Source organism: Scyliorhinus torazame, chromosome 1 (assembly GCF_047496885.1).
Source record: "Scyliorhinus torazame isolate Kashiwa2021f chromosome 1, sScyTor2.1, whole genome shotgun sequence".
Classification (NCBI taxonomy): domain Eukaryota; kingdom Metazoa; phylum Chordata; class Chondrichthyes; order Carcharhiniformes; family Scyliorhinidae; genus Scyliorhinus; species Scyliorhinus torazame.
Window position 1 is genome coordinate 265139537 of NC_092707.1, and position 144179 is coordinate 265283715.

Consider the following 144179-nt stretch of genomic DNA (forward strand, 5'->3'; position numbering starts at 1 on the left):
GTTTTCAGATGGACAGAAGAACAAATTGGAATATGAATATTGTTATAACCTGCCTACTGACGATTGGCTGGGGACTAATGATTATCCCACAATCCTATGGGAGTATGAACTTCCCCAATGAGGGGGGCGGAGAAACTCCTACTATAAATAAGCTGGCCAGTCCAGGAACCAGGAGGAAGGAGAAGGTAGCAAGGGAAGTTACTGCTACTGCTATGTATATATTGTTATAGTAAATAAACTTTATTATTTTGTATCCTTAAAACTCGTGCTGGATTCTTCGGGGCCCTTACAAAACTGGCGACGAAGGTAAAAGTGAATAGCTGTCTACACTGCTGAAGCCACCTCCCTGGATTTTTGTTGGATACAGGTTGGAAGTTGTTTTCTATTATACCACGCCTCTGTACGGACGTTTGGATGTTTTTGATGCTGCGCTGGAAAGCTGGAACCAGTACACGCAACGGATGCGTTACTATTTCCGGGCAAACAATATCACTGAAAACGAGCGCCAGGTGGTCATATTGCTCACCGCCTGCGGGCCGCATACGTTTGGGGTGATTAGGAGCCTTACGTACCCAGCTGCGCCGGACACCAAAACGTTTGACGAACTTGTGAATATAGTGGGGCAACACTTTAACCCAACCCCGTCCACGATAGTCCAGCGTTACCGGTTTAATACCGCTGAGAGGACCCCTGGAGAATCCCTTGCCGATTTTTTATCCAGGCTGCGCGGGATTGCGGAATACTGTGACTATGGTGAGACCTTGTCAGAAATGTTACGCGACCGTTTGGTTTGTGGTATTAACAATGCGGCCACCCAGAGAAAGTTGTTAGCGGAGCCAACATTGACTTTTCAACAGGCAATACAAATAGTCTTGTCCCAAGAGAGCGCAGGGCGAGGAGTACAGGAGCTACAGGGAATGGAAGTGCATGCCTTGGGGCGAAACCCTTTCCGCCCAAAAACGTCCCCCCGCACTCCTGCGGTACCTTGGGCGAGGCAACGACCAGACCGACGCCAGTGGCCATTGGACATTCCTCCCCGAAGGGAGCCTTCTCCAGAGCCAATGGATGAGGAGCCATGTCCGTGTCAGACTTGTAGGCGCCAACCCCGTCGCGGACGGCGGTCCTGGGGACGCCAGAGGCGCCGTCGTTCCGACCGAAACTGGGACCAGCCCAGGGGCCGTAACTGGGACCAGCCCAGAGGCCGTACCTTCCATGTGGATGAACCTGCGGCGACCACTCCTGAGGACGTGGAGACGGAGGATGACTGCCTGCAGCTGCATTGTGTGGCAGCTCCCCGTGTGGCCCCCATTAAGGTGACAGTACGGGTCAATGACCACCCGCTGGAGATGGAGTTGGATACTGGCGCAGCGGTCTCCGTGATCGCCCAGAGGACATTCGACCGCATCAAGCAGGGTATACAGACCCTTACACTAACTGACTCACAGGCCAGGTTGGCCACCTACACGGGGGAACCACTGGACATTGCAGGAACTACAATGACCCCTGTTGTCTATGGACGCCAGGAGGGGCGTTTCCCACTTATCGTAGTGCGTGGCCATGGGCCCAGCCTGTTGGGTCGGGACTGGTTGCGCCATTTGCGGTTGCAATGGCAGCACATCCTCCAAACAGTTTCTGGAGGGTTGACTGAGGTGCTAGGACGATACCCAGAGGTATTCCAGCCTGGCCTGGGGAAAATAAAAGGGGCCGTAGCCCGTATCCAAGTTGAACCAGGAGCCACACCGCGCTATTTCCGGGCGCGCCCAGTGCCTTACGCTTTGCTCGAGAAGGTAGAAGGGGAGCTCACTCGTTTGGAGAGTTTGGGTATTATCAGGCCCGTCCGTTTTGCTGACTGGGCAGCACCAATTGTGCCAGTAATGAAGCCAGATGCCACAGTTCGCTTGTGTGGCGACTATAAACTTACAGTGAATACAGTTTCCCGACTCGACCGATACCCAATGCCTCGCATAGAGGATCTCTACGCGAAACTTGCAGGCGGACTCTCATTCACAAAATTAGATATGAGTCACGCCTACCTGCAGTTGGAGCTGGACCCTGCCTCCCGACCATATGTAACAATTAACACACACCGGGGCCTGTATGAATATACACGGTTGCCCTTTGGAGTATCCTCTGCCTGCGCAATTTTTCAACGTGTTATGGAGGGCATTTTGAGAGGTTTACCACGTGTGGCTGTCTACCTAGATGACGTGTTGATTACAGGGACGTCGGAGCAAGAGCATTTGGAAAATCTGGAGGCTGTCCTTAAACGCCTTTCGGAGGCTGGAGTCCGTTTACGTCACACAAAGTGTGTATTTCAGGCAAAAGAAGTAGTCTACCTAGGTTATCGGGTGGACCGCGAGGGTCTGCACCCCGTCGCAGAGAAGGTGCGTGCAATTCAACATGCCCCCACCCCGACTGACACTTCGCATCTTCGTTCTTTTCTCGGTCTCGTAAACTATTACGGGAAGTTCCTCCCCAATCTGGCAACTACGCTGGCCCCCTTACACCTGCTGCTAAAGAAAAATCACACCTGGGTTTGGGGTCAGCCGCAAGAAACCGCTTTCCGGCGGGTAAAGCAACAATTGTCGTCGTCTGGGTTACTAACCCACTATGATCCGGGAAAGCCTTTGCTCGTCACATGTGATGCATCCCCGTATGGTATTGGGGCTGTCCTGTCCCACAAGATGGAGAACGGGGCCGAGCGACCGATAGCTTTCGCCTCCCGCAAATTGACTGCAGCGGAGAAGAAGTACGCGCAGATCGAGAAGGAGGGCCTGGCAGTGGTTTTCGCGGTGAAACGCTTCCACCAGTATGTGTACGGCCGCCATTTCACTATCGTGACTGATCATAAGCCCCTGCTGGGACTCTTCAGAGAGGATAAGCCGATACCGCCCATTGCTTCTGCACGGATCCAGCGCTGGGCTTTGTTGCTTGCTGCATATGAGTATTCTCTGGAGCACAAACCAGGTACGCAGATAGCAAATGCCGATGCACTGAGCCGATTGCCTTTATCGACCGGCCCCATGTCGATCCCCACGACCGGTGAGGTGGTCGCAACCCTAAATTTTATGGACACCTTGCCTGTCACGGCATCACAGATCCGTGAGTGGACCCAGACGGAGCCAGTCCTGTCAAAGGTTCGGCACATAGTCCTGTATGGTGGGCAGCATAGACAGCTCCCAGGCGAGTTACGGGCATTTTCCTCCAAGCTGTCAGAGTTCAGCGTGGAAGACGGCATCCTCTTGTGGGGGACGCGTGTGGTTGTCCCGGAAAAAGGCCAGGAGCTGATATTATCAGACTTGCACAATGGGCATCCGGGCGTGACCAAGATGAAAATGTTGGCCCGGAGTTATGTCTGGTGGCCAGGCCTCGACACCGACTTGAGAAGGTGGCCCAAAACTGCTCCATTTGCCAGGAGCATCAGAAGCTTCCGCCGGCCGCGCCCCTACATCACTGGGAATGGCCAGGGCGGCCTTGGGCACGCTTACATGCAGATTTCGCAGGCCCTTTTCAGGGATCCATGTTCCTTCTACTAATTGACGCCCAGTCCAAATGGCTGGAGGTGCATAAGATGCAGTGGACAACGTCCTGCGCAACAATTGAAAAAATGCGTTTATCATTTAGCACGCATGGCCTCCCCGAGGTGCTGGTCACGGATAATGGCACTCCATTCACGAGTGAGGAGTTTGCTAGGTTTACAAAGATGAACGGCATCCGCCATATCCGCACTGCCCCTTACCACCCGGCTTCAAATGGGTTGGCAGAGCGTGCAGTGCAAACATTCAAATGAGGCCGAAAGAAGCAGTCTTCCGGATCAATGGACACGAGACTGGCTCGGTTTTTGTTTACGTACAGAACCACCCCCCATACAGTGACTGGGGTAGCTCCCGCAGAACTCCTAATGGGCCGGAGACTTCGCACCCGCCTTAGTATGGTCTTCCCGGACATTGGCGCAAAAGTACGCCGCACACAAGAACGGCAGGGACCGGGATTGTCTCAGCATCGTCCGATTCGGCAGTTTGCGCCCGGTGACCCAGTATTCGTGCGGAATTTTGCTGGTGGTGCCCAATGGGTTCCTGGGGTAATCTTTCGCCAAACGGGCCCTATATCGTACCAAGTGCAAGCCCAGGGTCGTCTCCAGCGAAAACATGTAGACCACGTCCGGTCCAGAAGATCATCCCCGCAAAAGATTCCCCGCCCCCGGAGCTCAGTTCAACAGCGGCAAAGACCAGAAACAAGGGAAGGTAGTCCTCCCAATCTTCCACTGGTGCCTCACTCAAAGCCTGCGCAGGTCATGACGGGACCGAATGGGGACAGAGACGCTGACATGACGGAGGCAGCAGATTCTGACTCCGAGATGGAGACACAGGATGAATCAGAGGGGGAATCCTCGGGTCCACAGGCCGTGGATGTACAACCGCGCCGTTCATCACGGAAGCGCCGGTCTCCGTCTCGTTATACCCCGCCTGATCCAGCGCCGCGTGCAAATGGCGTCCGGCCTGCGGCCAAACGAGTTCGACGCCTTCCTTCGCCAGGGCCTACGGTGGATTCCTTGGACTTTGGGGGGGAGGGATGTTATAACCTGCCTACTGACGATTGGCTGGGGACTAATGATTATCCCACAATCCTATGGGAGTATGAACTTCCCCAATGAGGGGGGCGGAGAAACTCCTACTATAAATAAGCTGGCCAGTCCAGGAACCAGGAGGAAGGAGAAGGTAGCAAGGGAAGTTACTGCTACTGCTATGTATATATTGTTATAGTAAATAAACTTTATTATTTTGTATCCTTAAAACTCGTGCTGGATTCTTCGGGGCCCTTACAAAAAATATGAAAAACTGATGAGACAGGTAATGCCTGATGTTGCTAATGCCATTGTTCTGTCTAAACAGCGGCTGACGCTCCAGGAGAGAGAAGTAGTCCTGCTGAAGTCACTGTTGAAGTGCAGTCTGGCATGGCAACCAAGTGATGTCACCCTGAGGAACCACGCTGCACTCCTTCATATCAGATATAACCAATAGTTCAGGCCAGTCTATACCTGATACTGCATCAAGTGCAAACGGGCTTTAAAACAAGGCGTGGATACATTTCCATGAAATACGAAGCTAACTGACAAACATGATCTCATATTTATTCCACAAAAAGCATTCTGTGGGCTGTGCTGACGAAGCTTTTCAGAGTTGGCATACATTTGCAAAGAAAGTCAAGAATTGAAGAGATCTGTCCAGTTACTGGATGTAATAGATGTCTTCAGCCCTTGTTGCATGCTGATGTCTATTCTATGAGTACAGAGACGCATGGTTAGGCGATGTGAAGTGAGGTTGCATTGACAATAGCTACGCTTACCCGTCAATTCCAATACAGATGGTTCAAAAATAAATCAGATATATGAGGCTAGATTTCTTGCCCCATCCTAGGATGGAGTGGCTATTGAAAAGAATATGACAAAAGTTAACACACTTCGAAAAATATTTCTAAGCTGCCAAACTAACAGGGTTTGCAATCATTTAAGTCTATCACACAATATTAATTTTGAAAGACATTTCAGTGCCTGATAATTGCAATTAATAGAGTTTCCTTAAAAGTTAACAAAACAATTCACAGCGCCAGGGTCCCAGGTTCGATTCCCCGCTGGGTCACTGTCTGTGCGGAGTTTGCACGTTCTCCCCGTGTCCGCGTGGGTTTCCTCCGGGTGCTCCGGTTTCCTCCCACAGTCCAAAGACGTGCAGGTTAGGTGGATTGGCCATGCTAAATTACCCGTAGTGTCCATAAGGGTTGGGAGGGGTTATTGGGTTGCGGGGATAAGGTGGAAGTGAGGGATTAATGTGGGTCGGTGCAGACTCGATGGGCCGAATGGCCTCCTTCTGCACTGTATGTTCTATGTAATCTATGTAATCTATGTAATTCAATGTATTTAAAGGCAATTTTATATTCACATCTCAGTGCTAATTAATTTAATTGGGATAACTATAGTGTCTGCTGGCAAAGTAATTTCAGAAATTTGATACCAATTTAATAAAGCATTTATGTTATTACTCTCATGTAATAATATTTAGGACATTTAACTTGTAATCTAATTTACATGCGAAAGGGTCTTAACACCTGAATCAAGAATATGAATTCTCAACAGTAACATAGACATAGAATTTACAGTGCAGAAGGAGGCTGTGCGGCCCATCAAGTCTGCACCGACCCTTGGAATGAACACCCCACGCCTCCACCCTATCCCCGTAACCCAGTAACCCCACCTAACCATTTTGGACACTAAGGGCAATTTAGCATGGCCAATCCGCCTAACCTGCGCATCCTCTTTGGACTGTGGGAGGAAACCGTAGCACCCGTAGGAAACCCACGCAGACATGGGGAGAACATGCAGACTCCGCACAGACAGTGACCCAAGCCACGAATCGAACGTGGGACCCTGAAGCTGTGCTAACCACTGTGCTGCCCCCCCCTCATTTGAAAATGTTGCTGCTAGCACCAGTGGGTTTCCAATTCCAATTTTATTCCTGCACCTAGTGGTGAATTAAGGCAGTCTGTTTCCATAGCGAGCTATTCCTGGAACAGGTCGCTAGTCTGTTGCCAGTGGTTTATAGCTTGATGGGAGCCTCTCTGCTCCAGCGTGGTTGACCAGGAGTCTCTCCCGCTGTTACTGCCAGCTATTGGGTGTTTGTAAGGATTTGCAGGTTGATACACAACCTATTTGTCAGTGTTATACATAGAACGTCATTACATAGAATTTACAGCGCAGAAGGAGGCCATTCGGCCCATCGAGTCTGTACCGGCTCTTGGAAAGAGCACCCTACCCAAGTCCACACCTCCACCCAATCCCCATAACCCAGTAACCCCACCCAGCACTAAGGGCAATTTTGGACACTAAGGGCAATTTAGCATGGCCAATCCACCTAACCTACACATCTTTGGACTGTGGGAGGAAACCGGAGCACCCGGAGGAAACCCACGCAGACACGGGGAGAACGTGCAAACTCCGCACAGACAGTGACCCAGCGGGGAATCGAACCTGGGACCCTGGAGCTGTGAAGCAATTGTGCTAACCACCAGGCTACCGTGCTGCCCTCCGTGCGTTATGAACGCACCTTCCTCGGCCATCAAGTCTTGGGGTGGGATTCGAACACAAGCTGCTGGCTCAGAGGTAGGGACTCTACCCACTGTGCCACAAGGCCTCCTATTGGGGCTACTAGGATGTTGACATTGCCAACTCGATTTTGACACCATGACCACTGTTGATGCCAGCTCAAACAAGTTTAAAACTGACCCGTAAGACTTAGGAAGCACTTCCATTGAAATGTTGTTGGTTGGAATATTATTGCCTTTGTAACTCGAGCATACAGCTCGGATCAATCAAGGTCAACTGTTGTTGCTCACTGGGAGATTTTGCTGGGGGACTGAATTCCGAGAGGTACAAACCCACGGCCATCGCTGTGTTATTATTATTAGTAGTAGTTGCAATAATTAACAACAGCAATAATTGGTGCCCAATTAACAGTTTCACTTTGAGAAGCCGTAGGGAAATGAGTTATAGACAATTTGGGAATAAACCTCAGACAGTTAGGGTAATCGAGCAAGTTTATTGCTCAGATACTTTGCTAATGTAACAAAAGGGAATCTTAACTATGAAACTAATCTATATTAGAGTGGTCGGTGTTAACAGGCAGGCCAAAAGATGAAAAATATTTCACTTTCCTATCTTTCACATATCTTGTTTAAACATTTGCTGCTGAATTAACAAGCTGAAGTTGATTGCTTTGCTATATTTCACTGAACGTTTATAATTGGTTTCTTCAGATCCTACATAAGGGAATGAAATATGTCTTTATATTTGAGTGGCATCTCTTTCTAGCACACAATGGCACAGCTATAGGATATTGCTATCAAATGTCAGTGTTGCTGAAGCCCAAATGATAAATGGAAACTATGCAAACGCGGAATCTCTTGAATGCCGAAATCACAAAGTGATTAATGATGCCGTTCTGCGTGAGTGCTATCAATCTTAATGCGGATTAATGTTTCCCTTCTTCTGTCTTCACACACTGCCCTGCCCATGAGAAAGTTTTGATTCAGGAGGTTAAGCCTCCTTTACCTAACCTCATCCCAATATGTTAATGCTATTACCACTGGTTGCTGCATGGATAGTAATGCCATGCTGCAGAGATGGCAAAGTGCTTAAGCATAGCTGGTCAATGGCAGTCATTGGAGCATGAGAGATGTTGCTACTTGGGGTGTTATCACTTTGTTCATAGTTATCATGGTTTGAAGAAACAAAATGGGATTACATGGGTTACTCTCACTGTATTGCTGCTTTCTGCATCGATTGTGGAAAATGTATCTTACAACTTTCCGGTTCTCAATTGTGGTCAAAATGCAAACGTTTCCATGTTTTTCATCAGCCGATAAACGACATCCTGCAGTCTGGAAATGTTGGGGCGCCTGCAATATTGGTTACCACACCGTTCCCATCTGTGGCTTATGGCTCGCTTCAGGCACGCCATGAATTCTGGATGCCGAAAGCGGTAAGGATTTGGCCAAACTGAGAAAGGCCAGGGCAACAAAGCAAGAATCACTGAACATGGCCCTTTGCAAGCGCACAAAAATCTTGGCAGGCGGACAACTTTCCTTCACGTCGTGGTTCACTTCAAGTTCTTTGCAGAATTATGATAACAGAAGATGCTGCAGATACTCCTCTGTTGAGTGATTGAATAGTTGCTAAACCTTCTGCTAAAATGACGAGAATTAAGCACGGCTGAATTGGGTTACGAGTGTGATGAGACTTGCATTAGACTCGTAATATCATTCCCACTGAAATAGGTAGAATATGACCAAACATGATTCCTCTTTTCAATCTAGTAGCACACACTAAATTCCTGATATGTTCAGCCTGTGCATTATTATGCCGTCTTCTGCAATGCTGATCTTAGAAAATGCAAGCATAATGGGACAGATATATTTCAAACCGATTACAAGACTCTAATTTGGTCATAATAATGTAGGAATGTCATTAAACAGGAGTGACCAGTTTGAGGTTGGTACTGATCTCCAAGACTGATGCAAAGTTGGAAGGTTTCACGTTACACCTTGACGGCTCGACTCTATCTCTTGTCATCAGAAACGAAGCTCTGTCCACAAATCTTCACGCAGATGTCCTTACATCATACATCATTAATGGAGGCCAATATTTTTCTGTGGCAGCCAAAGATAAAAGTCTGTAGCAGTTTGTGCTTAGTGAAATGAGTGGCAAGGAGAAGAAGGCGTACAAACATTTTCCAGCTGGTCCAGTGAGCAGCCTGAGATCTTGCTGCCCGTATGCCCGGCACTCGTTACATTACGGTCAATGTGGAGTCAAAGTAAAGTCGGATTGAAAGTATAGAAAGGTTCCGGTGCAGAAATAGGCCCTTCAGCCCATTGTGTTTGTGCCCACCAAAAAAGACGAAAGAGAAAAAAAAAACTACTTTGATTGTGATCTCACACCACTTGCTCAACTTCAGTTCATGCGAGCCTGTGCCTGAAATCAGACCAAATACCCTGCATTCATTTCAAACTGAAACTATTCTCCATAATACCAGGTACATATAATGCACAGAATAAGCTACTTCACTTTCCAACTTTCTATATCTCCTGTGGCAAAATATCATTTGGTATCTCATTTACTTTAGGTGATACGAAGCCATCTAAATGACACCCTCCCCCCCCTCAGCCGATTGTGATGAACAATATCAACTTTGCTTGCTTGCATAGCTAACAATAATGGCATGAACATGTTGCCACCAGAATAAAATGAGAAAACTTGTGTGATACCAGCTGAGATTTAGCCCAGCTAGTTACCACTGAGTTAAAATAATGCTGATTGGAAAGGCACGACTTTTATTACACAACATTTGGAACTGAAGACATGATCACATTGCCTCTCCTTTATCGGTTGAACAATGCAAACATACCAGAGTTAGGTATTCACTGTTAAAATCTGATGGCAATGCGTCATTATCAAAATGTCATTCTTATCCCTAACTCAATATTGATGCACAGTTGATTACACTCGAGACAAGGGGAGTCATATCTAATCGGCTTTAATCAGCTAGAACTGTACCCAGCAGCTTCGATACAGAAAGTGAAGGCTGCTGGGATGGCATGGGTTCTTATACCCCGCCTCTCAGGGCGGGGCTATGTACATTAGCCAATGGTAGACTCCTAGGTCTAGCCAATGGTCAGTCATCTCTCAGGTACTGCAATACCTGGTATTACCACATTCACCCCCTGTTAAAAAAGAACCCAGCGGGGTGATGTCAGCTTTACTGTCGCCTTTTGCATGGTAGGACCAGGTATGGAGGTACCGTGATGTCGAGGGTAACAGAAACAGTGTTTATGGTGCAGCAATCCGACGATCGGGTGGCCTGGTCGTCCTTCTGGAGCGTCTGAGTTTCGGCGATGATCCTGGTGGGGGCCCCGGCGGTTGTGGCTCCGGGAACGTGGTGTCTTCCTCCCAGGCAGCTTCGTCACCCCAAGGCGGCGCTGTTGGGGTGAAAGGTGGGCAGGGGGGAGGGGCGCCTGTAGGGGGCTCGGTGCCTGTTCGGCGTTGGGTAGGGGCGGCGGCAGTACTGACCCTCCGGTCAAGTGCTGCGGGGAGGGTGGGGGTGGGGGCAATGGTGCTGGTGCGCGTGGGGCTCCGGCGGGTGCCAGGTCCCGAAGGGAGACCGTGTCTTGGCGGCCGTCGGGGAACGCTACGTAGGCGTACTGGGGGTTGGCATGCAGCAGGTGGACCCTCTCGACCAACGGGTCTGACTTGTGCGCCCTCACATGTTTCCGTAGCAGGACGGGTCCGGGTGTCGCTAGCCAGGTGGGGAGCGAGGTCCCGGAGGTGGACTTTCTGGGGAAAACAAGGAGACGTTCGTGAGGTGTCTGGTTTGTGGTAGTACAGAGCAGCGACCGGATGGAGTGAAGGGCCACTGGGAGGACTTCTTGCCATCGGGAGACTGGGAGATTCCTGGACCGAAGGGCCAGTAGGACGGCCTTCCAGACCGTTCCGTTCTCCCTTTCTACCTGCCCGTTTCCCCGGGGGTTGTAACTGGTCGTCCTGCTTGAGGCGATGCCTCTGCTGAGCAGGAATTGACGCAGTTTGTCGCTCATAAAGGAGGACCCCTTATCACTGTGAATGTATGAGGGGAAACCGAACAGTGTAAAAATACTTTGGCGGGCCTTGATCCTTGATGACGGTGGTTGTGGTCATGTCCGGGCAGGGGATGGCGCATGGGAACAGGGAGTATTCGTCAATCACATTCAGGAAGTACGTGTTGCGGTCGGTGGAGGGGAGGGGGCCTTTGAAGAGTGAAGGCTGCTGGGATGGCATGGGTTCTTATACCCTGCCTCTCAGGGCGGAGCTATGTACGTTAGCCAATGGTAGACTCCTAGGTCTAGCCAATGGTCATTCACCTCTCAGGTACTGCCATACCTGGTATTACCACACATACGTCCCCAGATTTAATGAAGTCTGGTGCACCTCCATCCTTCTAATAGCTTTCAAGTAAGTTGGACCTGGCCTTATTAAATGAGCTCCCTGAAAGAAAGAAATAACTGGCTGCCTTTCACAACCTGAGGATATCCACAAAGTGCTTTACAGTCAGCATAGTACGATAAAGCTGGTTTAGCTCACTGGGCTAAATCGCTGGCTTTTAAAGCAGACCAAGGCAGGCCAGCAGCATGGTTCAATTTCCGTACCAGCCTCCCCGAACAGGCGCCGGAATGTGGCGACTAGGGGCTTTTCACAGTAACTTCATTGAAGCCTACTCGTGACAATAAGCCATTTTCATTTCATTTCATTTCCTGTTGTATTACAGGAAACATGGCAACCAATTTACATGCAGCAAAGACCCTGAAATACCAATAGTATAATTGACCAAATAACCTGGTTTATTTTGGTACCAGATTTACAATATAGACACAAACCATTTTGTCTACCTTGACTCTACAAAAGCTTCTTCCCATCTCTCTACATCAAACTCCATCCATCCTTTTCCCCTCTTGTGAGTACTTCTCCTCAAGTGCATCACTTCAACCGCTGAGTCTGGTAGCATGTTTTACATTCCAATATTGTGCAAAATATTTCTTCAATTCCTTATTAGATTTATGAGTGACTATTCCACATTTAACATGGCCAATCCACCTAATCAGCATATCTTTGGACTGTGGGAGGAAACCAGAGTACCCGGAGGAAACATACGCAGGCATGGGGGCGGGGGGGGGGGGGGGGGGGGGGGGGGGCACGCAGGCATGGGGGGGCGGGGGGGGGGGGGGGGGGGGGGGCACGCAGGCATGGGGGGGGGGGGGGGTGAAGTGCAAACTCCACACAGTCACCCAAAGCAGGAATTCAACCAGGGTCCCTGACGCTGTGAGGCAGCAGTGCTAACTACTGTGCCACCATGCCACCCTATATCTATCTAGCCTTACAAACATTCAAGATTGATGTGCCATCTGAATTCGGCTTATCTCCAAACTTGAGTTTATGCAACTACATAGTGCAGCAAAGGTTTGCCAGACTGATTCCTGGGATGGCGGGACTGACGTACGAGGAGAGATTGAATCGGTTAGGATTGTATTTGCTGGAGTTCAGAAGAATGAGGGGCGGTCACATAGAAATCTGTAAAATTCCAACAGAACTAGACAGGGCAGGAAAGGTGTTCCCGGTGGTGGGTGTGTCAAGAACCAGGGGTCACAGTCTGAGGATAAGGGATAGACCATTTAGGACAGAGATGAGGAGAAATGTCTTCACCCAGAGAGTGGTGAGCCTGTGGAATTTGTTACCACAGGAAGTAGTTGAGGCCACAATATTGTATATTTTCAAGAAGCAGTTAGATATAGCACTTAAGGCAAAGGGGATCAAAGGACATGGGGGAGGGAAGTCAGAATTAGGCTATTGAGTCGGATGATCAGTCATGCTCATAATGAATGGCAGAGGAATTTCTTCTCTCAGAGTGTAGTGTATCTGTGGAAATCTTTACCGCAGAGAGCTGTAGAGGCTGGGTCTTTAATTATGTTCAAGGCTGATATAGTCAGCAAGGGAATCAAGGGTTATGGGGAAAAGGCGGGTAAGTGGAGTTGAGAATTATCAGATCATATCAGTCATGATCTCTTTGAACGGTGGAGACTTGATGAGCTGAATGGCCTACTTCTGCTCCTATGTCTTATGGTCTCTTGTGACACATCTTAAGCTGTCTTACTATATTATAATCGCAATACAGATGCATGTTGCTATGCTGAAGAAGTAGTGCCATTTTCCTCTCTTGTTTTCTTCCTTCCCTGACAGTGATGGTGGGAGTGGGGGGCGGGCAAGAAGGTAAGACATATTAGTGAGCTAGTGAGTTCACAGAAGGCAAAATGGACTTTGATTTCTACATCATCCTTCGCAGCCCGAGGATGTTCCAAAGCACCTCACAGCCAAGCGTGTTTTGTCAAGGAGAGAAACCTGGCCCTAATTAATGCCACACAATTTCTTTTTTCAAAAATTAATTTAGTGTACCCAATTCTTTTTTTCCAAATATGGGGCAATTTAGTGATACCAATCCACCTATCCTGCACATTTTTGACTTGTGGGTGTAAGACCCATGCAGACATGGGGAGAATGTGCAAACTCCACACGGACAGTGACCCGGGTCCGTGATCGAACCCGGGTTCTGGGCACTGTGAGGCAGCAGTGCTAACCACTGGGCCACCGTGCTGCCCTATGCCACACAATTTCTTCATACCCTTTTGTAGGAGGTGCTCTCCACCCCACGCCACCCAGAAACAGATTTAACTTGTTCGACAAAGAAACTCATTGACCTCATCACAGCCTGGAGATGGCATTGTCTGTGTGCACATGTATCCATTCTGGCCCCAATGGTGAAGAATTCTTCTGCTCGTCTTCAAGTAGCATCTGTAAGACCATAAGATTAAGGAGCAGAATTAGGCCATTCAGCCCACTGAGTCTGCTCCACCATTCGATCATGGCTCATATGTTTGTCATCCCCAGTCTGCTGCCTTCCTCCTGTAACCCCTATCTCCTTATTAATCTACAACCTATCTATCTGTTTCTTAAAGACACTCAGTGTTTTGGCCTCCAGAGCCTTCTGTGGCAATGAGTTCCACAGGTTCACCAGCCTCGGGCTGAAGAAATTCCTCCTCATCTCTGTTTTAAAGGTTTGTCCCTTCAGCCTGAAGCTTTGCCCTCGGGTTCTAGTTTTTCCTGCTGGTGGAAACATCTTCTCCATGACCACTCTATCCAGGCCTCTCTGTATTCTGTAAGTTTCAATAAGATCCCCCATCATCCTTCTAAACTCGTAGAGTACAGACCCAGAGTCCTCAACTGCTCTTCATATGACAAGTTCTTCATTCCAGGGATCATTCTGGTGAACCTCCTCTGGACCCTTTCCAAGGCCAGCACATCTCTCCTTAGATATGGGGCCAAACACTGCTCACAATACTCCAAATGGAGTCTGACTCGAGCCTTATACAGGGATTTTTTCTATCCAGGTTATTTGGGTCCTCATCTATTTAAGAAAGAACATTTTTACAGTGCAGCATGTTTTCTGTACTGCCCTGAACTGTCAGAGGAGATTGGATGCTCAGGTCAATGGAGTGGGATTTTAACTCAGAACGTGGCTAGCAACTGACCCTTGGTTGAGACCATGATGTGAGTGCCCAATCTTCCATCAGAGCAGTGATTTTTTTACACAAATCCAAAAATCTGAACTGACAAGTCTTCGCAGGTGCAGTGCAATTAGTCTCCGTCAAAGAAAGAGAAAAAACTCTCAAGAAAAACAGACCAAAGCTGCGTTAACAATATCTGACAATAGGTTGGTGGACATTTCCATTGTGGAGTACCGCTGATGGTGTGGGGTGGAATGTAATGCAAAACTCTGTTTTATTTTGTGATTCTCCCTCACCGGGATTCTCTGTCCAGCGATTCCGGAATGGTGAAACACGATTGGGTGAAAACCGTAGGCAGCGCCAAACACCCGTCGGAATGCCATGCATGCTCCCGTGCTCCGACACGCCGTCATTCTACTCCACACGTACAGTAAGCAGCGTTGGCATTTCATTGACTGGCCTGTCCCAGTATTCTCCGGGGCTCCCACGATGCTCCGGAGAATACTGGTGAGGTTCACTTGTGGTTTTAAAAATCAGGTAACAGGCAGCATGGCCACTGAGGGAGAAAGAGGAGGTAGGGCATGTGGACGCGTGACCAGAGGCTGCTGGATCTGCCGCTGATTGGGGGGGGGGGGGGCGGAGGTGGAGAGGGTGGGGGGGGGGGGGGTAGGCGGGGGAGGTCTGGAGCAGAAGGGTGTGACGGGGTAACCAGGGGATAGGCCATGGGGTTGTGGCGACCCCACCGGGACCAGGGTGTCCAGGAACGGACTGTCATTGCCGTGGCTTGCAAGGCAGCCATCTTGCTGCATACCCCACTGACCACCCGTGGCTGTGCAGAGTGACACCAGCCACCTGAGTGCCCCCACCCCACTACACCCAAACACCACGACCCTACTCTGCACCCCACCACTCCTGCTTTCCACTCCCCCCCCCCCCCCCACATCTTACACTCCACCATCTTGCACTCCACCCCTCCCCCACAAACTATCCCCCCTAACCAGGCGCCACCCAGGCACTGGCAGGGCTTAAAGTGGCCCACCCAAGTGCAACGCCCACAGGGCAGCACAGTAGCATAGTGATTAGCACAATTGCTTCACATCTCCAGGGTCCCAGGTTCGATTTCCGGCTTGGGTCACTGTCTGTGCGGAGTCTGCACGTTCTCCCTGTGCGTGCGTGGGTTTCCTCCGGGCGCTCCGGTTTCCTCCCACAGTCCAAAGATGTGCAGGTTAGGTGGACTGGCCATGCTAAATTGCCCTTAGTGTTGGATGGGGTAACTGGGTTCTGGGGATAGGGTGGAGGTGTGCGGTTGGGAAGGGTGCTCTTTCCAAGAGCCGGTGAAGACTCGATGAGCCAAATGGCTTCCTTCTGCACTGTAAATTCTATGAAGTAGCCCCACAGGAGGGCACTGGACGGGGCTGCGGAGCGCACCACTGGCATGTGTAGGGCCAGCCATTGGAACCCTTGCCAGAAGGCATGAGTGCCTCTCAGCAGGGTAGGGCGCCGGGGCCAGGGGTGTGGTGCGGAGGGCAAAGTGTCAGGGGGAATGGCCGATGGTAGGTATGGGGATGGGGGAGGAGGGTGGGGACACGCGGGGCAGGGAATGCAGTACAGACTGGGGCCATCATGCAGCCCATTGGACCTGGTTGGGCAAGGGGTTATGCTCCACAGTGATGATAATAATAATCTTTATTGTCACAAGTAGGCTTACATTAACATTGCAATGAAGTTATTGTGAAAATCCCCTAGTCGCCACACTCTGGCGCATGTTGGGGTCCACTGAGGGAGAATTCAGAATGTCCAATTCACCTAACAATCTTTCTGGACTGTGGGAGGAAACCGGAGCACCCGGAGGAAACCCACGCAGACGTGGGGAGAACGTGCAGACTCCGCACAGACAGTGACCAAGCAGGAATTGAACCTGGGACCCTGCCGCTGTGAAGCAACAGTGCTAACCACTGTGCTACTGTGCTGCCTGTCTGTGCTACCGTGCCGCCAACATGCTAACATGTCTGCCTTTCATCCCCCCGCAGGCAGTGCTATTGGAATCCAACTAGGCATGGTGGCCTTCATCCTGGCTGCCGCAGCCCTGGGGGATGCACTGTGGCTGTACGAGCTGGAGCTGCTCGAGGGGGGACCCCCGCAAGAGTGGAGACTGCCCCAGGGGAAGAGGAGCCAACCGGCGAGGATGAGAGCCGGCGCCCAACAGGCCAAGGAGCCTCATGAGGCCCCGTGTGTACTGGCAGTTCCCGCTGGACCAGGCCTGCTGTCAAAGACTCCGGCTGAGCAGGGGGACAGTGCAACATATCTGCAGGATCTTGGGACACCTGGAACTGTGCGGGAATCGGGGAGGGCACCAGCTCCTGGTGCCCATCAGGGTGACAGTCGCCTTGCGACAGAGTCCTACATCGTACGGCAGAGGGGCGATGTGCTGGAGGAGGAGGATGAATGCTAGACCTTGTCCAATGAAGAGGATGTGGAGGAGGGTGAGGATTGGCAGAACATGAGGCCTGGGCAGGCACAGGAGGCCGCACAACGTCTGCGCCTGGGCCGGCGCATTGGGATGCCCTAATCACCTCCAGATTAGGGGGCCTAGATGGACAAACACACGACCCACACCCCCCCCCACCCCCGGCCAACCACCCCCTCTTATGACCCCCTCGCTGAATCCACCTCCCCCCCCCCCCCCCCCCCCCCCACCCCTTGCAACCGCCTCTGCGATTCCTTCCTTCCTCACTTTGGGTTGCAGGCCCTGGGCAAGGCAGTAACAGCGTGTCTGGTCCCTGGATGGAGGATGATGATGGCCCCGCTCTGCGATGAGCTCTGGTGCTCCGCATCGTTTGACAACATCTGACTCCTGCCCACGGTAGCACTTTCCACCGTCCACCTGGGTGATCCCTGCATGCAAGCTGGCCATTCCATCCCACAGTTCCATCAAACCCTTGGGGTGGCGGGAAGTGGGGGCGGGGGGAGTTTGGGGTGGGGAGGGATAGGGGTGGTGAGCAGTGGTTGAACTGGGTCCTTGGCCCCCAACCACTGCCAACGTCTGCCCATCTCCCCCCCCAACCCCTCTGCAGCCAGACAGCCCAGCCCAACCCCCACACCCTTCTGACATGGCATCGAGGAGGGTTGTAATGTTGTGAACAGGTGTTTATTGTGAAATGGTGAACATTTGTGCACAGGTTTGTGTCCTAACCCTATAGTGTGAGCTGCATCCACGCAACTTAACTGTTGTCTACCTTTCTGGCCTTATGGGCCCTACTGCTACATCTAGGTGGATTCCCAGGCAGTACAGCAGGGTTGGAGGTGGCCTGCTGTGAGTCCTGACCTGTGACCAGGGTCCCCTTTGGTGGGCATCCTCTGGAGCGACCGGGCCTGGATGGGCCTGACAGTCGCTCAGGTGTCCCAGGTGGCATGGTGCTACCCTGTTCTGTCCGCTGCCAGATCAGATGCCCTCGGGACAGGGTGGGTGGGGGAGTCGAGGTGCTGTGATGTTCCGACACTCCCCCATGTGGATGTCACCAGCAAGGGCCCCCATTACCTCCACCTCCCTCGAGGTGCCTGATGACCCCCGGGCTGTCACTTGGGACGGGGTGCGAACGGAGCTAACCCCGGAGGCTCCCCCATCACTTGGCCCTGCCAGTCCTGGAATCTCGCTGCCATCTCGACCAGGGTCTCAATGCTCATGGCCATGGAGCACAGGGAGTGGGCCACCTCCCTCTGGGACTGTGCCACTTCACCCAATGACTGTGCTACCTCCCTCTGTGACTGCCTCAGGTTGACAGGCGCCTGTGCAATGCTGCCGCTGCCCTCGAGCCAAGACCCACTGTGACTGGCCACGCTCTGGAGCGCCTCTGCAATATCCAGGTAGGCCTCGTACTTGACTGACTGTGACAGGGCAAACCTGTCCTGTGCCATCGCATGCACAAAGTCTCCCAGCCCTTGGACAGCCTGACCAAGGTCGATACCTTCGCCACCTGGGATGGTGGAGGGTGTCGGAGACAGCTGTGATGGGAAATCAGTGTCGTCCCCGGACTGGTGCTCGAGGGTCTCTCGGGCTCTGGTTTGGTGGTTCTCATCGTTGTCTGTTGCCTCCGTTGTCTGCTTGGGGGATACGAGAAGGGCCTGCCTCACCACTAGGTGATCCTGCAGGTCACAAGACATGACGCATGATTGGATCGTGAGTTGGGGTGGTGGTGTGGGGGTGGTGTGGGGCCATGCGACATGTGCCAGGGGAACCGCAACTCAGTGGGGCTCACTTGCCCGCCAATACCCAACCCTCGGCGACTGCCCTTTCTCCGGCCCACCAACCAGGTCCAGTGTCCACCGCTCCACGGCGGCGAGGTGCCGCAGGTCCGCGGTCCCCCTCCGGTCTTTCCTCTCTCTTGGCTGTTATACGTTTCCTTCTCCTGTGGCGGGGATGAGACAGAAAGGGCAAGGTATTAGGCACTTGGACAAATGCAGCACAGGGGGTGAGCAGCTGGTGACCTTCGTGGCCAGCGTACCCGGCCATGGTGGCCGGTATGTGTGCTGTCATGTGGTGCAGGGTAGGGAGCGTACACACTGCCGGCGGGTGGGGTTGGTCGCCCTCTGGGTGGGGTGGATAGGGGGGCAGGGTTAGTGCCAGGGGCACGGTGCTGCCTACTCTTCCTGGCCGCATTGCGGAGGTCATGCAGCTTTTTGCGGCACTGCTGGCTGGTCCTGGAGGTGGGGCCCACGGTGCTCATGGCCTCTGCCACCTGGACCCATGCCCGGTGTACAGCAGCGGGTGACAGCCTCCTGCCCACCCTGGGGTACAGGGTAGCCCACCTCTCCTCCACGACGTCCACAGGGTCTCCAGCTTGGTGTCTGCCAACCGGGGTGCTGCTCTCCATTCTGCCATCTTGCTGGCTAGGATGAGTTCACCAAGATGCAGCTGCAACTTATCAGCCTCGAGTGTCAATCCTGACCCGAGTGACTCGGACACCGGTTTTCATTGGAATCATTCCACATGGCGTTGCTGCTACCCCATTAATGGTTCATGAATTGATCTGGGACTGGCGCCAATTTTGTTGTCATGGAACACCACCGATTCAGTCCTGGCGTCAACACTTAGGGCGGGATTCTCCGTTTCCCGACGTCGAAATCGGGAATGGCAATCGTGTGGAGAATAGCTCCCGACGCCAAAATCGCGGCAGACGTCTATTTGACACCGAAATGCGATGCTCCTCGCCCTCCAAAACGGCATGATGTCGATTCATGCCGCTCAGAGTTGCAACCATGTTCGCATCGCATTAGCGGGCCCACCACGATGCTCCACCTCCGATGGGCCGAGTTCCTGATGCAGCGGTCCACGTGTGCTCTCAGCGGTCGTGAACCATGGCATGGTGGCTGTGGAGAGAAAGGGCGTACAAACAGTGTCCAGCACCGCCGACATTCGTGTCGCCGGCCGAGGGGCTTCTGCCAAGTCTGGGGGGGCGTAGTGGGAGGTGGTCAGGAGGTGGGCTGTGGGGTCGGGTGGGCCGGGACAGGGTCCAGCGGAAACAGGGCCATCTTTTTGGATGCGATCGGTGTGTGTGGGGGGGGGGTGATGTATAGTCTACGTGCGGCTGCAGCTTGTTAGCACTGTGCGTGTCCATCAAGGCGATTCCCCCACCATTATTCACGTGTTCTGCGGGTGTTCCACATGGCGCCGGTGCTAGCCCCTCACCCGTAGCGGAATCGGTGCGGGCGTGGCACAGATATTTCCATTGTGGAACTCCACGGATCCTCCGTTGGAGTCACCACTGAGACGCAGGAACGGAGAATCCAGCCCTTACTCTCTGAAATGGAGAATCCCGCCCCTTGACTTTGGTGGTTGGAGTCGGTGTGGAAAGGATCCAATTTGTGTGGGCTCCCCGACTGCCTTGTATTTCCACAGTTGCAAGTGAAGTCCACACGTCTCCTCTTCTGTCTCATAAAATCCTTCAGATCTTCCAGCCACATGTTTATTGACACTCAGCCACATGTTTGGTCTTGCAGAGGGAGGCGACAGTCTACAACTCAGGTGAACTTCACAGCCTGTAATTACATCTTACTGAAGCCCCCAAACTGTGTTCTGATTCCAGAGTGTGCACAACATGCCAACTACCCCGGTGCATCACCCGATACTTCCATCAGCACTCTCACGCCAAACTACTTCAAATATTAGCCTGCACTTTTGTGTTCGGGAAAATAAATATAAATACGACACTATGAGGCAGGTTTGTCGTTGTATGAAGTGTATTTTAATTTAATTTAATGCGAGAATAATTGTTTTCCAGCCCACACATTTTAGATTGGAACACTGTCAATGCACGGAATTTCCAGTTTGGCAGAGATGCAAAACAAGCATTAAAGAGTTGCTCCAAATTTCCCTTTCCATCCACTACCACCCATTTCACACTCCCTCTGCACCGCTGCCAAAATTGAAAGTTCCACCCAATGGTCCTTAAGCAATAAAAACAAATTAGTAGACCGTCAAAATAGTCAAATTATTTCACACACGTGCTCACCTGTTATTACTGGTATCAGCCTCTATACATTGGGACATATCCCAAGGTTCAAAATTGCTGCTGTCTGCGAAATGTTCTTTTCCTACATGTAGACCCTCCCAAGGTCCCGATTTCCATCGCCAGGTCAGCACAGGAAAACCATCACCTCCAAAGCCATACATCATGCCGACGTGGGCAAGCAGTGGTGCTCCTTCAGGTCAAGGTCCTGGGACTCACTACCGAAAAGCACCGTGGGACCAACTTCACCACATGGGCTACCCCCGTTTGAGGAGGTGGCTCACCACCCTCCGAAGGGCGGTCAGAAGGGCAATAAATGCCAAAATGAAAGCAAAATACTGCAGCTGCTGGAGGTCTGAGGTGAAAACAACAAGTGCTGAAGAAACTCACCTGGCAATAGATGCCAGCCGTGTCAGACTGAATTTAAAAGGATGTACTAATTTCTCAACCAGTGTCCAATCTGCTTCTAATTTTATTCAACTAAAAATGATGACTGAACAATCCACTTACATTGGCCTGACTTTCATGTTCATATCTATTAGCAATTAGCTGTTGACAACTATGGGTCTGTACTCGTTGGAGTTTAGAAGGATGAGGTGGGTTGATTTCATTGAAACTTACAGTATACTAAGTGCATGAGATAGAATGGATGTGGAGAGGATGTTTCCATGAGTAGGAGAAACTGGAACCAAAGGGCACAGCCTCAGACTTAAGGGACGATCTTTTAAAACTGTTATGAGGAGAAATTCCTTCAGCCAGAGGGTGGTGAATCTGTGGAACTCATTGCCGCAGAAGGCTGTGGAGGCGAAATCACTGAGTACCTTTAAGACAAAGATAGATAGGTTCTTGATTAATAAAGGGATCAGGGTTGAGGGGCTGGTTTAGCACAGTGGGCTAAATCGCTGACTTGTAATGCAGAACACAGCCAGCAGCACGAGTTCAATTCCCATACCAGCTTCCCTGAACAGGCGCCAGAATATGGTGACTAGGGGCTTTTCACTGTAACTTCATTGAAGCCTACATGTGACAATAAGTTATTATTCTTATTGCAGGGGAATGGGGATAAGAAACATATCAGCCATGATCAAATGACGGAGCAGATTTAATGGGCCAAATGGCCCAATTCTGCTGTTGAGAACAGAATGGTACATTACACCACACAAAGTGGTCCGTCACGCTGTTTTTTCCAGATAAAGCTCCATTTGTGGTGAATGCAGGACATTTTTATATATATTGTATAAAAGCAAATTACTGCGGATGCTGGAATCTGAAACCAAAAAGAAAATGCTGGAAAATCTCAGCAGGTGTGGCAGCATCTATAGGGAGAGAAAAGAGCTAACATTTATTGCACTTATGATTGCACTTGTTCACCATTGTCTTCTGTGTTATGGCTAACCAGGAAGCTCTCCCATTCTTACAGCCTGACATCCAGCTTGTTGGAAGGATTTACAGGCTAATCAGCAACCTGTTTGACCACATAACGAATGCACCTCCCACAGCCGTGAGGTGGGACTTGAACTCAGAGCTTCTGGTCCTCATACAGGGACATTACCACAGCACCACAAGACCTCCCGGATGTAGACTCACAACACAGAAATCACCTGTAACATAGAGAAATTGACTATCTATTAGAGCAAGGTTTTCCAAACCATTCAGGCCATGGAAACCTTTTGACCTCCTAAAAGCACTGACAGAATGGAACCCCTGAGAAACATTCTTATTATGTTAAAGAGTTTAACCATAAAACATTGATTGTTTTTGCACATATAAAAACAAATTGATAAAAGTCTTTCCAATTATATGTATACATTTATTATCATTAAAAAGTTATCTCATTCAAAAAAGTACTCAAGTCTTATCTTCTTTTTATAATTTTCAATTGGAGAAATGTTGTTTATTTTGATCACAAGTTTGCTTATTAGGAATGATGCTGGATTCTCATATCAGACATATACACACTTCTCTCTCTCTCTCTCTCCCCCCCCCTCTCTCTCTTGCACACACACACACACCTCTTGCTTCTCTCTCTGGCACACTCATCTCTTGCCCCCTCTCTTCCCCTCACACACACACATGCACATCTCTTGCTCCTCTCTCCCTCTCTCACACACACACATCTCTTGCCCCTCTCCCTCTCTCACACACCTCTTGCTCCTCTCTCTCCCACTCATCGCTTGCCCCCCTCTCTTCCCCCCCTCTCCCTCTCTCTCACACATATACAGACACCTCTGCCCCTCTCCCGCTCTCTCACACACACACTCATCTCTTGCCCCTCTCCCTCTCTCACACACACACTTCTTGCTCCTCTCTCTCTTTCTCTGTCACACTCATCACTTGCCTGCCTCTCTCTCCCATTCTCACCCTCTCTCTCACACACAGACACCTCTTCCCCACCCCCTCCCTCTCTCTCTTTCACACACACACCACTTGCCCCTCTCTCTTTCACACACATACAAACCTCAGGTCCCTCTCCCTCTCTCTGACACACTCATCTCTGACCCTTCCCTCTCTCTCGTCTCCTTCACACCCACCTACACACACCTTTTGCCTCTCTCTCTCCCTGGCATTCATCTCTTGCCCCCCCCCCCCCACTCTCTCTCCCTCTCTCCCCCATACACACATCTCTTGCCACTGTCTCTCCAGCTCACACACATATACTTCTTGTCCCTCTCTCTCTCTCTCCCTCTCACACACATCTCTTGCCCCTCTCTCTCTCCCTCTCACACACACACACACATCTCTTGCCTCACTCTCTCTCTCTCTCCCTCTCACACACACACATCTCTTGCCCCTCTCTCTCTCTCCCTCTCACACACACATCTCTTGCCCCTCTCTCTCTCCCTCTCACACACACACACACATCTCTTGCCTCACTCTCTCTCTCTCTCCCTCTCACACACACACATCTCTTGCCCCTCTCTCTCTCTCCCTCACACACACACACCTCTTGCCCCACTCTCTCTCTCCATCTCACACACACACACCTCTTGCCCCTCTCTCTCACTCTCACACACACAGATCTCTTGCCCCGCTCTCTCTCTCCATCTCACACACATACCTCTTGCCCCTCTCTCTGTCTCTCTCTTTCGCACACACACATCTCTTGCCCCCCTCTCTCTCTTTCACATACACACATACCTCTTGCCCCTCTCTCTCACACACACTCATCTCTTGCCTCTCTATCCCTCTTTCTCTCAGACTCATCTCTTGCCCCTCTCTCTTTTTCTCCTTCACACATATGCACACTTTCACCTTGCTCTCCCTTGCCCCATGGCCGTTTCACATTCTGTCTGATGGCCATGTCCCCTCCTGCCCCATGGCACTGCCTACATTGCTCCACCATCCACCGCCTTCCCCGCTCTCGCCCCGGCATAGACCTACGAGGACCTATTTTCCCACTGTTTCCAGCATGTCCAATCAAAGGTTAGCTTCCCACTATATTAGCTTCTCATCGGCTCACTAGTTGACCATTTATGCACGATAGAATCAGGGTTTTATGAGGTGGTGTAAAACAGCTGATGCAAGTTGGCAGTCCTTTTTAAATCTCTTGATTTTTATTCTCATTGAAGTCACTCAGGAGAGATGTAAAATGGGCTGCAACTCACTCATCCATTTAATTGTACAAAATCAATAACTATTCCGATACGTAAGACGTGACAGGCTTTATTGCACCACGGCCACCTGGGAGAAGACTTCCTCTGGGTGTCAAGGGTAATAAAAATTAAAAAAGAACTTTTTATGAACAGTTTGACAACTTTGTTACTTGATGCACAGTATCTTCCCCCTTATGTGTGCAAGGAGCACTACAAACTTTATTTGTTACAATAACTAACAGTGGCACTGAACAGGGTTACAGGATCTAACATAAACTTGCGGTTGATCTGACATTTACAAACCAGCCTAGCTGTGCTCCCGTGGTTTATGGTACCACTGGAACTTGTCCAATTGAGTTCTAGCTTTGTACAATGTTCTCGTTCAACTTATTCCACAAGCAGAACATATGCAGTGCGTTGTTCCTCACACCAGGAGAGAGCATTATAAATAAACATACAATGGGAAAAGCCAATTCACCCCAACAAACTGTGCACTTTTAGCAGTACTTGTATCTACTTAACCTCGGGTGGGATCATGGAATCATAGAATTTACAGTGCAGAAGGAGGCCATTGGCCAACCGAGTCTGCACCGGCTCTTGGAAAGAGCACCCTACTTAAGCCCACACATCCACCCTATCCCCATAACCCAGTAACCCCAGCTAACATTTTTTGGACACTAAGGGGCAATTTGGCATGGCCAATCCACCTAACCTGCACATCTTTGGACTGTGGGAGGAAACCAGAGCACCCAGAGGAAACCCACGCAGACACAGGGAGAACGTGCAGACTCCGCACAGACAGTGACCCAAGCCGGGAATCGAAGCTGGGACTCTGGAACTGTGAAGCAACTGTGCTAACCACTGTGCTACCGTGCTGCCCATGATCATCCTCCAAAAGTAAACATAGAACCGTGCCTGCTTTAAATCTGAACAAACCACTGCTCAAAAAAAGAGCTAAATTCAATAAACTTCCAATTCTGTGTTATATAGTGTTACAAGGTCCTTCCATCATCAAGCCTTCTCTTCAAATAGTGCTGCTTGATCCATCTAAATTTCAAACACTATTAAATGTACATTGCACAAAGAAAGCTCACACAAAACATCTTTTGGCTCAACTCCCAGCCTCTCTGAACTTTGAACCCCTTGAATAGCCATTTTTTATGTTCACCTGGATGGGGAAAGACTTCACTCGCTCCAGGTATTCCAGATGCCACAAACGTCAAAAGGAAGGTTTTTAGTGGGGCCACACCCTTACTCAGGGATCTGAACCCTCATCGGCTTGATGTATGGGCACTCAATCACCTTGCCTTCCCTTCTCCATTGGACACAGAAAGGATCAATGATGTAATTCATTGCAGGCTTTGAATGATTGTTTTTGATGACCTCACTGAGCCCATCAATCTTGCTGCTTCTTAATTCAAAGTTACGAATGATTTTACATGCATTAATGCTGAGAAAGGGCTGGCACAGTGGTTCGCACTGCTGCCTATGGCACAGAGGACCCGGTGTTCGGCCTGGGTCACTGTCCCTGTGGAGTTTGCACATTCTCCCTGTGTCTGCGTGGGTTTCACACCCTGAATCCAAAGATGTGGAGGGTAGGTAGATTGGCCACGCTAAGATTGCCCCTTAATAGGAAAAAAATAATTGGGTACTCTAAATTTTTTTTAAAACGTGAATGCTGAAAAATGGGAAGAGATAATTAGACAGTCCATAATTTAGGATGAAAAGGGTTAAAGGATCTGGGGAAAGCAGATAAATGAAATGCATGGTTGGAATCTTGAGACGCATAGTGAAATCATAGAATCATAGATTTTACAGTGCAGAAGGAGGCTATTCAGCCCATCGAGTCTGCACCAGCCCTTGGAAAGATCACCTACCTAAGACCACAGCTCCACCCTATCTCCATAACCCAGTAACCCCACCTAACCTTTTTTTTTGGACACAAAGAACAATTTAGCATGGCCAATCCACCTAACCTGCACATTTTTGGACTGTGGGAGAAAACCCACGCAGACACGGGGAGAACGTGCAGACTCCGCACAGACAGTGACGCAAGTCGGGAACCGAACCTGGGACCCTGGAGCTGTGAAGCAACTGTGCTAACCACTGTGCTACCGTGCTGCCCAAAAACCTAAGACCAGGAGTAGGTTATTCAGCTGATCAATCTCCTTCTGCTCTTCAATTAGATCATGGCTGATCACAGAGAAGTAATAGTCAATTTCATGATGCCCACCTTTTATCACCATGCCCACACACCACTATAAGAATGATGTCCAGTCGCTAAGTAACATGGCTATGAGTTTTTCTTCAATGTCACAAGTGGATTTGTTGAATGTAGAAGCAATGCTTGTTAGTCCAGTTCATGACGCAATTGCTAGTGACACTCCCTTTGAGAAAGCCAAACCCTACTTTGTGTTTCGTCTAACTGTGTTTGAAAACAAGTTGCTGGATCAGTGAGTTGTTGCTTCTCACTAAACTATTCAATACACAGGACCCAAGAGAATGATGTTAAACGAGCCAGTTTCTGACGGGGAAGCCCCCAGCCAAGCCAGGAACAACTGTTTCAGAGAATCTGGGCAGTAGCCCTCATGTAGTCCACATGGTCCATTTCACAGGTTGTCATAGCACAAATACCTCATTGTGCAATTACCACCTACTGCATTATCCGATCAGGGCTGCCTTGGTCATAGAGTCATAGAGATTTACAGCACAGAAAGAGGCCCTTCAGCCCATCATGTCAGCGCCAGCCCTCAAGCATCTGTCTATTCTGATCCCAGCACTTGGTCCATAGCCTTGTACGCTATGGTGTTTCAAGTGTTCATTGAAACGCTTCTTAAATGTTGTGAGGGTTGCCGCCTCCAACACCCTTTTAGATAGTGAGTTTCAGATTCCCACCCCATCTGGGTGAAAACGTATTTCCTCAAATCTCCTGCTCCTTACCCCTGGTTACTGACCCCTCTAAAGGGAAAGATTTCTTCCGATCTACCCTTTCATGTCCCTCATAATTTTATACACCTTAATCGGTTCCCCCTTCAGCCTTCTCTGCTCTAAGGGAAACAACCACAGACTCTCTTCACAGCTAAAACACTCCAGTCCGGGCAACATCCTGGTGAATCTCTTCCGCACCCTCTCTAATGCAAACACATCCTTCCTATAATATGGCAACCAGAACTGCACACAGTATTCCAGCTGTGGCCTAACCAGCAATTTGTATAGCTCCATCATAACATCCCTGCTCCTATATTCTAAGCCTCGGCTAATAAAGGCATGTATCCTTGGACCTCTGCACACCTACCATTCATTGCATATTCTCTTGCCTTGTTAGTCCTCCCAAAATGCATCACCTCTCATGTTTCCAGGTTAAATTCCATTTGCCACAGTTCGAGCCATCTGACCAGCCCACCTATATCGTCCTGTAATTGAAGGCTTTCCTCCTCGCTATATACCACACCACCAATTTTCGTGTCCTTTGCAAAATTGCTGATCATACCTCCCACATTCACGTCTAGATCTGTGTCAGAGCAACCTACAAGCAGCAACAAAAGCAAAGCAACATTTCCTATGAATACTGACCCTACCAACATTGAACGTGGCTTGCAGGGTATAAATATTGGGCACAATTTAGCGACCATGTCGCGCTCGATTTGGTATCGGGACGAGGCGGTTGAATTTCACGAGAGGCCTGCTTTGAGATTCGCGATGCTCAAAAGATCTCGCAAGATTTATTGGAATCTTGTGGCTCATTGTGAGCTGAATCCCGCTCACACAGGGTGAGATCCAGGCGTGCCTGTTTAAATGAGCAATTAGTATTCACCCCGGACCCGGGTTCACCGGCCTTATCAGCAAGGCCTCAACCGGTGTCGGTACTGGTTCATCAAGTCATGAATCAGGCGTGATGGTATCCGGGGAGTCTCGCTGGAGAGTTGAGGCTCCCAGGTGGTGGGGTATAGAGCAGGGTGGTACCCTGGCACCTTGGCACTGCAAACTTGGCACACTGGCACAGCCAGGGTGCCAGGATGGCAGTGCCAAAGTTCCCAGGTGCCAGGTTGCCCATGCCAGTGTGCCCAGGTGCCAGGTTGCCCATGCCAGGGGTTGGGCTCAGGAGGGCCTTGCTCATAAGAAGTGGGTCCGATGACCCTGGAAGAGGTATGTTGGGTGAATTGGGGGATCCTGAGGCCATTGTGGGGAGGCTGGGGGGGGGGGGCTCGAACGAATAGGGTTGTCTTTTAAAATGGAGCCCCAATCTGCGAGTCGCCTTCCTGCACTGGCGAGCTGAGCTTATCTTTGTAGGAAATTACTTAAAGAGTAGCCTCAACAGTGAGTTCTTTGTTGATGCCAAAAAAATGGCAAAGTGCCATTGTATAACAGTGCTGCAATGCAGCCATCATAAAACACCACTCTAAACATGTCCTTCAACGGACTTCAACTTGAGTCCGCTGAATTGCACCCGCTGGGCGGGATTCTCCGTTTCTGAGACTAAGGTCGGGGTTCTCCATTTGCCGATGCCGAAATCGTATTCGGCGATCGGGCGGAGAATCCCTTTTGATGACGAAATTGGGGGCAGCACCTGTTTTCGGATGCTCTGCCCCCTCCAAAGTGGCATCATCCAAGTATGGCGCACACCATTGGGACGGCCTCAGGACGTCACCTGAAGGCCCTCCTCTGATGGACTGACTTCCCGACAGCGTGGGACACTTGAGTTTTCGTCAACCTCGCGTGGCGGTTGCGGACGGTGTCCAATGCCACCACAGTAGGCGGGGGAGCTTTCGGCTGGCCGGGGCGGGGGGCTTCAGGAGGGGCTGGGGGTACTGGTGGGGGGGGGGGGGTGGTCTTCCGGAGGTGGCGAGTGGGGGTACAAGGGGTCACTATCTGGCAGGCCAGGTCCGCGCGCAGCCGGCGCCATGTTGTACAGCGCGACCGCTGCAGGTCACCGCCATGTGCATGAGCGGCCACAGCCCCGCCAATTGTCTGCCCATTTCTGTCGAGAACGTTGGGGGGGCGGTTTACGTGGCACAGCTGCAACCCCCCCCCCCCCCCCCACCGGGCAGAGCATCGGTGCGGGGGTGCCACCGACTCTTCCATCGTAAAACTAGACACTTCCTCCGGACATAGCCTCAAAATTGGAGAATCTAGCCCTCAGTGTTTATGCTGGCGCAGAATTCGTGGAGTTCCACGACAGCAAAACCAGCACCCCATCTGGACCGATTCAGCTACTATTAAAATTAGCACTGGCGGTACATGGAACACAGTTGATTCTGATGAGAAACGAGGCGGGATTCACCAGTTTCGCGATTCACACTCAGGAGGCTGACAAGCTGCAGCCCCATATACACACTGCAATCCCCACACACACCATCCCAGCCAACAGAATGGTAGCAAGGTGCGCGCGGAGACAGAGATGGAGACCCTCCTAGACGCAGTGGAGGAGAGATGGATGACCCTGTACCCCAGCCTGGGAAGGAGGCTCCCAGCTGCTGCCATTCGCCATGCCTGGGGCATGTGGCAGAGGCGGTCGGCGCCATGGGCAGCACTGTCCGGACCGGCCAGCTTTGCCGGAAAAAACTGCATGGCTTCCTCAGGGCAGCCAGGGTGAGTAGGCAGCACTGTGCCCCTGGCATCAACCCCCTTCCCACACACCCGTAACCCGATATCCACCCCACCCAGACGGGCATCCGAACCCCACCCTGCACGATATGCCAGCACCCAGTACGACGGCAATGGCCAGGTATCACTGAGGCCACCATCTGGATGCACGCATTGGACACTCTCACACTGTTGTTTCCTGTCCCCCCCAGGAGAAGGCCGCCCACAACCACCAGGAATGGAAGAAGGCAGGAGGGGGGCGCGGGACCTGCGGGCCCTAATCATGGCAGAGCAGAGGGCCCTGGGCGTGGTTGGCGGCCCAGAGGATAGGGAGGTTGCCAGGGTGGAGTTCGGCCGCGAGCGAGGAAGTGAGACCCCCATTTAGTTGCGGTTCCCCGTGACACATGTGTGAAAACCTCCCCTCCCACCAACACCACGCCCACACCATCCTCACACCACCCTCACCTCCACAACACCCTGACCCCCACACCACCTTCACCCCCTGAACACCCTCACCCCCACATCACCCTCATCCGCACACCACCCCGCCCTCACCACCCCCACCCCACCCCCACATCACCCTCCCAACACCTGTAGTCTAATCATGCATCTTCTCTTGTGCCTTGCAGGAGTTGCAGGAGATGGGCGAGTCCATCTGGTGTCCCCCGACCCCAGTCAGTGCCACAGTCAGCGATCCCCTATGAGCCAAGCAGTGACGAGGAGAGCAGCTCAGACACCAGCCCTGCGCCCGAGACTCAGGACACCCCGGAGTTCGAGTGAGAGGATGACACAGGTTTCCTGTCACTGCTGTCTCGAACACCCTCCACCATCCCAGAGACATTCACCTCGGTTAGGCACTTTAGTGAAGAGGCTCCTGGGTAACTCTCTGGTGCTCCCACACAGCTGATCCGGTACATCAGGTGGAGGTTGGAACCCCCGAAGGGGCGGATGGTCGGAGGGCAGGCCAACCCCAGGAACAGAAGGCTGCCTTCACTCTTGCTGTACCATCTGGGGACCCAACGAGACAGTGTTAGTACCCTTAAGGCCATAAAGTTAGACACTAGTTAAGTTGGCATGGGTAGAGGGCACAGTTTATTTATAGGGGCTAGGGCACAAATCTGTATATATTTTGTCACATTAAACACCTATTACCACTATTACAACCTATCTCGCTGCTCTGTCAGATGGGGGTGAGGGGTTTGCTGGTCTGGGCTGGCCTGAGGGGCAGGGTGAATGGTCGAAAATGGTGGGTGCCCCCCCCCCCCGAGTGCCTGCCCCCCCCCGGGTGCCTGGATGCCCCCCCCCCCCACCCCCACCGTCACCCCAGGGATCCAATGGGACCGTGTGATGGAATGGCCAGCTCGCATGCAGGGATCACCCTGGTGGATGGAGGAAAGTGCTACTGGGGACAGGAGTCAGACGTTGCCATACGATGTAGGGCACCAGAGCTCATCGCAGAGCGGGTTGTCATCATTCTCCATCCCATGGACCACACCCGGAGTTGCAGTGAACTCAGGTCCGACACCCCGTGGTGCGGCACATGTGTATCATGGTGCAGGTGGGAGGGGATGTGGTGTCCTTGCCCCTGGCCAGTTCCCATCCCCCTCCTTTTGGTGAACCTGGATCAGAGTGTACCATACCCGTTGGCCCTGGCGCACACATCGGGCAGCCTCCTGTGTCTGCCTGGGCCCCATGTCCTGCCTATCCTCCCCCTCCCCCACTTCCTCCTCATCGGACAAATCCTGGTGTTCATTCTCCTCCTCCAGCACGTTGCCCCTCTGCTGCATGATGTTGTGGAGGATGCCACAGGCTGCCACAATGTGGGCGGCCCTGTCAGCATCATACTGGAGGGCACCTCCAGGGCAGTCCGGGCACCTGATCGCATCTTAGGATGCCAAAGCACCGTTTGATCACAGACCTGGTCACGGCATGGGTGTCGTTGAAGCGGGTCTCCGTGTCGGTCTGTGGCCTTCGGATAGGTGTCATCCAACATGACCGCAGTGGATAACCCCTGTCACCCAGGAGCCAGTCCTTAAGCTGGGGGGAGAGGCATGTCGAACATGTCAGGAATTGTTGAGTGTGCCAGGAAGAAGGCGTTGTGTACACTGCCCGGGTATCGGGCGCAGACGTGAATGATGCGCATCTAATGGTCACATAGCAACTGCACGTTCGTCGAGCAGAACCCCTTTTGGTTTGTGTAGAGCTGCCTGCCATCTGCAATTACTCGTAGGGGGGCATGCATCCCATCTATCACCCCCTGGACTCCGGGCATCCTGGTGGTATTGGTCCACATTGAAATCGATGTACTGAGCCACCTGGGCATATAGGGCCTCTGTGATGGCACGGGTGCACCTGTGTACCGAGATCTGTGAGATCCCGGACAGGTCCCCATTCGGCACCTGGAAGGACCCCATGGTGTGAAAGTTCATGGCGACCGTCAGCTTGATGCCCACCGGGAGCGGATGTACTCCCCCATACCCCCGCAAGCCAGGTGCTTGAGCGGTGCCAGCTCGTAACAGCACAGGGCACCCCCCAGGGCTGCAGCGACTAACAGGAAGGCCACCATTACTGTTTGAATTTCAACATCCATTGTCTGCAGGGGTTGAAAGGCCGACATGTTAGCATGGTGTGTATCCCCCTGCCCAACCAACTCCATCAGGCTACATGATGGCCCTGGGTGGCACTGCGGTCTCTGTCCCCGCCTGTCCCTCCCCCACTTCCACACACCCCTGGCCCTATCTGTGCCCGGTACAGTGGGAACCTCTGGCCCCTGCGCTCATCCCTGAAGCCAGGGGTACCATCAGCTGATGCCCTTTCGGTGTGACCTCCGCCTCTAGTGAGCAGGCTCCAGTGCTACTCTTGCCTCCTACTCTGGCTGCAGTGCACTTGTGCTAATGTCTCACTCTATGCAGATCCCACCTCCACATTTCCTTGAAATTACACCTGGTATCAATAGTCGGGATTATCCAGCCCCTCCTGCTGCGACAATCTTCCAATCCTGCCAAAAGTCAATGGATCCCACCATGACAGAGCCGGAAAATCCTGGCAAATATCTGAGCTGTGAGTGCAAAATCGTGTGTCGTCATCATTCCTGTCTCCTTGCTGTCCTTCCATGCTTGCCACCTCTCGGGTATCTGAAAGGAGAAAGGTGTTAATGTTGTGGTGCAGGTGGCATGGGAGAATGTAAGAGGTGCATACCTACATCGTCTGAAGCTTCTGTGATATGACAGGGAGATAGGACTTGAGAAGGAGGATTCCGTACCCTTGATAGTTTCAGCCCCATCTCTGTTGGCCACTGCCTCAGAAATGAACAGGTTAGAAAATGCAGGTGTGCCTGTCTCTCTCTGATTAGTTCCTGCTGCTTGCGGTTGTCCATTGCAACAGTGGAAAGGGAGTTAGAGATTGTGGTGCAATCTATGTGGGTGATGTCACTGGCTTGTCTGAATAGCTGGTAATGTTTGCAACCTGTGTAATGTGGATTTAGGGTTTGCTGAAATACAAAGTGTGAGGGTGGGGTATACCTTATGAATGTCAGTTATACGTTCTGATCAACGGGAATGCTGGTAGGTGAGCAATGTGGGTGTGGTGATTTGAGCAGTGCCTGAGGCTAATGGTGGAACTTTAAGGATATGGCTTGGAAAACATATTCATTAACCTTGGTGACTTGTGTGAGGTTATTGAACTTCTTGCGGCACTGTTTCCAGATCCTCGGGGTAACTCCTGTCATTGATCTCCAAATGGCTATCTACTCCCACTGCCTTTTGCCTCCCACTGGCCCTTGTGGATACAAGACCTTCCCTCTTTTACACCCCTTCCACCGAGGCCTGCAGTGCTGTGTCCTAAACTTTGGAGCCCGTGTTCCCTCTCTTGTGAGCTGATTTCAATGCTTCACTGGTTGGACTCACTTTCTACACCACTGCCAAAATCCCCTCCAGCCACAATACACTTTGCAGATCAGTTTGAAATGACGCAAGTTGTTCATGATGTTGACCTACTGCTCAGACATCCAGTCAATAAACAGTGCTGGATCTTCGGGTTTCAAACTCTCTCTTCACCTGAACCCTCCGCCCCAATGTTATTACAAAGCTCTATCCACGGGCCTAGTTATACTCCTTAAACCCATGTCCATTGAAGATATGGGGCCGGTTTCCCAGGGTCTGAATTGGCCTGGAATGGTGGTGGGAAACGGGGAAGATTGCCAGCGACGTCATTCGTCAGGATGTTCCTCCTGAAGTTTCGGTGCTGTAAATTCTCCCGAGGGCAGAGGGGGGGCAATATGGGCCTGAAAACTTGCCCACATTCCTAAACAGAGCAATTATCACCATGAAGGACTCATTTAAAAACCTGTCACTGGAAAGGTATTCGATTTCCCTGGGAGCAGCGTGTATTCAGCAGCTTTCTGAATCAGACTGGTTGAAGGCAGATAAGGCATGTCGAGGGCAAGTCATAGAGGCCAGAGGCGAAAGGGCTTACCCCTTTAAAATAGGCTTGCAGCAGCCCATCCGAGGAGGAACCAGCTTTGAAAACTTTGCCAATTCAAGGGGTCGTCACCCTCCTGGCATCACATGGGCATCAGAGCGGTAAGCATAGCTGTTTGGGCTGCACATGGTTGACAGGGAGGCTGCAGTTGGATATTGGTGATGCACGCTTGGAAATCGAGGCCACTGGAGATGATGAGCAGCAGCCTACAGAAGGGCAGTTTATCAGGCATGAGGTCAGCAGAGAGAGAGACAAGGGCATGAGGTGACGTGTAACATTCGTGCCACACAAGTGCTAGGCAATGGCCATCTCCAACAAGACATAATCTGACCATCGCCCCTTGACGTTCGATGGCATTGCCATCGCTGAATCCCCAAATATCTACATCCTGAAGGCTACCATTGACCAGATACTGAACTGGACCAGCCATATAAATGCTGTGGCTACAAAAGCAAGTCAGAGACAAGGAATCTTGCTGTGAGTAACTCACCTCCCGACTCCTCAAAGCTTGCCCACAATCTACAAGGCAGAAATCAGGAGTGTAATGGAATACTCTCCATTTACCTGGATGAGTGCAGCTCCAACAACACTCACGGAGCTAAACAAATCCAGGACAAAACAGCCCGGTTGATTGGCACCCCATCCACAAACATTCACTCCCTCCACCAGTGATGCACAGTTGTAGCAGTGTGTACCATCTACAAGATGCACTGCAGCAACTCACCAAGGCTCCTTAGGCAGCACCTTCCAAACTCACGACCACTACGATCTAGAAGGACAAGAGCAACGGGTAACTGGAAGTTCCACTCTACGTTACACACCATGCTGACTTGGAAATATATCGCCGTTCCTTCACTGTTGCTGGGTCAAAATTATGGAATCCTTTCCCTAACTGCACAGTGGGTGCACCTACACCTCCAGCAGCAGAGGTTCAAGAAGGCAGCTCACCACCACCTTCTCAAGGGCAATTAAGGATGGGCAATAAATGCTGGCCTTGCCAACGACGCCCACATTCCATGAAATAATTTAAAAAATGAACAAATTATCCTGAGCACAGGATCAACAGGCAGAGCTGAAGAAATGTGGACACTGTGGGTCACAGTGACATCTCAAAGGCAGCTGCTCACTGGTGCATCATCTAGGTAACAGATGCATTCTTTATTGGGACTAGACAGCGGATCAGATCCACAAATGATGGGACATTGCTTGTTCAGACGGGACGATGTCCCTCCCATGCATGGACTGGTTGGGTGATGATTTTCAATTATGGATTGCGATACTTTCCATAGCACGGCCCTCCAGCGATGTCTGAACGTCGAGGACGGTGAGGACTGCGAAGGTATCAGCTCGTCGGGCGAGCAGCAGGAGTTTGTGGGCAGGAGGAATTGGAGCCACATGATGAGCTGGCCTCCTCCTGCCATCCTTCGGGGAGAGGACTCCATCCTCTCTCTCATGGATGCCAGGCCCCTGGTTCCCCTGTGACCTCTCCTTTCCCTGGGGTGCAGTGGAAAGCTTTGCAACAGCCTCTCTCTCCCTCAGGAGTCAATGTCCAAATAGGTGCCCCATTTCATCTGAGTTACCTTCACTCCTGCCTCCAACAGCTTCAAATGATTAGGAAACTTGGGCGAAATTCTCCCCAAACGACGCGATGTCCGCCGGCTGGCGCCCAAAACGGCGCCAATCAGACGGGCATCGCGCCGCCCCAAAGGTGCAGAATGCTCCGCATCTTTGGGGGCCGAGCCCCAACTTTGAGGGGCTAGGCCGATGCCGGAGGGATTTCCGCCCCGCCAGCTGGCGGAAACGACCTTTGTTGCCCCGCCAACTGGCGCGGAAATGACATCTCCGGGCGGCGCATGCGCGGGAGCGTCAGCGGCCGCTGACAGTTTCCCGCGCATGCGCAGTGGAGGGAGTCTCTTCCGCCTCCGCCATGGTGGAGACCGTGGCGGAGGCGGAAGGGAAAGAGTGCCCCCACGGCACAGGCCCGCCTGCGGATCGGTGGGCCTCGATCGCGGGCCAGGCCACCGTGGGGGCACTCCCCGGGGCCAGATTGCCCCGCGCCCCCCCCCCCAGGACCCCGGAGCCCGCCCACGCCGCCTTGTCCCGCCGTTCAAAAGGTGGTTTAATCCACGCCGGCGGGACAGGCAATTTATCGGCGGGACTTCGGCCCATCCGGGCCGAAGAATCCAGCGGGGGGGCCCGCCAACCGGCACGGCGCGATTCCCGCCCCCGCCGAATATCCGGTACCGGAGACTTCGGCAACCGGCGGGGACGGGATTCATGGCTGCCCCTGGCGCTTCTCCAACCCGGCGGGGGGTTGGAGAATGACGCCCTATACCTCCAAATCGACCGGAGAATCGGCCCAATCGCATCCGCGCGGTCGCCGCAGCGCCGGTCAGGGGGCCGTTGAAAATGCCCCCCGTGGCAATTCTCCGCGCTCGGCAGGCCGAGTGCCTGCCGAGTCCCTCCGGCGTGATTTACATATGGTCCCACCCGACAGGACCCCGGCGTTCTGGCTGCGGGAGCCGTCCTGGTGGGGATGGGACGGGGGATCCGACTCCGGTGGCGGCCTCCACGGTGGCCAGGCCCCTAATCGGGGGCTACCAATCGGCGGGCGCGCTCACTCCGGGGGGGGGGGGGGGGGGGCTATGTTCCTCCGAGCCGTGCGCCTGTAGGGCTCCACCATGCTGCCCGGTGGCTGGCATGGAGACGGCAATCACGCGCATGGCGCTGGCGCGGGGATGGCCGTGGCGTGCATGCGGGGTACCGCACTGCTGTGTAGGGCTGGCTTTCAGTGCCAGAGCAGCGCACAGCACGGCGATGCCGTTCTAGCCCCCGAAGGAGAAGAAAATTACGAGGCCCGTTGACGCCGGTGTCGCTCGCGCCGGTTTTGATGCCGGCATCATCACTTGGCCGCGATATCGGTGAATCCCGGCCCTGGCTCCTGCTTCCTGTATCCACGGTGGAAATCCAATCCATAACGTGTTGTGGCTGGCAACGGCACATCGCAGATGGCTTAGGGATTGAGAGAGAGAGCAGACTCTCGGATGTGCCGCTGGAATTCTGGGATGATAATGTCCAGGGCAAGAGGGGTGACCTGTGCCTGCAAGGATCAAGGATGCTACTTTGGCCCCCTGGAAGTCATGCAGAATAAATGTTGCTCGAGAGTTAGTGGAGTCTTGTCAGTGTCGTGGGAAGTCTTGTCCTCTTCACAGCTCCAGCGTCAAATTAACATTAAAGGGTGAGCACCCTTTTAAGCGTGAATATCTCTTTAATTAACATCTAAAATCAATGTGGTGTTTGCTCCCAAGTGCCTGTCGCCAAAGTGCTGTGCAGGGTGCAGCCTCTCTAATGTGAAACCATCAGGCATCTTAAATGATAATCAATGGCTTAATAAGCTTCCAAGTAGCCATTCCCAGCACTGGCATCAGCACCTTTACCTAGGTGATGTCTTATGCTAAGTGCGGGCTAAACCAGCATTTCAGCTTAAGATCCATTTGACCACCTCTTTATAATACCTAAAGAACTGGCCAAAACCTAAGGTGGACTCTTCCTAAAATTTGTCAGAGTGTCAGTTTCAGACTGAAAATCAAAGAACAAAGAACAAAGAACAAAGAAATGTACAGCACAGGAACAGGCCCTTCGGCCCTCCAAGCCCGCGCCGACCATACTGCCCGACTAAACTACAATCTTCTACACTTCCTGGGTCCGTATCCTTCTATTCCCATCCTATTCATATATTTGTCAAGATGCCCCTTAAATGTCCCTATCGTCCCTGCTTCCACTACCTCCTCCGGTAGCGAGTTCCAGGCACCCACTACCCTCTGCGTAAAAAACTTGCCTCGTACATCTACTCTAAACCTTGCCCCTCTCACCTTAAACCTATGCCCCCTAGTAATTGACCCCTCTACCCTGGGGAAAAGCCTCTGACTATCCACTCTGTCTATGCCCCTCATAATTTTGTAGACCTCTATCAGGTCGCCCCTCAACCTCCTTCGTTCCAGAGAGAACAAACCGAGTTTATTCAATCGCTCCTCATAGCTTATGCCCTCCATACCAGGCAACATTCTGGTAAATCTCTTCTGCACCCTCTCTAAAGCCTCCACATCCTTCTGGTAGTGTGGCGACCAGAATTGAACACTATACTCCAAGTGTGGCCTAACTAAGGTTCTATACAGCTGCAACATGACTTGCCAATTCTTATACTCAATGCCCCGTCCAATGAAGGCAAGCATGCCGTATGCCTTCTTGACTACCTTCTCCACCTGTGTTGCCCCTTTCAATGACCTGTGGACCTGTACTCCTAGATCTCTTTGACTTTCAATACTCTTGAGGGTTCTACCATTCACTGTATATTCCCTACCTGCATTAGCCCTTCCAAAATGCATTACCTCTCCAGCTGCAGGGCTGTGTTTTCACTCTGGACTTTCTGGCATTCAGTGCACAAAGAATCTGGGGGCATGGGTAGCACAGTGGTTAGGACAGTTGCTTCACAGCTCCAGGGTCCCAGGTTCAATTCCCGGCTTGGGTCACTGCCTGTGCAGGGTCTGCACATTCTCCCCGTGTGTGCGTGGGTTTCCTCCGGGTGCTCCGGTTTCCTCCTACAGTCTAAAGAAGTGCAGGTTAGGTGGATTGGCCATGCTAAATTGCCCCTAGTGTCCAAAAAGGTTGGGTGAGGGTACTGAGTTATGGGGCTACCGGGATAGGGTGGAGGCATGGGCTTAAGTTGGGTGCTCTTTCGAAGGGCCGGTGCAGACTCGATGGGCCGAATGGCCTCCTTCTGCACTGCCCCCCCCCCGACAAACATTGGGGCAATATCGCCCCAAAGGCATCGGGGAACTCACCTCCCCAAAGGCATTGGTACACTCTCCCGCCTCACCACAGGAATCGGGGCATTTCCCACCTCACCACACACAAGGGGAACCCCACCCAATGGGGCTCCCCAGAGGGCTTGCCCCGACACTGTCACCCTGCCAGGATAGTACTGCCAGATTGCCAGGTTGGATGGTGCCAGAAGACAATGCCATGGCACTGCCCGGGCATATCCCTCATCACCAGGGAGCTATATTTATCTGTGCGCCCCTGGCAGGATCACCACGACTGCTTTTCATTTTTGAAAACCAGAGGTGATTTGTGCCGGTGTGATGTCACAGCATCTGGGTGGGAAGATATATCGAGGGTGGAACTAGCGGAATCAAGTCTGCTAATAATATTATAATGAACGCTAATATATGAAAATCAGGCTCGCGCCTGGGAGTGAATCTAGTTGTGTCATTCAGAGGGTCAGGGAAGATCGTTACTGTTTGGAAATCTCACTGGTCCAAATCCCGTTTCTGACCTCTTGTGAGATTTAATGGCCATTATGGGATTTACGCCCCTGGCTAGCATGGCCACTAAATCTCCCGGGTGGTGAGGGATATGCCCAGGCAGTGCTATGGCACTGTCATGGGGTTTACGCCCCTGGCGAGCGTGGCCACTAAATCACGACCCTAGACTTTATTTTTTTTTTTTAATTTTAGAGTACCTAATTCTTTTTTTTCCAATTAAGGGGCAATTTAGCATGGCCAATCCACCTACCCTGCACATCTTTGCGCTGTGGGCGTGGGACCCAAGCAGACACGGGAGAATGTGTAAACTCCACACGGACAGTGACCCGGGGCCGGTATCGAACCCAGGTCCTCGACGCCATGAGGCAGCAGTGCTAACCACTGCGGCACTGTGCTGCCCACTCGACCCTAGACGTTAGATTTAGATAGGCTATACTTCAGTAGATTTCAGGTGATAGCAGCCAGTTAGCACAGGATCTACCTATCAATAGCAATTAAGGAATACAGTCCCTTTCAGAATAAGTTTAAACATTTAATTTTAAAATTGTTTTCTCAATTAGCATGAATGCCTTTATTTTGCAAAATAAAGTTGATTTGTTTCAGGGCTCCATTGTGGAATTATTTGCTAAATTGAATAATAGTGGGTACATTTCTTTATCAATTTAGCAATATGTTTGGTGAATAATGACATGCATATTTAACCTTCTTATTGTGAATCCATTATGTAATTTGTACCAAATGAAAAATAAACAACACAATAGATATGAGAGAGAACAAAGGCATGTATATTATTTTAGTGTTCCTTTCTGCTGTTAATAAAACGGAAAGGGATATAAGACTTCAGTGGAGTTCAAGTTTGAGATGACTTCAAGTTACAAAGACCAAACCTGTAACTGCTACTATTTAGAATAACAAGGGCAATAGACACATGGGAACACCACCACCTACCTGCAAGTTCTCCTCCAAGCCATAAGCCATCCTGACTTGGAACTAAATCGCTCTTCTTTCACTGTCAGTGGGTTAAATCCTGGAACTCCATCTCTAACATGTGGGTGTACCTACATCAGTATATTTGAAACTTTTTTGCCCAGGACCCACTTTACCAACCGGCCGACCTTCAGGACCCACGCCAAATGACTTTCGCGGCCCACACCTGCCGACCTTCATGACACACCATTTTCACTTAACTTTAATGCAACAGGTGAGCCTGCTTGGTCCTCATGATCTCACTTGCTTTACCATTCAATGTCACATTTCTCCGAAGGACTTCACCTGATGATTTAAGTTCTTGCTGCACCCTTTGAAAAAAATCAAGAGGTTTTCTGTCCAACTCGCGATGCTTAGTCTTCAATTACTTTTGAAGTTTTGAGGGTTTAAAACTCTCCTTCACCAGTACTTCCCTGCATATAACACACTTGGGCTTTGCACCCTGATTTGCATTGACACAATTAACAAAGCCATACCTCAAGAAATCACCTTTATACTGTTGTGTTTCCGATTTGCCCATCACGCAGATCGTGGACGGGTGTCAGGAGGGTCACGGAGCGATCGCAAGAGAAGTGCCCAAGTTCGAGGGCAAACCTCTTGATTTTTTTCAAAGCATGCAGCGACCTGCAGTTTGAAAAGCCCCGACCTACACCACACAGACTGCAGCGGCTGTAGAAGGCAGCTGACCACCACCTTCTCAGGGTAATCAGGATGGACAATAAATGCTGACACAGCGAGTGATGCTTACATCCCATGGAAGAATAAAATAAAGACACTGAAGTGAAGGGCCAAGGCCTACCTTGCGATCACCTAGATTAAAATGAGTCCGAGTTGAGAAAAATTACAAGTAAAAACAAATGTGTTTGGAAATATGTGCTGAACATGGAGATTGTCAGACAATGATGATCTTTAACTCAAATCCATCTCTGTGCTATATTTTGGAACTTATCCAAATGCTAGACTTTTGTAAATGTTGGTACTCCGCCTATCTTTTGGAATTTCATAGAATCGTAGAATCCCTACAGTGCAGAAGGAGGGCATCCGGCCCACTGAGTTTGCATCGACCCTCTTGAAGAGCACCCTACCTTGGCCCACTCCCCCACCCTATCTCTATTACCCCACCTAACCTTTGGAGACCAAGGCGCAATTTAGCATAGTGAGTCCAGCTAACCTTCACATCTTTGGACTGTGGGAGGAAACCAGAGCACCCGGAGGAAACCCACGCAGACATCGGGAGAAAGTGCAAACTCCACACAGACTCAAAACTCAAGGTCAGAATTGAATCCATGTCTCGGATACTGTGAGGCAGTAGTGCTAAACATTGTGCCACCGTACTACTGTTGGTTTTGATGAGCATTTAAGAAGCTCTTTGAAACCACCTTCTTTGATTAAGTGTTTGGATGTCTGTTGTAATGACCCGTCCTTTGGTAATAGAAGCAATGTTCGGACAGATGGTCATTGACTGAAATGTCAACTCTGTTCCTCCCTCCACAGACACATGCTGACACGTTGACTATGTCCAGCATTTTTTATTTTTGTTTCAGGTTTCCATCATTTGTCATATTTTGCTTTATTGTCAGACCTCTTTTTGAGCATTTTCTGCTCATTTTAAGATTTTGAGCAGATTGAGGGCCGTCAATCTCTGCTTGTAGAGGAAAGAAGAGGGGAATTTATTTACATAGTGAGTTGTTGGGATATGGAATGCACTGCCTGATTGGGTAGTGGAAGTAGCTTTGATAGTAATGTTTAAATATAAAAATGATAAAATATTTGCCATGGAAAAACAAAATGCAGGGCTTATTGGGAAAAAGCTGGGTGGTAGGGTGAGGGGGGACAACTAACTGGTAAGTCCTTTCAAAGAATTAGGCAGGCACAAGAGGCTGAACGGCCTTGTAGCCACCTAAAATGGCTGATTCCCTATTGATTTGGCCAAAACCCGATTTAAAATGGCTAACCGAAAAGGCTGATGGGAAAAGCAGCTAACAGGACACAAACGGACAGCTGCAGACAGAATAGCGTATTCGGCTCTGGGGAAGTCGGCCCAGATCGATACTCAAGACTATTAGCAGCACATCAACCCAGACATATGCAGTTTAATCGGCTATCCCCGGGAACAATTGCAACATATTAGCAATTGAATGCCGGACCAGACCTGTCGGCGCCTGCAGTGGCCGAAACAAAGACAGGTGAACGACCACCCCCGATCGAGGAATCACCCCGTTATTGGACATATCTAACCCAGTGATTGGGAACAAGTCCAATCACTTGGGACTCAGGGTCAAGGGCCGCCCCGAGAGTCGGGAAGCCCCTGGGCCCTATAAAGTGAGGGGCCAAGTTCAGATCTCTCTCTCTCTCCCTTCTTCACCTGCTCGAGACCTTCGCAAGAACATCGACCAGAAACAGTAAGTCTGACTCCAGCGATCGCTACCCGATAAAGACTCCTAGCCATCGACCAGTATCAGCCTTTTTGAATCCCGTGGGCCAGATCCGATTCGATAAGCCATTCGTTTCCCTGACCTGGTGGGCCCTTCCTAAAGTTAAGTATTGGCCAGTAGTGATAGGTTTCTATATAGATAATAGGATTATTGTGTAAGCATTAATTGTTGTATATAATAAATGACCGTTGATTTCAATCTTACTAAGTGGTGTGCTGACTTATTAATCATACCACGAGCTTGAACCACGTGGCGGTATCAGAAAGATACCTGGCGACTCGTGAGCAAAGGTGACATAATCAGAGGTAATAAAACTAAGGCTAAAAAGAGCAACATAATTGGCGACTCCGCCGGGACCTGACATAGAAGTGGAAAACCACTCCGGGAGAACCCCAGAAATTTGAATAGAATCCAATCGGAAGCATAAACAAAAAAAGAAACCACAAGTGTTCAAGCGGTTCTGGTTAATAATTCACAATTCGGAAGTGTGTGTATGCATACGTAACTAACAGGGTTATAAGGTAAAACTAATAGATTTTTGTTGCGTCAAAACTGTCGGAAGTCGGTATTTTCGGAAATTAGCGCAAGCCGTACCCGCATCTACGACACCACCTTAGCCCCCGTTCCAAATTTGAACATAGTGAGCCGATAAGAGAGATGGCCATGCAGGCAATGCAACGCCTCATGAACCCCGAAGAATTTGCGGTCGCACCGATCAGCAGCATTAAAGTGGGACAGTGTCCCATTTGGGAAGTGGAAATTCACAAATTTCTGCAGGGCAAAGGATGGCCCGTGTGGAGCGGTTTCTGTAATAATGACGACTCAGGTCCCGGAAGTATAGGGACCTATACTTGGTGGGAGAACATGAGTGAAATCCATAAGAAAAGCTTAGCAAAAGCGCGCAAGCCGATGGCAATCGTGTCCTGCATGGCACAATTGCGAGGCACAGAGGAGATCGTCAGGACGCTCCGAAAAGAAATAGAAGGCATACATCGTATGAGTAAAATCGATGCATGCGAGATGGAAAAAGAGAACCTGGAATTGAAAAGGCAGTTAGAAGCCAAGGACAAAGAAGTGGCTGACGCCAAACGGGGTCACCGGTCTTGTCTGGCGCATTTAAGCAGTCTTCAATCCCAGTATGAGAAGGCTTATCAGGACACGCAGCGTGCCGTCCTGGTTAAGAAAGAGACAGAGAAGCAGGTGGAGACGCTACAGAAGCAATGTAGTGATCTCAAGGCAGCCTTGAGAGCGCTCCACGCTGCAACCACGGAACAAAGGCAGAGTACCTTAGACCATGCGAAGTGCCGAAAGCAAATTGCAGACCTGCAATCAATGCTTTCTGTCCAAAAGGGATTCCAAGACACCTTTGGGGAAAGTTTAGAACAGGAAGACGGCCCTGATTGGGAAGAACTGCAAGAGACAGCGCAGAGATATGTTCAGGGAACATGTGCGCAGGGTAAGCCCCAAAGGAGGAAAGCACCCCCACCTCCCACACAGCAGGTAATACAGGCTCCCATGAACTCTGTAACAACCCACCGCACCGCCACAGCAGAAGAGGCGGAAGTCTTATATTCCACCCCCCTCGCAGTGACCCAATTACGGGACGCGTGTGCTAAAATCACACCATTCCTCCCCGCTTCAGACCCACACCATTTCTTTGCCACCATCAAACACCAGGCGACCATGTACGGCCTGGGTTAGAAAGAGCAGGTAAAGCTCACGGTCCTCAGCTTAGACCCATCGGTCGCAGCAGCCCTACCCGACCCACAGAATGTAGGAGGAGGCACCCTTGCAGAAATGCATCCCGCGATCCTGGATGCGATCGGGTATAATCGGGGCGACCCCGTAGACGGCCTAAATAAGTGCAGACAGAAAAAGTCTGAACACCCCACAGCATTCGCAGGACGCTTGTGGGTTCACTTTGAAGCTGTTTTCGGAAACGTAGACCGTGCCCATTTGTCCGCAGACAATATGGCCAAGTGGACCCGCACCCTTATCTCCCATGCCACGGATGCAGGACAGAATGCCTGTAGTAATTATGACCCCTCGGAGGAGGCTCATAATGAGAATTGGGTGGTCAAAAGATTGTCCCGCGTTTGGGAACAAGCGGCTCACAGTAAACCCGCAGCTAGAACCCCCGAGGAAAAACAAGCCGCTGCAGACGTGCAGGCAGTAAGAACCACTCTCCACAACCCTGCCTGGGTAAACGAGGGAAAGAGCAGCCCCCCAGCAAAACCGCAAGAATGCTACAATTGCGGACAATTGGGACATTTTGCCAAAGAATGCAATGGCCCTAAGAAACCAGAGTGCCCAACAGACAGGCACTATCAATAAGAAAAAAACAGAACCCATACATAGCGTTAGCGCCCAGTCCGATCAGACAGACTTGACCGGAACGGACTGACGGTGTACAGGCTCCCCCAGCTGGGTCTGCGATACCCTGTGGGATAGGTCAGGACGACCCGTAGTCGCAGCAAAGGTTAGGGGACAGCCGATCGAGCTTCTCTGGGACACAGGAGGGTCCCGCACAACCTTAAATTCCTCCACCCTTGGTAAGGACACGTGGCCCACCACAGCCACTATCACCCTGAGCGGCTTCACAGGCCACTCACAACAGGGACATATCACAACCCCTGTACCCATCCAAATCGGCACCATTAATACAAAACACCCCGTAGTGTTAGTCGACCTGCCCCCAACAGCAGAGCACATTTTGGGGATCGACTTCATGAATTCTCACCACCTCTCTTTCGATCCAGTCAACCAGTGTGTCTGGAAGATGGCGAAATCCGCTAGAGCCCCCGCAACGCTCAATATAGGGGATTATATGAACAAAATTAGCGCAGTAGGCGAGTTTTGGTTCAACCCCACCACACTCAGCACGGACCGACAGGTTAGGGCAGTCCTACAAAAGAACAGGGCAGCATTCGCAACCCACAAACACGACTGTGGACGGATGACTGGCTCCGTACAAATAACAGGACCGGACCCTAGACCCCAAAAGCAGTACGGATTCCCTCCAGAAGCAGAGGGAGAAATCCTCAAGGTTATTGAAAGTTTATTAGAGCAGGGCGTCCTAAGATCCTAGCCTCAACTAATAATGCCCCGATTTGGCCAGTAAGGAAGCCCGACGGATCATGGCGCTTGACCATTGATTATCGGGAACTCAATAAAGTCACCCCCACAGCAGCCCCCACCGTTGCAACAAGTCCCGAGACCATGCTCAAACAGGGACTCCATGCCCGATATTTCACGGTTTTGGACGTCAGTAATGGGTTCTGGTCCATTCCATTGGCAAAGGCGTGCCAGTATAAATTTGCCTTCACTTTCAGAGCGCAGCAGTACACGTGGACATGCCTGCCACAAGGCTTCCACAACTCCCCCTCCATTTTCCACCGACAGCTCGCAAATGGACGAGCAAAATTTTCTCGCCCCGAATGTCTGGTACAGTATGTAGACGATCTACTACTGCAGACAGACACTAAGGAAGAGCACATTGAGCTTCTGTCCGAACTCCTGGAATTACTACATTCCATTGGCTGTAAAGTAAACCCCAAAAAGGTCCAGATATTGGAAGAGAAAGTGGTATATTTGGGTACTATTATCACATTAGCACAAAAGAATTGACTCGATCGCTAAATTGCCTCTTCCCCAACACGTTTCAGCCCTCCGGTCATTTTTAGGACTGGTTGGCTACTGCCGAAACCACATTGACGGTTTCGCCAGCAAGGCAGCGCCCCTCTCAGACATCCTAAAGAAAGGAGCCCCCTGGGAATGGCTTCGCAGCATACGGATGCTGTGGAATCATTAAAACAGGCGCTCATAGCTGCTCCCGCACTGCAAGTTCCCGACCCGTTTCCCCTTACGCAATAGAGGTAGCGACCACAGACCGCACCCTTTCAGCCGTGCTCCTGCAGGACGGCACGACCAGCTAAGACCCGTGGCTTAAGCCTCCCGGATTTTAGATGCTGTGGAGCAGGGATTCTCAGCCTGTGAGAGGCACCTGCTTGCAGTTTTCTAGGCAGTCCAGTACTTTTCATACATCACCGGACTGAACCCCATCACCATTTTGACCGAGCACACCCCCACCCAACTTTTACTAGACGGATGACTTAAAGACGGTACCGTCAGCCAAATCCGCGCTGCTAGGTGGACCCTTCTCTTACAAGGACGGGACGTCACAGTCAAATGGACCAAAACACACACATACTTAGCGGACAATCTACAGTACCCCGGAACCCCCCATGAGTGTGAAATCATCTCGCCCCACCATAGTACAGGCCCCTTTATAGCCAAAACACCCCCCAGAAAACTAGCCACTCCATCTCAGAACCCCCCTCACTCAGACACGTGTGACCCCATTAGGATCTATGTGGATGGATCTTCCACAGTCCTGGATGGGCAACGCATAACAGGTTGTGGGATTTATGTGGAGGACGCGCAGGGACGCGCCCTCGAGGAAATCGCATTAAAATTACCCGGACACTTAGGCGCGCAGGCAGCAGAGCTTGCGGCCATCGCTTACATTGTAGAGCACCCAGATTCCTTCCCCAGCCCAGCAGACATATATTCAGACAATCTATACGTGTGCAACAGCCTCACTGAATTTCTGCCCCTCTGGGAAACGAGAGGATTTGTTTCCGCGGATGGGAAACCCCTCCCCTCAGCCCCATTACTCCCCCATATTTTGGAAAAAGCCAAGAACCGGACCTTTGGCATTATAAAAGTCCGCAGCCACCATCGTTCCTCCCCCCCTGGAAATGTAAAAGCCGACGCACTGGCTAAGGCAGGATCCAGGCATGGGTACTTTTGGAAGCCCCCCGAGAGCGCCCCAGTGAGTGCGCCAGTGAGTGCAGTTCAGGTCGCGCAGACTAGGATCGAAGATCTAGTAGAGGCCCAGAAGCAGGATAGCGCTCTCACTGAAATCGTGAAAGGGAAGTTTCCAGCCTCATACGAGAGGTACAGAAATACAATAACCACACATGACGGTGTGGTGCTAAAGGACACCCTTTATGTAGTTCCTGAGCAGGATAGGAACCAAATAATCTGTTTATTCCATGATGGTCATGGACACCAGGGAATCAAACCCACCGCAGCCCACCTCAAACAGCTTTGTTGGTGGCCTAATCTCAAAGAGGATGTATCCCATTACATTGAGAATTGCCTCATCTGCGCTCAGAACAACCCAGATAGATATGCCAAAAAGGCACATCTCAGCCACACCCGACCCGTTAACGGCCCCTGGACTAACCTCCAGATCGATTTTATAGGTCCATTGCCCCCTTGCAGGAATGGCTATAAATATGTTCTGGTGGTCATAGACACTTTTACAAAGTGGGTGGAAGCATTTCCAGCCCGCACCAACACCGCGAAAACCACAGGCTTTTTTTCGGGGCAGCACGGTAGCATTGTGGACAGCACAATTGCTTCATAGCTCCAGGGTCCCAAGTTCGATTCCCGGCTTGGGTCACTGTCTGTGCGGAGTCTGCACATCCTCCCCGTGTGTGCGTGGGTTTCCTCCGGGTGCTCCGGTTTCCTCCCACAGTCCAAAGATGTGCAGGTTAGGTGGATTGGCCATGATAAATTGCCCTTAGTGTCCAAAATTGCCCTTAGTGTTGGGTGGGGTTACTGGGTTATGGGGATCGGGTGGAGGTGTTAACCTTGGGTAGGGTGCTCTTTCCAAGAATCGGTGCAATCTCGATGGGCCGAATGGCCTCCTTCTGCACTGTAAATTCTATGTCTATGTCTAAAATCCTAAGCCACCACATTTTTACAAGATGGGGACTCCCCCGCAGTATTGAATCGGACCAAGGTTCTCACTTTACGGGACGGGTCATGCAGAACGTCCTCACGATATTTGGCATAACCCAAAAATTTCACATTGCGCACCACTCTCAATCGAGTGGTATAGTGGAGCGCATGAATCGGACCCTAAAAACCACCCTTAGAAAAATGGTCCAGCAGAACAACACCACTTGGGATTCTGTCCTCCCCTTTGCGCTGATGTTTTTGCATAACACTCTTTCCACCTCCACAGGCTACACCCCACACACCCTCATGACCGGACGCCCCATGAAAGGGACAGAGTACTTGTTGGGTTAGACCTGACCAGCCCTGAAGTTACGGCACTCACCCACGAGAAAGCCGTTGAACAATTACTTGTAAATGTAAAAACGGCTCAGTTAGCAGCCGCTGTTAAACTGGGTACTAAACGAAAACAGAGCAAGGCCTGTTTTGATAAGGCAGTACATGCTACGGAGTATAATATAGGACAAGTGATGTTGACTGTGTATAACCCCAGCACATTTCTGTCTCCGAAATACTCGGGTCCGTACTCCATTACGGATAAAGTAAGCCCATCGATATATAAAATCAAATACCAAAATGGTAAGACTGCGTGGTTTCACATAAACCAGCTAAAGGCTTATGGAGCACAGTCAAACCACGCCCACCACGTCATGCTTGACGCAGCAGACCAAACCCCGCCCACAGCCAACATGACCACACCAACCCCCTCCACGTCCAGCCCAGACACGGACTCGCCCCCGACTCCACCCACAAACTTTACACTCCGCCCCGGAACGCCCACAGACTGCAGCAGCAGAGACAGCGACTGTGACTCTGACGACAGCCACAGCACGCCTCCCTACTATCCTGGTCCCACACCCAGCAACTCCGGGTTCGACTCCAGTGACCCCTTCCTCATCACCTTCTTAAACAAACCACACCACCGACCACCGGACCACACGGACGACCCCGACTTTATCCCCACTCAACTTGACGAACGCCATTGGCACCGCGACAACTCCTGTACGGTACTGGTAGCCGTCTTACCCGGAGACTCCATCCAAATCTTACCCGTCGCGGCCCATACGCACCTCATTCGACCTTTTCCTTTCAAAAACTGTTTTATTTATTTAGGCAACCTTTGGGTTGCTGCCAAATGCTATTTACATCCTAGAACATTTGGATGATAAATCAGCACTGGTCCACCATTGGGACGTGTGCCGTATCCTAACATTTGTTTTGAAAAAAAAAATGAGGGAGTCACATATAGTGACCAATTATAAGGGAATAATTGGCCCCGCAGGACAGACACACTAACATACCGGATATTATACCAAGGTAGTTCTGGAGTTTTACAGAACTCCAGAAGCTCCAGGACCGGAGAAAACAGAGAACACAAAGAAAGAAAAAGAAAGAGGACAGCCATGAGGAATTCTTTCATCATGATCAAGATTTTTATACTGCACATTTGGTTGCGTGGGAACGCGGACCCCATTACTTCAAACCCCCCCTGCCGTTAATGTTTCACTGCCCCGCAGTACCGAGGGCCCAGTCACCAGCCACGCTGCATTATCCTGGTGTGCCAAGTTCATAACTTGGTACTCCCTGTCGTACGTTATCGAAGCACTATTAGCGTTGGCCATACTCTGCTGTGCAGTACAGACTATGCGCCTCCGCATGTGGACCATAAGACCATAAGACATAGGAGCGGAAGTAAGGCCATTTGGCCCATCGAGTCCACTCCACCATTCAATCATGGCTGATTTCAACTCCATTTACCCGCTCTCTCTCCATCGCCCTTAATTCCTCGAGAAATCAAGAATTTATCAACTTCTGTCTTAAAGACACTCAACGTCCCGGCCTCCACCGCCCTCTGTGGCAATGAATTCCACAGACCCACCACTCTCTGGCTGAAGAAATTTCTCCTCATCTCTGTTCTAAAGTGACTCCCTTTTATTCTAAGGCTGTGCCCCCGGGTCCTCGTCTCCCCTGCTAATGGAAACAACTTCCCTACATCCACCCTATCTAAGCCATTCATTATCTTGTAAGTTTCTATTAGATCTCCCCTCAACCTCCTAAACTCCAATGAATATAATCCCAGGATCCTCAGACGTTCATCGTATGTTAGGCCTACCATTCCTGGGATCATCCGTGTGAATCTCCGCTGGACCCGCTCCAGTGCCAGTATGTCCTTCCTGAGGTGTGGGGCCCAAAATTGCTCACAGTATTCTAAATGGGGCCTAACTAATGCTTTATAAAGCTTCAGAAGTACATCCCTGCTTTTATATTCCAAGCCTCTTGAGGTGAATGACAACATTGCATTTGCTTTCTTAATTACGGACTCAACCTGCAAGTTTACCTTTAGAGAATCCTGGACTAGGACTCCCAAGTCCCTTTGTACTTCAGCATTATGAATTTTGTCACCGTTTAGAAAATAGTCCATGCCTCTATTCTTTTTTCCAAAGTGCAAGACCCCGCACTTGCCCACGTTGAATTTCATCAGCCATTTCTTGGACCACTCTCCTAAACTGTCTAAATCTTTCTGCAGCCTCCCTACCTCCTCCATACTACCTGCCCCTCCACCTATCTTTGTATCATCGGCAAACTTAGCCAGAATGCCCCCAGTCCCGTCATCTAGATCGTTAATATATAAGGAGAACAGCTGTGGCCCCAACACTGAACCCTGCGGGACACTACTCGTCACCGGTTGCCATTCCGAAAAAGAACCTTTTATCCCAACTCTCTGCCTTCTGCCTGACAGCCAATCGTCAATCCATGTTAGTACCTTGCCTCGAATACCATGGGCCCTTGTTTTACTCAGCAGTCTCCTGTGAGGCACCTTATCAAAGGCCTTTTGGAAGTCAAGATAGATAACATCCATTGGCTCTCCTTGGTCTAACCTATTTGTTATCTCTTCAAAGAACTCTAACAGGTTTGTCAGGCACGACCTCCCCTTACTAAATCCATGCTGACTTGTCCTAATCTGACCCTGCACTTCCAAGAATTTAGAAATCTCATCCTTAACAATGGATTCTAGAATCTTGGAGAAGGAGAGCATACCGCGCTCGAACCCCGGTATATCGGATCCAATCCCTTATGTTCAGGTATGACCAGACCCCAGACCCCCGTGACCTATAATACAAAAATAAATAACAAGCACTTGCGTTTCCCTGTAAATAAAAAGATGTACAAAACTTTCATGAAAAAAAAATGTATGATCCTGAGCTTGACTGCCAAGCCAGGAAAGAATATATGGAATGTTATGATTGTTGTTGTATGTTTTAGAGAGATAGGATGATGCAATGCTTGATGAGTGTATTTAGGTAAAATTAGAGGTTCCAAGTTTTTATTTTGTAGATACATGCCCCTGCCTGACATAGCGCCCTCAAGAATTGTTTAGGTAAATTTTTGTGCATAGCTAGGGTCAGAGTAGCGGCCATGTAGGAGGTGCCCCCCCCCTCCGGTCAGGGAACGGAAAGGACAAAATTTATGTGATCCTTCACGCTTTGCGTTAGGATCACAAGGAGGAACTGTAGCCACCTAAAATGGCTGATTCCCTATTAATTTGGCCAAAACCCGATTTAAAATGACTAACCGAAAAGGCTGATGGGAAAAGCAGCCAACAGGACACAAATGGACAGCTGCAGACAGAATAGCGTATTCGGCTCTGGGGAAGTCGGCCCAGATCGATACTCAAGACCATTAGCAGCACATCGACCCAGACATCTGCAGTTTAATCGGCTATCCCCGGGAACAATTGCAACATATTAGCAATTGAATGCCGGACCAGACCTGTCGGCGCCTGCAGTGGCCGAAACAAAGACAGGTGAACGACCACCCCCCAATCTAGGAATCGCCCCGTTATTGGACATATCGAACCCAGTGATTGGGAACAAGTCCAATCACTTGGGACTCAGGGCCAAGGGCCGCCCCGAGAAGTGGGAAGCCCCTGGGCCCTATAAAGTGAGGGGCCAAGTTCAGATCTCTCTCTCTCTCCCTTCTTCACCTGCTCGAGACCTTCGCAAGAACATCGACCAGAAACAGTAAGTCTGACTCCAGCGATCGCTACCCGATAAAGACTCCTAGCCATCGACCCGTATCAGCCTTTTTGAATCCCGCGGGCCAGATCCGATTCGATAAGCCATTTGTTTCCCTGACCTGGTGGGCCCTTCCTAAAGTTAAGTATTGGCCAGTCGTGATAGGTTTCTATATAGATAGTAGGATTATTGTGTAAGCATTAATTGTTGTATATAATAAATGACCGTTGATTTCAATCTTACTAAGCGGTGTGCTGACTTATTAATCATAACTCGAGCTTGAACCACGTGGCGGTATCAGAAAGATACCTGGCGACTCGTGAGCAAAGGTGACATAATCAGAGGTAATAAAACTAAGGCTAAAAACAGCAACTGCCTCCAGATTCTATGATATAGTTTCAATATGATGAATATTCTGGTTTTCATCAAAGAAAATTCCAACTTGCCTGGTGTTCTATTTTAATTATAATTCAACCAGAATCACAGTTTACATCTACTAAAGTGAGTCCTATAATTACAGAACAGGAAAGAGGCTTATTAAATATAATAAATCCATGGCCAACAAAGTAAAATTGCAGAGGGCTGCTGAAAAAAAGGGACATTTTCTTGATTGTAATTTAAAAAACTGATGTTTCATAGATTATCATAGAATTTACAGTGTGGAAGGAGGCCATTCGACCCATCTAGTCTACACCAGCTCTTGGAAAGAGCACCCTACCCGAGGTCAAGACCTTCACCCTAATCCCAAAACTCAGTAACCCCACCCAACACTAAGGGCAATTTTGGACACTGAGGGCAATTTATCATGGCCAATCCACCTAACCTGCACATCTTTGGACTGAGGGAGGAAACCGGAGCACCCTGAGGAAACCCACGCACACACGGGGAGGATATGCAGACTCCGCGCAGACAGTGACCCAAGCTGGAATCGAACCTGGGACCCTGGAGCTGTGAAGCAATTGTACTATCCACAATGCTACCGTGCTGCCCCCAAATGACATTATGTTGCAAATACATAATTTATTTTAAATATAATGAGGGGAAAGGCAACTGCAAAATAGCTTAACAAGCTTCAGACTGAACTGGCAGTTGGTATAATCAATTGGCTAAAATAAAGCCTTTAAAGAAGAACGATAAGGATGTCAAATGTTTCACTCATCATTCATTAGTGCTGACATCAGCAATTGATCCCAGCACCCGGGGTTACTCCCCTTTTGCTTGCAAGATCATTGTATTCATTCAGAGGTTTATTGTAGATATGGACCATTGCTCTGTCAGATTAAAGATGGTTGTTTGGGCAGCGCGGTGGCACAGTGGTTAGCACAGTTGCTTCACAGCTCCAGGGTCCCAGGGCCGATTCCCGGCTTGGGTCACTGTCTGTGTGGAATCTGCACGTTTTCCCCATGGTTGCGTGGGTTTCCTCCGTGTGCTCCGGTTTCCTCCCACTGTCCAAAGATGTGCAGGTTAGATGGATTGGCCATGCTAAATTGCCCTTAGTGTCCAAAAAAAGGGTTAGGTGGGGCTACTGGGATACTGTGGGAATGCGGGCCTCTGTAGGGTGCTCTTTCAGAGGGTCGGTGCAGACTCGATAGGCCGAATGGCCTTCTTCTGCACTGTAAATTCTATGATAAATGCTTTGATGACATTAGCTAGAGAAAAGTACCAAAATCAGCTTCATTGCAATGGATTTTCTTCCAGTCTTGTGTGTCCTGATTCTACTTGAATTTACCAAGCCTTATTACTATATTCAGAAATAAACTGATCATGTGTGAATGGATGTCAGACAAATCTTACAAAATTACAGGAACCTCATTTTTGTGTTTGATACTGTTTTAACGCTGGAAAGTGTTCATTTTGTGAAGTTTGTCATGACTGAAAAAAAATAATCATTGAAGAATTTATTAGTGTACATGCTCCAGGAATGTATGTGAAATAGATACAAAACAGATCGGTATTTGCACGCCATCCTACCAGCTTTTCAAATATTTCTGATGGTGATTACAAATAGATCTCTCTACTCAGGAATCAGAAAGACTGCACTGGGAAAGAAATAAAAGCCATAATGGTGATTCACAAGTGCACCAAAAAGGAAATTCTTGCTCTGTCATAGAGAATCTACTTTTAGCAGACTTAGATTGCTTCTGGCATAGGCTTTAGTGCCTCATATTTTCTGAGAATACATTAGTTGATTTTAAATAAAAAAGTGCTCTAAATTTTATTAAGTTCTTTTTCTAATTTTATAATAAATTTGCTTAATTACAGATCATTTTCATGGTCATTCTGTTATTTTCTTTCTGTTATAATAATGGCAAGGGTTGGAGTGGCTTTACTACTATTTGAGCTTTGCACCAGGGAGAGTTTTACTCAAATTCAGGGTGAAGGTAGACATAAGTACTTAAGCTGTGCTTTCACTCTCCTGGGACTCTTTAACGTAATGAGAAAGACGTTTAGCTGCCCGCCTCTCCCTTTTATTAAAAGAACAGCCACTGGCAGCGCAGAGCTTGGCTCATGAATATGATGTTAATACAGACGGAAAGAGGCTGGATCTGTGATAATTAAAAATAAGAAAAACTGAACACAATAACTCTTAGCACATTGCAAAAATAAAATGGATGCTCATATCTTTCTACCGGGCTATTAAACCTCTCGTCAAAACAATGTTATAATTATTTTCCTACTGGCAATTGTTTTACAAAATATTTCAATTATGTAGTTTTAGATAGGTTTTCATATCGTGACATTTTTCTTGAATTGAGAATTTTTTCAAGCAAATATATAGCTCTTCTGGTCAAAATAAAATAGACTACCCATAATCAGATAATATTACGTTTGGCAGACAAATGCAATACCTAAATTATGAATGTCTGTAACTACCTTCACCAGGATTACGCATCATTAACTACATCCTCAGCATCTCTTCAGCCCTGGGATTTGATTCAGCTGCTTGTTTGACCTGAAGAGCTATATATATCAACAGGTTTAATTGTGGATAAACCAAATAGGATCCAAGACAGATCACTGTTCATTGTGTGTTAATTGTGTTTAGTTGTATGTGAGCACTAACTTGGCATTCAGTTGAGCCCCCTATTAATAGACTCAGACTAATCCTGTGGTTGTTGGGTTAGGGGGTGTATGCTTGTAATGTGTATCTCTACAAATAAATGTAAGTGCGTGCGAAGATTGGCTCCAGTTCTATCCTTTACCAATTGGTTTTCTGGAATAGAACAATCACCACATTAATATACTTCAGTGTAAATCAGTATCATATAATGTCCATTTCTGATGTAGCAATAGAACCACTAGAATTTGATCTACTTCAATAATCATCATCTAGAGTACGAACTATAATTATTGACCATGTAATTTGCTGAACAAGCTAAAACCGTAAATTTTAGCAAACTTAAATGTGCTTTTTGAATGACAAATCCTGTTCTGGGTGTAACAATATTTAAAATATTGTTGCCACTGTCATATAATCATAGAATCATACAGCATAGTAGGAAGCAATTCAGCCTACCATGCCTATACTTGCTCTTTGAAAGAATTAACTAATTAATTCTACTGCCCCAATTTTTGCTCATGGCCCTAGAAATGCTTGCTTTTGAGATATAGTGAGTGAAAATTTATATTTTATTGATTTCCAAATGCGTGCAATTCCCGTCATCTGATTCCAATCCGAGATGGAGTTTCAGTCATACCCAGAGAATCACCAACTATGACTTCTCTTCATAGAATCACTACAGTGCAGAAGGAGGCCATTCCGCCCATTGAGTCTACACCGACCCTCTGAAAGAGCTCCCACGCTATCCCCATAACCCAGTAACCTAACCTTTTGGACACTAGGGGAAATTTAGTACGGCTAATCCTCCTAACCTGCACATCTTTGGACTGCGGGAGGAAACTGGAGCACCCGGAGGAAACCCACACAGACAATGTACAAACTCCACACAGTGACCCAAGGCTGGAATTGAACCCGGGTCCCTGGCGCTGTGAGGCGACAGTGCTAACCACTGTGCCGCCCTAACTTCCCACTTCTGTAACGTTACTCTCATGCAACCCCCCCCCCCGCCCCCCCCCGCCCCCCCGAGGGTCTAAGCTTTATCCTCCCCTGTTTCTCATCTTTATACAGCCTCCCAGCAACATTATCTGAAAACATAATGCCAGGTCCACATCCAGCTGAGGACATCCAGCTGTATTGCACCATTACCTCTCTTGATCCCAACGTTGTTTCTGTCTTGCCATAGTGATTGCCTGCCATCCAGAATTGGATGAGCAGAAATATCCTCCAATAAAAAGTTGGGAAGATGGAATCTTGAGCTTCACAAACAGAGGGATTGAGTGCCTAAAATCAGGAAAGTTATATTGAACCTGCATAAAGTTCTGATTCATTCACAACTAAAATATGGCATCCAGTTCTGGTCACCACACTTTGTGAACGGTATGAGCGTCCCTGAAATTTACCTGATAATTTACCAGAATTGTTCCAGAGATTTGAGCAACAAAGTTAGGTTGGGAATGTCAGGAATGTTTCTCCTTGGAGCAGGAGATTGAGGAGAGAGGTCTATAAATTTAGACAGGTTTAGATAATGTGGAGATATAAAAGCTGCTCTGGTTAGTTAATGATCCAAGGACCAGGGGGACACAGAGTTACGGTGTTGATGAAAAGCTGCAGGCGGGACCTGAGGGAAAGCTTTTTTATACAGCACGTGATTATGACTAGGATCTTGCTGCCCACACGGGTGTTGGAAATGGATGATCACTGACTTCAAAAGGAAATTTGACAGGCACTTAAGAAAAATGAACATGCAAGCATAGTGGGATAGAATGGGGGAAATCGGACTGATTGGGTTGCTCCACAGACTAACTGCAGGAACTTGATGGGCCAAATGACCTCCCTGTACAATAAATTCAATGGTCAAATTTTCCTGCTCCCTTGCGGCAGTTTCCAGTGGTGGACAGGGGTCACCATTGGCCTTCCTCTCTGTAGTAGTACCTTTCTAATTCTGGCCACCTTCCCTCCCCATATGAACGGGGGTCTGGATCTTCCGAACCTGATTATTACTGAGCAGCGAATGTGGAGAAGGTACGGAGCTGGGTCAGAGGGGTTGACTCCCAGTGGGTAAGAATGGAGGAGAGTTTGTGTAGGGGGTCGGGATTGAAGGCGCCCCTCCCGGCGGCCCTGGGGAAGTACTCAGGGAGTCCGGTAGTAATAGCTTTGTTGAGAATTTGGAGGCAGTTTCGCCAACACTTCCGGTTGGGGGCAGGGTCAAAGGAAATGCTGATTCGGAGGAACCATAGATCTGAGCCAGGGAAGTGGGATGGAAATTTTCAGAGATGGAAGGAGAAAGGAATTAGGACACGAAAAGATTTGTTTCTTGGGGGTCGGTCTTCAGGATTGAAGGAGCTGTGAGCAAAGTATGGGCTGGAGCAGGGGGAAATATTTAGATACATGAAGGTTCGAGACTTTGCCAGAAAGGAGATACAAAGCTTACCAGTTAAGCCGGTTTCCACATTGCTGGAGGAGGTGCTGACGACAGGGGGGCTGGACAAGGGGGTATTGTCGGCGGTTTACGGGGCTATTTTGTAAGAGGAAAAGGCACCGCTGGAAGGGATCAAGGCAAAGTGGGAGAAAGAGTTGGGAGAGGGTATGGAGGAGGGGTTCTGGTGTGAGATGCTCCAGAGAGTGAATGCCTCCACCTCGTGCGCGAAGTTGGGGCTCATAGAGCTGAAGGTGACATATCGAGCACACCACACAAGGGCGAGGATGAGCCGGATCCTTGAGGGGGTAGAAGATGTGTGTGAACGTTGCGGGGGGATGCCCTGTAAACCACGTTCATATGTTTTGGTCCTGTCCAAAACTGGAGGATTGCTGGAAGGAGGTTTTTAGGGTAATCTCTAAAGTGGTGCACGTGAAACTGGACCCGGGCCCGCGGGAGGCCATATTCGAGGTGTCGGACCAGCCGGAGTTGGAAACGGGTGCTGTGGCAGATGTTGTAGCCTTCACCTCGTTGATCGCCCAAACGCGGATCCCGTTGGGATGGAGATCAACCTCTCCACCCTGTGCCCTGGCATGGTGGGGGGGGGGGGGGCTTGGTGGGAGGATGGGATCGTTGTTATTGATATGGGGATTGACATTGCATTTGTTACTGATTGTTGTTTATTGCTGGGTGTAAATTTGGGAGAAAATGTGTAAAAGGAGAATAAAAATATTTTTAAAAAAAATTAAATCTGCCATCACCACCAGTTTCATGCATTCCAAATTATAACACTTTGCATCATACAACTTGCTGCATATGGGGGAGATGTGTGGCGTTGTGGCAATGTCGCTGGATTACTAACCCAATGGGCCAGTCTTATTCTCTGGGGTCGGGAGTTCAAATTTACCACACCAGCTGGTGGACTTTGAATTCAATCAATAACTCTGGAATGGAAAAACTAGTCTCCACAATGGCAACCTTGACTATCACCGATTGTTGTAAAAACCCACCTGGCTCACTAGGGAAGAAAATCTGCCATTTTTTCCTGGTCTGGTGTACTTATACATAGAGTATATAGAACATACAGTGCAGAAGGAGGCCATTCGGCCCATCATGTCTGCACTGACCCACTTAAACCCTCACTTCCACCCTATCCCCGTAACCCAATAACCCCTCCTAACCTTTTTGGTCACTAGAGGCAAATTATCATGGTCAATCTACCTAACCTGCACGTCTTTGGACTGTGGGAGGAAACCGGAGGACCCGGAGGAAACCCACGCAGACACGGGGAGAACATGCAGACTCCACACAGACAGTGACCCAGTGGGGAATTGAACCTGGGACCCTGGTGCTGTGAAGCCACAGTGCTATCCACTTGTGCTACCGAGCTGCCCGCATGACGCCAACCATTTAGATTCTCCAACTATTTTAATTGTACTTATGACTCCAGACTCACAACAATGTGGATGACTCTTAACTGCCCTCTGCAATGGCCTAGCAAGCCACGCAGTGCAAAGACAATTGGGGATGGGGCAAAAAATGCTGGCCCTGGCCAGCGAAGCCTCCATTCCATGAAAGAATAAAGAAAAATAAATGAAAATCCTCATGATCTCCCCTCTGGTTCCTGTACTCAATTTTCTACACATTGGCAGGGTCATCCCAATATTGATTCCTTCTGCTGGTATAAGATTGTCTGTTGGCCAAGATGGTAAAAAGGTATTTGACGGCTAGGAAACCCATTCAGATATAATTCGACACAAGCATTGTTCCTCTGGAAGGTGGCGGGAGGCAATCTATCTTGCTAACTTTTCCGACTTCAGGAAATGAAGTGAGGTCCAGTTTTCAGATCAGCAAAGACCTTTAACTGTGATCTTCTAAGATGGAAGCAACTAGATCACAGAGTGATACCTTTATGCTTTGAAAACCAACACTTGGAAAGAATTCTTGTTGATTTTTTTAAAACCAAGAAACATGTTTAGATTCTGCTGTGTTGTTTGTTTGAGTCTGTAAATAAAAATGATTGCGGCCTTTTCACTACAATGCAACACTGTCTACTAAGATTGAATTTATTTTTACTCCTTTGAATTTATGACAGGACTGGGACATGAAAAAAATGAAATGTTTGTTTGTTTAATAATGCAAAACTATTAAAATATTTCAACTACAAAAATACTGTATCAGTACAGAAAAGGCAACTGCTGCTGAGACATTCCCAATACTCATTAGATATAAAGCTGGCTTCACATGCATTTAGATATATGGACAAACAAAAACACATTTGTCTAGAAGCAAACCATCTACACAAAAATCAAAAGGCTTTCGTAATTTTAGCCTCCTTTTTAAAGTTAAAACAAAGTCAATTATTATTTAAATGGCTCCACATTGTTTGACAGTGAAAAATCTGTATAATTCTGAGTTGGAAAGGTCAGAAGCTCATAGAATCCCTACAGTGCAGGAGGCCATTTGGCCCCTCGGGTCTGCACTGACCCTGTGAAAGAGCACCCTACCTCGTCCTACTCACCTCTCGCCCTATCTCTGTAAGTCCACCTAACCTGCACAGCTTTGGACCCTAAGAGGCAATTTAACTGAGCCAATCCACCTAACCTGCACATCTTTGGACTGTGGGAGCAAACCGGAAACTCACGCAGACACAGGGCGAGCATGCAAACATCCAATGCTAGAATTGAACCCGGGTCCCTGGTGCTGTGGGGCAACAGTGCTAACCATTGTGCCACCGTGACTTTGAGAAGACTGGGGAAGGTAGATGCAAATTGATCATTTAACTTGCATTGGGAGCAGAGACCAGGAGGGAGGTTAAGTAGAAAATTGACAAGCTTCAAGCTTCTGATGTAATGACAGTAAGATTTTACCTTTCTCTGACTACTGGTGATGTGGAATGGCCTAGCAGATAAGGCACATAACGATGCATCAATTAACATAATTTAATAAGCGACAGCTAAAAATCTGGTTCTGAATGGATTGATAACTACAAGTACTGACAGACATATCTAATACTACAGGGAACATGATGGTACCAAATGTGCAATGGGAATATATATCAGCAGGGAATAGACTTATTCTGACACCTTGCTTGGTTTAACATCTGGGAACATGTAGAAGCTTGCTGAACTTTTCCACTAGATTAAATGGGTTATGCGGAGCCTGAAAGGCAAACTTTACACAATCTGTGAAGGAACAGCTTGATATGTCAAATGGCCTTTTTCCTTGTTCTGTCATTTGTGAAATATTCTGCTTGAGGATAAACCCCAATGGCTTAGGAATGAACAAAAAAATCCAATGGAGGGCCTAATCATATTAAACTAAGAAAGTATGGCTGTTCAGGAATGAGCTGCATATTCTAAAAACAGTATTCCTAAGAAAGTAAACAACACGCACAAGGATTGTTTCATGTAGTCATATGTTAAGATGGACACACGGTCGGCATTCAGGAGTTCAGTTTGCATTTTTAAGTTCCTGGTATGCATTTGAAATTTGCATGGTCTTGGTTGCAAAGGCATCTGCAATGTCAATTTTCATTTTATTTTTCTAGGAATGTTTGTAACTGTAGTTTCTTGTTATCCTAATCCCTCTAACTAGGTGACATGATCGGGCGTGATCGACCGGCCAAGCTGCACCCGACAAGCAGCGTGCCGCAGTGAAACATAGCCACTAGAAGCTGGGAGTCTCCACTCCTGGGATCTACCTGGCTCGCCATGCCTTGCAAGATCTAACCCAATTCGTGAGACATTGCGTTGTGAATCCCACCCATTGTGGGCAGGATCACTTTTTGACAAATATGCATGTTAGAGCGAGACAGTTAGCTTCATTTATGCAGTTTCCCAAGGCACACAAGCATTGGGATCTATCTCCACAAATGGAGAGCAAACAGAAAGGCATCGGAGGCCCCCAGGTGCTTGCCTTCTGGGCACCAACCTGGCATTGCTAGGGTACCAGGTTGGCACTGCCAAGCTAGCATTTTTCACATGGTGGCGATCAGTGCCCTGCATGATTGTTGGGGTGCCCCAGGGGTCCCCTCATGGTGAGGCGGAGTTGGCTGGTGGTCGCACAGGGGGCTCCAAAGATGGAGGCACCGTTTAAAAATGGTGTCCCAATCTCTCCACTACAATGATGGGTTCTGGTGAGCGGAGCTCTTCTGTGCAGAAAACGTGGCTATGTGCGGCCGCGTGTTCCCATCTGAGGCCCCCTATCTAACACTGCGAGCACTGGGAAACATGCAGCTAAATGCTCTCGCTCAGGGACTTTGTTCGCATTCAGTTAAATCATGTGCGAAAACATTTCAAGGACGATAAGGGATGGGCAACAAATGCATGTCCTTCCAGAGACTCCCACATACCATTAAAAAATATATTTGTAAAAATGACAATTAATCCTCTCAATTGAAAAGCAAGGAAGTAATATGGTGGTTGTCTCAAAAAGATTAATTTTTTTAACACATTGAATTAGCTAAATCAAGAGGCTTTATCTTCATGTACTGAATTTCAGGTTATTGCACAATTATTCCAGGGATTCTGCAGGCAGTGAGTAGACTCCGGGGGAAATGAAGACAATCGGAGCACCAATGTGACGTTTGCTCTCATGAGAAATGGAACATACTGTGATGTCACTTTCAGAGAATATGCAAATGATGCCCATGTGTCATCGAGAAAGCAGGATGCAAAGCAGCGTGATGTGACTGGCAGTCAGGGGAGGGCGAGCTGGAGTTGCAGCTGTTGCTCTAAGAAAGTAATGGTGGTTGCTCAATCCCAACAATAGATCTGTCTATTGAGCCTTCTTGTAGTGTGTTTATATACCATTTGTAGAGTCTTCACATAGATCAAACCGACTTCTAGTTTACCAACCCTGTGTGCACGAGATAGATGAATTTTCATAAAGAAGCCACAACTGAACATGTGATTGTTATTGAAGTGCAATGCTTTGTCTGCTATTATAACTTTTATTTACTTCAGAACTAAAAGCTTTGAGCTTGCCCAAATTGAAAGTGTACATTTTTTCACAATCTCATTTTCAATTCTCTCTTTGACCCCTTCAACTTGCGACTTCTCCTCCCTTCAATGTTGTGTTAAGAGAACATGAATTCATGTCCCATTCGGGGAGCTGTGCGCATATCTAGGATAATGGGCGTATCGAGGGACGATTATGTTTTGAGAAACGCTGTCTTTCAAACAAGGTGTTAAACCCAGTCGCTCTTTTGTCTCTCAGTTGAGAAAAGATGCAAAGCCTCATGGCACAATTTGAAGAACAGACAATTCTTACGGGTATCCAGGCCTAAGCTAATGCCTCAAAAAACGGATTGTCCAGTGACTAATCTCACTGCTGTTTATAATAACAATATAATCTTTATTGTCACAAGTAGGCTTACATTAACACTGCAATGAATTTGCCCTGAAAAGCCCCTAGTCGCCACATTCCAGCCCCTGTTCGAGTACACAGAGGGATAATTCAGAATGTCCAAATTACCTAACAGCGGGACTTGCTGTGTTTAAATTGGCTGTAAGGAACAATAGACACTGACTGCACAGAAGGAGACCATTCAAATTCACTTGTCAATTTAGTCAAGCATCCCGCCTGCATCCCCATAACCCTGAAAATTAGTCCCCTCAAGTACATCTCCAACTTTAGAAAGGTCCCATGGCATCTTTCTTCCAGGCAGCATGTTCCAGATCTTAACAACACCCTGGGTGAAAAAATTCTCCTTATTTTCCCTCCAGTCGTTTCCACAATTATTTTAAATCCAGTTACTGACCACCTTGCCAAAGAAACAATGAGAGTGAGAAGGTGTTGTCTATTTGGGAAGCTATTAATAGCCATTAAAATTATTAAGGTGCTTCAGGCAATTTATTTAAAAACTCCCGTGTCACAGCATATAACTAGTTGGCCCAAGGTGATAGGAACTTCATTGGCAAATCTTAAAATGCATTGCCGTGACTCAAAGTCTTTCACATATTAAACATTAATTTCCTATGCAACCCATGATAACCTGTATTTAACCATTATCTTAATATGCAAATGATGGCACAATTTGCATCATATAGGAAAATGTTACATTAATTTTGCTAACCTATTGTTAGCTTGTATGTTAATTCACTATCTGTGCGGAGTCAGCACGTTCTCTCTGTGTTGGTGAGAGTTTTCTCCAGGTGCCCCGGTTTCCTCCCACAAGTCCTGAAAGATGTGCTGTTAGGTGAATTGGACATTCTGGATTCTCCCTCTGTGTACCTGAACAGGTGCTGGAGTGTGGTGACAAGGGGATTTTCACAGTAACTTCATTGCAGTGTTAATGTAAGCCTTTTTGTCACACGAATAAATATTATTATTATTTATTTGCCCTGTTCAACTTCTAATTTTTCAAATATTAATTCCTTGCGAAAAAAACTGTTATGGATGGTGCCCTCATGACTTCTGGTGAAACATTCCAAGTTATAGCAACTCTGCAAAAACAAAACAATTTGCCTCACCTTTGTCTTTGTTCTTTTGGTGGTGATCTCAAATGTATGTCCCATGATTACTGAAACACCAACTAACCAAAACATTAATTTCCCTATTTACCGTCTCAAATCCCAACAACATTTTAATGGCCTCTGTTAGATAGGTTCTTATATTCTTCAGCTTCAGTTCCTCAAGTATCTCAACTTTGTGATTTTCTGCTGCAATTTCTCCTCGGTGTTGACATGCTTCCTTACGTAGAATGTCCACTCCTTGACAAAATATTTGAACTGCAGCATAACCAACGATTTGCATAGGTTTCGCATTACCTCTTAGTTTTTGTACTCTGCACTTCAGCTTCTAAAACCTAAGAAGTTAGGTGACAGTGGTTGCACGCTCACTTCCGAGGCAAGGCACACTTGAATGAAATTAAATGAAAATCGCGTGTCACAAGTAGGCTTCAAATGAAGTTACTGTGAAAAGCCCCGAGTCGCCACATTCCGGCGCCTGTTTGGGGAGGCTGGTATGGGAATTGAACTGTGCTGCTGCCTGCCTTGGTCTGCTTTAAAGACCAGCTATTTAGCCCTGTGCTAAACCAGCCAGCTCTGCATCATCTGGTGAGCTGTTTTTCAAATAGGATGTTAAGCTGGGGTCTCACCTATCTTCTCAGCTGGATGTGAAGGACCTTGTGACGCTATGGAAGCGTAGAAGTGGGTGGTGGCTTAGAGGTATTGTCACTGGGCTAGTAATCCAGCCACCCCGGGGGAATGATGTGGGGGCCTGAGGTTGAATCCCACTGTGGCAGATGGTGAAATTTGAATTCAACAAAACTCTGGTCTAATGATGACTGAAAATCACTTTGGATTGTTGCAAAAACCCCTCTGATCACTGATGCCATTTTTGGAAGGAAATTTGTCCTACTTGTGACTCCAGATCCATAGCATTGTGGTTAATTTGTGAATGGCCCATCAAGCCACTCTGGTCAAGGGCCATTAAGCCTTAGATCCTGGCCCACCCAGCGACACCACCATCCAATAAACGAAAAGCAAAGTTCCCCTGTGCCATGGCTACCATTATTACTGGTCAATTCTTTTTTGAGATTTGCTGGAATTTTTCTTCATAGATTTAATTGCTCATCCTCCTACCGTGCACAGCACGGTAGCAGTGGGTGGCATGTTAGCACAGTGGTTAGCACAGTTGCTTCACAGCTCCAGGGTCCCAGGTTTGATTCCTGACTTGGGTCACTGTCTGTGTGGAGTTTGCACTTTCTCCCCGTGTCTGCGTGGGTTTCCTCCGGGTGCTCCAGTTTCCTCCCACAGTCCAAAGATGTGCAGGTTAGGTGGATTGGCCATGCTAAGTTGCCCTTAGTGTCCAAAACGATTTGATGGGGTTTCTGGGTTACGGGGATAGGGTGGAGGTCTGGGCTTAGATAGGTTGGGCCCATTGCTCTGCTCAATATTTGAAAAACAGCTTGGTCATGGGGCCAATGGCTGCAAATGTAAAGGTGTATTTAAGTGGAACAGATATTGTAGCTTTAGGGGTCTTTCCGGGCCGGTGCAGACTTGATGGGTCAAATGGCCTTCTTCTACACTGTAAATTCTATGATTCCCCCATGTTTTAATGGTGTGTGCCTTAAGTCTCTCTGCTTCTTAATTTGTTTAGACATGTACTATTTAATGCGTATGTCATGAATTGTTCTCCTAAAATAAATCAACCAAAACGTTTCCACTATCTAATTAATCTGACATCTATCTGCTCAACCTATTAACCTGCCTGTATCCCCCCTAAAGCTACAATATCTGTTCCACTTAAATACACCTTTACATTTGCAGCCATTGGCCCCATGCCCAAGCTGTGATTATTTTCAAATATTGAGCAGAGCAATGGGCCCAACCTGTGGAAGTTATTACTGCTTTATTATTGCCCCAGTTCACAAATCCATTGCCCACTATTTTTCAGTCTGTTAATTAACTTTTTAGCTATGCTGCCACATTATCTATAATACTGTTTGCTTTCATTTTAGAAACTAACGTTCTAAGCAGGACCTTATCAAACTCCTTCTGAAAACTCAAAGACATAACCCCAACTCCACTCCATTCTTTCCTGAAAGAATTGCATTTAATTTGGCAGACATGACATGATTTTCACACATGTCTGTCCTTAGTTAACACATATCTTTGTAGTTGAGCATTAGTTTTATTCTGCACTAGTCTCCAGAGCTTGTAAACCACTAATTAGGCTGCCTAGTCGATACATTCTATTTTTTATCCTTGCTCCATTCCGAAGAGAAGACCTCCACCAGCAATTCTCCGTTCCACAGTACAAGCTCCAAATCCAAAACATTCTGAAAGATTGTGATCATCCCCCAGGGACCTTTCCATTCTGGCAAACGAACGAAGGAACCAACTTGTAATCATCACCTTTTACACACTCCGAAAATCCCAACGTGTTCTAAAGCTAATTAAGTTTTTTTAAATAGAAATGTAGGACACACGGAAGCCAATGTGGGCAGCATGGTAGCACAAGTGGGAAGCACTGTGTCTTCACAGTGCCAGGGTCCCAGGTTCAATTCCCTGCTGGGTCACTGGCTGTGCGGAGTCTGCAGGTTCTTCCTACGTCTGCATGGGTTTCCTCCGGGTGCTCTGGTTTCCTCCCACAGTCCAAAGACGCGCAGGTTGGGTGGATTGGCCATAATAAATTGCCCTTAATGACCAAAAAGGTTAGGAGGGGCTATTGGGTTACGGGGACAGGGTGGAAGTGAGGGCTTAAGTGGGTCAGTGCAGACTCAATGGGCTGAATGGCCTCCTTCTGCTCTATATGTTCTATAGCAAGATTCCAAAAACTGCAGTATGATTATGCCCAGATTATCAATTGTTTTCCAGTGCTGCTGGTTGAGGTACAAATATTGGGCTGGTCAGGGAGATTTGTTATAAAGTCTTTGGAGCCCAGTGTTTTTCCATTTAAATTCCACAAATTGTTGTTCCATGTGAATCCTATAGTTCAATAGCAGTCCTTATTCCTCCACCTGCTCCTCTCGCACCTTTGGATTTCACCAAGAACTCTTCTGTGATATCCTGGGGAAAATATTAATTTAGAACGTTTGTTGTCCCTTCCTCCTCCTTGAGGTTTCCCTTTACATCTCCATTTAACCCTGCCCTTAGACTTTGGATACTAGATTAGTTTTGTGTGTTTATAAAATCCTTCACGATTTACGTTTTTTTATCTGCCTGTCTTTCCTCACACCCTTTCCTTGGCTTTCTGATCTGACTTTGCCTCCGCGCTCTATAATTAAAAGCATCAAAAATAACCCCCAGAATGGGCTGATGGATGTGGGCTCATAGCTTTCATTTTTTTTTGGTATTGTCTAGAAACGTCTTCTGTTTAATTCGTTGCACAGTTAACAATAAATGTATTCTTGACACAATGCAAATTATTTCCCATTTCCATCGCAACTGTAAAATCTCAAAGCAAGGTTTAAAATATGCATCTTGCACTTAAAGTAGACGTTAGAACACGCCAGTAATCACATCCGTTATCTTAAGAGAAACGGAGAACTTATTTAGTTAACGTTAGATTCATCACTGTATGCAGGTTTACTGAGCTTCTGATTGAAATAGTCGAGGTCACGTTGCTTTGCAATGGCAAACATGTGGCATCATAGCTATTTCAAACAACATCCATCCAAAAATTGAAGCAACATTTTGTCATTCATGGAACTTTCTCGGAGAATCAAGAGTAAAGCAGCTGATTGGGGAATGAGATCACAGCTTGGATGCTTCCGATATCAATATCAAGGACCCTTCCCCCGTCCCCCATTCTTGTAAAGGCACGTTATTGCTGTCCTATCATTCGTTCAAAGGGCACAGACATGTACAACGCCCGGCAACAACTGACATTAACCAGCCTCCTCCCCTTCCACAAATAGTGCTGGTATGTCATGACTTGGTGGATTCAAGCACTCAGCATGCGTGACGGAGAGATGCTATTGTTTAATATATATTAATATGAAGAGGCCGCTTATTAATATGTGGAATAGAACCATGATGATAACAGTGCCATACTCTATGGGCGTGTTTACTTGTTGAAAAGATTTTTGACAGGAGCAGGCGAGAGGCAGTGGCATAGTGGTATGGTCACGGGACCAGAGGCCCAGGGCGTTCTCTGGGAACCTGGGTTCGAATGGCACCATTACAGATGGCGAAATTTGCATTTAATAAGAATCTGGAATTAAAAGTCTACTGCTGACCGTGACCGTGTAAAAAAAAGAACATCTGGTTCAGTAATCTCCTTTAGGGGAGGAAATCTGCCATCCTTGTCTGGCCTGGCCTACATACGGCTGCACATCAATGGTGATGTGGTTGGCTCTTTACTGCCCTCGCACTCAGGTCACGGGCAGTTAGGGATGGGCAGTAAATGCTGGCCCAGCCAGCCCAAAAGACCCACACCACCTCAACAAATAAACAAGAATGTGTTTAAAGTTGTATATGTCATTTCCTGCTAAAGAAAAATTTGAACCGAAGCTGAAAATCTTAAAGATGAAGAAAGCACGATTGGTTTATATTTGTAAATGACATCCAGCTCTCCTCAGCCTAGGGTTCATGTATCAGACAGCAGAGCTTTGGACTGTCCCATGAAGATATCCATTATCATATAAGATATCCTGAACTGTATCAGGGGCCATTCAATCAAAAAGCTGGAATCACTACATGGGATTATCCACTTGTATTATTGAATACAGATTGATGTACAGCATAGCTTTCATTTATACATTTGACTCATAATGTCATGTTTCTATCATTGTGTGGAGACATATTGGGGGGAAATACAGTCGCTGACGTACCCGCCATGTTTCAGGCGTCATACCTGTCAGCGTGCTATTTTCGGCATCAGATTTGCATTTGATTGGCTTGACGTTTTATATTCATAACATAAATGCAAAGCAAAACTGAACACGGGGGTCGTTTACCACTCAGCAAATATCAAATTGGTTTATGCTTTCAGGAGATACAAATCAGAATAGGCTTTTAGCATGATAGGCCGCTCAAGTTGTTCAAAATGCCTGCTTACTGTTGGAGGTTACAACCTGAAGGGAACCACTCCATATCAAGTGCAGCTGACCCAGGGACCCAATCTTAACCGCCTGCCTGCTAATGGCTAGTGGAAGGTTTTACATGTTGATAATCAAATGATTATGAACACACCTTCCTTGGCCATTAAGTCCCGGAGTGCGACTTGAACCCAGGATTTCTGGCTCAGATGTTGCTTACTACCCACTGCACCAAAAGCACCCCCGCCCCCCCCAAAAAAAAATACAGGAAAGGTATTAGATGCGGTTATACAATTGCATTGTCGGTGCTGTGAATTCTTCTGAGTGTTCTGCCTGCAGCCCTTTTGCCTGTGTTCAGAAGCCAGCCCTTCGTGTTCTGATAGGTTCCTACAGATCGGCCCACTGAAGAGGTTAACCAGAGGCACAGGCAACAACTTATCCAGATATTTCTGAAGGATGTTTACAGGGCCAGTCGGTTTCTGCACGGGAAATTAGAAGCAATGAAAATTCATCGGGATGTGTTGCATGATGAACTCTTGTGTGCAGGAAATATCACTGTGATTTTTAAATTCTTTCACGGGATGTGGGCATCGCTGGTGGGCCAACATTTAGTGCCCATTCTTGAGGGGGTATTTAAGAGTGAATCACATTGCTGTGGCCGAGAGTCACATGTTCCTTCCCTAAAGGGCATGCGTGAACCAGTTGAGTTTCATGGTCATCATTAGACTTTTAATTCCAGATGTGTTACTGAATTTAAATTCCACCATCTGCCATGGGATTCGAACCTCTATCCCCAGCATATTACCCCGGGTCTCTGGAATACTAGTCCAGCGATAACACCACTGCCTCCGCAAAACGTGCCCTGGCCAGTTTATCGAAACTCGTACACAGTAAATGCCTCATATATGGACCATTTTGTTGTGTGACTGTTAATATTTGTCACCAAATCCTGTGACTTCTACATAGAATTGTAATAATGTTTTTATAACGAAACCTTATGAATAATGATCAAACTTATACTATTATCATACATATACCTCCACTCCGATCAGATAAACAAAATGTTTGATGGACAGTTAATTAAATGCACCTTTCTTGAAATGTATCTGACAGAATATAAGATGACAGAGTTATGTAACCCACAACACAATCTGTTGCATTTATCTTCCGTGGTTTGTTTAAATCTAAATTGGATGGTTGGGCAGAAGTTTCCATTGCTAGATTCTCAACCCCTCTTGCAATAGGTTACCAACCTGTTGCTGGAGGCTATAGGTTGAGGGGTCCTGAGATGGATAGTTTTCTACATAGTAAAAACATCAAGGGATATGGGGTTCGTTCAGAAAATGGCGATGCCGCAGAAGATCAGCCCATGATCTCCCTGAATGGCGGAGCGGGCTGGAAGGGCCGAATGGCCTGCTCCTATTTCTGACCTTGAGAGCCTTGCTTCGACTGACGGGCAGGAACAGTGAGCGACAGAATGAGTTAGGCGGGGATAGCTGCTGATGGGTCTCTGAGCTGTATTTGTTGCATAAGTTGGCGGCGTGCAAGCTTCTTCTGGAGAAGTTGCCAAAGCCCTTGCCCTCACAAACAGGTAAAATATGAAAAGTAAATTGAGTGAGCAGCAAAAGCTTAAATCCGCCGCTTTAAGGGGGCCAACCGGCACGGCTTTGAGGAAATTGAAGGGAACATGTCCCTGCTCACTGTGTGCTATGTGATGTAACTTGCCTCTGCCTATCGATGGCATTACACTGGAAAAAACAGCAGTCAGACTATGGCCATAGAAATGACCCCCCCCCCCCCCGGCCGCTTGGGAAGATCGCGGCAACGCTGGTGATGCACAAATCACCATTCAGTGGCCTACTGTAATTGTATTTGCCAAACACAAAACGCAAAAATCATTGTATGCAGAACCGGCGTTTAAAGATCTGAACACATCTCCTGACTTGTTGATAATCTCTCACTCCAATATATGGCACCCAAATTATCGCTCATTAAAACAGGTTAAAGTTTACAATTAACAGGTGGGCATTTATATACTGAATTCATTCGGGACTGCATTCTAAATCGCTTTTATCCCGTATTAAGAGAAAGGGAACGAAACAGTCAACCTTAAAAGTAATAGCCATACAACAACGGCAACGAGTAATTGTTTCATTAAATTCTACCGCAAGTTAATTTAGTTCAAAATTCAATTATCAAAATTTGGGAAGGGCATATATTTCTGTCAGTGTATCGCTTCTACTTTCTTATGCAGTCCGCTTTATTTTTGATTACCCCATATTGTTCCTGGTCCGCCTATTGCACGCAATCTGGACCTACTCTAATATTTTCCATACTGAGCAATGAGATCACAAACGCACATACGCTAAAATCAAAGGCGGCGGCGTAGCCTTAAGTAAAAACTCAGTAAAAAAAAAAAAATCGCCGTTTATACAGAGAGGGAGGATGGGAAATGAAAACCATATCTAACAGAAAATATTACTGTGTGCACATGAGAGTAAAACTCGACAGCAACCCAGAAAAGGGGTTGTGCCGCCATTGAATAGCAATCTTACAACACTCTCCAACTTCCCAATGAAAGGTCTCAGATATCTCAACCCATCCTGACGGAAGAGATTAGATATGGAGGCTGCTCACTACTCCTAAACTGACTTTTAACATTCCGGATCCCCACACGACAAGACGTGTATATATAAGCAACCTCTACAATGATGCATGTACAATATCAATTTGTAATGTAGGCATACAGACTTTTCCCTGTGAATTCTGTTTCGGGGCGAACCGATTATTGTTCTGTACCAGTCAAAGTGGAAGAGAATATAACAGTTACCGGCAAGGGTAATTTAAACCTAGTTAACATTAATCTGGGCGAGACAAGGGATCCCGTGTATTTCTTTAAATTTTTTTTAACATTTGATACATTCATTCGCAGAGAGCATATTGGAATGCCATTGTACAATATTTGTATAACATAAATTGGAAGCTCCCAACGTGTATCGAAAGCACAATTCACATCAAAACGGACGGTCATCATTTAATAACGCGCCTGTTTCAGGGATCGCCTTAGTCTCGTGGAAAAGGCAGAATGCGTGGTGCTTATAAGAAGAAAACTCCTGCACCCCATTATTTAATATTACTTTTAAAGCATCGACCAATGCCACATCCAATTAACTGTGCGTGGAAAATATTTTAAGAGATTTAATTTAAAATCGTTTTCCAAAGATGCCCACTGTGTCCATTCGGCATCAGGGCTGAAATTGTTGGTGAGGAAAATGTTCATGTGAAAATTCCCGGTTAAACAGGAACAGCCCCGACTTTTCCTGGGAAATTGAGAAAGTGCGGGGAATCAGGGCTAAAGGTGCTGGCTTGTTTAGTTACATATGTTTACTAACAACCTCGGTTTTTTTTTTTTTGGGGGGGGGCAGAACTGCTGGGCTGTGGGGTGCGAGTGGATTAAATTTGCCATGCATGTTTAAAGGGTGAAAGTGAAACTGCTCAAATTGGCCTGTTCCAATCCAAATCATTTACCGTAGCTTGATCTGTGCATGCAACGCTAACGTGAGAGGCCCGCCTTGCTCCGAGAACCGATCCCACACTAAGCAAATCCACTTCCAACAGCGAGCCTTCACGGGTGATTAATGCTACCCGGCTCCAGTTTATGTACTTAGCTTGGGTCCCGTGTTGAAAGCAATCCGGGGGTGCATTAATCACCAGTTAAGCACACGCTCCATTGCCCTCGCTTCATTAGCTGGATGTCAGTATCTGATGCCGACACAGTGAATGACAGAATGAACATTTTTCGCCACTATCCCTGCAGGGAAGGAAAGACCTCACAATCGATATTCCCGGCTCAACCTGCACGGGTTTAAATAGATTGCAAGGACAATGAGTATTACTGTGCATTCGCCAATCGGTTCTCACTTACAACTGGTTGAAATAAGTCGGAAGAAGTTGTAATATCTTTACGAACCAGGGCATCGTGACAGAAACAAAACAAGTCAATTTGTTCAGAGGCATTTTATGATTAACCAGCCTTTCTTGCCATTTCGTATATATTTATTCCACTGCGGACGGTTCTGTTTTTAAAATGAAATTAACAGTAGTTATTTTAAACTATGGACTCCAAAATACGTCGACCCGGGTATTTTGGAGACGAACACAGAAGTTCGACAATCTTGTCACTTTGGGCCGGGGATTACTGTAATCCACCCTGTAAAAAATTGCACCTTTTCTCATTTTCATTTCATCCGAATTAGAGGCGAGTGAGAAATAACAAAGGACTCGAGGTTAATCCGTGATGACATGGATCTGAACCCGGGGAAGACATTCAGAGAGAAGCGGGCTTCCGAAATCGACATCAATTAGACATCCCTGAGCTCAACAGGGGTCTCTTTAAATGCGTGCATTGTGGGACCCATAAACACTCAGCCGCTGAAAGAAATGGGGAGCCAATTTGCGATCGCGTTTCGACAAATTACACAGAACTAATCAAGTTAGAACTCCCAATCCCCTGTTAATTGTAACGGGAAGAGACAAGCACATCTTAATGACATTTGCCTCAGATGCGTTTTGGCAGCGACTGCACTCACTGCGATCGGCTGCGTGTTGGCTTCATCTTTGAAGCGGGAGGGTGGACCGCGAATGGGCGCGGCAGCGGGGTTCATGAGGGGAAATGAATGAAGAGGGTCTGATGGCAATTTAGGATTGCATTCTACACTGTAAATAAATCCTACACCGGGTTAAACTGACTGGAGAGAGATGGGCAACGTGGACCAGCCATTACACAGTGGAGTTCCAGCACAGACACAATTGAGGGGAACCTGTCGGAAATGGTAAACAATGACTAGTGCTCAGGATCAGTGCGGCCCACAAACGCTTGTAACCGGGTTATTTTTCGGAATGCACCTCTGTGCATGGGAGATGATGCCCCTTCCCCCACCCCGAGCAGCTGAACAACAATCGTGGCCGAGAGTTCTCCTGCAATCCAAACCTAGAAGGAGCGGTTTGAAGTTTTGACCTCCCACAGCTGGCTTTATAACAGCGCGCCATCGCGAAGCAACAAACATATTTTGGAAAAAAGAGGAAAATCACTGCGCTGATTTATTTGACAACTGATCGAGGCACATGCAAAATATGCTGTTGTTTTAAATGCTACTAAAATAAACTCGCTTACTTGACGCACCTCGTTTTCAACTCCAGGAGTGAAAAAAAATACATTTCGCGATAACTAAAGTTAAACTTTGCTTAGAATGTGTTGAAACTTGCCCCCAGAACAGTTTGCTGTGCCCAGACGCGGCAAGTTTTCTCTCTTCCCCCCGCCCCTTGATCTGCTCCTTGCAAACACGCAAACGCTAACCTTACCTGACATTTTACAAACCCAGATTCTTCCATTCAAACAATCCCGCGGATTGATGACATTTTGCAAACGGGGCTTTTGCAGTTCAGAAAAAAAACAGCGCTCGCCTCAGGAATGGATTTACCAGGGCAGAGCCTGGGTTACTGGAGGCTTCACCGCTCAATTCACAACCCTCGTGCGATCTGCTCTCTCCCCCCCACCCCCCCGCCACAACCACGGCTAAATACTCGCTATTTCCACCAGGGGGAGACACCCTTCTGCTAAACTCAACATCTCCTCGACACGGTGCGGGTTTCCGCGAGGGTCATACAGACCAGCATCTGGGCTCCACTTTATCTGACCAGGCAGAACACAATGGCTGACCCCAGGCGGCAGAGGTGGATTTGGGACGATTTTGCTTTCTGCTACCCCTCCTACTTGGGTAGGGTGCTCTTTCCAAGAGCCGGTGCAGACTTGATGGGCCGAATGGCCTCCTTCTGCACTGTAAATTCTATGATTCTATTATTGGTTCATGTGTATCTTCACTTTGTGGGAGAGCATCCCCACATTAATGATGTTACCTGAAACTAATCCCATTGACCGAGTTCTTGCCCCAATGTCTCTTTATGTTTCACTGTCGCCCAGGAGACACAAAATTCCTGGCTCAAGACCCGCTCCAGGACTTGAACACAGAAATGAAAATGGACAACCCCTGTGCAGTACTGAGGAGTGCAACACTGTCAGAGGGTCAGTGCTGAGGGAGTGCAACACTGCAAGGGTCAGTACTGAGGAAGTGCTACACTGTCAGAGAGTCAGTGCTGAGGGAATGCAGCACTGTAAGGGTCAGTGCTGAGGGAGTGCTGCACTGTCAGAGGGTCAGTGCTGAGGGAGTGCTCCAGTGTCAGAGGGTCAGTGCTGAGGGATTGCTGCATGCCAGAGGGTCAGTACTGAGAGTATGCTGCACTGTTAGAGGGTCAGAGCTCAGGGAATGCTGCACTATCAGAGGATCAGTACTGAGGGAGGACTGCACTATGGGCCAGCACTGAGCGAGTGCTACACTGTCAGGGTCAGTACTGAGGAAGTGCTGCACTGTCAGAGGGTCAGCGCTGAGGGAGCACTGCACTATCAGAGGTTCAGTAATGAGGAACTGCCACGCTGTTAGAGTATCAGTATTGAGGGAGTGCTGCACTGTAAGAGGGTAGGTTTCTCGGGAAGGTAGCACTGTCAGAGGGTCAGGACTGAGGTAGTGCTGCACTGTTAGAGAGTCAGTAATGAGGGTGTGCTGCACTGTCAGTGGGTCAGTACTGAGGGACTGCTGCACGATCAGAGGATCAGTACTGAGTCAGGTCTTAGTGTCATAAGGTATATACTGCGGCACAACCACCCTGTCAGAGGGTCAGTACTGAGAGAGTGCTGCACTGTCAGAAGATCAGCACTGAGGGGATGCTGCACTGTCAGAAGGTCAGTAATGAGGGAGTGCTGCATTATTAGAGGGTCTGTCCTGAGGGAATGCTGCACTGTCAGCGGGTCAGTATTGAGGGAGTGCTGCACTGTTGGAGGGTCAGGTCTGAGGGAATGATGCACTGTCAGAGAGTCAGTACAAAGGGAGTGCTGCACTGTCAGAAGGTCAGTAATGAGGGAGTGCTGCACTGTCAGAAGATCAGCACTGAGGGAATTCTGCACTGTCAGACGGTCAGGACTGAGGGAATGCTGCACTGTCAGAAGGTCAGTAATGAGGGAGTGGTGCACTGTCACAGGGTCAGGACTGAGAGTATGCTGCACTGTCAGAAGGTCAGTAATGGGGGAGTGCTGCACTGTCAGAGGGTCAGCACTGAGGGAGTGGTGCACTGTCAGAGGGTCAGGACTGAGGGAGTGCCGCACTGCCAGAAGGTCAGTAATGAGGGTGTGCCACACTGTCAGAGGATCAGTACTGAGGAGAGCTGCATTGTCAGAGGGTCAGTACTGAAGGAGTGCTGCACTGTCAGAGGGTCAGTACAGAGTGAGTTCTGTAGTGCCAGAGGGTCAGTACTGAGGGAGCACCACCCTGCCAGAGGGTCAGTACTGACAGAGTGCTGCACTGTCAGAGGGTCAGTACTGAGGGAGTGCTGCACTGTCAGCGGGTCAGTACTGAGGGAGCGTTGAACTATCAGAGTGTCAGTACTCTTGGAGTGGTGCACTGCCAGTAGATTGGTACTGAGGTGCATTGCACTGTCAGAGGGCCTGTATTGGTGGAGCGTTGCACTGTCCGAGGGTCAGTACAGATGTAATGCTGCATTGTCTGAGGGTCAGTACTGAGGGAATGCTGCACTGTCAAAGAGTCAGTACTGAAGAGCTCTGCACTGTCAGAGGGCCAGTACTGAGGGAGAGTGGCACTGTCAGAGGGTCAGTACTAAGGGAGTGCTTCAATGTCTGATGGTCACTACTGAGGGAACGCTGCACTGTTAGACGATCAGTACTGAGGGGTGTGGCACTGTCATAGGGTTGTACTAAGGAATGCTGAACTGTCTGAGGGTCAGTACTGAGGGAACGCTGCACTGTTGGGGGGTCAGTACTGAGGAGAGTTGCACTGTCTGAGAGTCAGTACTAATGGAACGCTGCATTGTCAGATGGACAGTACTGAGGAGTACTGCACTGTCCTAGAGTCAGTACAGAGGGAACTCTGGACTCTTGGAGGGTCAGTACTGAGGAGTGCTGTTATATTAGAGGGTCAGTACTGAGACAGTGCTGAGGAGAGTTGCACTGTCTGAGAGTCAGTACTAATGGAACGCTGCATTGTCAGATGGACAGTACTGAGGAGTACTGCACTGTCCTAGAGTCAGTACAGAGGGAACTCTGGACTCTTGCAGGGTCAGTACTGAGGAGTGCTGTTATATTAGAGGGTCAGTACTGAGACAGTGCTGCACCGTCAGAGGGTCTCCACTGAGGGAACGCTGCACTGTCGGATTGTCAGTACTGGTGGAGCGCTGCTCTGTCAGAGGTGACGTTTTGTTTTCCCAGAGCACAGTGGCACAGTGGTTAGCACTGCTGCCTCACAGTGCCAGGGACGTAGTTTCGATTCTGGCCTGGGTGATTATCTGTGTGGAGTTTACACATTTTCCCTGTATCTGCGGGGTTCTCCGGATGCTCCGGTTTCCTCCCACAGTCCAAGGATGCGCCGGTTAGGTGGATTGACCATGCTAAAGTTTCCAAAGGTTAGATGAAATTAGGGGTTAGGGCAGGGCTTGGGCCTCGATATGGGAGCTGGTGTAGACTCAATGGCCTCCTTCTGCACTGTAGGGATTCTATGAGACTTCAAATGAAGATCCCTACTGACCATGCAGGTGGCACATACATGAGGAAATCAGATTATACGTGCATTTTCTCATTGTTGTTTTGGGGATCTTGCGAATATTTGCTGCCTTTCCAATATGACAGCACTCCAAACACACTTCATTGGTTGTAATTGGTGGTCCTGAAAAATGCTATATATAATATACATAGAAGCATTTTTTGGTGTAATTTTTCTGTCTGATTACACTCAGGTGGAGATATCTTTCTATGTTTCACTCTTTTGTTTTCTGGTTGAATATTTTTCATGAAAAATTCCAACAATCCTGGGAATTTGCTCACCACCAACTCGTACTACGACATCATGTGCTGGATTCTCCATTTCTGCGACTAAGTGTTGACACCAACGGAGAATCCATGGACTTTTATGACAGGAAAATCGGCGCCGCACCTGCTCCGATTCTGCTCCCGGTGAGGGACTAGCACCAGTGCCGTGTGGAACATTATTGGTTCCCACGGAATACGGGGCACGATTATCCACTCCCACGCCGGTTGGGAGAATCGCCTGGGCCGCCAACATTTCTGGGGACGCCGGTCCGACGCCCTCCCGCGATTCACCCAAGCGGCGGGAACGGCCCGGTCGAGTTTCGCAGGCCGCAGGCCAGAGAATCGCCGGAGACACCCAAAATGGTGATTCTCCGGCACCCCCGCTATTCTGAGGCCCGGATGGGCCGAGCGGCCAGGCCAAAACGGCGGGTTCCCCCCGGCGCCGTCCACACCTGGTCGCTGCAGTCGTGGGCGGTGCGTGAACGCTGGGGGGGCGGCCTGTGGGGGGGCAAGGGGGGATCCTGCACCGGGCTTCACCTGGAATGTGGGGTAGCCCGCGATTGGTGCCCACTGATCGTCGGGCCATCCTCTCTGAAGGAGGACCTCCTTCCTTCCGCCGCCCCGCAAGATCCGTCCCCCATCTTCTCGTGCGGCGGACTTAGAGAGGACGGCAACCACGCATGCGTGGGTTGGCGCCGGCCAACCCGCGCATGCGCGGATGACATCCGTTATGCAGCGCCGGATGCGTCATCTATGCGGCGCCGCTTTTACGCGGGCGACAAGGCCTGGCGCGTGTAGATGACGCGGCCCCGATACTGGCCCATTGTCAGGGCCTGAATCGGTCGGGACCGGGGCCGTTCCGCACCGTCGTGAACCTCGATGGCGTTCACGACGGTGCAGCCACTTCGGCGTGGGGGTGGAGAATCCCGCACCGTGGGCGGGATGCTGCAGCCATGCATAAGCACACACTCTCCACACCCACACTTATCAAAGCCAAAATGATGGGACAGGTTGTGCTGGAGCACCCATACAGTTGATGGGTCGCTGGGACCAGACTGGGGGGTCACCTCTAAGACCCAGGGCACCAGTGGCATGGCTGTCGACGAAGTATGGCCCTGCTGGGCACTCTCCGTACTCTCTCTCAGCAGCCACCAGCCAGGCGGAGAATCGCGGGTGGCCCACTAATGATATGCAAACGGTGTTTAAAGTATGCGCAGCGTGCATCGCATTGACGCCGGGTTTGAGGTGACGGAGCATAGCGATTTGGCATCAAACCGCCCGATTTCAGCATCGGCTAAGGGAGAATCCCGCCCCATGTTTTTAAAAGCTCAGTTTTAAACCCTCTCCTTTTTCAGAATGTGGAATGTGGAACTTTTTCTGTTGCAAAAATCTGTTGAGGCTGGACCAGATGAAGTTCTCGGCACTAAGGATTGTTCTTCGTTCAGGGTGAATATTGGATATGGAACTGCGCTGGGCACATAGAGTTAAGATGCAGATCCACCACAACCCAACTGAATGATGAAAGAGGCTGGAGGAGGCGAACAGGTTACTCGGGTCCCAATTTCCCCTTTTTCTTAGTTCCGTCCCCTTCTGCAATTGAAGATTGGCCAAGAAGATTGGAATGGACACTGTCTGCAGGAGGAAACAATCTCATTTTGCCTCACCAGGCGTCCATGTTTTTCTGCTTTATTGGATAGGTTTCCGTATTTCCCTTGGGAAAGTGTTCAGTGGTTCAATGAAGCCCTTTCGCACTGTGCAGCCATCGAAAGGAGGCGAGGCGACATCAATGGATCACTTATTTATTCTCTCCAAACGAGTCTCGCAATTCCTGTTAATAAAATAAGTCGCAGCAATAAACATAAACGGGCGGATATTATATATATACATATATATTATGCACCATTTTATTAGACTACGCAGAGGTAAATAAATAATGCCCAAAATATACTTCTATTAGGAAGGATACGAGATTCTTGGATCGTCTGGTACCACTCTTCAAAAGTGAATTCGCATCGAATAAGGCTTATTTCCAAAGTTTCGGACAGGCGCCGCCTCCACGTTCTTAGTTTGATTCAAGATTTCGAGGGCCCATATATGATATTTACCATATGTGTTACCGCTAAACCTTAGTTAACGAGCAGAAATTGTGGTATTTCAGTGTTCGGATAGACAGACGCCTCCGGCATATACATACGCCTCGTCTGATTTTCTAGCACAAATAATGTCCGAGTATCCAACTACCTTTGACCAAATTTGCGACCCTCTCTATTGAATAATCGCTTTTCATTGCGATTCTTTAATAACACTGCGCTACTTTGGCCAATTGATCTGGTTGTTGAGGGAGAGGATGTTTTGCTGTAAAGGGTTTAAGATGTGGGATTCTGACAAAGCATTGAGAGGTTATCTGAAGGCGGTCGCGCTATTGAAATGACATACTTGTCGATTACTCCATTGCTTGCTGATTTCTGGACCGTTTACTTACAGATGCAAACCTGCACTATGAACGGGGGCTGATGTTAGCGCGCAAGATTTACTGATATATTAATTTTAATGCGGGGCACATTGTTTAAAACCTCTGGAATCCCAAATGCCAGTTGATCACCTGAATGGCCGATAGCATTAGTGCTGTTCTTCAAACCTCCACCTTCTTATTTATCTAGTCACTCCCCCCCCCCCCCTCCCTCCGAGTTGCTGGGAGAGGGAGTGGGGCGGGCTACTGGGGGACGAGGTTGCGATTTTGACCTCTGCTGATCTCTTACATGTGTGTTCTCTACAGGCGAAAGGAGGGGAGACACGTCCCTAAACCATAAAGTGCAGCCTCCAGGGGAACTGACAGCTTTTGTTTTGTGACCTGTGGGAAGGCGGATTTTTTTATTTATTATTTCAACTGTGCGAAAGATGAGCACATTAACGATATGTGTCCCCACCCACCCAGTGCCGACATACGGCGCGCAGATTGCACCATCCTGGCGATATGGTATTATCATTTAAACGACTGGAGCCCGCCTCAAAAGGTGCATTCAGCCCCCGTAGGAGAGAAATCTTTTACAGTCGGAATATTTTGAAAGCTGGCGAGGATGTTTTGTAAGTGTCGGAAAAGTGAAACATTCGATGCTAACTTATTGTATCTTAGCTGTTTTTCCTGACGCTGGGCAGGGAAAGACAGGATTCGTCATTGATGGAGAAAAATGGGAAATTCCTTGATTTGTTAGTTACACTAACCGTTCCCCTTGTGTAAATGTACCATGGGGTATTTTTTGCCTGTGACTGGCAGTTAAATTAGTTATCAGAAACAGTGTTTGAATGCCGACCGTGTTGTGAAGAATAATGCATTATTTACACTGATATTATAAGTGCAGCTATATTCAGTTCAATCTCCTCATCCTGTAGCCTCCCAAAAATGATGATTAAAATACCCCTTTTCTTTGATGCAAGATAGTGACAGTGACTAACATGGGGGTTCTATTATCTCTATTTGCTAATTGATCCTCTCTTTAAATCGTTGTCGTTAATTTTGGATCATTACAGATCCCCAGTTAGTCATTTTCATACGATACCAATTGTAAACGCCGCTTGCCATGCATTGGCTGCCAAATAAGTCAGAAATTGGGCGAAAGGGAATGTTCTGGGGTCACAGGTGACATTTCCAACAACTTAGTGTAAATGTTCTGCCCTGTACCTGAATAAAACGCATTTATTCACACTAGTGTTCATCAGCAGCATTATTATTTTTTTTGGGGGGGGGGGCGCAATGTTTAGTGTACATTTCTCAATATAATAATAATAGACGCCACGGTGGCTTGGAAACGAGATAAAGTTTTTTTTAATGTAGCTAATGGGCATCCTGAGTTTTTGAACCCCTAAAATGGACTTCTCTTTAAAACCCAGCATTATTCTGCTAGCTTCCCTCACTCTCCAACCACCGCCATTAGCTCAACTAAAATGGAAGAGCACATTGATAGATCTTTAAAGAAACTTAATGAGAGAGGTCAAACAGCCGTATAGCTTCCAGAGGGTTAACGAACGATTTAATTGACGGGGAAATATATCGATCATGCAGCAACATCTTTGGTGCCCAATAAGCCGCACTGATTGCGCCTGATATGGAATTTCATTTTGTGTAATTAAGCAGCTTTTATTCTTCATTTAAGAGCAGCAGATTGAAACGTGGAGTCTCTCGGCTTCTTTTAAACTTGATTTAAGGATTAACAATCGGTGACTTTTCAACTTACTGACGAAAGGTGGGATGGAGTGGCGTGGACCCCAGAGGAAGTAGTGCTGTGATGTGGAAGGGTGAGGGAGTTGGGGATGATAGGTGGCGGAGTGGGTGGAGGGGGGAGGCGGGGGGGGGGGGGGGGGGGGAGGCGGAGAGCTTTTTGACCATTTCCCGTGTACTTTATAATTGCTGACATTAGCTGGCAACATCAATCTGAATTAACGCCTGGAAAGGGGGGGGGGGCAATTTCTAGTAAGCAAAGTGTTCAGAACTCTCTGACTTTGAGGGGCTGCCCAAAGAGGCGGAAAGTCTGCGGGAGCGGGATTAATAAATCCTGAGTCGGGGCCAGCCAATGGGAAGAGGAGGGAGCCACCGACAGACTAATGAGAATTTAGCATCGTGACCATCAGGGTTGACGTGGAGAGACGCGTAAAATTCATCTGGACGAGCTGCAGCCTCTAGGATATACAAATCTGCCCTAATGGGATGAAGATCACCTTGTGCTTTCCTCGCAGTCCCGTCTGAATATTATTCCTGTCTCCCCCCCCATCCCCTCCCCCCACCCACCCACCCAAACCCAAACTTCTCCCGTTTTCCGTGTGTGGATCGCAGAAGGGATTCTCCGCACCCTGTGTGTGCGTGTGTGTGTGTGCGGAGCCGGGCTCTGCTCCTTCCCGTCCCGGTCACAGCTTGTGTCGAGAAAGAACATTTCCAGCCATTGCAAAAGGGGGAGGTTTGATCGAAAGAGAGAGATTGCTGAAAAGTTTAGGCTCCGCTGGGCAATGGGTAAGTATCGACCCCCCCCCCCCCCCCTCCGCTTTATTTTGTTGAATGCTTCAGTAAGTTGAGTTTGATAGCAGAGATCTCTCACACCGCCCGCAATAACACGAGGGATCAGAGCAGAATGCAGACCTCCCCACTCGGCGACCTAAAGATGAGAGACTGTACAGGGGAAACTTGCAAAATCAAAGTGAAGTTGGGGTGGGAGGGGAGGGGGGGGGGGGGTTGTTTTGCTTTTAAAGGGCGCCAGGGCGCGATTCTGCTTTCTTTTTTATTTAAAGATGAGATTTCTGAGGGGAAGCAGCCTGGATTACAGACCGATTAAAAACGTGTCGTTCATTTAGGAAGATTGCAAAGGCAAAAGATTGCGTTTATATTTTACAATGAGTCCGTCCCAATTGGAATGGATTAAGCCGGCGAGAAGGCGACGGGAGGGACATTGATAATAGTGACATTACCCCTTTCCAAAATGCAGCAGTTGATATTTGTGAAGTCCGCGCGTGTATTTGTGTTGGACAACCCGCGATTATTTCCACTAACTTCCCAAGCTTGCGAGAAATGTGTTTTGACAGCTGTTTGATCATCTCACTCTTTAATTCGCATCTTATTTGGGTTTTGATGTTTGATTCTCACTGTTGCCTCTTTCCACCTCCCCCCCTCCCCACACACACTTGTAGATCAGACTTACGGAGAGGTTAACCAACTCGGAGGCGTATTCGTTAACGGGAGGCCCCTTCCCAACGCCATCAGGTTGAGGATAGTGGAGTTGGCACAACTGGGGATTCGACCCTGCGACATCAGCCGGCAGCTCCGGGTGTCCCACGGCTGCGTGAGTAAAATCCTGGCCCGTTACAACGAGACGGGCTCCATCTTACCGGGGGCGATCGGAGGCAGCAAGCCCAGGGTCACCACCCCCACCGTGGTGAAGTACATCAGAGAGTACAAGCAGGGCGACCCCGGCATCTTCGCCTGGGAGATCCGGGACAGGCTCCTGGGGGACGCCGTCTGTGACAAGTACAACGTGCCTTCGGTGAGCTCCATCAGCCGGATTCTGCGGAACAAGATCGGCAACCTGTCGCACTCGGGTCACTACGAGACCAGCAAGCAGCTCCCCTCGCAGCACACGCTGCCCTACAACCCCATCTACCAGTACTCCTACCCCAACCACATGTCCTCGGCCGCCGCCAAGATGGGCAGCGCCACCGGCGTCCCGGTGCCAGGCGTTACGGGGCACATGGGCATCCACCGGACCTGGCCCTCCGCTCACTCAGTCAGCAATATCCTGGGCCTCAGGAGCATCGTGGAACAGGCAGGTCAGTGGGCAAGCAAAAAAACGACAGCTCCCTTTTTCAAACCCATCTTGTCCTTTTGAAAACACGCCACGTTAAGTATCACCAATTTAGCGTATAAAAGAAACAAAGCATGATCGAGATCACAATTCCTTTTGTCCTTTAAATTAAAACGTGCCGATCGTCACAAAACCTCTATCCTTAATCCATCAATACATTCCTAATCGTTCAGTTCATGATGTGTCTTCTGTTCCACACCCAAATATACAGATGTGTAACAAATTGAGTATTGCTTTGCAATATAAAAGTTACTTGCCATCTGGTCTATGTAATAATATCCATTAACCATGCCGTTCGTGGAGGACGGGACAGAGGAGCAGCATCTGCTAGCCTCAATATCTAAAGCTGTTACTGCGGCCAGCACTCAGTACAGGTACCTCCCTCGGCCTCTTTATTCACCTTCTCAAGAAGTGTGTTCAAAGTACAAATCGGCTCCCTTTCCCCTGGATAATACTTGTCCCACGAACAATAAAGTCCAAACGTTTTCCCTCTGCCTTTTAGTGCACAGTACACGAGGCGGCCTCACGGCCTAGCCTTCTACACACTGTACCCGAGCCCGTGTCGCTGCCTGCTTCAATTCACTTCCTTGTCTGCAAGTCGCTGGCAAAAAAAACTTTTACTAACTTCAAACTTGTCCAAATCTCCTGACTTTTTATTTATATTTTATTTTGGAGGGGGGGGGGGCTGCTAAGAGACTGGCAACGAAGACTTTGCATTGAAACACACAATCTAGAGAGCAATGGTGTTGCTAGATTGCGGATCTCGGGGGCGTCAATGTTGCAGAATGTTGACAGTGCTGGAGGTGATTCTGTGCCAGCACTCACGGAGCCTGAGCTCACCCTGTATTCGATATTTGTTCGGACCCACCAGAGGGTGATTTATAAAGTCAGAGTTATTTCTATCAGGCCTTTGGATTTGGAGCGCTTGAACCAAGCGAAGCTATCTGAAACAAAAATCATAGAGACAGGATTCGGCTTAAATAATTCTTTCCCCGCATATAATAAAAAAAATGGCCTGTTAGTCAAGAACCTAATAAGAGATGAAAATCGTTCACATTAAGTTAGAGAGAAATCCAATATAGAGAGTTGTAGCAAGGATAGCAGTTTCTCATTTCTATTTACACACTTAAAAGAGGCAGGCGGCATGAACGTGCAACTGAAAGGCTTGTGTGACATGTTTACACTGAATATCCTCATGGTGCTCACACGGCAATGGTTTTGTTTTAAACACGCATTTTAGCTGCTTATGGTGGCTCCGAGGTTTCAGCTTATCAAACCAAAATGGAAGATTGGAGCAATGTCAATCGGGCAGCCTTCTCCTCAGCTCAAAGTGTCAACGGGATTGAGAAACAGGCGATCGACCCGGATCTGAAATACCCCCAGGTACTGACCAAATCCCACCCCGGCCCCCTCCTCTGGCACATGTTTTCATCTAATGAATGATGCCTTCCTCCTCTCCTGGTGTCTCTCGCTCTAATAGTAGCAGCTAAAAGTAAAGCAAAAAACAAAAAATGCTGTTGTTGTCTTTCAGCCTCCTTCCGCGCTGTCTGCTGCGAGCAGCTTTGTTCCCGCCTGTGCTGTTGGCCCTTATCCCTCCTCGAACCAGGTACCGGGTTATGGAGTGTACAGCGGGCCCGGAGCCGGCTACGTGACTGGCCACCCCTGGCAGTCCCAGGGCAGCAGCCTCTCCCATTCCGGGCCAGGAATTGGCATGCACGGCGGAGACATCCACGCACCAATGCCCTTCAAACACCTCGCAGCTAGAGAAGGTAAATCGCTTTGCTCGTTATTAGTGGTGGCCACGGCCCATTTATTTCCCCACAACACTGGGTCAGAGCAGTGGAAAGGAAAAAAACAAAGGCTGTGTTTTCCTGACTTTTGGAATGAAACAGAAGTAGCTGATTGTTTAAAAAAACACACACATTCAAATTGTTATTGCGGCAGATCATTCTGCAGGTAAGAATTGTTTCATTGAGTTTCGTATCAAAAGTGATATGGGATTATTTCTGGTCATCAGTGCGAAATATTCGCCGCGAGGTTAAGGGCAACAGAATAAAGATGCTCATTGTCAAAACGGTGGTAATTGACAATAAATAGAATTTGTCCATCTTCAATGCCTGAATGGATTTCGAATTACTCCCCCCCCCCCCGCCCCCCCCCATATACGAACTCCCTTTGTGAAGTTACTGGTGTTCCCTTTTTTTATTCAAGGCGGCCGTGTTCTCGGTGGCGGCGGCTTTGCCGCTTGCGTTTTGCCCCCATTCACAGCTAGGGAGGAGAAATGTCGTTCTTGCTCTTCGAACAGTTACAATTTAAAGGCAATTCTATATTTTCCCCCCCAAAAAAGCTGCTGTTTGTTTCATTCCAGAGGCACAACAATCTTTGCATACGGTGCGCAGAAGCAGCCTATAAGGAGCTGTGTCACTGTGGGTTGATGTTGGATGGTCACCTAGTAAGTCAGCTGAAAATGACAAGGTGTGCATTACTGTTCTCATATTGATTTGTATCAGTTTGTAAATCAGACGTTTCTCTGTTTATGAAAGGCCAGACGGTGGGGAGACATATGACTGAACGGAATTGTTAATTCAAACTGCAATATTAACCTTTCTGATACATCCCTTCAAATTGAATAACAGTGCCTGGATTTTCTTTAGATGAGGACGAAAGGCAAATGTTAAGAGTAAAGTCAAGTCGCTAATTATGGTCCTAAGCAATCCCAGGCGCCAAGAATCAGGATTGAGGGGCTCGGCAGTATTTCAGCCAGGACACCGCCGGGTGTGACAGAATCATTGGCTCTCGTCTTGATTTAAAAAATAGTTGCTTTGGGAAAAAAGGTCTAAATTGTAGCTTCTGTGAACAAGAATACAGGAATAGAAAATGGCCATCCGGCGCAGCTCTAGTAATTAAACTATTCTCCCCTGTGCTATCCCACTGTGTCTGGAAAGCCTATTCCCCCAATGTACGGCCGTCCCTGGGTACAATTTATTCCAAATATTTACACCCTTTCCCGTCCAAGTTACCCCAGGTTTTCTAAATGTATTTTCACCGGGTTGTACTGTGACTCCTACCATGCTGCCATATTCAAAATGATATATTCAGGCTTAATCTTATTTACCTAATTTAATACTTCACGCACTTAAATCTATTTCCCAACTATCGAAGAGAATGGAAACGTTCGCTCTGTTTCTCTCTCCACAGATGCTGACATACTTGCTGAGATTTTCCACCATTTCCTCTTTATTCTGTCAGATTCCAGCACCCGCAGCAATCTGCCCTCCCCCCACTTGCCATAATCGATTGTATTTTTTATTTGCATCAACCGGGCGCAAGGCACCATCGCCACAGGCCTAAAATCCAACGAATAAACACTGTTAAGCAATCGAACAGTTTCTGCTCACGTTCTGGATGTTTCACATTTACAGTGATAGTGAGCACGCGAGGCAAGCCGCAACGCACCTATTCACCACTGACGTGAACACCCGCTTGAATTATTTGAAATCAATTTGCTTCATTAATTCAGCAACATTTAAAAAAACAAACTGCTATTTAGACTCCCTGGCTTTACTTCAGGCTGTGATATGAAGAAGATCCTGCGTAGTATTTATCTATCGCACAATCTGATGATTGCCTGCATTGGAGAGTTTGCAATTTTTGGGTTGCCATGCTAATTGCTAATAGTTGTGATGGAGGCTGATGTGAATTCACGCGGGCCAAATCAATGGGAAAGTTAACACTCAAAGAAGACAATAGATAGTTCATGGTATCCAGGCCATTATTTTTGTTTTCTCAACCAATATTAGCTGTGAGGGCAACTGCAGGTGATTTAAGTGCACTCACTCTATCGGTTTCCTCCGACACCACAATCCAGTTAACTCCAACTAACAGCAAAGATCATTTCGGCGTTTGCTCTCAGTTGCTGCTGCCTTTTATTTCCACGAGGAAGCGAGTTCAGCAGTCAGTACAATACAATAATATTATATATAATAAAACACAGAAAGTGGTGGATAAACTCAGCAGGTCTGTGGAGAGAGAAACAGAGTTCACGTTTCAAGTCCACGTGACCTTTCTACAGGACTGATATTTGCAGTGATTCTTTTTATTTATTTACGGGATGTGGGCATCGCTGATTAGGCCAACAATTGTTGCCCATCCCTAATTGCCCTTCAGAAGGTGGTGGTGAGCTGCCTTCTTGAACCGATGCAGTCCCTGAGGAGTAGGTACACCCACTGTGCTGTTAGAGAGTGATTTGGACCAGCGACTATGAAGGAACAGCGATATATTTCCAAGTCAGTGTGGTGGGTGGTAAGGAGGGAAACTTCCAGATGGTGGAACTTCCAGCTGCAAAACAAGAGTGATTTTAACGGTAGAGTAAAGTAAAAGTTTAGTGGAAATGCATCACGAAATGTCGATTTGAAGTGATAATGTTTGAATGACGTTGCTATTGTTTGCATTTACAGGCAAGGCGGTGTAGCTTTAAGCTGCTGGTACAATGCATAAGATTAAACAATATATGCTACAAATGTTTATGTACACTGCTGGGTACAGATTTCCCTTGATTTCACATGACAGCCACTCATAGGCACAAAGCCCTCACCAAAGGTGTGTACATACGAGTATATGTAAACTGGCATAAAACCGGTGTGCAATAATGTCAAACCTAGCGTTGCATCCAAGGCTGACAATGTTTTCTCCTTAAACTGCGCGTGAGGTCTGAGGGAGATCAATCATTGATATTTTTCGCAGCGGCATTTCTACATTTGCACCCGACATGGGAACAGTGTTGTTAACAAAAGGGCCCCTCCATTCAGTTGCCAGTCTCATTGAAATACTGGACACCCTTTGCCCGGGACTCGGAAGAATGCAGTCAGTCCTTGAGGGCGGGAGTCGTTTTCAATGCGAATAGTTCCGCCCCGATCTTTAGGAGGGTTCCGGGTTTTGTAACGAGACCCCAGTGCAGAAACACGAACTGAGTGTGATATGCCACAAGATCCTGGGACACGCAGAGGCACTCACTGCGGGGGCAACGCCTAACCCCCCCTCCCCAGGGCTTGGTCGCTTTCAGCGCTCTAATCCCGCGATTTCTCTGTGCAAGAAAGCAAATGCAGTCCACGCAGTGAATGAGGAAGTGTCTGGCCTCTTTTGTCAGCAGGCAACCTAACCCAGGCGGGAGAAGGGCAGGAATTCCTCATTGCATATTTCACACGCCACCACCTTGTTATATAAATTTGTGCAATTGACACAAAAAAACACCCCGGGATTATTTTGGCATGAAAGGTGCGGAGTGAACCTATCGCCCCCTCTTCGCCTGCTTGATGAATGAAAAATGAAATGAAAATCGCTTATTGTCACAAGTAGGCTTCAAATGAAGTTACTGTGAAAAGCCCCTAGTCGCCATATTCCGGCGCCTGTTCGGGGAGGCTGTAACGGGAATTGAACCGTGTTGCTGGCCTGCCTTAGTCTGCTTTCAAAGCCAGCGATTTAGCCCTGTGCTAAACAGATTAGGTTTAATGGCAGTGTACTTCCGTCTGGCATCTCTCCTCATGCATATGACCTAATTGTTCTAGCGCACAGAAGGAGGCCAGTCGGCCCATCGTCTCTCCCAACGAGCATTTCACCGAGTGCCTTTCCCCTGCCTTCCCCCCCCCAGCAACCAGGTACATGTTTTTTTTCAAATAATTATCCAGCTCCCTCCTGAAGGTGTGAAGTGAACCTCACTCCACCACACTGGCGGGCAGTGCCTTGCAGGCCCTAACCTGTGAAACATGGTTTTGTCTCTCATATCGGATCTGGTCCTTTTGCCAAATTACCTGGAATCATTAATAATGACACCGTGTTAATTAGAAGTCTGAACGGAATCACCGCCTCCCGCTAGGAGATGTCAACCTTCCCAGATCCAGCTCCCACTGCAGTACTGGAGTCCATAACAGTGTTCGAGCCCCAGTGTAAATCTATGACATTAAATTCGCTATCACCCTTTTCATATCTCCATATTCCGGTGAGCAACTTTGCAAGTCAATTACATTCTGTCTCTTCAATGAGCTTGACGAGGCGAAGAGATTTTCGATAAGGCCTCCCTTTCGCGAGGGTAACGCGCGATTTTGCCTTTTTGTCTCTGCTCTGCGCTGTGTGTTTCGGTCAGTTGAGAGGAAAGAGAAAAGGGGAACTGTGAAAACACACAGAACAGATTGGTTAGTACCCAGAGGGACAGGGTTAACATTTGGGTAGACACTGAGCATCCTGATTAAAGATTTCACACTGAACGTGAAGAGGTGCAGTTCTTTTCACTCGATGCCAACTCGGCGATTGTGCATGGCAGGCAGGGGCTGTGATTTTAGTATCAGGGATGCCCAGCATTTTGCAGCTGTCACACGTGGAGTTGGGACTATAAAAATATATTCCTAACGGAATGGCGATTTATCGATACATGGGTCCGATATTAGTGCAAACCTCTTGATTGGATTTGGTCTGCTGCAGCTACTGTCTAATTCTCAATTCAGACCCATTGATGTTCTAACCAATCGAATAGAGAATCCAGCTTTTGGACTGCGTTCATTTGAACATCTTTTGGAATATATGTATCTTTGCAGCATATTCGTTTGATTGCAGATAGTGATTGAAACAAGAAATATGTCAGGGGTGAATCTTGGAAAGAATTGTTCAAGCGGAATCCTCATGAGCTCTCTTGTCATCATCTCCTTGCTTGCTGCTCCACACCGGCTGTGCAATATGGAGATATCCGCCCATCCTAACTAAATGCTGCAATAAAGCGCGATTTGAGTGCACAATTCGCCCGTCTGTTTTCTCAAGACCTTTCTTTCTAAATTCTCTCTCGCCCTGCTTTTGTGTTTCAGTGGCCGATAGGAAACCCGGCAACCCGGCGAACAAACCCTCCGAATCTCACAGCAACCCGCACGGCCTCTCAATCCCGGCCTCCAGTACGTAAAACAAATTAAAACAGAAAAAAAAGACACCCCCACCGATAACGGGACATTGCCGCCAAAAACCAAAGGCTCCAGCGAACCTTCATCGAATGAATGAGCGAGAGAGACTTGCAGGAACTGGAACAACAACAACAAACAAAAACATGGGCCGCTGTTTTGGCGTTTGGGTTGAAAAGACAACAGCGAAACAATAGCCTTTCTTTCAAAAAATGACTTGTTGGGGTGAGGGGGGGATGATATTTGGAACAGAAATGAATGTAGACAAAGTGGTTTACATCTCCTGCACCCAAGGTCTGGTATTTCTTCAATTCAATGTTGGTGACGGGGGCGGGGGGGGGGGGGGGGGAGCCAATATGCTTCGTTTCGTGTACTTGTGAAATGTTGGAAACTCATATTTGTATGTAGCTGACAGGAATATAAGCCATAATATAAAACAGAGCCCACTCCCTGTCCCCATCTTCTGTTCATTAACGCAGGCTTGGCCCACAGGCCCATGATACTCTGCAGATAAGGCCTCTTTAGTCCTGTGTAATGTATTTGTATATAGCTTCATGAACCCAGATACCTGGCTACCGCATTCAATAAAAAAGGGTTCCCGCCGCAGACGATGTGAACAAATCGTGTGAACATTTTGATGTATATCCGAGACTGTAAATGTAAGAATATTTTGCCCTCGCGGTCTATTTTATATTTTTATATTTTGAATTTAAAATATGCATTAATGTTGCAATAAAACAACGATAAACCAGACGCCCTAGAAGTGCCTCCTCGAGTGAATCACACTCCCCGCATGGCTTCCACTGCTGTAGGGCTAAACCTTTGCAACATCAGACCTTGATGGGCGATCTCAGCCTGATTATTGAATCGCCAACCCAAGCACCTTCACTAATTCGTGCTTTATGCGAGGCAAGTTCCCCCTCATTCAGTAACTTCCCGCTCTAACATCTCGATTCTCCCTTATATCATTCGAGTTAAAATGATTTCCCATTACCGGCGGCAGCAGCAACAATGCTGAAACACAATCAATTAATTTCCATTCATAAATTCAACATGATTTAAATTATTTACTTCCACCCTGAAATATATCACATGTAAAGTTCACCTCTCGAGACAGATCATTTCTGACCACCGAATCCATATATATTTTGACTATAAGTTGGAATATCACAAATGGAAAGGGCTCGGGCGGCAAGGTGGCGCGGTATCACATATAATATACATTTCGTTACATATACTAAATATGTTACATGTCGGTGTTGTTTTAGATTTCTGGTGGTCTGGGGATGCGGGCAATGTTTTCCTGCCAGTGACAGCAATTTTCAGAGGCTCTGCTCGGAATGATTACAACTCAGTTTGAGCCCGCAACTCAAATCTTAAAGTGGGAATTAATATGGGGTCTTGCCAGGGCTACTTTGCACACCAGACTCCTACACATAAAGCACTCGGGAAAAGTGATGCCACCAGGTAGAATTTGTGTACGGCAGTGTCGCGTGTTTGTAGTCTTTAACTATTTTACATACTTCAAATTCTCAGCCAAAACAAACATGCAATGGCGAGACGGTTGATTTGAAAGAGCGAATCCAGCTTTTTAGAACTGTTATCGGGACATCTTTATTTTTCCAATGTCTACATCTCAAATATCTTCCCCCAAAAGTATGACCCGACGATCGTTGGTATTTGCCCTCGAACATGTTGCGATATTGCTCCGGATACAACATTGTGATTGATTTCAAATATCTGAACGGTCAATTAATGTACCAGTAATCGGCAGCTTATTGGAATCTGTGATTACATAAACAAGTAGCGGGGTGGGGGACTCCCTTAACGAAATATCATATATATTATTTGAAAATATTGTCAGAATCCATAAATGTCCACCAATATTTAGCGTCTGTCCGCAGGGATTTACTCGGCAGTGATTCCACACAGTAACATTGTAACTCCTTGTGCATGTCGAGTCGGGGTCGCTTTAATGCTCTCGCCCAGTCTGTGTCTCATTTTGTTCAGTATGAAACATTTGCCAATAATCCTTTATTAATAATTAATCCAAACTACAATTACATTGTTTTTGTGGACACTGCCGTTTTCCCATTTCAAATGCAGATTTCGATAACCATGTAATTGTTGATACAAGCACCCGTTCATCGCCAAGGACAAACTGTTTCATATGAGTGACAGACCCAGATCATTCCTGCGCCGCTGCTGAACATATCGCCGCCTCAGGGTAACGCCGCATTGGTCAGGACTTGTAAAAGATTTCAGTGCAGACTTCCCACTCAAATGGCCATGCACTAATCACCCAAACTTCTCATTCGTATTGACGATACTGATGGGAGAGACGGGGATGGTCTACAGATCGCAAATGAACATTGCCGAATGGGGAAGTGGAGCAACCCCGTGGATCGTTCCTTGGACAATGGGGTTCCAGATTTCGGCTTCTTGGGATGAAGTGCCAGCAAAACACATAGTTTTTTTTGCATTCAATAGGAGGCTGCACTGTGGCACAGCACCAGAGATCCAGGCTCAATTCCGACCTTGGGTGACTGTGTGGAGCTTGCACAGTTTCCCCATGTCTGCGTGGGTTTCCTCCGAGTGCTCCGGTTTCCTTCCAGTCTAAAGATGTGCTGGTTAGGTGGATTGGTCATGATTAATTGTCCCCTATTGTCCAAAATGTGCAGGTTAGCTGGGGTTATGGAGAAGGGTAAGGGACGTGGCCCTGGGTGGGTCCCTCTTTCAGAGGGTAGGTGCAGGCTTGATGGGTCCAGTGGCCTCCTTCTGCACTGTAGGGATTCTATGGATTTCGATATCAGTCAGGACAAGGCGCCTCTAATGTGAAAATATACATACTCGCTGAAGCCGTTTAACTGGGGGACACTTTCAAATATGTCCCACTTGGCAAAATACCAATTATGATAATAATCGCTTCTTGTCACAAGTAGGCTTCAATGAAGTTACTGTGAAAAGCCCCTAGTCACCATATTCCGGGGCCTATTTGGGGAGGCTGGTACAGGAATTCAACCTGCGCTGCTGGCATTGTTCTGCATTACAAGCCAGCTGTTTAGCCCACTGTGTTAAACCAGCCCCTGGGGCTGCCTTGTGTTGAAAAATTAATCAAATGCAATGACAACCTTGCTTTTCATGGAATTATTAACCTTCATTTAAAAGAGGTCTGTGAGATGGAAGGAGACGATGCAGGAAGGCAGGGCACACTTCACCATTTCTGGGCTAACTTACAACTTCATGTATGGTTCAGGGTCCTGGATGAAATAAACTTGAGTGTCAGCCTTTTATTTTTATTAGTGTAGGCGAGCTGAAAGCTTAAAGCAGGTTGCAATTGGTATTCTCACTTACAGAAAAAAACATTTGGAAAAGTAAGAAGATATTCAGCTACAAAAAGAGATTTAGCTATACCATGGAATAATATTTGGGGAGTTCTGTCTAAATTTAGTTACAGAGTGTTTTATTCATGTGAATAATTCTTAATTTTTGATTCTCATCCTTGTTTTCAAATCCCTCCCTATTTCTGTAATCTCCTCCTTACTCAATTCTCTGGGATCTCGGCACTCCCCTAATTCTGGTTTCTTGAGCATCCTTGATTTTAATTGGTCTACTAGTTGCATGCAATGCTTTTAGTTGCCTCAGCCTTAACCTCAAGAATGCTATCCCTAATCCTCTCGACTGCATTTTTCTCCTTTCAAATACCCCTAAAAACCTACATTTTTGATCATGCTTTTGGCCATTTTCCAACCAAGATCACCTGCTCCTGTGAAGCATCTCGGGACATTTTATTATCTAAAATGTGCCATATAAATATAAGTTGTTGTTTTTTTTGTGAAAGATTTATATAGTCTCACTGGAGTGTGCTCAAATGCCCACAACAAGTTTGTTAACTTGGTAAACGTTACTGTTTTTACCTATCTAGCATTAAACATTTCCTGAAATTGCAAATTCCACTATAGTTAGAAACAGAATTGTAAGGATAATGCCATGTATATGGAGGCAAAAACAATCTGGCTACACTAATGAGAGCATTATAAGTAATTTTAAGTATGTGCCAAACATCAAATATTAACTTCATTATTTTCTGCTGAAACTTCTTGACTATTTTCCAATTACTGGCATGTTGAAACATTTGTGCATCATATACTAGGGCAGTAAAGCAGGAATGAAATCAGTTCACATTGGAGGATATTATGAGACTTTCCTTAATGCTTGGTTGAAATGTCTGGTTAATCTTAATTCATTTCCAATAGACATGAGCCCACAACACACCATTTCTCTCATATAGGGTTTGGGACACATTTATTTTTATTTGCATCTAACCTGTCCGACGTCTGACCTGGAAGCTCTTGGCTGTGATAAAGGATGTACGGAGTATCCATTCCCGAGGAGAAAAAGCCCTTACCTGGAGTACAAAATTCCTCAAAACTATAATTGAAAAAAATGTAACAATAATGAAAAAAATTAATGTGGATGCCACTAAATATTGAAATGAACACATGTGACGATTAGAAGATATTAGGAAAGTTGGATTAGAAATGTAGTGGGCAATTTAAGGGTTAAATGCCTGGGGTTAGAATGTATTTCTTTAAAAATAATTCTGTTTGCAGAACCTGGATGGTTTTGGCAGCCAGCAAGTGAAATTGACAGAGGAATGTGTGTATCAGTCTGGAGTAATGTACAGGGATTGACCGGGGAGATCGCTGGGAGTGACTGTGCTTTTGCAGCCTGCAGAAATAATGGGCGGGATTCTCCGTCCCGTTAGCCCGTTTTTCCGATGTGGTTCCCCCTCGCTATCAGCAGGATTATCCATTCCTGTAGTGTGCCAATGGGGTTTCCCATTGTGGCCTTCCCATGCCGTCAGGACACCCACGGCTCTGGGTGCACTTCCGACAAAGCGGAGGATCCCGCCGACAGAGAATCCCCCTGAATGTGTTTTCCAACTTGGGGAGGTTTAAAAAAAATTCATGCATGGGATGTGGGCATCGCTGGTTAGGCCAGCATTTATTGCCCATCCCTAGGTGCCCTTCAGAAGGTGGTGGTGAGCTGCCTTCTTGAACCGCTGCAGTCCTTGAGGTGTAGGTACACCCAGTGTGCTGTTAGGGAGGGAGATCCAGGATTTCGCCCCAGCGACAGTGAAGGAACGGCGATATATTTCCAAGTCAGGGTGGTGGGTGACTTGGAGGGAAACCTCCAAGTGGTGGGGTCCCCAGATATCTGCTGCTCTTGTCCTTCTAGATGGTAATGGTCATGAGTTTGGAAGGTGTTCTCGAAGGTGAGATTTTGCAGTGCATCTTGTAGGAGTGCCGATAGGGAAGCTGTGGTTCGGTTTTCAGAAACCATATTTGATCAGATGGTTAGTAAAGAACAAGAGCAGGTGAGGGATGAAGCGGTATCTTTATTTGAAAAAAGTTGGTTGAATTACAACAGAAAGATTCAGAGATAAGTTCAGTTACATCAAAAAGCAGATACAGAAATAGAATCTGAGCGTATACCAGAGTGTTGCTACATTAGAAATAATATATTAATGAGAAAATGGAGGCCTTTACATATTCAAGCAGATGAGAAATGGGCAGAAGTTTATCAAGTGGTATTACTGGTGGGCTATAGAAAAAAAGTTATGCGGGTAGTGTACAAGGTTTCAACAGGATGTCGCTTAGGAGTAAGGAAAACTCAAGCAAAAATACAAAAATATTTTTATTGGCCTGGACTGCAAAAGCATGGAAATTTTGCCATACATGTCACACATATCAGGTAATAAGAAAACCTCAGGCATAATCAAGGCAGCACCTTTAATAACCATTTAAGCATTTGAGGAATATTTTACTGTGGTCCTAATTGATTGCATGGGACCCCTGCCTAAAACCAGTATCTGTTGACCATAATGGATGTGTCCACTAGATTTCCGGGGGCAATTCCATTAAGAGACATTACATCTAAGAGGGTTGCTGAGGAGTTAACCAAATTTATTACCAGACATGGACTGCAAAAATAAATTCAATCAGATCAGAGATCCTATTTTATGTCAAAAATATTCAACAAAGTTATAGAACATAGAACATAGAACATAGAAAATACAGCACAGAACAGGCCCTTCGGCCCACGATGTTGTGCCGAACCTTTGTCCTAGATTAATCATAGATTATCATTGAATTTACAGTGCAGAAGGAGGCCATTCGGCCCTTTGAGTCTGCACCGGCTCTTGGAAAGAGCACCCTACCCAAACTCAACACCTCCACCCAACACCAAGGGCAATTTGGACATTAAGGGCAATTTATCATTGGCCAATTCACCTAACCCGCACATCTTTGGACTGTTATGGATAGCTTTGCAATAATGCAAGTTAAGGAATAAAGCAATTTAGGAATAAAGCAATTTAATTCAATGGTGTACCATCTGGAATCACAAGGGGCATTAGAAAGATGGCATCAAAAGGGAAGGATGTATTAGTGTTGCAGGTGAACCATGAAAAGCAAGATTAAGTGGGCCTTATCAAATTGAAAGGAAATTGAGTGAGGTGGATTATTTGATAAGAATGCCAGACAAAAGGAAAACTCACAAAGTGTGTCATGTTAATATGCTCAGAAGGTATTTTGATAGAGAAGGAAAGAAGGAGGATGTGTTAGTCGTTGTTGTTCAGGGAGAAGATATAAATCTAGGCAATTTTGAACTTGACGTACCTCAAATTAAATTGAATAATGAGGCAGTATAAAATAATTAGGATAAATTATTGACTTACCTTCTGGAGAAAAGTCAAATGACCTAAAAGCATTATAATAGTCTTATAGAGCTGTATGTGGGAATAAATTGGGAAGTACGAAAGTAACTGTGCATGGTTAGCACGGCTGCCTCATGGCACTGAGGACCCGGGTTCGATCCCGGCGCCGGGTCACTGTCCCTGTGGAGTTTGCACATTCTCCCCATTTCTGTGTGGGTCTCACCTCCACAACCCAAAAATGTTCAGGGTAGGTAGATTGGCCACCCTAAATTGCCCCTTAATTGAAATAAAAAAGAGAATTGGGTACTCTAAAGTTATAAAAAAAAACTAAAGTAACTATACATGATGTAGAAAGAGGAAATGCTATTCCCATTAAACAACATCCATATAGGCTCAATCCATTAAAGTTAGCACAGGTACAAACAGAGATGGCTAATTTATGTACATGTAAAATGAAACTCCTGGACAGAGATAATGAAGAGTTGAAGGCTAGGGAGCAACTTGCATTGGAGCCTCAACAAGCATAAGGTATGAGTGATGGTTACATAGAAGAGAAAGTTAGCTCGGAAAGGCAGATTCGGGTGAAAACTGAAATCCCGCATCAAACTGCACAGTCATCTGAATGAGCTAGAAGAGGAGTGATAACAATTTCAACAAGAGAGGGAATTAATCACAAGACAACAGATTGCAATGAATGAAAATGCAAGATCTATGGAGTTCCAAGAGCAGTCAAATTACTCTCATGGTAGTGACACAGGAGATTAAGATACTATGACCTGGTCGGGGGGGGGGGGGGGGGGGCAGATGAATGACTGGAGATGCCTCACCAATTCACAGAGAGCATCTTTAATAGTGGAATACCAGATCCGATGGCTAAAGAGCTGGTACAAATGTAGCAGCATAGGCAGCAAACTTTCAGCATGCAATGACTACTGTCTTGCATTGTTGAAATGCACCAGCTGTTACCAATTATTTTTGGTTATCCTCAACAGACCCCAAAGGCAGTAGAATACTAAACCATTGATAAATGTGAAGAACTGATGATGAGTGCTGCAGCATCGCTCAACATTCAGTCTTACTGTCAAGTATATCTGTAATATTAGAAATGCTTGATGTTAAAAAGGTTTTAGGAAAATAAAGCCATCTGTTTACATTGCTGGTTCATTGTTTTTAAGAGGGGAGGTGTGGCAGTTGGACGATATGAGGAAAGTTGGATTATAAATGCAGTGGGCAATTCAAGAGTTCAAAGCTCAGGGTTAGAATTTATGGGCTCGATTCTCCGCTCCCGCGCCGGTTGGGAGAATCACATGGAGCGCCATTTTTCCACGCGACGCCGGTCCGACGCCCTCCCGCGATTCACCCAAGCGGCGAGAACAGCCCGTCGTGTTCTGCACGGCGCAGGCTGGAGAATTGCCCAAGACACCCAAATGGCGATTCTCTGCTATCCCCGCTATTCTCCGGCCCGGATGGGCTGAGCGGCCTGCCCAATACGACGGGTTCCCACTGGCGCCGTCCACACCTGGTCGCTGCTGGTGGGAACAGCGCGGGAATGCTGGGGGGACGGCCTGTGTGGGGAGGGGGTTCCTGCACCGGGGGGGCCTCAAATGGGGTCTGGCCCACGATCGGTGCCCACCGATCGGCGGGCCAGCCTCTCTGAAGGCGGACCTCCTTTCCTCCGCGCCCCGCAAGATCCATCCGACATCTTCTTGTGGGGCGGCCTCGGGGAGGACGGCAACCACGCATGTACGGGTTGGCTCTGGCTGGCACTGGCCAACCCGTGCATGTGCGGGTGATGCCAGTTACGCGGCGCTGGCCACGTCATTTATGCGGTGCCGCTTTTACACGGCGCCAATGCCCGGCGCGCGCTGACGATGCTGCTTTCACGACACCCCCCCCGAGTTCCGCATGGCCCCGCTGTTTAGCACAGGGCTAAATCGCTGGCTTTGAAAGCAGACCAAGACAGGCCAGCAGCACGGTTCAATTCCCGTAACAGCCTCCCCGAACAGGCGCCGGAATGTGGTGACTAGGGGCTTTTCACAGTAACTTCATTTGAAGCCTTCTTGTGACAATAAGCGATTTTCATTTTCCTAGCCCATTTTCGGGCCTTGAATCGATCGCGATCGGGGCCGTTTCACGCCGTCGTGAAACTCAACGGCGTTCATGACGGTGTAGGCACTTAGTCGTGGGAGCGGAGAATCGCGCCCTATCTGCTTGAAAATAGTTCTGTTTGCAGAGCCTGGGTAGTTTTAGCAGTCAGCAAGTGAAATATTCAGAGGAATATGTTTATCAGTCTGGGCTAATGCACTATTGATTGACTGGGGAGGTTCCTGGGGAGTTAATGTATGTTTGCAGCCTGCAGAGATAATGGGCGTGATTATCCAGCTTCATCCGCCTGGTGACCGGAGAATCCTACCTGAGTCAATGGACCTCTCCATTGTCCGTGGCTCGCCCGTGGTGTTCTTGCGGTGGGAGGAAGAACCCAGCCCAATGTGTTTTCCAGCTTGGGGAGACGAGGCCATTGCTAGGCGGAGCTCAGAAATACAGAGAGGCAGTGACTTGGGAGAAGCTTTGAGAGAGAGTGGAGCTGAGGTCTGATCTGCCTGACTCTGAATCCACAATTCTTTCCAAGTAGGATGCTTAAAAAAAGAGTAATAATATTTTAAAGCAGAGCTATCTTGTCTGAAGACAAGGACAAGGCTGAAACAACCTGGTTGAAGCAGCTATTTGAAGACATTTGGCCAGAGTCTGAAGGGGTTCCAACAGGAGCCAAATATGTTTTATAAAGCAAGTATTATTCAATGTCCTGCTAATTTTAAGATAGATTAAGAGCTGTATGTTTATTTTCTTGCTGTTTAATGGGAAACTGTACAGTTATGTTAAGGGGCAATGGTAAGTTGTTCTTTTTGGGTGTGAGGTTAAAAGTTTAATAATGTATTTTTAACAAAGTTTTGTTTCAGAAATACCAAAGCCCTATTTTTTCATGCAATCACTCTTGGAGCAAATCATTCTTTCTGCACAGTTTTAAAATAAATGAAAATATTGTGGGTTTGGTTCAGTACCCTAGCCACTGTTGGGATCTAGGATCCTAATGCATATACAATTATCGATGAAAATCAATCTTTCCTCACAGTTGTTCAGGACTGTATATGTGTCTTTAGATATGTTATTAATAAAGTGCATAATGCTTAAAAGCATGTAAATCTAAAGTTTCATTCTTAACCTTGGCTATTTTACATACTGGTCTCTTGCACATATAATGTACACTTAACTCGTGAAAAGCAATGCTGAAATTTATAATTTGTAGCATCTAATCATATTTCACATTATTTCTTTAAATAAAGGACCTTTGTTGTTTTGCCTTACTGAGGTATGTTCTGATGATTATTTTCTATTTCAGCCTTAGGACTATATTTTATAGAGTCTTATGTTTCTGATTATTGAAATAGGCATCCAATATCATGAACATGTTGGTGGGAATGAGAGAATGGAATGTTACCCTGAGACCACATGTTGAGTTGTTCTATCATACATAGTCCTTGTGTCTGCCAATGCATTGTAACTGCATGGACTGGCTGTTCAAATCATTATGAATGTTTCAGGGCTCATTTTCAAATGTTGTCATTGATACTTTTGTTACTTTATCATTAACCACTCATTCGACCCCTTCTCCACCAGTCATGCAATACAAAAATGTATTCAAAATCAAAAACATTTGTTAACCTATTTGAATCATCTCTGAAACAGCAGAAGTACACACTAGCACCTAATTGCTGAAATCATGTGAAGGATTTACTATTGAGTAATGGAATTCAATTGGTCTGCTGCATTGGAAAATGCAGCAAAGGTCACATTTTCTTTGCTATCTGTGAGGGTGAATACTAGTTTAACAATTTACAATAACTGTAACCAGTGTTTAATACTGTTTAAAACATGGGAATGAGTGAAGGATTATGCATTTGGAATTATTACAAATGTGAGATTTCGAAGATTACTGTAGTTCAAGATTGTCTCTTTAATTTAGGGTAAAATGGTGGGATGAAGGGCTCATGTGACCTATTCTGAATGTGGACCAAGGAGCTTGGGTGGCTTAGTTCTTAAATATTAAAGGGGGAACCCAGGTCACCTTACTGGAAAGAAGGTGTAAGATGTTCACTCCTATAAACAATGACTAGAGTGGCTGTGTTGATTTTGGATAAACTGTTAGTTTCAAAATCTCAGGAAGGTGTTCGGATTGGTATACTTTAATCTGTCTATTTGATTCTGAGATAGAATGGAGTTGGACTGGGGAGGGAGGGGGGGGCGTTAAACAGCATTTATGCCTGGATATAAGACCCATGTGAATCACACTGATTGCAGGTATTCCTAAATATCTCTAAACCTCACAGAAATGTTCATGTTGTAGGAATCTAAGAGCAAGAGAGTGAGGGCAAGAGTGAAAGTAGAGCGATTGCTTGAGCAAGTTCACCACTCAGAATGTGGATGGGAGCTTGTGCTTGAACGGAAGAGACCCAAGTGATATCCATTTAAACAAAGCTGGAAGATTCACCCAGGTTTGGTTGGAGTAAGGGATTTCCAGGGTCACTCACTGTGAAGGTCATTTTGGGGATTAGAAGTTATCTAGGTGTAAAAGGAAAAAAAGAACTAAGAATGTCTTTGGTTTGGTTCCTGGAGAATATAATATCTTCTTTAGGGACAGAATAAACTATAACTGGAGAGGGAGATTTTTTAGTCATTTTAAATGTTAAATGGGGGATCTTTTCTGTTGCTTAGAATATAAGTTACCGACTGAAATAATGTTGAGTGACGTTGCTTTTAGTTTGTGTGGTAAGTAAAAGTCTTAAAACTTGAAATCTTGTCCATGTGATCCTTTCAGCCCTTCACTGAAGTTCCAATTTATTTGACAAGTTATTGGTCTCTATGGGGATTGTAAAAAAATGAAAGGCCAAGTTGTGCTTTCCTCTGAACTACTCTTTGTGAATGGAAGCAAACCAACAGAAATTAAAATCTTGTCAACATAATGCGAACAAGTTACATCAATTTTTTTTGCCAACATTTTAATGAATTTTCCACACTTCTTCCAATTGCTTTCACATTTACCATTCCTTCCAAATCTTTACTTATTAAAAAAATCATGATTCCTCCACTGTAGGCACACAGTCCAGTGTAGCATAACCAGATGCAATGAGATCACCCTTTTGTATTGCCTGCACTAATTACTGTCCACCAAGAAATATCTCCCCATATTAAAACATTTCAGTGCTCAGCCAGTCATTTAAAATACAATCACTCACGGGATGTGGGTGTCGCTGCTGGGCCATTATTTGTTGCCCATCCCTAACTACCCTTGAACTGAGTGGCTTTCTTGGCCATTTCAGAGGGTAGTTAAGAGTCAATCACAATGCTGTGTCCTACTTCCCGTGGCATCATTAAATCATTTCCTCCTCATCTTCTCCTGCCACGCTGTAGATTGATTAATATTGACAAATATATTGATTACAATGAAGCAAAGAAAGAAACATAGAAAGATACATGCATGTACACATAGATAGAACACCAGCTTCCAAGGAAAAGTAACTGAACATAACGATAATTTTGCAGTTCTGTAATTATCATTAACAACAAGTAACATCAAGTTGCCACATTAATAAAAATAAACTTATGACATTCACATTATAGGGTAAATCATACAATTTATAATTTGGGAAGTAAATATTCTACAGTTCCATTAGATAAACACATGTTTGATATTCGGTGAATAAAGGATGAGGACTATCTCTGATATCCAGGTAAAGGCATTCTTGCAAGGCGATTTAAAACCGCATAAAGTGAATAGTGCAGAGTTATACTGCTTGCTGACACTGTAGTCCAGACAGGGGTTCAGCAGTTTAGCATTTAAAAGACACGCACAGAGCTTTCTCTGTTTAGCAGCCTGAAACTGCCGGCGACATTTTTAAAGTTTGGAATGAGATCACTTATCACTGACGAACACATTTCCAATAAAATACTTGAAGGCAGTTGATTTTTGGAACTTTTTAAACTTGGCTTCAACTTCGGAATACAGTTATGGTAAGTCAGTGGACACCCAATAGAGTCACACGTCTTGCCTTTACAGTGGCCGTAATTCTCCGGTCATTGAGATTCACTTTACCCGCTGGCAGTGCATCCCTACCAGAGAGTTTCATGGCTTGGGATAGTTTCAATGGGAAATCCCATTGACAAGTGGTAGGAAGATAGAATCCCGTCACCAGAGAATGGTGCACTGCTGAGAAACACGCCGCTGGGGAATATGGTGATGTAAAGTTGCTCTTTGGACAGATTGAAGCAGATACAAATATGTAGTTCAGAAGTTGGAGAGGTGATCTGACTTTTGAAAGCTCTGAAGCCAGGAGGTGTAAGATTATGGTAATCTCATATTGTTCTAGGCCAGGGTTAGAGAACCCCAAAGTGTATCATGGAGTTCACCTGACCTTTCAACTTTTAATAGATTGTGGTATGGGGAGCACACGGCCCACTCTCCAGCTGTGGTACAGCAGAAATGGAAAAGTATTTTTTAAAGCAAAACAATGTTTATTCTATGAACTCAAGTTAACCTTTTTAAAACATACAGTGAGCATCTTAGCAACCATAAATTCAAATACAACCCCCAAAGAATACAACACTAATTAATCCTTAATAACTTCCCAAACATCATCCAGAAGACAAAAGAAACACCTTTTAACAGAAGCACATTAGGTTTACATTCACTATTGAGAACATTTATAATTCTGAATTCGCCAAATGATCAAGTGATGGTCTTTTCATGGCAGAGAGATCAACAGTACACCTGCTCTGTCTGGCTTCAGCTCCAACACTGAAAACAAAACTAAAACACACCCTGCAGCAAACAGCCTAAAACGAAAGTAAAAAGCTGACAGACAGCCCGGCTCCACCCACTCTCTGACATCCCTGCAGTAATAAACACCCATTTCTTAAAGGTACTCTCACTACAGATATTTATTTTCACACCCATTTATAAACACCCATTTCTTAAAGGTACTCTCACATGACAATATTAGATTTTGCATTGGACATCAATCACACATAGGGTGGTGAAAAGCCATGTGCGGGATTCCCTGTCCCGCTGTACCAGTGTTTTTGTGCGGCGCACCCCCACCGGCAGCGGGATTCTCCATCCCTCCAGCTGGCCAATCGGATGTCCCATTGTGGACAGCCCCACGCCTTCGGGAAATCCCCGGGTGTGGGTGCGCTGCCAGCGAAGCGGAGAATCCCGACAGCGGAGAATCCAGCCCCATATTTTAAGAGTTCAGGAGATTCACACTTCAAACATATTTTTGCATCTGTTTGATATCAGGAGAAAACACACTTTCAACCCATGGTTTCCTAATATTTAACATTTTTAGAACAAAATTCGGAATAGCACTCTTAAATCAGTGGGTGGAGCAACAGGTGCATAAAGTTATAATACAGGTGTTCCAAATGACTGTGGAGTGACTGGTCTGAGAACAATATCTGTACTGTAACAACACCCATAATAAGATGGGGGCTCACAAGATGTACAACCAGTTTGGCATCCATACACATCTGAAACCACATACCTTAACACAAAACCAGAAGTTCGTGAAACACAAATACACCGTTGCCTTCTATCAGTGCTTTGGCACCAAAGCAGACCCATGGGCGAGGGGAAATATGCCTCCAGCAGTCAAGGGGTCAAGTCAGGGGCCACCTGAAAAACTGGGAAAATCTTGAACCTTACTTTTGCAACTCAAAAGCCATTTAAAAATAAAACAAAATAACAGGCAATTTTCCTCTGGAGTTTGAATGAAATTTGCAATTAGGCACTGTTATACCATTTTGTGCTTGATAATAAACAAACCTTATTATGCACTAGTGAACTGCCCATTCCTGACACATTTTCTTATCTCTTGTTTTTTGCAATTTGAGGAAGAACATATGAAGATTGTACACATTAGATATGCAGAGTTGTTGAGTTGATCAGGCTTTATACCACAAAACCCATGGCCTGTAGCACCCCTGCTCACATACAGGTTAAAGTGAAGAAAATATAATTACAGTTAGAACCTAAATGGTTCACCAGAGGCACAGCCTTTTCTGTATAGAAATGAAAACATTTCCAACATTGAATATTTGTTATAAGACTGCATATGAGTCAGGACTGAGTTTCTTACAAATTGATTTTTTAAAACAGGCTGTTCTTAGTGGTTGATGCAGTAAGTAAGGATTCAAAAATACTTTTTGACGAAATTCACAAAATGAATTAAACGCCTCAGTGATTGAAGCCTGTAAAAGTGACTTGGTCTAATCCTCTCAGTTTTATAGACTGAACTACAACTTTGTCAATGAAACAAAAAGACTTGCATTTATATAGCACTGTTCCCAATCAGATCTCAAAGTGCTTTACAGCCAATTAAGTACTGTTTTGAAGTGCAGTCGCTGTTACAATGTAGGAAACACTGCAGCCAATTTGCAAATAGCAAGTTCCCACAAACAGCAATGATGGATTCTCTGGTTTTTCGTCAGCTGCCATTTGCAGATGACAGGATTCTTTACTCCCACTGCTTGTCAATGGTATTTCCCATTGAAGCCACCCCATGCTGTTGGGAAACCCACGGGCAGTGGTGAACTGCAGGTAGGAACAGAGAACAGCCGGAGAATTCTGGCCCAGATCTGATATTTGAAATCATTTCACCTCAGCCCCACACACAGAAGAAGCATTTCTCCTTTGAAGGCTTTGATCTGCACTAAGTGGCTCTGTCACATCTTGGACTTGATGTTTGGTTTGAGTTTCCGCATTTGTACATCCTCCCCTTCTAATACCTGTTTGCAGACACGACAAACAAGCGTCTTTCTATCACTGGCAACAGTGGTCAGTACTGCACCTAAGACCATAAGAAATAGGAACAGGAGTAGGCCATTTTGCCCCTCAAGCCTGCTCCGCCATTCAATAGGATCACGGTTGATCCGACACTCCTCATGTTCACTTTCCTGTCCTTTCCCCAGAAACCTCGATTCCCTTACTGATCAAGAATTTGTCTATCTCAGCTTTAAACATACACAAGGACTCTACCCCCTTGGTTCTCTGTGGAAAGGAATTCTAAAGACTTACATCCCTCTGAGAGAAGCAATTCCTCTTCATCGCAGTTTTAAATTAGCACCCCTTTATTCTAAGACTATACCCTCTGGTCCTAGGCTCTCCAATGAGGGGAAACATCCTCTCAGCACTTACCCTGTCAAACCCCCTATGTTTTAATGAGATCACCTCTCATTCTTCTAAATTCCAATGAGCAGAGTCCCATCCTGTTTAACAGTTGCTGATTAGACAATCCCTTCGGGAATCATCCTAATGAACCTTCTCTCAATTGCCTCCAATTAAATGATTCATTTCCTTAAATAAGGGACCAAAACTGCTCACAGTACTCCAAATGTGGCCTTACCAGTACCTTGTACAGTTGCAGCAAGGCAGTTATTCTTATACTCCAACCCCCTTGAAATCAGGGCCAACATTCCATTAGCCTTCCTGATTACCTGCTGCACCGAGTCGCTGGCTTTCTGTGTTTTGTGCACTAGTGCCCCCCAAGTCTCTTTGTGTTGCAGTTTTCTGCAGTTTTTCTCCATTTAAATAACACTCTGTTCTGTTGTTCTCCCTTCCAAAAGTAACAATTTCACATTTTCCCACATTATACTCCATTTTCTAACATTTTGTCCACTTACTTAGTCTATCAATATTTATTTTCTATCCCTCTTGCAACTCACCTTTCCACCTATTTTTATGTCATCTTGGTAGAGGGCATAGGTTTAAGGTGAGAGGAGAGAGATACAAAAGAGACCAGAGGGGACATTTTTTCACACACAGGGTGGAGAGCATCTGGAACGAGCTGCCAGAGGCAGTGGCAGATGCGGGTACAGTTTTTTCCTTTAAAAAGCAGTTAGACAGTTACATGGGCAGGGTGGGTATAGAGGGGTATGGGCCAAATGCAGGCAAGTGGGACTAGCTTAGTGATAGAAACTAGGCGGCATGGACAAGCTGGGCTGAAGGGCCTGTTTCCATGCTGTAAACACCTATGACTCTATGTCTGCAAATTTGGCTACAGTATATTTGCTTCCTTCTTCCAAGTCATTATTATATATGGCAAACAGTTATGGTCCCAGCACTGATCCCTGTGGAACCCCACTGGTTTCAGGTGGCCAACCTGGAAAAGAACCCCTTATCCCCACTTGCTGTTACCTGCCCATTAGTCAATTTTCCGTGCCAATATACTACCCTCAACACTATATGGGCTCTTATCTTGTGATGTAACCTTTTGTGAGGTACCGTGTTGAATGCCTTTTCGAAGTTCCAATACAACACATCCACTGGTTTCCCTCTATCCACTCCGGTTGAGACTTCCTCGAAAAACTCTAATAAATTAGTCAGCCACAATTTCCCTTTCATGAAGCCCTGCTTGATTAGATTATGATTTACCAAATATGCTGCTAATACTTCCTTAATAATTGATTCCAATGTTTTCTCAACAATAGATGCTCGGCTAATCGGCCTATAGTTACCCGCTTTTGCCTCCCTCCCTTTCTGAATAGGGCTGTCAAATTGACAGTTTTTCAATCTTCTGGCACTACTCCAGAATCAAAGGATTTTTGGAAAATTACTACCTATGCGTCCACTATCTCTGTAACTGCTTCTTTTGGGGTCCTTGGATGCAAGCCATCAGGGCCAGGAGTATTGTCTGCTTTAGCTCCATTAGTTTGCATTGGTTTCCTTCCAGTGGTGTGGGAGAGGGGACATTCTCCACAATGATAATCTGTTTTTTTTTAAATGTTACTTGATGGATAAACATTGCCCAGGACACTGGGGATAACCCTACTTTTCTTCTTTAAAGCAGTCCCCAGGAATCTTTAGTATTCCCTCCGGCACATAGATGAGGCCTCAGTTTAACATCTCATCTGAAGAGAGCACCTCTGATAGTCTACATCATTATGCACCAGCATATCAACTTTAAATTTTGTACTCAAGGCCTGGAATGGGACTTGAACCTGGAATCATGTGATTCAGGGATGCCAATATTCCCAACTGAGCCACATCTGATACCGTGATGGAACTGAAAGAAAACACTTCATTTGTCGGGTGAAATGAACCACAGAATATTTATCCTGAAGAAGATAGCCTTTTAAATTAATGTTAACCGTGAGTAAATAATACATTAATATTTGTATTTGTTGCTTTGAATTTCATATTGCCTCTGGGAATTGGAGTACTGAGGAGATTCACAAGAATGATTCCAGGGATAAAGAACTGTAGCTCTCAGGATAGATGGGAGAGGTTGGAACTGTTTTTCTTGGAGAAAAGAAGGCTAAGAGGAGACTTGATAGAGATCCTGAGGGGTATGGACAGGGTAAATAGTGAAAAACTGTTCCCACTTAAAGGAGCATCAAGAACTAGAGGGCATAGATTCAAGATAATCGGCAAAAGGAGTAAAAGTGATGTGAGGAAAATCATTTTCACCCAGAGGGTGGTTGGAGTCTGGAACAAACTTCCTGAGAGGATGATGGAGGCAGATTTGATCGAGGTATTCAGAAGGGAATTGGGTTGCTGTCTGAAATCAAGGAATGTGCAAAGTTACGGGGATATGTCAGGGGATTGGGACTGGGTTGAATGCACTTCCAGAGAGCCAGTGCAGACACGATGGGCTGAATGGCCTTCTTCTGCACTGAAAGATTCTGTGATTCTATGAAGAATGATCCAGTGAATATTAGACACTATCTCTTGTGTAGAAATGGTTGGCATTGCCTAATTTTGATCTTTTCAAAAGAAAATGTGAACATTCTTCTAAAATTAGTATGTTTGTGAGAAATTTCAGCATTGTCACAGTTCTTAGCATTTGATTTCTGAAAACAAGGGGCTGGTTTAGCACACTGGGCTAAATCGCTGGCTTTTAAAGCAGACCAAGGCAGGCCAGCAGCACGGTTCAATTCCCGTACCAGCCTCCCCGAACAGGTGCCGGAATGTGGCGACTAGGGGCTTTTCACAGTAAGTTCATTGAAGCCTACTCGTGACAATAAGTCATTTTCATTTCATTTCTACAGCACTGCATCTCTGATATGGGCATATCTATAATATATCACAAACTTACACCCGCTGAACATTCTGTATCAACCATTTCCAATATAAATTCTTATGTACATGCCCATCATGAAACAGGCAGAGGTATTACAATGTAATTGCAGCCTCCTCTTAATGGTGGTGCTGTGGCGCCTCAGTTTTGTACCTCCTGGTTCCTCAGCCTGCATTGCAAAGAACGCGCTAATCTGCAACTAATTCTTCACCTCTGTTTCACAAGCTGCTATAAGTTTAGTAGACGTATCAAACAACAATAAAGACATATTTAAGTTTAAAGTGGGAATTGAATTCTGTCTGGAAACCCTGGCCACATTATACCCTGTCCTTTATACTCCTCTCACTGAACAATTACATCTGGTCTTCACTTCCCCTGGGCAATGCCACAGGAGACTGACGAGGATATTATAAAAGCGTTGAGATGTCACAAAAGCAAACTATGCTAAATCCAGAATTTCTGATGAAGCCAAATCTCTAAGCAACCAACTGAGCTTCATCATTTACTTTCTATGCAGATCTCTGAAGAAAATCTCTTCCGACACCATGCACGCTCTACTGACCAGCTTTTTGCCAATCAACAGAATATCAGAGATGTGAACAAATGTGAACCAAAAGCCAGAGAAAATTGAGAATTTACAGGGAGTTAAATACCATCTGCAGCAAGAAGATAATTTGATGTTTCGATTGAATGAAACATCTCTGAAAGTGTTTGTTTTTAGTTTAATTTACAGAACGGTTGCTTTTCTCTTTAATCTATGTGCTGACTAAGAAACTGATGTGAATTGTAAATGTTGAAAATAAATTGATACATGTTGCAGCATTTTCAGAACGATAGTACAGACCATTATTTTAGATTTCCCATACTCAACTGCAGAGCACACGGCACCAAGCAAAGTGATGAACTGGGTGGTATTTAATGAGTGTGGCAATAGTGGGGTCTTGCCCACCAGTTGGAGAACTGATGGGAGCCCCACATCACCACTCTCCAGGAGTCCTGGTGCAATTATGAGTTAATCAAGCGCTTTCCTTGACAGTGATGAGCCTCCCTCGAATTAAGTCCTAAGCAGGGCAGAAATCCTGCTTCTGAGAGCTGCTGGCCATTCGAAGGCTGGCAGCTGTCCAGCACTGGCACTACCAGTGGGAACAGTGGACACTGCTGGCACTACAACCTGGCCTGCAAGAAGGATTGGTCATGGATCCCTCAATAGAGGTGAGGCTGGGTGAGAAGGGGATTGCAGGAGCAGGTCGGGGACAAGGCCTGGGGTTTACTTTTCTGCTTGTTATGGATGCCTGTTCAGCTCTCAGCAGTGGATAAGATACTCAACCAGAGCCCCAACTTTTTAAAGTTTTAAGGCAGCGCAGAAAGATCAATTCGCTCCACGAGTGATATCATAAGAAATAGGACTTTGTTATTTTATGAAACAAGTTTTATTAAAACAAAAGAAAAGAACAAAACAATATTTAAACCTTTAAGCTTCAATCCTAACAATACCAGATTACATGTAGTTTCTTAACTTTCACACATATTCCCATCAAACACCACTTAAAATGAACGTGCAGCTCTCATTCCACTTGCATAGACAGGCAAAGGTGATATTTGTATTTACAAAGCAATTTTTCTTCTGTTAAGGATGTTCTTTCAGATCCACTTTTCAAAACCTGCCTCGGTGGCCACTTTCATAACCTCTCTCGGTTACTTTCCAAAGCCTTCTCTCTGTTCCAGTTCAAAACAGGATTCTATTTCTCTCTCTTTCTAAGCTCTGCCCAGCCCCTCAAAGAAAAGGTTCACTCCAGACTTGAACCCATCATTGTTATCTTGGCTGTTTGCTTGCCCACTCCTGTTTACACAAAAGAACAGAGTGACACTATTGATATGCAACTAACCTCCCATTGATGGACAAAAAGGCGGCACGGTGACAGAGTGGTTAGCACTTCTGCTTCATAGTGCCAGGGATCCCGGTTTAGGTCCAGCCTTGGGTGACTGTGTGGAGTTTGCACATTCTTCCCGTGTCTGCATGGGTTTCCTCCGGGTGCTCCGGTTTCCTCCCACAGTCCAAAGATGTGTGGTTAGGTGGATTGGTGATGCTAAATTGCCCCTCAGTGGGGTTATTGGAATACGGTGGGGGATTGGGCCTAGATAGGGTGCTACTTCAGAGGATCGGTGCAGACTCAATAGGCTGAATGGCCTTCTTCCGCACTGTAGGGATTCTATAAGAAATTCTCCAAGAAAAATGGTCATTAGACTCTGTAATGGGCTAATGGCTGGTCAGACTGGAGTGTCCTGAAAGACAATGGATCTGGGCCATCCTGGGCGCAATTCACCCATCGGGAGACTAAGTCCCGACGCCGGAGTGAAAATCAGAGTGTTTCATTCCTGCGTTGGAGGCCGCTCCCAGCCCCCTATTCTCCCGCCCCTGGGGGGCTAGGAGTGGCGTCGCGTCATTTACACGCGCCGGGCCTTGGTGCCGCGTAAAAGCAGCGGCGCATAAATGACGCGGCCAGTGCCGCGTAAATGACGTCACCCGCGCAAGGCAGGTTGGCCGACGCCAATCCGTGCATGCGCGGTTGCCGTCCTCCCTGAGGCCGCCCCGCAAGAAGATGTTGGATGGATCTTGTGGGGCGGCGGAGGAAAGGAGGTCCTCCTTCAGAGTGGCAGGCCCGCCGATTGGTGGGCACCGATCACAGGCCAGACCCCTTTTGAGGCCACCCCCGTGCAGGAACCCCCCTCCTCCCAACAGGCCGCCCCCAGCGTTCCCGCGCTGTTCCCACCATCAGCGACCAGGTATGGACAGCGCCGGTGGGAAGTCGACGTATTGGGCAGGCCGCTCGGCCCATCCGGGCCGGAGAATCGCCGCTCGCCCATTACAAACCGCCAGCCGTGACTCTCGCCGTGCTGGTTTGGGGAGGTGGGAGAATCGCGTGCGGGTGCTGGGGCAGCGTGGCGGGACTCGCGCGGCACCCCGGTGATTCTCGCACCCGGTATTGGGGGGGGGGGGGGAGAATCCCGTCCCCTGTGTATTCCCACTAATGAGCCCAAGTCTGACTGGGACAATGCAACCCAGGCCTGGTGTCTGCATATCCCTTTGACCATGTGCTAGCAGGTTTTTCCATCAGTCTGTTTAACCCGTAAATTGTCTGCTATATCTTTAATCCATTTCGGACCACATTTCCTAATATCTCCCTCTCGCAACAAGCTGGTTTTCCTTCCAGATGCTGAGTCCTTTGTGCCATAATATACACCAGTATATCATGGTGCAGACACACACACTGATGGACACACAGTGGGACCAATCAACACACACAACACCGCAGCCAATCACCAGTGAGAGCACACGCACTATAAAGGCAGGGGGCATCAGGGTTCCCTCTCATTCGAGCTGCAGCTTCCTAGTAGGACAGAGCTCACAGCCTGCAGCACAGACATTCACCATGTGCTGAGTGCATCGACCGGTTAGGACAAGGCAAAGGTCTTTAGTTAAAGCTAATATCGTGTTAACCCACAGTGAGAGTATGCTAAACAGTTAATGACTCAATAAAATTGTGTTGCACTATTTCAAGTGCTGGTGACTTGTATGCGTTCCACGGATCCAGAGGGCCCAACACAACATGATACCAGGAGTTGAGGGATATTAGCACTTCTTCGACCTACCTGCAAGTGATCTGCCTTCCGCCAGCATTCCATCATCCTGCAACATGGACTATGCAGAGATCCATGTCACTCTGCATCCTCCTCACTCTGACGCAGTCCACCCCGCTCCACAGCCGGCGGCTCCCGACCCACCCTTGTGGCGGTCAACCAGAATTCATTGCCCACCTCAGAGACTTAATTTGTGAACTTTGTGGACCTATAGACTTTCTGAATTGTTTTGTTCTTCCGTTTGGTCGTTTACATGGTTTGTATATAGTGTTCATCTCGTTATTCTTGTTGCATACTGTTTTTCTGCACCAGGAACCTTCCCATGTAAATAGCTTAGTTCTCATGTACATTGTCCTGTAAATATGTCTTCGCACACACGTAGTTAGGGACATTCTCACCATACACTATTTATTGCCACACATGTACATTCTTTTATAAAAGGGGGATGTCATAATGTACACCAGTATATCATGGTGCAGACACAGACACTGATGGACACACAGTGGGACCAATCAACACCGCAGCCAATCACCAGTTAGAGCACACGCACTATAAAGACAGGGGGCATCAGAGTTCCCGCTCATTCGAGCTGCAGCTTCCTAGTAGGACAGAGCTCACAGCCTGCAACACAGACATTCACCATGTGCTGAGTGCATCGACTGGTTAGGACAAGGCAAAGGTCTTTAGTTAAAGCTAATATCGTGTTAACCCACAGTGAGAGTATGTTAAACAGTTAATGACTCAATAAAATAGTGCTGCACTATTTCAAGTGTTGGTGACCTGTATGTGTTCCGCGGATCCAGAGCGCCCAACACAACACTTTGATTGGGTGCAGACTGCCTACTAACGAGGGACCCCATCTGATAGGCCACTTGAAAATTTGATATGGTTTTCTGGATGGACTCCCTGGATGACAAGTTCCCCATTGGCCACTAGGTGAATACCAGTGGCGGTGGAATAAGGCCATAAGTAACCACAGAAGGGCCTGAAATGTCACTTGACGGGAAGGTCACCCTCTACCCTTCTCATCCTAAGTTTGATCCAGGGTGGTGTCAGCAAAGTGGCGGGATCTCCACCTCGCATCCTCCCTCCCTATCAAACGGTTGCCCGCATCTCTGAACTTGCCAAAGGGAGGGGAGTCATTCAATTCTGCTCAACAAGTTGCAAAGAGTATTTGAAATTGAGTTTGTGAGGATTAATTATAAATTTGAGAGCAGTTACATGGCTGACGCTGTGCCATGTGATCATGAGACCATCAAATGTGTGCCACATATTTAGTTCCACATTTCCGATCTGCAATGCCTCCTTTAGAAATCAAAGGGTAGTGATTTCGCTTTCAGATTTGTTTTGGAATATTTTCACTTTAATGGTGATGGCATCTCATGAGAAACTAAGCAAAGAAACCAAATGTACTTACATGGGCTGGAATAGAACTGTTACAGGAACAATCTGGGTTATTATTGTCTCTACTAATGCTCGTTCATCTCTCCTCACACTGTTGTGGTCTGCAACCCGTCCCTTTAATGTTGCCAGCAGCATTCATAAAGGGAACTCATTCAAAATAAATCACGGAACAAAACAGATCTGCAAAAATTTATAAAATTTCTGTGCAGCTGTTTGATTTAAGGGGCTAACCTTCCGTTTTCAGACAATGAACCACAATTGATTCCTGATGACTGCATTACTCCAGGGAGTTTTGGAAATACATTTTACTGGTAGGATGGTGGGGCAGCCTTGGCTAAGTTGGTTGCACTCTTGTCTCGGAATCAGAAAGCTGAGAGTTCGGAGCCCCAGTGCAAGATTCAAAACTGACACTCCAGTGCTCTGTTGTCAGAGGAGCTGGCTTTGGGTGAGGCATTAAACTGAGGCCCCTCCCAGGTGGAGATGTAAAATTCCACGGCGTTCTTGGAAGAGCGGCAGAGTTGTCCTTACAGATATTTACCCTTCAACCAACATCGCAGGGTATCTGGACATTGGCACATTGATATTTGTGAGAGTTTACTGTGTGCAAATTGGTTGTTGCATTTCCAACATTACAACCACAATGCCAAACTCCTAATGAACAGTAAAACCAGTGTTCAGCCTCAGGATTTGCACCCTCTGGCCAGATTAGCCTATGGGTCACATGACCATCTGAGACCTGCCCCCTTAAAGGGGCACACTACAACTTCATTCCTCCTTTAAGTCCCTGTTCAACAAATTACAACAACAATGGAACTATTTACAATATTACACAACAAATGTTTCTCAACACAGTCCCTTATAAGATAAGTCGGCCCGCGACCTTCCTGATCCTTTTGGAGTGTCGTAATTCACTAGCGGCTGCTCCCACAGTAGAGGGAACTTCGGTTTGAACCTTAATGGGTTGACCCTCGACTTGCGAAAGTGGGTCCGTGCAGATCATTCCCCCAGTTTCCCCTGGAACATTACTGGGCTCAACCTTGAGGTAGCTTGCTGCAGCATTACTTTAACGTGAAGCAATATTACTGACAGGTACAGGAGGGTAGGCTGCCCCACTGATTCAGTGTACAACTCTCTCCTTCTCAATGGTTCAGATGTTTCTTCACCCTTTTTCCTTGGTATCTATCTTTGACACTGGACCTGTTATGGCCACGACCACTTTGGGGATCCAATTTGGACCAGCAGCAAAATTTACATATACCAACACGTCCACCTCAAATATTCTCTCAGATTTTTTCGAGTTGTGATGTTTCTTCTGTGTGTTCTGTTTTACCTCCAGCCGCCCCACAAAATTCTGAAATACCAGATCCAACCATGTTCTAATGCGTCTGCCCATTCGTAATTCGACGGGGGTAACACCTGTGGTGACATGAGGTGTTGTTCTATAGGTGAGCAGCAAACAGGCCAGTCTGCTTGATAGAGGGGCTGATGACTGTTTCTTCATGGATGTTTGGACAGCTCTCAGCCAGTCCATTTGAAGTAGGATGGTAGGGAACGGTTTGAATATGTTGAATGCCATTGGTTCTCATGAAATATTAGAACTCTTTGCTCATAAACGCAGCCCCATTACCTAAGATCAGCACCTCAAGCAACACATGGGTAGAAAATGTCTGTTGTATTTTTTTCTCTGCCGTTGCTGATGAGGTCAAGGACTTCATTTCGTGTATGTCCAACCACTTGGAGTGAGTATCTATGATGAGCAAGAACATGGAGTCCATGAATGGACCTGCAAAATGGCCATGTTTTCTCACCCATGGTTGTCTTGGCCACTCCCAAGGGTGCATTAAGACCCCAGACGACAATTTTTGCTGCATCTGACGCTGGTCACATTGTTTGACCAGATTCTCTATGTTGATATCCATTCCGGGCCACCACCCATAATGGCGTGAAAGTATTTTCATCTTCAACATCCCTGAATGGGGACAGTGCAGCTTTTGCAATAATAGCTGTCTAGTGGGCGGAGGAATGGCCACCATTGCTCTCCATGATAATACGCTGTCTTCAGAACTTAACTCGTCTTTTCCTATCTGAAAGGAAGGTAACTGCTCAGATCTGTTATCATGCCAGCTGTGGAGAATCATGGGCGTCATTCTCCGACCCCCCGCCGGGTCGGAGAATGGCCGTTGGCCGCCGTGAATCCCGCCCCCGCCCCCGCCGAAGTCTCCGCTCCCGGAGATTGGGCGGGGGCGGGAATCCGGCCGCGCCGGTTGGCGGGACCCCCCGCTGGATTCTCCGGCCCGGATGGGCCGAAGTCCCGCCCAGGAATTGCCTGTCCCGCCGGCGCAAATCAAACCTGGTATTTACCGGCGGGACCAGGCGGCGTGGGCGGGCTCTGGGGACCTGGGGGGGGGGCGCGGGGCGATCTGACCCCGGGGGGTGCCCCCACGGTGGCCTGGCCCGCGATCGGGGCCCACCGATCCGCGGGCGGGCCTGTGCCGTGGGGGCACTCTTTCCCTTCCGCCTCCGCCACGGTCTCCACCATGGCGGAGGCGGAAGTGACTCTCCCCACTGCGCATGCGCGGGAAACTGACAGCGGCCGCTGACGCTCCCGCGCATGCGCTGGGAAACTGACAGCGGCCGCTGACGCTCCCGCGCATGCGCCGCATTTCCGCGCCAGCTGGCGGGGCAACAAACGCCATTTCCGCCAGCTGGCGGGGCGGAAATCCCTCCGGCGTCGGCCTAGCCCCTCAATGTTGGGGCTAGGCCGCCAAAGATGCGGAGACTGCCGCACCTTTTTGCCGGCGCGATGCCCGTCTGATTTGCGCCGGCTTTGGCGCCAGTCGGCGGGCATCCCGCCGTTGGGGGAGAATTTCGCCCCATGTGTTTGATTTGAGATAAAATGGGGTCTTTTAGGGTTCAAAGTGTGACCTGTCGCACTGACACTGGCACCGTATTGAGAAAGTTTAAAGCAAGAACGATTTCCTGTGGTACTGATGGAGGTGGCATACGTTCGGCTAGGAAAAGGTAGTTTCACACATCCGCGTTGGAAATGTGTGTGCACGGCCTATGTTGAAACACATACTTCTAGGCTGCCAACAATAGATCCCAGTGTTGGATGTTACCTGAAGCTCAGGGAAATTTGTGGTTGGTAACTATTATTAAGTGTCGTCCATGGTCGTATTGATGGAACCATTTCATTCCAAAGATTCCGGCTAATCCCTCTTTTCGATTTGCGAGTAAGCGTGTTCAGCATTGGTCAGAGTCCTCGAGGCATAGTGATCGACCTTTCAGCACCATCTTCCATCCTGTGAGGTAAAACCGCTCAGATTCATCAGGAGACATGTCACAGATAAGAATTGTATCTGCTGAGGGATCAAAATGAACCAAGAGACTGGATGATTATAAAGTTAATTTGACCCGATGAAAGACTTCTTTCTGATGCTCTCTCCAATACCACCCCTGGTGCTTCTTGAGTAAGGGTGCCAACATTGTAGAAAGATTAGGAATAAATCTGATGTAATAATTCACCTTTCCTAAGAAGGATTTCAATTCTGAAGAATTTTGGGGGGCTGTGCTTCCTTAATTGTTTTTATCTTCTCCTCCATAGAGTGCAGCCCTTTGGTGTCTACCCCAAATCCAAAGTACTTCATGAGCTTGGAACATACACTCTTGTCAGACTTACTAATTTTTAAAAAACTTCTTCTAGACGGCTAGGTATCCACTTCAGATGCTCCTGCTATCAGTACATTGTCGAGATAGACAACCACCTTGGGTAGGATCTGTAGTAAGCTTTCCATCGTGCACTGGAAAATTGCACACACCAATGAGACTCCGAAGTGTAGCTGGGTATACTGGGATAGGCCTTTGCTGGTATTTATGGTAACAAATTCTCTAGAAGCCTCATCTAATTCTAATTGCTCGTATGCATGGTTCATATCAAGTTTAGAGTACGTTAAGCCACCAAGCTATAAATCTTCAATTCTTGGCATTGGATAATGGTCCAATTTTGCCATCCGGTTCATGGTTAATTTGCACTCCCCACCATTCCGAATGGTTTAATCTGACTTAACCATGATGGGAGCCGCCAACTCCTAAAACTGTACAAGCTGGATGATGCCTAATTCAGACTTCTCATGTAAAGCATAGGGACAGGCCAGGCTCTGTAAAACATGGGCATGGCCTCAGGATCCACATAAATCTTTTCTTTCAGCCTCGTGTCTTGCCGAAAAAGGTTAGGAGGGTTTACTGGGTTATGGGGATAGGTTGGAAGTGTGGGCTTAAGTGAGGTGCTCTTTTCAAGGGCTGGTGCAGACGCGATGGGCCGAATGGCCTCCTGCTGCACTGTAAATTTTATGATTCTATGATAACTTGTCTTGGCAAACCTGGGCCAGGATTCTCTGATCCTGAGGCTAAATGTTGACGCCGTCGTAAACGCCGTCGCGTTTCCAGACGGCGTTAACATGGCCTCAGGGGCAGCAATTCTGACCCCTACAGGGGGCCAGCATGGCACTGGAGCGACCCACGCTTCTTCAGCTGCTGATTCCGGCGTCCGATGGGTGCCGTGGGTCTGCGCCGCGCAGTGGGACCGCCGTGATTTTCGCGCATGCGCGGTGTCTCCCTTCTCCGCGTCGGCCCTGATGCAACATGGCGTAGGGCTACAGGGGCCAGCGTGGAACAAAGGAGGGCCCCAGCCCGAGAGGCATGCCCGCCGATCGGTAGGTCACGATCGCGGGCCAGGCCACAGCGGAGGCCTCCCCCGGGGTCAGACACCCCCCTCCACCCCCACCAGGCCGCCCCCGGAACCATCGACGCCGAGGTCCCGCCAGGTAAGACCAAGTTAGAACGGTGCTGGCGGGACTCGGGTATTTCTGTCCAGCTGCTCGGCCCATCCCGGGCGGAGAATCGCCGGGGGGGGGCCCCATAGAGCGGCCCCCGACCGGCGCCGGGGCAGCGTGGCATGGCGTGATTCGCGCCAGTCGCACCGATTCACTGGCCCAGCCCTGGGGTGAGAGAATCCCGCCCCTGGTATTTTGTTAAATTGCGATGAAAGTCTCCTTCGTTAATGATGTGTTGGGTGTTCTGGATCACATCCAGGTGACCAACACTTGAAGTAGTGCAACACTATTTTATTAAAAGGTTATCTATTTAAACATATTTCAACTGTGGGTAAATACGATACTAGCTTTAACTCAAGACCTTTGCCTTGTCCTAACAAGTTGATGCACTCAGCACATGGTGAATGTCTGTGTTGCAGGCTGTGAGCTCTGTGCTCCTAGCTAGCTGCTACTCGAATGAGCAGGAACTCTGATGCCCCCTGTCTTTATAGTGCGTGTGCTCTCACTGGTGATTGGCTGCGGTGTTGTGTATGTTGATTGGTCCCACTGTGTGTCCATCAGTGTGTGTCTGCACCATGATATTTTGGTGTATATTATGACAGTTAATTTTAAAGATTTCTACCAAATTTTATCTAATTTGGCGAAGCTAATCTCAACCCATTGGACTTGGCCCTTGGCCCCACACTGCTATTAGACACAGTTGAGCTGACTGATGCTGGGCGTTGTGGTTGTTCCCAGGATCCTTAATGCTTCCCCAGTATACGTGGCTAGCCTGGCAGGCGTGCTTCTTTTAAAAAAAATGTTTTTATTGATTTTCACGTTTTATGGTACATGTCCCACATCCACCGCACTCTGGGGGTAGCGAATTCCACAGATTCACAACCCTTTGTGAGAAGTAGTTTCTCCTCACTGCCATTTTAAATTTGCTGCCTCTTATCCTAAGACTATGACTCCTCATTTTAGAATGCCTCACAAGAGGAAGCATCTGCTCCACGTCTACTTTATTCATACCTTTTATTATCCTGTGTACCTCTTGACTGATAGGGGTATGAGGGGTTATCAGGAGAAGGCAGGAGAATGGGGATGAGAAACATATCAGCCATCATTGAATGGCAGAGCAGACTCGATAGGCCAAATAGCCTAATTCTGCTCCTCTGTCTTATGGCCAATTTGATCTCTCCTCATTCTTCTATACTCTATAGAGTATAGGCCTAAACTGTTCAATCTCTCTTCATATGACAAACCCCTCATCTCTGCAATCAACCTAGTGAACATCCTCTGACCTGTCTCCAATGCCACCACATCTTTCCTCAAATAAGGGGACCAAACCTGTGCTGCAGGTACAGTCTAACACAGTGTTTTTCAAACTTTTTTTCCGGGGACCCATTTTTACCAACCGGCCAACTTTTGGGATCCATGCCGACCGACCTTTGCGACCCATGCTGATCGACATTCGCGATCCATGCCGGCCGACCTTCGTGACCCACGCCGGCCAACATTCACGACCTTCCATTTTCTCTTAACTTTAATGCAAGAGGTGAGCCTGCTTGGTTCTCACAACCTCACTCCAATCAGGTTCATAGGAGGAGAGGGCTATGCACATACCGGGTGCAGGATTCAGCCGGTTCCTTTGTGCCGTCTTCATCTTTGTGAGGACAGAAAATCTAACTTCGCACATGTAGCTTGTTGTAAAGGACAAAGCCAACAAAATGCTTGTTTTACTCAGCTCCGGATACTCCTCAGAGATGCTGTGGTAAACCACTGTTGCACCTGTATTAGGTGATGTAAGGTAGGACCTGTACTACAGGTTCGCCGGTAGTCCCTGCTTGCTGGCTCTGCCCAGTAGGCAGAGTATAAATATGCGTGTCCTCCATTCAGCAGCCATTTCGCTAGCTGCTGTGGGAGGCCACATATCTTAGAGCAATAAAGCCTCAGTTGTATCCAACTCTAGTCTTTGTTCAATTGATCGTGCCTCAGATGCTACTCCAGAATGCTGACAGTTTCACTGACTTGTGCCGTGTTTTTAATGTGCTGTCAAAGCTGTGGTGCAGAAGTTCAGTCAGCTTCATTTGGAGTCAGGCTTGCCAGTCCATTTACAATTTCCTCACTAAAGCTGTTTTCTTCGATGTGTCGAAGCAGTGTGGGGAACATGTAGTAATTTTGGCTTTACAATCGCAATTGTCAAACGTTCAATGATTTGGAAAGCTGCAATTTCTTCACAGTGCCGAAAGCAACCATCATCCTTCCCTTGCAATTTGAGGTTCAGTTCATTTAGAATTGAAAGACAAAGTTAGCATCCAAGTATCATCAGGAAACAAATCAGCCAGAGAGGACAATTTCTTGAGGAGGAACCTCAGTTCGTAAAACTCTGATTAGCTCCTCTGTTGACTGATCTTTACAGTAATTCTTCAAGTGGATGAAGTCCACCGTCATTGGGATTGACTGGTCAGTGTTTTGATTCAATGCTTTAATATAGTCTAAAAGGTCAGCAAAATACTCATAGCCACCCTTCAGTACACAGAGGGTGACGATGTGATGATTTCCCATGGCTTTCATTATATCCCTTGCCAAACGTTCAGTTCTGTCCATGATTAAACCATAAGGAATATATATTCTCTCCAGATCATTTGAGTAATGTTTAGGGATGCAAAACAGATCGAGGTCATAGCCTTGTCCATCATCGGCGATCACCACGCAGTCAGCCGCCGCCATGCCATGATTGCACTTTGACCCCGGGTTCAGGTCTCAGCATTCCCGGGCTGCATGTTCACTGATGAGCGGGCTTGCATGTGCAAGTGCGCTTGCATTTTTTAGCTGGTCCTGGCCACCATTTCTAAAGCTGCTTGCAGCCGGCATTGTTAAAAGCTGGCTGCTCAGGCTGCTGCACGTGAATTCTTGCGATCGGGAACGCCGCAGTGGCTGGCTCCGCGACCCTGCCGACACACACCCGCGACCCACCCGCGGGTCGCGACCCCCACTGTGAAAATGCCTGGTCTAACCAATGTCTTGTACAGTTGCAACAACACTCCCTTACCTTTATACTCTATTCCTTTAACTAAAAATGAAAACATTCCATTCGCTTTCTTTATTATCTGCTGTACCTGCCTGCTAGTTTTCTGTAACTCATGAATGAGGAACCCCAGATCCTTCTGCAATGGAGCATCCGAAGTTTCTCCGTATTTGGATAATAAGTTGTCTTCCCATTTTTCTGACCAAAATGGATGACCTCACACTTATCCACATATCCGTGGGCAGCACGGTAGCATTGTGGATAGCACAATTGCTTCACAGCTCCAGGGTCCAAGGTTCGATTCCGGCTTGGGTCACTGTCTGTGCGGAGTCTGCACATCCTTCCCGTGTGTGCGTGGGTTTCCTCCGGGTGCTCCGGTTTCCTCCCACAGTCCAAAGATGTGCAGGTTAGGTGGATTGGCCATGATAAAGTGCCCTTAGTGTCCAAAATTGCCCTTAGTGTTGGGTGGAGGTGTTGACCTTGGGTAGGGTGCTCTTTCCAAGAGCCAGTGCAGACTCAATGGGCCGAATGGCCTCCTTCTGCACTGTAAATTCTATGATAATCTATGATAAACTCCATCCGCCGCATTTTGGCCCACTCTCCTAACCTATCTATATTTATTTCTAAGGTTCTTATTTCCTCATTGCAATTTACTGCCCAACCTATTTTTGCATTGTCTGCAAATGTAGAGCGAGAACCTTCTATCCCTGTATCTAAGTTGTTTATATAGATTGTAAGTAGCTGGGGCCCAAGGACTGAACCCTGTGGCACCCCACTAGTTACATCTTGCCATCCATTTATCCTGAGCCTCTCTTCTATCCTTCAGCCAGTCTTCTATCCAAGCTAACAAATTACTCCTAACCCCATGTGATCTCACCTTGTGAATTAACTTTCTGTGCGGCACCTTATCAAACGCCTTCCTCAGTCCAGATATACTACATCCATAGGATCCCCATTATCCACTTTGCTTGTTACATCTTCAAAGAACTCCAGCAAATTAGTCAAATGTGATTTTCCCTTCATAAAGCCATGCTGACTCTGATGATTAGCATTTTGACTTTCTAAATGTCCTGATATTAATTCCTTGATAATTGCTTCTAACAATTTCCCAACAACAGATGTTAAACTAACTGGTCTGTAATTTCCCACATTCTGCCTCCCTCCCTTTTTGAATAAGAGCATTATGTTAGCATTTTATCAATCTACAGGAACCTTTCCCTGGTCCAGGGAATATCATAATCAATGGATCCACTATCTCCGCAGCCACTTCCTGCAACACCTGAGGATGTAGGCCTTCAGGCTGAGGGACTTGGCTGCCCTCATTCCCAAGTGTTTGTTGAGTACCGTTTCCCTATTGATGCTGATTGTTCTAAGTTTCACCCTTTCTATTACCTCTGAATTGCCCGTTCCTATAGGAATGGTACTGTGTTCTCCGCTGTGAAAACTGAGGCAAAGTATTGATTTAGTATCTTTGCCATTTCTGTGTTCCCCACTATTTACTCACCAGTTTCATCTGCCAAGGGACCAACATTCACTTTAGCGAGTTTCTTCCCTTTTATGTAGTTATAGAAGCTTTTGCTATCCTTTTGGATATTTTGCGCTAGTTTTCTTTTGTAATTTACCTTAGTATTTCATATAACATTTTTAGTATCCCTTCATTTCTGTTTGAAAGTTTCCTAATGTTCCAGCCTGCCACTGACCTTTGCAATATGATAAATGTTATTTTCTGTCTTTATAATGTCCTTGACCTCCTTGTTTAGCCATGGATGTTTTTTGCCACTCTTACCGGGCGACATTCTCCGACCCCCCGCCGGGTCGGAGAATCGCCGGGGGCTGGCATGAATCCCGCCCCCGCCGGTTGCCGAAGTCTCCGGCACCGGATAGTTGGCGGGGGTGGGAATCGCGCCCCGCCGGTTGGCGGGCCTCCCCGCTTGATTCTCCGGCCCGGATGGGCCGAAATCCCGCCGATAAATTGCCTGTCCCGCCGGCGTAAATTAAATCACCTACCTTACCGGTGGGACAAGGCGGCGCGGGCGGGCTCCGGGGTCCTGGGTGGGGCGCGGGGCGATCTGGCCCCGGGGGGTGCCCCCATGGTGGCCTGGCCCGCGACCGGGCCCACCGATCCGCGGGCGGGCCTGTGCCGTGGGGGCACTCTTTCCCTTCCGCCTCCGCCACGGCCTCCACCATGGCGGAGGTGGAAGAGACTCCCTCCACTGCGCATGCGCGGGAAACAAACTGTCAGCGGCAGCTGACGCTCCCGCACATGCGCCGCCCTGAGATGTAATTTCCTCGCCAGCTGGCGGGGCGGAAATTCCTCCGGCGTCGGCCTAGCCCCTCAATGTTGGGGCTCGGCCCCCAAAGATGCGGAGCATTCCGCACCTTTGGGGTGGCGCGATGCCCGTCTGATTGGCACCGTTTTGGGCGCCAGCCGGCGGACATCGCGCCGTTTCGGGAGAATTTCGCCCACCATCTTTATTCCTCACTGGGGTATATTTAAGCTGTGAGGAATTGAGTATCTCCTCAAACAACTGCCAATGTTCATCAGCTGTCTAACCAGTCTATATGGGCCAAATCTGCCCTCATGCCTATGTAATTTCCTTTGTTTAATTCCAAAACGCAAGTGTGGGACTCTACTTTCTCACCCTCAAACTGAATCTGGAATTTTACCGTACTATGGCCACTTCTCCTTAGAGGATCCTTAACTATGGAGGTCATTAATTAATCCCTCCTCATTACAGAATACCAAATCTCTTCTCTGGTTGGTTCCCCAACATACTGGGCGGGATTCTCTCACCACGGGGCCGGTCCGGAGAATCGCCGGGACGGTCGGGAATCGCACCACGCCCTCCCAACGCCAGTCCGTCGATTCTGCATGCCCTTGGATATTCTATTCCCAGACCTTGGGCAGAATTCTTTGAAAATGGGACTATGTCCACACGCCCGCGAGACAATGGGTGCAAATCACTCTGGACTTCCCTGGAGAAAGTCCGGGGTGATTCTCCATTTTGCAGGGGGCTAGCAAGGCCTGGGGTGCTCCTCGCACCTATGGCTGCCGATACAGGGCCCTACACCTCCGGCTGCGGGTCCGCGCAACATTGCGGACCCACTCCACGGGCCGGCCCAGCCAATATAGGCCCCCCTCCCGATCGCGCACGCCTGCCGATCGGTGGCCCCCAACGTGAGCCTGGCCATTCTGGAGGCCCTCCCCCCTGGTGATGGATCCCCCTGCCCCCCCCCCCCCCCCAACCAGGGCAGCTGTGAACCACGTCGGCGGGAACTCGGCCAGCTGCCGGCTGAGAATCTTCGCGGGGGCCTCTTTCAATGGCCCCCGACCGGCACCGCGTCGACCGCGCGCGTGCGACTGGCGGCGATTCTCCGGTCCGTGGAGAATCGCGGGAAGGCATCGGATCTGATCACGCGTCTGATGCTCCATTTTCTGCCCCATGCTGAGCGTGATTTTGAGGTAGAGGCTCGGAGAAGCCTGTCCCTTGTCACCTTGTAACCCTGTTTCAGTCATTCCCACCAAGTCCTAACTTTTGTTTCTATTTGCGCTGTTAGCTCATTAAGTACGCTCCGAATGCTATGCCTGGAAGCATCGAGTTCCCCACTACAAAGAAGTCAATCCGGGTATATACTTTATGTACCTCGGAGAAGAAGGAGAACTCCTTCTCCCCTGGGTGTGTGAACCTCCATGGGTCCGCTGCCCCCATCTGTTCCCTAAACATGCCTAGTTCCTTTGCCATGTTTGATCTTTTCTCCTGATTTGGGGTTTTATCTGTCTGCGTGTCAGGGATTTCCATCATGGTCTTCTTTATCAATTCCATGTTGTTTCAATTGGGAGTGTACATGTTGACCGGGACCACTGGTGTACCTCTTCCAGGACACCACTGATCATGACGTACCATCCCCTTGCGTCTGTAACCGTCTTCGTCGCTGTAAATGCCATTCTCTTATTTAACAGTATGGCCACCCCCCCGGTCCCTTAGCATGAATGGTACGTCGGTCCTACCCAGCCCTTTCTTACCCGCAGTCGGTCCTTCTCCCTCAGGTGGGTCTCTTGGTGGAAGACTATGTCGGCCCTCATTCTTTTCAGATGGGCGAAAACATTGGATATTTTCACTGCATCATTAAGTCCCTGACGTTCCAGGTGACTATTCTGATAGTGGGGTTTCTGTCCCCCCCTCCCTCCTGTGGGGCCAATCATACATACCTTGTGAATGCACCTCTGCATCCTGGGGCTTCCCCTTGTTTGGAGACCCTCCACTGTGGTTGTTTGTGACTCCATCTTGTTCCTTGTTACCATGAGTGATCTGTCATAGCCTTGTTACCATGAGTGATCTGTCATAGCCAACCTAGAGCCCTTATCCCCCTTGTCCCTCTGTTCTATCTTTGCATCCGTTTCTTCCCCTTCTCCTCCCCCTTATCCCTATTGTTGTGCCCCCCCCCCCCCCCACCCAGCCTACTCCCCTAACTATCACCCCATTGGTGGTGTTCACCCTCTATGTCATCAGGCACTCTCACCTCGGTGGGAGATGGATGCGCTGCAGCTCTGACCTCGCTCGTACCTCCTGGTGCTAGCTTTCCCATTAGTGTGGTGGCCCACCTCCTGAGGTTGGCCCAAGCCTCTCCTTTGCCAGTTATTTATCTTCTCCCTCTTCCGCCTCCTCACTTTCTCTTGCGTTCTCGCCTCCACCTTTCTGTGTTTTAGCTCCCACATTCAGATCATGTCGGTACAGTCCAGTCTTTTCAAGATTCAGTCCACCTGGGTGTCTGCCTTATCGTTGACTCTGCTGCTGCCTTCCCAATCCATGTTCTTGGATGAATTTGTTTGTGTCCACAGGGACAGTGAAGTAGTGTTCTCGGCCCTGAGAGGTGACCCGTAGTTTGGCTGGGGATAGCACCCCGAACATCACCCCGCTTTCCTACAGGGCCGCCTTTGTTCTATCAAATTCCACCCGGCGCTTGGCCAGGTCTGCCCCAATGTCCTGGTATATCCTGATTGGAGGTCCTTCCCAGTTGCAGGACTTTGTCTGTCTGGCTCAACGCAGGATTCTTTCCCAGTCTTGGCACTGGTGCAGCTTGGTGATTTTGGCCCTTGGCTCTCCCCAGCCCTGGTTTTTGGCCGGAGTGACCTACGGACCCTTGCCATTTCTGGCAGCTTGGGGAAGCTGTCTCTCCCCACCAGATTAACTCGCATCTGGGACACAAAATCTGTTTGGTCCCTGCCCTCGCTTCCCTCCGGCAGGCCCACTATTCTCAGATTTTGGCGCCGCAATCGATTCTCCTGGTCCTCAATTTTCCCTTTTAGGTTTCCCTGAGTCACCACCAACTTTGCTACCTCCGATTCCAGAGTGACGATCTGGTCGCTTTGATCCATTGAGGCCTTCTCCAACTCCCTCATGGTGTTCCCTTGGGCCTCCAGTTGCTCCTCCATCTTGACCACTGCCTTTGTGTTGGTTTTGATGGCCTTAATGGCCTCTTTCAGCTCTTTTAGTTCTTTGGTGAGGAGCTCCTTCTATCCGCCCCCCACCGCAGGGGAGCTTGATGGTCCCTCTCTGTCGGGTGTGTCTGGGTTCCCGTCGCCTCGTGTCTCCGCCATCTCCTCCGCTCGTTCCTCCAGGCTTTTGCCACTTTTTGTCTCTTTTCCGCTCCTGGCGCTGCTGCTGTTTGTTCATCTCTCGTTCAGTTTTGTTTGAAGAGGGCGAGGGGTGTTATTTTCCCAATTCTAGCGGCTATTCTCGGTTAAAGGTGCCTAAATTTGAATTCTCAGGAGAGTAACATATTGTGCGCCCGCTCAGCACATCCCCGTCAACGGGGCCGTTGTGCTTGTTAACTCCAGCAATTGCATGCCACCTTGTAAACAATGATACGTTTACTCACCTACAGCTGTAGCGGATGCACCTATGTCCACCTCCATTCTAAGTGGCTGACTGGTTGCCATGAACACAGTTGTAACTGGGGTCGTCTTGCCCAACTTAATGTTGTTTGAACTTCAGATCTGTTTTCAGGGTTATTCTCAACATTCTTTACTGGAGTCAGAGATTTCTTTATTGTTGGGCCCCTGTAGGCTCTGTCTAGCCTTGCACTTCCACTTATGGGTGACACGGTAGCAGAGTGGTTAGCACTGTTGCTTCACAGCGCCAGGGACCCGGGTTCGATTCCCGGCTTGGGTCACTGGCCTTGGGGAGTCTGCACGTTCTCCCCGTGTCTGCGTGGGTTTCCTCCGATGGCTCCGGTTTCCTCCCACAAGTCCAGAAAGATGTGGGGCTGGATTCTCCGTTTAGGAGACTAAGTCCCCACGCTGACGTGAAAACGGTGATCTTTTATGCCAGGAAAACAGGCGTAAAGGGGCTACCAATTCCTCGTTTTGCTGGGGGCTAGCAGGGAGGAAGCGCAGCTCTAGCCTACAGCGGCTGCGCCAATCTTCATGGTGGACTCAGCTCGTGGACCTGGACCACCAAAGTATTGCCCCCATCCGACCACTTGCACGCCCTGGACCGCCCGCCTACAGTACCCCCATCCTCGAATGAAGCCCCCTGCCCGCAGATCGGCCCTCCCCCGGACTGAGTCTGCAGCCGCCATGCTGAGTTCACGAACGGTGTGAGCACACGTAACCCACGGCGTCGGGAATCGTCCAGTTGGGGACAGAGCATCGCAGGGCAGGCCTCAGGCAATGGCTTGAGGCCGTGGATAATCTGCGCGGCGTACTCCAAGATTCCACCGACTTTCAGGAGGCAGAGAATTCAGAAACCGGCGCCGCTCCCGATTTTGGTGCCAAAACAGATTCTCCACCCTGTCGCTGAATGCGATTTCGGCGTCAGGGAGCGGAGAATCCAGCCCGTGCTTGTTAGGTGAATTGGACATTCTGAACTCTCCCTCAATGTACCCGAACATGCGCCAGAAGGAGATTTTCACAGTAACTTCATTGCAGTGTTAATTTAAGCCTACTTGTGACACTAATAAAGATTATTATTATTATTATTATTAATGAGCCCCCTCATATTTTAGGCACAACATGTAGCTTCCCTGAATTTACATCTCTCCTTGGGTTGATCTCCCTCACATCTCCCTCTTTACAGTTCTTGGTCTGTGGACCAAATTCCCTGGGTGGGATTCTCCCAACGGGAGTCTAAGTGCTGATGTTGGAGCAAAAACCGGAGTGTTTTACTCTGGCGTCGGCACCCGTTCCCAGACCCCTATTCTGGGGCCTCTGTGGGGCTGGCAGGGGCGTGGCGTGACTTGCAGGGGCGGGGCCTTGGCACGGCATCAGAGACCCGGCGCCGTGTAAAAGACGCGGCACCTTGTGTCCCGCCCTTGCGCAGTTGGGCAGGCGCCAACTAATGCATGCACACTGGCCGTCCTCCCGCAGGCCGCCCCGCACAACATTGCCGGCGGAGGAAAGGAGGCCCGCCGACAGAGAGGTCGGCCCGCCAATCGGTGGGCCCCGATCGCGGGCCACACCCCTTCGGAGGCCCCCCCCGGTGAAGGAGCCCCTCTCTCCCCCCCACAGGCCGCCCCCTGAGCGTTCCCGCAGAGTTCCCGCCGGCAGCGACCAGGGGTTAAAGGCGCCGATGGGACTCTGTCATGTCGGAGCGGCCGCTCGGCCAATCCAGGCCGGAGAATTGTGCCAAATGCGCCGGCGCAAATGGGGCCGATTCTCCGCACCTCGGAGAATCTCTCGCCGGCGTTGGGGCGTCGTGGCGCGGTTGCTCCGATTCTCCGGCCCGGCGCGGGGCTCGGAGAATCGCCCCCCCCTATATCTCTGGTCTCTCTTTTGCTTTGAGCCTCTGTTCTCATTACTTTCTGTGCCTTTCTCCCTGGCACCATGACTGTCATAAACTTCTCACCAAACTTGGTGGACCCCACCTGCATGCACACTCTGCAGTTCCACCCCCCCCCCCCACCTTTTGGCATTTTCCAAAGCTTGGGCGACCCCATATGCCTTCTTTAAGGTAATCTCTACCTCTGATAACAATTTATTTTGTGTGGCTGTATCATTGAAACCACAGACTAGCCTGTCTCTCCTCATTGAAAGTCCCAAACTCAAAATGCTCAGTCGCTTGTTTTAGATGCGCTGCGAATACTGCTATCATCTGGTGCTCTTGTCATCAAATTAAATTTGTATCATTGCATTATCACTGAGGGTTTCGGGTGATAATGTTGCTTGACTAATTCCACAAGCTCCTCAAAGTTTTTGAAGTTGGGGTCATCTGGAGAAGACAGACTCCGAAAGAGGTAATAGGTGGGGACCCTGCAGACTGTTAATAGTATTGGCGCTGATTCTCTTCCATCACCACTGCCCCCCCCCCCCCCCCCCCCCCCCGCCCAACCCCCCAATTTTATTGGCCTTAAAGAAATAGGACAGGTGTTCGACATATAGCACTCATTGCTTCGTGTTCGGGATGAATGGCTCAGGTTTCCTAAGAAAGGGCACTTTGACACCCAGATTGCTGAATGAATTTGTCTGCCCTCCTGATTTCTGTAGCAGTAGGATGGTACTCTGATTGCTCCCCATCACCAAATATAGTTCCTTGAAAGACTGGCAACCACCAAGTAGATGAATGAGAAAACGGTTTATTAAGGCAAACAACTAATTACAGAGAGTAAGATAAAGGCTACCACACTCCACAACTCCAAACTCCTAACTAACAGTAAACCGCGCTCAGTCCCAGGATTTGCACTCTGGCCCGATTGGCCTCTATGATTCTCATGACCCTCCGAAGATTTTCTCCTTAAAATGACACCTACCATAGACATGATGGGCTGAATGGCCCCTTTCTGTTTTGTAACTTTCCATGGTTCTATGAATGCAAGTCTTTGTTTTACCTGTGGATCAGGATTTCTGTGCAAATAATGGGTGGAGCTAATACTTTGCAAATTTATATCTGAACAGAATTTGTCATTGGCTGAAGTACTTGTTTTACATTCCAACAGGCACAAAACGATGTCTTATGATGTTCCAGATTACAATATTACCCATAAAAAGTACAAGGTGGTGAACTGAGGATGTAGGTCTGGCAAGTAGTTCTCACTGACATGCTAAATATGTTCATCATTTGGCATGAACACTGGATACTAACAGCAGTTCTATGATATTACAGACATTAATTAAAAACATAATAGATCTGAGAAACTGTCTTATTTTTGATGGCCTCAACACATAACGGTTATGTACCAGCCTTGAAACAATGCTGGCAGATGTAAAATTATTTAAACATCTATTATCTTTGTAAGCAGCCAGGCTAAGTAACAGAAGTTGGTTAAAAAGGCACATCAGAAATGTTGGACCCAATGGAGTTCAAACATTTACAATGCTGCAGATTAACCCAAAGTACGTTTTTAAGATCAAACCTTTACAAAAGATGCACAGTGAATACAGAATTTTGGCAGGAACTATTGCGTGTCGAACAAACATTAAAAAATCATTTCAAATTGAAGAGAAACACTTCAAAAAAAAAATGTCAGTGGTTTTCATTGAATTTGAACAGAAGTTCTAAATTCAATTCTTACTTGCACGGGAAAAAAATGAAGAGATCCAGATGAGCATTTTCTTATATTAGTTTCATGTTGCATGATTTGTTTTGTATAAACATTTTAAACATTTTGTTCATTATTACAGCCGTGAATCTTCAATCTGGCCCTCCCCGAGCCAAATATTAATTTACAGTGGCCATTTAGGTACTCATGTAAATGAATTTATAGGTTTAACCTCTAAGTCCCATGTTCTCATAATTGTACTCGGGCAGTATTCACAGCAGGATAGATTTTCCAGTTCCGGCACTTGGAATGTGGGACTGGGTGCACTGTAAATATTATACTTACACATATTACTAACACTTATTATTCATGGCCACACTGGGGCAGGGTGGATATTCAAGCTGCTACTTCCAACAGAATCTTTTGCTGGACTGACATTTTAAAGTGGCTTAATATTGCATGTCTGAAAGCGTGGAACTGCATACTTTTGATGGGTTGGAGGATGACATTGGTGTGTCTCAGTATGTGTGCTTGAAATATGCAAAATCTGAAGACTACTTTTTGCTTTAGCAGTTTACAAATTCAGACTTGTTGTAGATACCTTACTGGGCTCAGTGGCATTAGTGTCTCCTGGAAGCAGGCCTTGTGTTTCACCTTTACCCACACTGCCCTGTACCAACTTGTCTGGTAGCAAGGCCCAGGAGAGTAACTTCCCTTGTGATCTGGACTTGATCTTTGTCTCTTATGCAGGTGCATTTCTTGAATCCCTCCAATTGTGGATTGAGCTAACACAAGAAGAGGCAACATTTGGTTCCATTCATAAACTGCTTTCTTTAACAATAAGATGAAAAGCACAGAGGTGATAACTATGGCCAGTGCCACTTAGTTCATTTGATGGAACTTATGATTATGTGTGATATAATATTGAGAACATGAAATATTATTTCACATTGGTAGGTTCTCTTATTTAAATTAAATTTAATGACCCCTCTCCAGTTTATTCTAATGTTTCAGAGTTGTACAATTCTCTCTTCACAAATGTGCAGTGTCTCCTGTCCAAAAGCAAGACTCCATTCATCAGTTTCTATGTTCGACTTGACACTTGATTGTACACAATAAGGAAGCAATCAAAACCATCCAGACACAATGGTCCAATATTTACTGGGAGCTTAAGGGTGAGCCCAAGATCCTGGCAACACGGAGGATGTGGAGGCCTCTCAGATCTTATCAGAGAGGCCTTATTTTAATCTTTAACAGTCCCTGCCGACCTGTTCACCTGCTACATGGAAAGCACGGCAGGCAGTCCGGAGGAGAGCCGAAGTCTGGGATTGTGATGATATGCATAATGTAAGTTTGTACATAATGCTATGCACAACCTCCGACCACTAGGTGGCACTGTAACCCCATCATGTCACCATGTGATCTGAGAACTGAAAGTTGATCATGCTGGGCGATTGACGTATTTGCAGTAGTTCCACAAGAGTTGTTTAGTGTTAGTTGTTTGTTAGTTCATTTATCCTAGTTATCTTACCACAAAGTTTGTTCTGTAATAAATTATTTAAAATACATGTTCTGTGGTTCATTGTTCACTTCGGGCAGTCTATAGAACATGGCATGGTACCAGGAGAGATGATTTAATCAGACCTTGAAGATTCTGGGCAAGAAAATTCGAACCATGGAAGATAACTCTGCAGGATAAGAAAGAAAACAAATATTTGTGACTAACTTGCAAGCTACTGGCACCTTGTGCTCAAAGTGCAGTAAAACTTTGAAGCCTAGAATGGCAAGTATCAAGGCACCTCAACAGCTTCGGTTTACTGGTAATGTAGACAAACATTGGAGGGTGTTCAAGCAGCAGTTTAAGCTCTATGTTGCAGCCCTTGGTCTGCAGGCTGTGGTGAAACCACTGTGTTGTATTGTGCTGCCACAGTATTACGTGTTGTACAGTATTGCCACTATATTACATGTTGTACGGTTTTGGCTATGCCCGTGACTCCTCCCCCTAGGGCCTGGGTATATAAGCTGCCGACCTCTCACACTGCCTCTTTCTGGGGCACGCTGCCAGCTCTGTTGTAAGTCAATTAAAGCCATAGTTAATTCACTATGCGTTTTCTGTCTTAATTGATGGCATATCACAGGCACAGTCCAATGAGAGATGTATTGCATTGCTGCTCACTGTAGCAGGTCCCCAAGCAACTGAGATCTTCAATACATTTGCATTTGAAGACAAGGCTGATGGCAAAAGCTTCGAAGAAGTGCTTAAAAGATTCGATTAGCAATACACCCTGGAAAAAATGAAACCTTTGTGTGCTATAAATTCGTTATGCACACCCAGAATGCGGGAAAGAGCTTCCTCGTTGACTTGCGACTGAAAGCACAGTCATGCAACATCGACATACTCCACTCGTCAATGATAAGAGACGAGATAATTTTTGAAATCTCTCATAATAAAGTATGCAAGCGGCAACTACGGGAAGTAGACTAGAAACTTGAAAGTGCCATTCTGCTATGTCATGCTAGTAGTTTTGGCAGAAGAGGCGGCAGACGCCATTAGTGTTGTGACGCAGCTAAAAAAGAAATGTGCTCCCAGTGCGGGCAGCCATTTTGAGCGGTCAATCCGATCCTCTATTTTGTGTCCACGATGTGGCAAACGGAATATGGCAGGGCAATGCCCTGCTTATGGAAAAACGTGTGCATCTGTAATAGCAGGAATAATTTTGCAGCCCAATGTTATACAAGAAAAAGGCCTGAACAAACAAAGAGTATCAGTGCCATTGATGAAGTGTGTCTAGAAAACACTTTCTTTGTAGATGTCATCTCCAGCAAAGACAAGAAGACTCAAGGTATATCAAACAGAAATATATTTGTACCAGTCTGCACAACAGACTTTGCACCATACAATTTTCCATTGTGGACACGGACAGAGAGTCCATCATTGGAGCGGAAGGATGTGAGGCACTGGAGCTAGTTGAGCAGCTGTACATTCCAGACAGCGCTATGACAAAGGATGAATGCAAAGGGCAATGGGATGAAGTGGAGGAGCTATCAGATGAAATGAAAGAAAAATTCAAGGTGGGGGAAGAGAAAAAGTAGGACGAATCAGATGATGAGCCTGAAGAGGAAGGCTGTGAATGTTTACTCAGTTTATTTGACATTAGTAATGAGCTGATAACAAGTAGCGTCCAATCTGTGCAGGACAACGATGAGTGTCAAAGTACTAAGGTGGACAGTGCAGAGACTGAAAATGAGAGTGCAACAGCAGATAAATCAGTTGAGAGCACATCAATTGTGAACAGAAAACTGAAAACTGAAGAAATAGTCACCATTTTGGAGAAGTTGGCTCCAGAGAAATACAATGAATTATCGTATGCCCACGGAATGGTTCCTGTAGTGAATTCCCAAGTACTTGAGACCAGTACATCAAAAAACTTGCAGGAAGAGCAGATGGATACACCTTCATGCAGTTCTCCAAGTAAAGGCGAAGCATGTATCGTTATATCAGATGAGAATGAGTCACTAACTGAGGCTAGACCACAAAGTGAAGAAGTAATGTCTGAAGTAGAGGACATTGATCTAGCTAAGATACCAGAATGCGAGGGTTTACAGATTATTCCTGAAGTCGCACGCTTACCTGCAGCTTCAAACGCATCCAAAACTATGCCGACATTAGATGCATCACCAGTTGATGGGTGTACAATACAGCGTTCGAGCGCAAGCATCATGAATCAACCAAAACCCCTCAATCCAGCAAAGGCCCTGATGCACGATCAATTGGACAAAGACAAGAGTTGAACACAACTGAGGCTTTATTGCTCTAAGATGTGTGGCCTCCCACAGCAGCTGGCGAAACGGCTGCTGTACGGAGGACACACATATTTATATTCCGCCTACTGGACGGAGCCAGCAGGCAGGGACTACCGCCATTCCTGCAGTACAGGTCCTACCATACATCACCTAATATAGGTAGGTGCAACAGTGGTTTATCACATTCACCTCCTGTTAAAATTGAGTCCGGCGGGGATGGTGGAGAACTATATACAGCAATTGAATTTACATATACAATATTTGCGAAAAAATAATTTTTCTTTTGAAGCCCAGTGAACCAGCTAGAGGTTTAACCTGTCTGGGGCCTTGATGTGCCGCTGGGAGCGACGCAGTGGTGGTGGCGATGCCGATGCTGGTCTGGTCTTCGGTGACTCCGGGAGCGTGCCAAAATCCTCTTCATCCTCGGGCGTGGGCAGGGGGAGGTCGGATGGTCCTGGGGGGGTTGCTGTTGGGAGCGCCTGGGGGGGGGCGGGGGGGGGGGGTGGGTGGGTGGGGGGGGGTGGAGCCGGGCCGGAGGAGTGTGCGCGTGTGGAACCTGCTGGTGCCAGGTCCTTGAGGGAGACAGTATCCTGGCGGCCGTCGGGGTACGCCATGTAGGCATACTGGGGGTTTGCATGGAGCAACTGCACCCTCTCCACCAACGTGTCCACCTTGTGGAGTCGGACGTGCCTACGGAGAAGGACGGGTCCTGGAGCTGCGAGCCAAGTCGGGAGCGACACCCCGGATGTGGACTTCCTGGGGAAGGCAAAGAGACGTTCATGGGATGTGTTGTTAGTGGCGGTGCACAGTAGTGACCGAATGGAGTATAGTGCATCAGGGAGGACTCCTGCCTGCGGGAGGCCGGGAGGTTCCTGGACCGTAGGGCCAGTTGGACGGCCCTCCAGACCGTCCCGTTCTCCCTTTCTACTGTCCGTTTCCCCAGGGGTTACAGCTGGTCGTCCTGCTGGAGGCGATAACCCTGCTGAGCAGGAACTGACGCAGCTCATCACTCATGAATGAAGATCCCCTGTCACTGTGGATGTAGGTGGGGAAACTGAACAGAGCGAAGATGGTGTTGAGGGCTTTGATGACGGTGGCAGACGTCATGTCGGGGCATGGGATGGCAAAGGGGAACCTGGAGTACTCATCGACCACACTGAGAAAATATGTGTTACAGGTGGTGGAGGGGAGGGGCCCTTTGAAATCCACGCTGAGGCGTTCAAAGGGGCGGGAGTCCTTCATCAAACGCGCACGGTCTGGCCGGTAGAATTGCGGTTTGCACTCCGCACAGACCTGGCAGTCCCTGGTGATTGTCCGTACTTCCTTGACGGAGTAGGGCAGATTGCGGGTCTTTATGAAATGGTACAACTGTGTGACTCCCGGGTGACAGAGGCCATCGTGCAGGGCCTGGAGTCGGTCTACTTGTGCGCTGGCACATGTACGTCGGGATAGGGCGTCTGGGGGCTCGTTGAGCTTGCCGGGGCGATAAAAAATCTTGTAATTATAGGTGGAGAGCTCGATCCTCCACCTCAAGATCTTAACATTCTTGATCTTGCCCCGCTGTGTGTTATTGAACATGGAGGCTACCGACCATTGGTCAGTGAGGAGAATGAATCTCCTGCCGGCCAGGTGATGCCTCCAATGCCGTACAACTTCAATGATAGCTTGGGCCTCTTTTTCGACGGATGAGTACCAAATTTCTGAGGCATGAAGGGTGCGGGAATAGAATGCCACGGGCCTGCCTGCCTGATTGAGGGTGGCGGCTAGGGCGACGTCTGATGCGTCGTTCTCCACTTGAAAGGGCAGCATCTCGTCTACTGCGTGCATCGCGGCCTTGGCGATATCGGCTCTGATACGGGCGAAGGCCTGTTGAGCCTCGGCCGTCAGGGGAAAATGGGTGGACTGTATGAGTGGGCGGGCCTTGACCGCATAGTTTGGGACCCACTGGGCGTAGTATGAAAAGAACCCCAGGCAGCGTTTGAGGGCCTTGGGGCAGTGGGGGAGCTCCATGAGGGGGCGCATGCGGTCGGGATCGGGCCCCAGAACTCCATTCTGGATCACATAGCCGAGGATGACTAAGCGGTTCGTGCTGAACACGCATTTCTCCTTGTTGTAGGTGAGGTTTAGGAGAGTGGCGGTGTGGAGAAATTTGGCAAGGTTGGCATCGTGTTCCTGTTGATCGTGGCCGCAGATGGTGACGTTGCCTAGGTACGGGAAGGTGGCCCGCAAACCGTACCGTCGACCATTCGGTTCATCTCCCTTTGGAAGACCGAGACCCCGTTGATGACGCCGAAGGGAACCCTGAGGAAGTGAGAGAGGCGACCGTCTGCCTCGAAGGCAGTGTATGGACGGTCCGCCTTACGGATTGGGAGCTGGTGGTAGGCGGTATTGAGTCTACCGTTGAGAAGACCCGGTGCTGTGCAATCTGATTCACCATATCAGATATGCGTGGGAGGGGGTACGCGTCGAGCTGCGTGTACCGATTGATGGCCTGGCTGTAGTCCACGATCATTCTGTGTTTCTCCCCAGTTTTAACTGCTACCACTTGGGCTCTCCAGGGGCTGTTGCTGGCCTCGATGATGCCTTCCTGAAGCAGACGCTGGACCTCGGACCTGAGAAAGGTCCTGTCCTGGGTGCTGTACCATCTGCTCCTGGTGGCGACGGGTTTGCAATCCGGGGTTAGATTGGCAAAGAGGGAAGGCGGATCGACCTTTAGGGTCGCGAGGCCGCACACAGTAAGGGGTGATAGGGGCCCGCCGAATTTCAGGGGTAGCCTCTGGAGGTTACACTGGAAGTCCAGGCAGAGGTTAGGGAGGACGGAGAGGCGGAAACCGCTGAATTCTACGCCCTGGAGGGTGAGTGTGACCGTACAGTACCCCTGGATCGCCACGGAATGGGATCCGGAGGCAGGGAGATTCTTTGATTGGCGGGGTGTACCGCGAGAGAGCAGCGCCTTACCGTATCCGGGTGGATGAAGCTTTCGGTGCTCCTGGAGTCCAACAGGCAAGAGGTCATCTGTCCGGCGATTTTAACGCTGGTCGATGCGGTGGCCAGGTTGTGCGGACGAGACTGGTTGATGGTCACTGAGGCAAGTCGTGGTTGGTCGTCACTGGTGTCGAATGATGGAGTGCCCGGGGGGGCACGGGTCCTGGAACGCTGGTGGTGCCCATGTGCTGTGGGGGAGACAAGATGGCGGTGCCTGAAGATCTTGGGGAGGACAAAATGGCGGCGTCCATGGAACGCACGCATTGCGCGGAGGGGAAGATGGCGGCGCCCACTGGCCGCGCTTGGTCAGAATGGGAGAAGATGGCGGCGCCCACTGGCCGCACATGGTCCGGGGGGGTGTAAATGGCGACGCCCATTGTGCGTAAACAAGGCGGCTGGAGGCGATAGCGGCGACTGCGCGGGCCTGGCACACCGCAGCGAAGTGCCCCTTCTTACCGCAAGCCTTACAAAGGGCAGCGCGGGCCGGGCAGCGTTGGCGGGGGTGTTTTTGCTGGCCGCAAAAGTAACATTGGGGACCCCCGGGGTTAGCTGGCTGGCGCGTGACGCAGGCGTATTGGTTGGGAAAGGCCCCCACTAGGGCGGCCGTCTGTGGGGTCCACGATGTGTAGGAGGGGTGGGCCACACGGCTGGGGGCGTAGGCCTGAATATTGCGCGAGGCAACTGTCATAGAGAGCGCTAGCTTCTTTGTCTCTGCGAGATCGAGTGTGGCCCCTTCCAAAAGTCGCTGGCGTATGAGGTCCGGCCCAATCCCCATAACAAACACGTCATGCACAAGGAGATTAGAACGTTCAGTGTCTGTAACGGCGTGACAGTCACAGTCCTGGACTAGTGGGATTAGGGCCCGCCAGAAGTCTTCTATGGGCTCACCTGGGAGCTGAGAGCGAGTGGCGAGTACATGTCTGGCAAAGAGCGTGTTCGTCCGTTGGGCGTAATTTTCTTTAAGTAGCGCTATGGCTTCGTTGTAGTTCGGCACGTCCTGGATCAGCGGAAAGACGTTGGAGCTCAACCTCGAGTACAGTATCTGTATTTTCTGAGCCTCTGGAACAGGGTCTGGTGCAGACCTGATGTACGCCTCGAAACAAGCTAGCCAGTGCTGAAAGTCCTTTTTGGCGTCGGTTGATTGCGGATCCAGCTGCAGGCGATCCGGCTTGATACGGAGGTCCATTTTCTGAAAATCTTAGAGCAATAAATTGATGTACGATCAATTGGACAAAGACGAGAATTGAATACAACTGAGGCTTTATTGCTCTAAGATGTGTGGCCTCCCACAGCAGCTGGCGAAATGGCTGCTGCACGGAGGACACACATATTTATATTCTGCCTACTGGGCGGAGCCATCAGGCAGGGACTACCGCCGTTCCTGCAGTACAGGTCCTACCGTACATCACCTAATATAGGTGCAACAGTGATTTACCACAGGCCCCAGAAATAGTTTTAATAGCAGAAGATTCAGAAACAGCTAACTCCTTGGCCGTGACCAGTACAAGAATGATGCTCTGGTTGCACTGTAAACTGCACCAAGTTCATGGTTGATGGCGCAAAAGACAAGGAAGAAGAGGATAATTTCAAAAGGCTGAAAGGATGGCTGAAATAGTTGGTGATTGCTCAAAGACCAGAAAGAAAACTGATCTTTCGGAAAAAGAAATAGGGTGGCAGTTTTGATTTGATTTATTATTGTCACATGTAAATCATAGAATTTACAGTGCAGAAGGAGGCTATTCGGCCCATCGAGTCTGCACCAGCTCTTTGAAAGAGCACCCTACCCAAGCCCACACCTCCACCTATCCCCATAACCCAGTAACCCCACTCAACATTAAGGGCAATTTTAGACACTCAGGGTAATTTATCATGGCCAATCCACCTGAACTGCACATTTTTGGACTGTGGGAGGAAACCGGAGCACCCGGAGGAAACCCACGCACACACGGGGAGGATGTGCAGACTCCGCACAGACAGTGACCTAAGCCGGGAATCGAACCTGTGACCCTGGAGCTGTGAAGCAATTGTGCTAACCACCATGCTACCATGCTGCCCAAGTCCTTTTTGGCATATTAGTATACAGTGAAATGTATTGTTTCTTGCATGCTGTACAAACAATGCATACTGTACATAGGGAAGGAAGGAGAGACTGCAGAATGTAATGTTAAAAGTTATAAGTAATTGAATTAGAACATTGTCAGAGAGTTTAATAGAGTTAGAATGAAGTTTTAGTAAGCATAGAATGAGAGTAAAAGATAGAATTAGAGGGTATGCTGGGCACAGCTTGCAAGAAGTCGCCTCGCTCCGGCGCCATCTGGGGCCAGGGCACGCCCACCCCAGCCAGCCCAACCAGTGTCCGGCCCGGCAGCCCACAGTCGCTCCTCTCTGTGTCCTACCTCCTCTCTCTCCTTCAGCAGCCACCACGACGGTTTCATTATTTTTTAAAGCACAAGTGAACCGCGTCGTCGGAGGAGAAGAATCGCGGAGGCCCCGGAGAATACCCGGCAAGGCCCGCTAATGATATGCATTAGCGCCTGCCATGATTTTGGCAGGCGCTAATGCATGTCAAATCGGCGCCTGCCATGATTTTGGCGTCGGAACCTATTCTCTGCTCAATCGTGTTTCCCGATTTCAGAGTCGGCAAATGGTGAATCCCGCCCACTGGCCAGTCATTTAAAAATGTGTTTCAAGCCACCTGCCAAATTCAGTGTTGACTGTAGGGAAGCTACATCTCTGCATTTTCACTGGACCATATTTTGGAAAGGCGGTTCTCCAGCCAGCTGCAGGGAACCAGCAATAGTACATCTTGAGCTGGAAGTCCTTTACACAGTGAGGATCTCGTTCATGAATAGTCACACTGCTGCGTTGGAGATATTGAACTCCGGTTTCTAATCTCAAAATCACAGAATTGTTAGGGTGCAGAAGGAGGCTGTTTGGTCCATCATGTTTGCACTGGCTCTCCAATTGAGCCTTATAACTTAGTGCCGTTCCCCTGTCTTTTCCCCGTTCCTCTGCACGTTATTTCTATTCAAATAATTATCTAATCCCCTCTTGAATGCCTCGATTAAACCTGCCTGCACCACACTTCCAGGCAGAGCATTCCAGACCCACTGGAATGGGTTGTGTGAAACTGTTTTTTCCCACATCACATTTGCTTCTTTTGTAACTCACGTTCAATCAGCCCCCTCTCAATCTTGATCCTTTCACCAGCGGGAACAGTTTCTCCCTGTCTACTCTTTCCAGCACCTTCAAATTTCCTTTTCATCTCCTTCTCCCCAAGGAGAACAGTCCCAACCTCTCCCATCTATCCTCATAACTGAAGTTTCTAATCCCTGGAAGCATTCTTGTAAACCTCTTCTGCACCTGATCTAATATGAATCAGTTCTAGTTAGGATCATCAAGATGCTGGAATAATGAGATGGGGAAAAGCAATGAATCACTGGTGTCCTTGCTGCCGAAACATTTGTTACCTAGAAAATTGATCCTCTGACAGATATGCTGAGGAATGGCCAGCAGCCTGGTTGCACATACAAGCTTGCTGTTCCTGAGGAAAATGATGGCATCTGGCTCATTACCCAAACAACCGTAGGTGTGCCAGCAAGTAAGTAGGGCCATTGAGCTACTGGAGTGGCAGA

At 47.9% G+C, this 144179-nt stretch overlaps 1 protein-coding gene and 1 long non-coding RNA gene across 5 annotated transcripts; one reads left to right on the forward strand and one right to left on the reverse strand.

Moving 5' to 3' along the window:
• Positions 1–31069: 31069 nt before the first annotated feature.
• LOC140421226 (uncharacterized) lies at positions 31070–75848 on the reverse strand. Its single transcript, XR_011946694.1, has 3 exons — positions 75695–75848; positions 33260–33450; positions 31070–31324 (listed from the first exon to the last, which is right to left on the reverse strand). It is a non-coding gene; the product is annotated as an uncharacterized lncRNA (long non-coding RNA).
• A 6239-nt stretch (positions 75849–82087) lies between these two features.
• On the forward strand, positions 82088–93297 carry LOC140421231 (paired box protein Pax-1-like). Of its 4 annotated transcripts, XR_011946698.1 has the most exons (7): positions 82088–82346; positions 84936–85571; positions 86847–86989; positions 87138–87375; positions 87975–88081; positions 90064–90205; positions 92458–93297. XR_011946698.1 is itself a non-coding variant. In XM_072505789.1 (5 exons), the coding sequence occupies exons 1-5, from the start codon at positions 82340–82342 to the stop codon at positions 92547–92549; spliced, it is 1116 nt and encodes a 371-aa protein (XP_072361890.1). In that variant the 5' UTR covers positions 82096–82339; the 3' UTR covers positions 92550–93297. The 4 variants fall into 4 exon arrangements, 2 of the variants coding, with proteins under 2 accessions (XP_072361890.1, XP_072361898.1); XR_011946696.1 differs by lacking the exon at positions 90064–90205; XM_072505789.1 differs by lacking the exons at positions 87975–88081; positions 90064–90205 and having other exon boundaries at positions 82096–82346.
• The last annotated feature ends 50882 nt before the right edge of the window (positions 93298–144179 follow it).

Excerpts from the sequence above, each read along its gene's own strand:
- LOC140421231 (XM_072505789.1), top strand. Across the intron at positions 85,572-86,846 it reads GAGCATCGTGGAACAGGCAG|CTGCTTATGGTGGCTCCGAG; the intron begins GTCAGTGGGCAA and ends CACGCATTTTAG. Across the intron at positions 86,990-87,137 it reads CGGATCTGAAATACCCCCAG|CCTCCTTCCGCGCTGTCTGC; the intron begins GTACTGACCAAA and ends GTTGTCTTTCAG.